Source organism: Acanthochromis polyacanthus, chromosome 23, assembly GCF_021347895.1.
Source record: "Acanthochromis polyacanthus isolate Apoly-LR-REF ecotype Palm Island chromosome 23, KAUST_Apoly_ChrSc, whole genome shotgun sequence".
NCBI lineage: Eukaryota > Metazoa > Chordata > Actinopteri > Pomacentridae > Acanthochromis > Acanthochromis polyacanthus.
This window is the reverse complement of record NC_067135.1, coordinates 1533210-1675223: the sequence shown is the minus strand read 5'-3', so window position 1 is coordinate 1675223 and position 142014 is coordinate 1533210. Positions and strand designations below refer to the sequence as shown.

The following is a 142014-nucleotide window of genomic DNA, read 5'->3' as shown; positions in this document are numbered from 1 at the left end:
GGACACACTCGCATCAATATTCTCTCTGAGAAAATATTAGTTTTACTGATATACATGTTATCACTTTAGATATTTTTATGATTTTTTGGAAGAGTTTTACTCAATTTTTGAAAATATTTTATCCAATTTGGATTTTTTTTTAAAATAAAACCTTTAAGGGAAAATTTTAAGGAATTACTGGAATTTTCTTCCTGAAGGTTTTGCAATTTTTCAAAAATTTGGGGAATTTTTTGCTGAACTTTTGGATTGTTTTTTGGACAGTATTCTTTGGTGCCTGTAAATGAAGACAACAGGAGGGTTCACTTTGGCCATGGAGATATAACAAGTGTCACTTGTCTATGTGCTCGTATAAAAGCTGAACCGTCTTATGTTGTCAGTCGCTTCCCCAGACGGTGTTCTGTTCATGTTGATTCCTTACACAAGTAAAACATTTGCTTTGACTTGAGAGACGATTCTGAGTGTTTTTTTAAGCAAACCACATTCCAGAGAAGATTTTTCTTAACAAAAGGTATGTAATCTTTAAAATAAATCACCAAAATGACAGCATTAAACAGAGTCTGAAGCTAAAAAACAGAAAGAATCGCTGGATTTCAACATTCTGATGGAACTGATCATCTGTGGCTTCATGAATCCAAAGTGAACCACTTATCATGACTTTCTGTGAAAAACTCAAACCTCTGCTCTACTTAGTGTCAGTGTGAAGTCCTGACTGACTCAGCTGTGACCAACAGTCTGGTGGCAAACATTCACAGTTTTCAGGGTGAACTTTGCGGAGAGCAGAGAAGACGAGGATGAAATCGAATGAAAATGTCAGTAGTTAAATATATGAAGTACGTGGAGACGACAGATTTTTTTTCCAGTGTTGGTAACAACTGAATATTTGGGAAAAATGTTCTATCTCCTTCATGATTGTTCTGTTTCCATAGAGGTACAGGACTTCAGATTAGACCAGGGCTGTCCAACATGAGGCCCGTGGTCCAAAAGTGGTCCTCCAGAGGGTCCAATCCGGCCCTCAAAGGGGAAAAATTACAAAGAAGACATTAACTGCAGATTGTAAATTAGTAAAAGTATAAATTTAAAATCATTTATAGACCATGACAAGTTGTTTGGATCATAAAATAAAATGTTAAATTGTTCATTGTTGTTTTGTTGTTTTGTGCCCCATTTTTGTCATATTTTGTCTGTTTTTTGTAGTTTTTTGTCTTTTTTTGTTCGTCTTTGTTTGTCTAATGTTTTTGTCATTTTGTTTCTCGTTTTTGACGTTTTGTGTTTCCTTTTTGTCTCGCTTGTCTTTGTTGTCCATTTTTTGCCATTCTGTAACTTTCTTGGTCTAATTTTTTGTCTCTTTTTGTGTTGTTTTGTGCCACTGGTCTCATTTTGGTAAATTTGTGTCTTGTTTTGGTAATATTGTTGTAATGTGGAAATGATAAACTGAGGCACAATGTTGCTGAAACTGAACTTCTTTTCCTTAACATATTTCAGGTTGTTCATGATGTTTTGTAAAATAATTCCTTAAATGTGAACTTTTTTACACTAAAACAAAGGAAGCATCAGGAGTTGTGGTTTTGCTGTGATTTTACTGGAGATCAAACTAGACTGAATGTGGAGCCTGAACTAAAATGACTTTGACACCCATGCATTAAAGTAAAGAAAAAATAAGCGATGGAAATGAGACAGAAGCAAACAAACCACTTAGCGTAAGGATTTGATTTTATATCGAATAAACCTACTCGTTGTTTTTGTTGTTTCTCTGATGACATCATTGTGACCCACAGAGGTGAGAGGTCACCCGAGGTCACCCTGGGGTCGTGTGAGGTCAGTGACACACAAACATCTGATTCACTATCAGTGTTCCTCTTTGTGCGGTTTATTTTGAATCAGATCACTGAGTGTGATGATTGGAGCTGATAGTGTTCTGACAGACCAGGAAGGCATGAAGGCCCGATATAGAAACAGGAAGTCATTGTATAATGAACTACAATAACTGAAGGGGAGAGTCACAGTGCTGTTTCCTTTCTCCTTTATACTCCTGCTGATATTAGAAATAACTTATTTTAGCTGTGAAAATACAACTGCCTTACAGTTTACTAGATATATGATAAACAAAATCTTTATAGAGTTTCCTCTGATCTCCTCTTTACCTACAGTAGTTTCGGTTTATTTAATGAAGCAAACTTTTATCACACTATGAATAGCATAGTTTGATGAAAAACGTCGGTTAGCATGTCGTCCAAAACTTCGTCAAAAACATCACAGTTCAGTGTGTTGTCCAAATGTGACCAAAAACTTGACGTTTTAGTTTTTGGTCACGTTTTACATACACACTAAACTATGATGCTTTCAGACGACACACGATGTTTCTTTGAATGACATGCTGTGCTAAGATGTTCATTAAAGGACGGTTTTCTCATAATATGCTACACTTTTCTGGTTTTTCAATGACAGACTGTACTAGAACAGCTTTTTAGGAAATACGACGCGCTTACTTTTTTGATGACAGACTATGATGTATTTCAGGTGGCATGTTGACATTTCAATGACACGGTATGACATTTCTTTAAGGACATCGTGATCTATGATGTGTTTTCAGAGGACACGCTATCATGATGCACCATGGGAACAGTTCAGTGGTCAAGATGAGCTTTAACTAAATAAACTAGTCTGTGTTTTTAGAGCTCCAATTCAAAATCGTCACTGAGGGAGTGATGAGGCTCAGAAATTATGCAAAAATCCCATTCTAATGGACTTTTTCCATCATTTCTTTTCATCAGTACAGCAGATGGACACGTGACATTTCCAGGGCTGACAAACACATCTGGCTTTCAGTTTGGAGTGAAAATCACAAACATTTATCAAAGCACCGAAAGTCTAATTTTGGTTTGAAGTGAAAGATAAAAGCAAAAATCCCTCACTTTCACTGTAAACTTAACAAGAGTGGTTCTGAACATCTACCAACAACAGCACTTCTCGCCGCATAAATTGGTTTTCCATTAATTTTTTTTCATCATTTCACCTCTATTTATACATGGATTCGTAGCTTTTTGAATGCTTTAGACTGTTACTGATTGAAACTGTCTTGTTCTGTCCACACACACACACACACACACAGACACACACACACACACACACACACACACACACACACACACACACACACACACACACACACACACACACACACACACACACGTCTTCCTGGTTTGGTTTGCATATCATCTGTGTTAGAGACTCAGTAATCAGTCCATCTGAAATCAGTCAGTCCGTTTTCCTTCCTGCAAACACAGAGATAACAATAAATATCTGTCATCTGAGGTTTGTGTTTCTGATAAACATACATGTATTTTTCACATATACAGACTAAAATACACTAAAATAAGAACAAATAAAACAACAGAAAAAATGTGCAAAAATAACTTAAAACTGACAAAATGTGCAAAAAAATGACAGAAAATGCAAAAATGACAAAAAAGCAAAAACATCAGCAAAGATGCAAAAACAAGAAGAAATGACATGGAAATGACACAAGAAGTGGCAAAGGGACACAAACTTTCCAAAAATCTGCAAAAAATGACAGAAAACAGAAAAAAGAGCAAAAATGACATGAAACTACAAAAGTATCAAAAAACACGCAAAGACGACAAAAATGTGCAAAAATGACACCAAAATCAAACACAAAGATGCACAAACTACACAAACAGAAAAAAAAGAGACAAGATGACACAAAAACGGGAAAGAAAACACATAAAAACGAGAAGAAATTAAATGGAAAGGATAGAAGAACTGAAAACTGATACAAACTTTCTAAAAATCTGCAATAAATGACAGAAAATAACAGAACATGTGCAAAAAATACATAAAATGTTCAACACAAAGATGCACAAACTACACAGATGCAAAAATGATGCAAATTGAGACAAAAAGGTGCTAAAAGAAGAAAGAAATGACAAAAAGGTGCAAAAATGGGGCGCCTGTATATCTCAGTGGGTTAAGCAGGCGACCCACGTACAGGGGCTGGTCTCTGATGCAGCGGTGCGGGTTCGATTCCTGCTCACGGCCCTTTGCTGCATGTCTTCTCCCAACTCTTCTCCCCATTTCCTGTCTCTCTATCTCTCCTATCCAGTAAAGCCTGGAAAAGGCCAAAAAAGGTGCAAGAATTAAACAACTTTAAATAAACAAATAACTTTAGCTTCTTCTGTGCCTGTATGACAGAATCCTCCACGTGCTTTAAGCGTGTTCACAGCGAACACACACACACACACACACACACACACACACACACAAGTCTAATGAAGATGGATGAGACAGCGCACACACTTCTACTGGCCTCCTGCTTATTGATGAGCCCCACAGGTCGGAGGTTAAAGACACACTGAGGGAGGCAACTTTCACTTTCACCGCTTTGCAGGTTCAGCACAGTTCTGCTTTTATTCTGCTTTTATTCCTCTCCATCCTGCACTTCCTGTCCTTTTTCTAAAACATAAATTAATTTTATTCCTTCCTATTTAGTGAACATGTTTCATCTGTCAAAATGTTCTTCGTAATGAAAGTGAACATACTTCAAAAGTAACGGCACATGTTGAGTCGCCTTTATTTAAAACTACTTCGTGTTGCGTTGCTGTCATTTACCCACACCAAGCTGTACTAAAGTTTGCAGTTTGAAGGAGAAACGTCTTCAAGAACCTACAAGAGAAGTCCGGCTGATTTTACTGAATCTCCTACGATCTTTAAAACAACTTACATCGAAATCATGAAACTAGAATAAGCATGAATTAAACTAAGTGGCAGAAAAAGGTTCCCGTGAATTACTGAACACCTTTATAGACTTTAATAAGCTTTTTTTGAGAGAAATAAATCTAAATTCCCTTTGTTAGACTTTCATGTTCAGTTGCACATTGGTGTCAGTTTTGGTTCTGATCATATTCCTGGACCTGGTTATTCAGATCTTTGTACACACGCTCACCTCACAGGTTGGTGGCCTCAGTATTATGGGATACATCATAGTTTCAGATTTATTCTTTAGACTGTGACACCTGGACTGGACAGCCTAAAATGCCCTGGTTCTATCTGCTGGACTGATGAAGTGATGAGGCCCAGAAACGATGGAAAAAGTCCATTAAAAAAATCACAACATTTGCTGTAAAACCTGTTTTGATTTAAACTTGTAACCCACAATTCATCGCATGTTGTTTTTGGGATTAATGCAAAGATGCTACTGCAGCGTGCTAGCCAGGCATGCTAACACGTCTGCACACTTCTCGTGTTTTTGTTGTTGGGAAACCTCAGAAAGCAAGACGACACCCTCCAAACTGCTCTGTTTGTGGCAGCTAAGTCTGTCCAGCGGCTGTTAGGGATGAAGGTTTAGCAGATTCAGATGCTGGCTCGCTTTCAAACTCCGTTTCTGTGGGTCGTCATGTACAATTTTACTTTATGTCAGCCTGAATTTGGCTACTAGTTCCTGTTCTTTTTTAGAAAACCATCATAACTCGACTGGAATATCAAATCGTTTTTCCGACTGTTGGAATTTGGATGTTGGAGATTCTTTTTTGTCTGACCAGCACACAAAACATTTGTTAAAGTAACTTGATTTAAAAGTGGAAATGTCCTCTGAGCTCCGGGGCGACCGCATTATTCATCTCTGGATGCCTGTGGTCCATCTATCGTCTCATCTGCTATCTATCTCTTCATCTCCTTCGCTTTGCATCCACTGTGTGTTTTACTAATATTCCCCAAAAATAGCTGCGGCCGAAGCTGCAGATTCTCTTTTCTACTGACTACTGTGCGTTTGTGTGAAGCTCTGCCAGCTGCTCATTCCTGCTTTGTTCCTGACCACATATGAAGAAAACTGAACCATACTGGAGCCCATTATTAAGGCTTAGCAGAGAGCTGATCGCTGTGTGTTCGAGGTATTGTTATGACGTGTGTGTGAGTGTGTGTGTGTCTACTTTTTGATTTTTAAACATTTTTGGAAAGCGAGGACATTCTGGCTTGTGGTTTAGACTCGGTTAAAGGGCATCATGTCCTCACAGATACAGGAATACAGCGCTGTGTGTGTTTAACATGCATGAAATGAGAGGCTTTGCTTTTTAAAATGAATTCAGAAAGAGCAAATCGAATCTTAAATCACAGGATGACAAACACTCAGTTTGAAATTCACATTCTGCAATGGAACAATAATACAGCACAATGTTAGAACCCCTAGTGAGAAATGAAATTACTTTTGTAATAAAGTGTTAAACCATTTAAAAATATTATTTCAAAAATATTGTTTCTATGACTAAAATCTAGTCATAAACAAAAGTTTCCATCCACTAGTAAAGACCACGTACATCGCATCAGTCTGGAGTTTCCAGTGACTCCTATAATTTAGAATTTCCCTGAAACACATGAATCATGTACTTTGGTTCTTTCACAGAAAAATTAACTAGTTGCTCCTGATGCTACGGTTGTCTTGCTACGGCAAGATGTTGCAACTAAAACTACAGGAAGTCCTCAGTTTACAACGTCCTCGACCTCCAGCGTTTCATCGTCACATCAGATCTGGTTACTGGAACTAGTTGATGAGCGGATGAATACGTCGTCACACGGTGCTATCAGACGGCTTTGTTTCCATTCTCTGGTTGTACTCCACCTTGGATTGTCTACATTCACTAACTTTTTACCTTCATCATGGCTCCCAGCGTAAGTCAGACTCTTCTGATGCTTGGAAGAAAAGGAAAGCGTCTCCATGGAAGTGAAGTTAGACAGAATAAAACACTGGGAACAGAAACACCAACCAACATGGGTCAGGATGTAAAAACAGGTCAACATATTGTAGTGACCCTCTGATGAATGAGTGAGACTTTATCTGGTTCTCTGCTGGTTCACTGAATTCAAAAATCTCTAACCAGACTCTTCTCCACTGTTGTTCCCAAATGGTGGAACAAACTACCAAACTCTGTGCGTTCTGCTGAGTCCCTTTCTACTTTTAAGAGACAATTGAAGACTCAATTGTTCAGAGAACACCTAGGCACTTAATCTGACTCCACCTTAGGGGTAGAATAAGTCAGGTGGTCCAAAACCCAGCACATATTTAGCGCTGACAAAGTTTGAAAAAACAAACAAACAAAAAGGGGGGTGGGGGGTGGTTAGCAATTCTTCTGCAACTTGATGGCAACACCTTTGACCAATTGCACTTGAAGCACTTTTTTACTTCCTACAGGTTTTTCCTGATGTCTGAATTCTTGCTTGTGTTGTACGTCGCTTTGGACAAAAGCGTCTGCTAAAGGACATTGTAGAATTGTAGAAAATTACCACAGAGACACACAAAATGACCACAAAACACCTAAGATGACCACAAACAGACTGAAAACAGCCACAAAAGACACAAAATGACCCTGGAAATGCACAAAATCACTACAAAAACACCTAAAATTCTCACAAAATGTACTGAAAATGACCAAAAAAGAAACAAAATGAGTACAGAGGGTTCTACTCTGGGCCGTAGCCAATGACAAAATAACTAGAAAAACCCCATAACTTAGCTCCAGAATTAGCCACCGTTCCCAGCTCTCTCTACTGCTGACTCTCAGCCAATCAGATGTGAGCTAGCTAAACATGACACGTTCACTGACATCAGGTAAATCTGGAACTGAACAATAAACACTGAAACCTCAACATCAACAACAGTATCAGTCCATTACAGCATTCTGTTATCTTCTAGTAAAATGATTCATACATGATGAAAGTCGTTGGTATTCATGACTTTATGAAGAACTGATGGATATCATGATGCACGGAAGAGACGAAGCTGCGACTCACAGCAAAAATCGACTTACGTTGATCTTTAGAAACAGAACTCTGACTGAAGTTGATGACTCCCTTGAGTTTATTAAGTGGATATGGTGCCTTTTGGAATATTTGTGAACAAATTTACTTTGTGTCAACACATGCAGTTCCATTGCAGGCTACAGTGGCTAACTGTTTAAGTAGCACGGTAGATGTTGGTCAGGGTTGCTGCTCCACTCTTGGCTTTTTTGGTTTTCGATAAATAAAGTAATATTATGAAGGAAGACCTTAAAAGACAATTTTCTATGTAATTTTGTTTCTTTAAAATGACCAGAAACCCTGGACCCCTGATGCTGGACTTCAAAGGGTCCCCTCTTTGTAAGCTAAATGAGTACGTGTGTGTGTGTGTGTGTGTGTGTGTGTGTGTGTGTGTGTGTGTGTGTGTGTGTGTCTATGTCCATCTAGTTTTGTGAGGACAACCTTGACCTTGACTTTCATCCTGGCTGGTCCTCACTTTGGCACAAAACTTGTGGTTATGATTCGGTTAAAAGGCCTCATGTCCCCACAGAGATATCAGTAAAACGTGTGTGTTGTGTGTGTGTGTGTGTGTGTGTGTGTGTGTGTGTGTGTGTGTGTGTGTGTGTGTGTGTGTGTGTGTGTGTGTGTGCTGTATTTTTCCCCTGGTATTTACGCTGAATGCAGAAACATTAATGTGTCGACCGGCATTACTGTAATTGCCGTTTTAGATCTGATTCGGTACAGAAGTCTCTGGGGAAATTTTCAGAAATGTGTGTGTTTTGTGTGTGTGTTTTGCGTGGGCGAGCGAGGCAGCCGTTGCCGTGGAGAGAAAGAGATCCAGCTGGGAAAGTAACCGATCATGAATTCTGGGAAACGAGCAGCGTTGGTGAATAACTGTGTTTATTGCTAATTTGTTCGGTTTTATTATTACGGCTACAGTCTGTGTTTGTGAAGTAAAACTTGTTATCTCGGAGCGCTCGCTTTACCTTGTAGTTAATGGAGATCGTCCTGTACACTGTAAATAAAATTCAGTTCACTAAAAAATGTAAAAACAGTCACATACTGTCACATTCAAAAAAGTAAAAAAATGTGAATAGTGTCTAATCGCATTAAATATTGTAAAACCATAATTTCATGTTCATAAGGCAACGTTTAAAGTAACACCTGTTTTCTGTGATTCCACTACTTATTATTTGTGATTTAACAAAACAGAGAATCTATTAAGTGTTAAAAACTGTATTTTTTACAGTGTAATTTACTGTATTGTTATCCTTCAAAACTGAGCTAAACTGTTCATTTACATTTTCTAATTGAATTTCAAGATTTCCAGTATTTTGTAAAGTCTTTAACACAAATTAAAGTTTTCATTTGAGTGTCTTCTTTCACATATGTGAAAATTACAAGCTAGTAATGTGCTTTTGTTTACCTTTGATGGTTCTGAATGTTTTCTTCTTTGGTTTTCTCCCAGTTTGCCTTTTTCTGTCTTCAGGTTGTTCCTCCAACTTGGCCTAAGACAAGAATGACAACCTTTAGCTCCACTGGCTTCATTTTCTATCACTAACAAACTATTTAAATTTCAAGCTGTTTATGGTCGTGTTTTGTTTCCATCTCACTTTCCACTGCACCTCTATAGACAGCTATAAAACAACCATGACTGCAGGAAGACGTTTCACTTTGGCCGCATCACTGCCAGAATCTAATCACAAAATGACACAAAACAACCAAAATGTGACACCAAATGAATTCATAAAGACATAAAATGACAAAAACAAGTCAAAATGATAAAAAAAGAGGCACAAAATGACAAAAACAAGACAGAAATCCTTAACAAATCAGTGGATCCAGACTATAAGCAGCATCACTGCTAAAATCTCATCACTTGGTCTTTCCCAGAGGAAAAGAAAATTCAAAAAGAGATCTCAAAAATGTCTCATTTACTTCTCCTAGACAACTTTGAGATCTGTGTGACACCAAACTGAGACTAAGGCTTATTTCTCCTGTGTCTCATTTTTTTTCTCCTGAGCAATAAGATGCACTAAATCTCAGTTTAGTCTCCTTTAAAGTTTCAGAAGAGATCTCAACAAGCTCTCATATAATTCTCAGAGTTTCTCAACTTTTGTGTCTCTTTGTGATCTCAGGCAGAGAAATCAGAGAGCTCTCTCTAAGAACTCCATCTGTTCTCATCCCAGCTTCAGTTCATGCATCTCATACTAAGCTCAGAGAGAACAACTGAAGAGATCTCCACAAGCGCTCACTGAATTCTCAGACTCAGATCAACGTTTTGGTTGTTTTTAATCATCTATCATGTTGACTTTATTGTAATCCACATGATATTTTTTTAAATTAATTAATAAAGATTCAGATTACTTTATTCATCCCAAAAGGGAAATTCATTTGTCTGTCAGCTCATCTACTATTTGCTATAGAATTATAAAGCCTGATCACTGTGGGTACAAAGATCTTCTATATCTTTCCGTCCTGCAGTCCAGAGAGAGGCCCATCACGATATTATGAGTGGATGATCCGTGGTGTTTAGAATGATAAATCCAGTCAAGTGGGAGGAGAGGGTGACATGATTGAAGTCACCATATATTATTATAAGTACCTCAAGATGTTTAGGCTGTATCCTGGAAACTTCTTATTTGTTGCAGCATTTGTAAGGTGTGTGTGTGTGCAGATTAATATATGCATAGCTCAGTGGGTAGAGTGGCTGTCTCACACCCAGAAGGCTGTGGTTTGATTCTGAGTCTGTCGTGCTCATGTGGAGCTGTGAGTGAGTCTCACATATTGCTCTGTAGGAGCTCCACTATTGTTCATTTTCTTTTCCAGAGGAGAAATAAAGGAGCCATTAAAAACACTGTATTGAGATTAGCAAGGTATCTCCCACAAGTCTCAAGTATGACTCCCTCTAATTATCCTGTCTCACCTATTTCTCCTAGTGAATTTTAGGAGAAACATATGAGAAACCTTTAGACAAAATAGAAACTAAAATGAGGCTGACATGAGAATCTCAAATTTGTCTCCTGAGTTGTAGAAGAGCAAGCTTTGAGCAGTAAAATTTTCCTCTGGGTTGTGTCATTTCTGATCTTCCATAAACTTTCATCCAAATCCATTAATCTGTTTTTGAGTAATGTTGATAACAAACGTACGGCGATCGTCACATGACTCCACTGAGGTAATAAAGTGATTTTCACCTCAGATTCTGTACATTTTTACTATTGAGCTTCACATGAAGGCTGGTTAGTTCAAGGACTGTTGGAAAGTAGAAGATCCGATGATTCAGCTCAGAACTATGACATCTATTGTTGTTGTTTTTTAAACATAACATCGAGACCTGAGTTTGAACTTTTCCCACCACCGATGATGAGATTCAGCAGAAGCGTGAGGCATGAAGATTAAAAGACGAGTTACAGAAAGCCTGAAAACACTCAGAGCGCTGAGTCATTGAGCCCAGATGTCTCTATTTGCCTCCTCACCTCCAGCAACACACTGACTGTTCACTCACACACTCGTAAAACCTGATTTAACACAAATGCGCTCTCATAACCGAACACGGCGCGCTAATGAACCGTCGAACACACACACACTGGATGCTTTCACACCGCGCTGACCTGATGAACCCGCTTTTTTCCGTGTCATCATGCAGCTACATGTGTTATCTATAAACCGCTGATTAACAGCAGAGAGTGTGTGTTCATGATGTTTGTGGGAAACGGCTTGTTGGACGCATACGCACTGAGCACGTGCAGAGCAGGCTAATACTTTGGTGATGCGTTGTGACCGTCAGTGGGACGTTTCACAGAAAGCTGCCGGTAAAACCACCAGTGATCCTCCATCAGAAAGATGCAGCTTCAGGATGGAGTTTGAAGAAGTCGGTCTTCAGCTAAGGTGGTTACATTCACGTAAACAGAACCCAAACTTTCCTCAGACCTTCACCAGAATCACCGACCAACATTAAACTGGGTCATAACAGAGTTCTGCTTCCAGACAACAAAGCTCAAACAATCTGCTTGTTTCAGGTTCTCCTGATTCCGAAAGTTAGTGATGAAACCAGAGAAACACAGTCAGATATGGAAGTTTTACATGACTACAATAGCAGAAAACTAATAACTACTTTATCATCTAAAAGGCTTTCTTTTAAAATTTTGGTATTTTGAGGTCATCTGGAATTTTTTTTGCATCATTTTTAAACTGATTTTTGACAATTTTGACCCATTTTGGACAAATTTTAACTATTTTTGGATGGTTTCAGTCATTTTGTCAATGCTGGAGTCTTTTTGAAGAAGTTTAAAGTCATTTTAGAAAAAAATTCAAATTGTTCTGGATCAGATTTGAGTCAGTTTGGACGATTTTTAACTAATCTTCATCATTTTTAAATTGTTTTGCAAAATTTTTGACCTAATCCTGGATAATTTTGGCAGTTTTACATCCACTCCAGGCATCACAATCTAAACACTAAATCTTGGTATTTTGAGATCATTTGGACAGTTTTAACTGATTTTTAACAGTCTTGAGTCATTTTAAACAAATTTGATGTTTTTACCACAATTTTGACCTATTTTTTAAAAACTTTTTTCAGACAATTTTTAAAACCTTCAGGCAATTTTGAATCATTTTGGCAATTTTGGAGTCTTTTTGAACAACTTTAAAGTAACTTCAGACAAGCTCTAAATCCTTCTGGATGATTTTTTTAATCTTTTCGGACGATTCTGGATGAAAATCATGTGATTCTTCGTCTATAGTAACTTTCAGTTTTTACTGTAGATACAGTGCCTAGCATAAGTATTCACCCCCTTTGATGTTTTACCCTTTTATTGCTTTCATAAATCAATCATGGTCAATAAAATTTAGCTTTGTTAACAAAAAAAAAAATATTGGAAAAAACTCTTTAATGTCAAAGTGAAAACAGATTTCTATAAAGTAATGTTAATGAAAGAAAATTATATAAATAAAAATAATTGTTTGCATAATTATTCACCCCCTTTTTAATTTAATGGTCTAATTCAATAGAGGTCCTTCAAATTGTTGCCAATAGTCTCACAATTAGTGAAATGAAGATCACCTGAGTGGTGTGGGTGTGTTTCAAGTGATTGAGTTGTAAAACAGCTGTCTGAAGGGTCCAGAGAGTGGTTGATCAGTATTCCTGGATACCATTACACCATGAAGACAGAAGAACACTCTAAGCAACTCAGGGAAAGGGTTACTGAGAAGTACAATTCAGGGGATGTTACAAAAACATTTCCAAGGCACTGAACATCCCCCAGAGTTCAGTGAAATCAATTATCAAGAAATGGAAGGAATATGGCACTCGTGTGAATCTGCCTAGATCAGGCCGCCCTCGTAAACTGAGTGACCGTGCAAGTAGGAGACTAGTGAGAGAAGCCACCAAGACCCTACAACTACTCTGAAGGAGTTACAAGCTTCAGCTGCTGAGATGGGAGAGACTGTGCATGTAGCAACTGCTGCCCGGGTTCTTCACCGGTCAAAGCTTTATGGGAGAGTGGCAATGAGAAAGCCACTGTTGAAGAAAAGTCATATTAGATCTGGACTAGAGTTTGCCAAAAAGCACGTGGAAGACTCCATGGTCAAGTGGAAGAAGATTCTTTGGTCTGATGAGACCAAAATTGAGCTTTTTGGCCATCAGACAAGACGCCATGTTTGGCAGAAACCAAACACTGCACATCACCAAAAACACACCATCCCCACTGTGAAGCATGGTGGTGGCAGCATCATGCTGTGGGGATGTTTCTCAGCTACTGGACCTGGAAGGCTTGTAAAGATAGAGGGCAGAATGAATGCTGCAAAATACACTGAAATCCTGGGGGACAATCTTTTTCAGTCTGTAAGAGAACTATGTCTTGGGAGAAGATTTATTTTCCAGCAAGACAATGATCCAAAACATACTGCAAAAGCTACACAGGAATGGTTAAAAAAGAACCAGGTAAATGTTCTGGAGTGGCCGAGTCAAAGCCCAGACCTCAATCCTATAGAGAATTTGTGGCTGTACTTGAAAAGGGCTGTTCATGCTCGATACCCACACAACCTGACAGAGCTTGAGCAGTTTTGCAAAGAAGAATGGAGCAGAATTGCAGTGGGCAGATGTGCAGACTGACTGAGACCTATCCACACAGACTCACTGCTGTGATTGCAGCCAAAGGTGATCTACTAAATACTGACTTGAAGGGGGTGAATAATTATGCAATTATTTTCATTTACATAATTTTCTTTCATTAACATTACTTTATAGAAATCTGTTTTCACTTTGACATTAAAGAGTTTTTTCCAATAACTGTTTTTGTTAAAAAAGCTAAATTTCATTGACCATGATTGATTTATGAAAGCAATAAAAGGGTAAAACATCAAAGGGGGTGAATACTTATGATAGGCACTGTACAGAATGAGCGTCCTCAGTTATGATGCTTTTGAAAACACTTCTTTAAGTTAGTAGATTTTCAGGGCCTTAATTCACACAAGCTGGAGATTTCAAACCAAAAAGACCCACAGAAAAAGTGAAAACTAGCAGAAAACGAAGAGTAGAATATCCTCTGGTGAGAATTAACAGGACAGAGAGAAGCTCAGCAAACTGAGCAAATAGCTGACGATGAGAAAATAACATGTTGGGGAGAAGAACAAGTGGAGATCATCCATCTTGTCTTTATTTTCAGTTTGTGTGTTGATCATCTCGTCTCCACCACAGAACACCATCCCTCCTGATCCCACAGCGTCACTGTTTCCCTCCTCCATCCATCACTGGTTTATGTCAGGAAAACGTCTCCATCCTACAGCAGCTTCTCCTCCTGCTGCTTCTCCTTCTTCCTCATCTGGAGGTTTGTTTGTCACGTCAAAGCAGCTCCTTTAATCCCTCGGTCGCGTTGCGTCATCAGATGTCGCCATCGGTCTGTCTGCTCCAACACGACCAGATATCTGATAATTCAAACCATCTCTGACTCGGCAGTAGCAGCACAACGGTTCCCTGTTGAGCTTCTGATGGCCACAAGGGAGAAGACGGAACTAAATTCTGGTGAAATGACTCAGAAATCACCACAGACGGAGTCGGCGGCGGCACATAAATAACGTCTGCATCTTCGTCAAAACACTCCAGAGATTCTCATGATCAATCCACATTTGCTGACATGAAACCCATGACTTCATTGCGTTCAGAAGTTGTCTGAAAACGAACAATCTTCACCGACAAACTGTGAGTTTTCTAATGGCTAATATAAAGAACATCTTTTTACTCTTAACTAGGGTAATTTTCCTCAATACTTTTCACACAACTACTCGCTGCTGCTATCATCCATCTTGTCTTTATTTCCATATTGTCTTGTACTTGCACCTTCGTGACTTTTTGCACTCCTCTGTTTTTTGTTCCTAAGAGCCCTGTAACAGAAAATTTCTCCTTTGTGAGATCAATAAAGTCTATCTTATCTTATCTTATCTTTTCTTATCTTATTCCAACGACCAATACCAAAACTCATCTGAGGAGGATTTTCAACACCAAATCCCTGTCTTTTTTTAAGCCAAATAACACCCTCAAAGACTGGTCCACCCAAATTTTTATTTCCTCAAAACGTTCCTGAAGAAACAAACAGCTAATGCGGAGATCAAACAGCGACGTGTCGGTTAATAAACCGGCTTCACTCACATCTGGACATCACATGGATCACAGACATTCATTAACATCAAATTCCACTCTACAGCTTCACTCTGCTGTCTTTTAGTGTGTTTACTGCTGTTTCTCACCCAAAACATCAGGAAATGTTTCTATGGTGTTCATTTCTCCAACTTTAGAGGCTCCAACATCAGCAGAATCTGATGTTTTGCAAGTCTGACCAGACAAGGTTCCACTTTTTAGATATTTAGACTAAATGTTGATGTGGACTCATTGGTAGGAACCTGGAACTGGTGTTCATAGAGGTCTAGATGTTCATAGAGGTCTAGATGTTCATAGAGGTCTAGATGTTCATAGAGGTCTAGGTGTTCATAGAGGTCTAGGTGTTCATAGAGGTCTAGGTGTTCACAGAGGTCTAGGTGTTCATAGAGGTCTAGATGTTCAGAGGTCTAGATGTTCATAGAGGTCTAGGTGTTCATAGAGGTCTAGGTGTTCATAGAGGTCTAGGTGTTCATAGAGGTCTAGATGTTCATAGAGGTCTAGGTGTTCACAGAGGTCTAGATGTTCATAGAGGTCTAGATGTTCATAGAGGTCTAGGTGTTCACAGAGGTCTAGATGTTCATAGAGGTCTAGATGTTCATAGAGGTCTAGATGTTCATAGAGGTCTAGATGTTCATAGAGGTCTAGGTGTTCATAGAGGTCTAGATGTTCACAGAGGTCTAGATGTTCATAGAGGTCTAGATGTTCATAGAGGTCTAGATGTTCACAGAGGTCTAGGTGTTCATAGAGGTCTAGATGTTCACAGAGGTCTAGGTGTTCACAGAGGTCTAGATGTTCATAGAGGTCTAGATGTTCATAGAGGTCTAGGTGTTCACAGAGGTCTAGATGTTCATAGAGGTCTAGATGTTCATAGAGGTCTAGGTGTTCACAGAGGTCTAGGTTTTCACAGAGGTCTAGATGTTCATAGAGGTCTAGATGTTCATAGAGGTCTAGGTGTTCACAGAGGTCTAGATGTTCATAGAGGTCTAGATGTTCACAGAGGTCTAGATGTTCATAGAGGTCTAGATGTTCATAGAGGTCTAGGTGTTCACAGAGGTCTAGATGTTCATAGAGGTCTAGATGTTCATAGAGGTCTAGGTGTTCATAGAGGTCTAGGTGTTCATAGAGGTCTAGATGTTCATAGAGGTCTAGGTGTTCACAGAGGTCTAGGTGTTCATAGAGGTCTAGGTGTTCATAGAGGTCTAGGTGTTCATAGAGGTCTAGATGTTCAGAGGTCTAGATGTTCATAGAGGTCTGGATGTTGGTGTTGTATGAGCAAAGTTACAAACCGTTTCTACAGTGTCTACATGTTGGTGAAATGTCAACCAAAGATTGTATTTTAGTAGCGATATGGATCCATCCATTTGTAGACACTTCTCGGAACTTTCCAAAATATTCTATAGAACTTCCATTTTTAGCCTCATTGAAGACATTTATGAAGACTGAATAAAATCTGTCTGATCCGCTGCTCAAAGGTAAACCTGAGCATTCAAACCATCGACCTTCAACAAAAGCAGCTCTTTTGGTTTAGAGAAACTTTCTTCTCCCTGTTCTTCCTTCAAACATGCAGCTAAAAACAGAGTTCTGATGAAACTGAGCTCTAATTAAGCTGTCACACAACAACCTTGAGAAGCAGCACAAAAAACCACATCCTAGTTTTACTCAGAAGTCTTCCCACAACGTCCCCATCCAGAAAATTTGGTGAGGAAGGAGCAGGGGGCACTTTAGATCTAATTAGCTCAAGGAATCTGCATGAAATCTTGGACTGTTTAACCACACTTAGTCACTGAGGCTGTGTCCTGCAGGCATCACCACAGATAGTTCTGCTCTTCTGTCCACATTATCCAACAAATATGTTCACTTTCAGCCCTCTAAAGGCCTCATATCTCTGACATACAACAAGAAGAACCCTTCCTTTGCTGTTTTGGAAACAAAAAGTGAATAAATGTTGCTGATATTTGGATAACAAAAACCGGACTGGCTAACTTTCAAGCCCAGAAACAGCTCATTAATGAGACATTCAAGTGTTTATGAACACTGAGAACAGAACGCAAAAACAAGACAAAAACTGTCCCAAAGACCAACAGAACACAACTGATGGAAATGACAAATAAATGACAAAGATGAGCAGAAAACAGGAATAAACAGACACAAAATGATCAAAAATATCACTTTTACATCCACTCCAGGTGTCACAGTCTAAAGAATAAATCTGCTTTCTGTTCATTTCCTCTAGAACCAACCGTTTTCTATGGTTATTATGGACAAAGTTGGTTGAGGGAAAACTTTAAATAATTTTCCAATATTTACGTTTTCTTGAAGACTCCTCTTCATTTGAGTCATTTTAGAGAACTTTTTGATCATTTTGGACACATTTTTAGTCATTATAGAGATGTGTTTTTGTCATTTTTGGACAAGATCAGAATAATTTTGGACAAATTTGGACCCATATTTTGAGAGGTTTTGTCATGTTAGACACATTTTAAGTAATTTTGAACAAATCTGGATAAAAGTTTAGTCATCCTGGACAGGTTTTGAGTCAGTTTGGACAAATTTTGAGTCACTTTGGAGAAGTTTTAGTATTTTTAGGCAGTGCATTCTGGGTAAACATTCCAGGCTCATATCAGCATGTGTGATAGGTGGTTGGTCAGAACAAGTTCTAGACAATGAAAGGAGCATTTTAACCACATTAGACACCAGGATTATCTTGTAGACGATTCACCAGTTTTGAGTCATTTTGGACAATTTTTGAGTCACTTTACACATTACCCAACAAATATGCTCACTTTCAGTCCATTAAAAGCCTTGAATCTGTGACGTACTCCAAGAAGAACCCTTCATACATGTAAAGAAGACTTCTCTAAATGTGCTTCTTCACTGTTTTGAAAAAAAAACATGAATAAACGTTAATATTTGGATAATAACAACCAGACTGGCTGACGTTTAAGCCCAGAAACAGCTCATTAATGAGACATTCGAGTGTTTATGAACACTGAGAACGGAACATGAGGACGTGTTCATTAGCAGCAGAGCTAATTTGTCCGATTCCACTCTGAAAACAAAGAGAGAAGCTGCAAACTGCCCCAGAGGCCACATCTGTAACGCCTGCCTTTAATTCCTGCTCCGTTCCTCGGAGTTCTTTCCTCTTTCATGTTTTGTTGTCGTCCTCGTCGGTTCCGTCGGGTCTAGTTCTTGTTTTTGACGTCCCGCTGAGCCTCAAACCGCTCTCGTTTCGTTAGCCGAGGTTCCCCAGAGGTCAGACGACGATAAAATGTGCAAAGCTAATCGGTGCAGCCTGTGATTACATAGCGAAGGTTCACTAAAAATTAATATAATCAGAGCTGCTCCGATGATGTTCTTTTTCCACATCATCAGTCCAACTTGATGTTTGCTCCGCTTTATGTTTCTGTTTAACCTTTTAAAACCTGGATCGTGTCAGCATGTGTGATAGGTGGTTGGTCAGAACGAGTTCTAGACAATGAAAGGAGCATTTTTATAAACATTTTTCAAATGATGGTGCAGGATTTACCACGCTTTAATTCCTTCAGAAAGCAGAATCTCAAATTTTACATTTTGCACGTTAATCTCCAGCAGGTGGCTAAAAACATCTGGTAATCTCACCAATTTTCCCATCAGTTTCTCAGTGACTTAAGGAGCTTGGTGCAAAAACTCTTTATACAAGTTCCTTTTTTCCACATATGCAGACTCTGTTTAATTCTTCCAGCAGGTTAAAAGTTATCCAACACCAACCATCACCACTCCACTGTGCCAAACTTGGTCCTAATTCATAAATTGCTCCATCAGGACATAATGAGCAGCCTCCGGCAGTGAGCGATCTCACGGGCTGGGATGTCGGTAAGAGCAGTTTAGAAACAGATGCAGCATCAGAGCGGTGATGAAACCGACTGCAGATCAGTTTCTGCTGATGTTTGTCTCCTGGTTGACCCTCAGCAGTCATCAGAGTGACTGTAAACCAGTGTGGGACCGTCAACCTTACTGTAAGTCTGTGTGTGTGTGTGGGGTGAGTCAGGTAGGCGATGATGTCACATCTAGCTCATCATTAGCGCTCTAATATAAGTCAGATTGTGAGGTTATCAGGCCTCAATTACTGCTGTTGTGTTACTCATGTTGAACACTGTAAAACTAAACATAAAAAACTGAAAATCTGGCATCAACAGCACCAGAAAAATACATCAGATAAAGAACCAGATGATTCTTTGGGGTAATTTTGGCCCTTTTGTGGCAGTTTGGTCTCTTTTTGTGGTAATTTTCCAACTTTTTCAGTTAATTTAGTTTCAGTTTTTACCAGAACTCAGATGTGTTTCTCCTCCTAAATGTCATGGTTTTATCTGCTGGACTGATGAAGTTCTGAGGATCAGAAATGATGGAAAAAGTCCATTAAAAAGTGATAAACTTGGACCCTCCTCTGTGGACTTCAAGGGTTTGAAAATATTCACAGTATGAAGATAAAACTCTGATAAAGAATCAGCTGATTCTGAGGAGGTCTGAGGGATTTTTTTATTTATATTTTACTTGATGAGACTCATAAAATAGTTCATTTTACAGATATTTAGTAATCCAGGTGCATAAAAACTACATTACAGTGATTGTTGAGTCATTTTAGACAAGTTTGAGTCATTAAAAAAAGTCATTTTTTAAATTTTTGAGTCATTTTGGAAAGGTTTGACTCATTTAAAGTGATTTTTAAGTCATTTTAGACAAGTTTGAATCATTTTAAGTAATTTTTGTAAACATTTCAGTCAAATTTGAGACATTTGAAACAACTTTTGAGTCATTTTAAAGATTTTCTTTAGTCACTTTGGACAGATTTATATCATTTTGGACAAAGTTTGAGTCATTTTAAACGGTTTGTGAGTAATTTTGAACAGGTTTGAGTCAGTTTAAGTGATTTTTGGCTAATTTTAGACAAATCTAAGTCATTTTAAAGATTGTTTTAGTCACTTTAGACAGTTCTGAATCATTCTGGATAAGTTTGGATCCTTTCCCGTCTTTCCTTTCCTCTCTCTTCTCCTTCCTCTCCTTCTCTCTAAGCCCCGTAAAGCCAAAGTTAAACACCTCGGCTGTGAAAGGTTGCTCCAGGGTCACAGGAAACTGAAAATATGTTCACTTGCAGCACATCATCATTCACACACGGTGTTTTTCTGTCCACGCCGACACTCCGGCCATCTCCACGGAGGCTAACCGAGGTGAGCGTTAAGCGTTAAAAGCTTAGACGGACACGGCGGTGGAATGTAAAGATAAACGCCTGTGCTTACACAATGAAACACACCAGAGCGGTAATTATCTCAGTTACACACATGACGGCGTTAACGGGCTGAGCGCCGCCTAATCGGCCCATCCAGGGGAAACTTTAGCCAGGAGGTCAGGGCTTGTAATGGAGCAGATGAGGTCAGCGACGGGCGTTCAGGAGTGACTCGACTCCAATCTGAGCCGTGAATCTGTTCAATCTGTGAATCAGAGCTGCTCCATCTGCTGCATCTAAACTCCCACATGAGTGTTTCTCTTCTTAAGAAAGGAAAACCTTGAAGGAAGTAAACAACAGCAGTCTGACGGAGCTGAAGATTTCATCATATTACTGTTAGACACATCAATGCCTGGAGAACACATTACACAACATAAAACAGGAAATACTAAATACTGGTATTACTGGTACCTTAAACCTGCTGCTGCTCCAAGAAACACATTTAGATTAAAGGACTTAAAGTTTGTTGGATCGTTGAAAATCTAAAACAAAACGTTTAAGCTTTGGTGGTACTGTGTCCCCAGACAGTCTTTGTAGATGTATATCTATGGATGGATCCATATTTCTACTAAAACACAGTCTCTGGTCCACATGTCTCCACCTGTTGAGGCTCTAACATCAGTAGAATCTGATGTGTGGAAAACTTAACCAGACAAGGTTCCAGTTCCAGGTCACAAAATGTCTCGGAATTGTCTTGCATAACTTGAAATATGTCAGAAATGCCTCAATAATCTGTGAAAAAGATTTGAAAATGCTCAAAATCAAACCAAAAAATGTCTTAAAATGACTGAAAAATGTCCAAAATCTGTTCTAAATCTGTTCCATTTTGAAGGACCAGTCATCACAAATGTGTCCTCTGTTGGATCCATTCAATCATTCTGATCTGCTATTGATATTGAACCCTGAAAATGTTTTTTTTATTTGTTTTTAGGGTAAACATTAATCGGTGATGATGAATTCTGGCATTTCTGTTTGCTTGCTTCAGTTTTTCTACATGCAGCTGAACTCTTTTTGGTAGCAGATATGTGATCTATCATGAATTCAACTGTTCTGCAGCAAAGTGAGATGAAACCAGAGAGGCCACAGATTGCAGTAAAGAACAAACTGCAATCTGTCCATTCAGCGTTTGTCTTTAAAAACACATGAAATCTGTCAGCGGCATTTTTCTGAGCTATTATGGTTTGTTTAGCGCTGCCAACGGGCCGATATTACATCACAAACGTACCCACAATCACAGCAAGGCATTCCTGCGTGGGTATTAGTGATATAATGCACGATGCTAACCGAAACAAACATGCAATTCCAGATAATAAGAGAGGATGGCATGTGGTGGAGCTGCCCGAGGGCTCCGACCGACGCTGAATGGATGAGACGAGAAGAAAAGCCTCATTTAGACGAAGCCCTCACAGATAAACGCTGAGCTCAGACTCTGTGCTGTGTTTCTGTCTTTGTTGAGTCATAACACACAGCGATGATGCTATCCATGCCGCTAACACTCCCCACACCTAAAGTTAGCTCTCAAGGAGCTGATTCAATGCTTTCCAATCCTGTGTGGGCTGAGCTGGTCAAAAGTTTACCGTGAGGTCAAGTTTCAGGCTTTTATTGAGTCAATTAGTGTCTACAGTCAGGAGAGCAGCGTAATCAGAAACTCAAGCTCTTTTATGATGACACAATATTCCAATGCAAAGCCCAAAGTTAAAGGGTCAGTTCAGTTAGCAGCATCTCACAGTTTGTTATTTGGGAGCTAAAAGGAAGTTTTGTCAAATATTTTGGCGGAATTTGTAGATTTTCATCTTTAGAACAACATCTTAGTCATTATCAGGGTTCAAACCGCCAGAAACAAAACTTCTACATGCTTGAAACATGGTGAAGACACAGACCAGCAGATCAGAAGGACTTAATGGATCCAACAGGGGACACTTATTCAATAATTGGACCTTCAAAATGGAAAGAAGTGCAAAAGTCATCAACTAAGAGTGGTGTCTTGACCCCAGAAAGTTCCTCTAAGTATATGTATATATGGATGTATTTTTATTTCCTGTAAAAATACAGCCTTTGATCAACATTTCAACAACATGAAGCAGTCTGTAACTTTGAACATATAACACCAACATCTCGACCTCTACGAACACCTCGACCTCTATGAACACCTAGACCTCTATGAACACCTAGACCTCTATGAACACCTAGACCTCTACGAACATCTAGACCTCTACGAACACCTAGACCTCTACGAACACCTAGACCTCTACGAACACCTAGACCTCTACGAACACCTAGACCTCTACGAACACCTAGACCTCTACGAACATCTAGACCTCTACGAACACCTAGACCTCTACGAACACCTAGACCTCTACGAACACCTAGACCTCTACGAACACCTAGACCTCTACGAACACCTAGACCTCTACGAACACCTAGACCTCTACGAACATCTAGACCTCTACGAACATCTAGACCTCTATGAACACCTAGACCTCTACGAACATCTAGACCTCTACGAACACCTAGACCTCTACGAACACCTAGACCTCTACGAACATCTAGACCTCTACGAACATCTAGACCTCTATGAACATCTAGACCTCTACGAACTCCAGGTTCTGATTCCTACCAGTGAGTCCACATCAACATTTAGTCTAAACATCTAAAAACTGGAACCTTGTCCGGTCCAACTTTACCCATCAGGTTCTACTGATGTTAGAGCCTCAAAAGTTGGTGAAATGTGGACCAAAGACTGTATTTTAGTGGAAATATGGATCCATCCATTTATATACACTTACAGGAACTTTATGTGGACACAATACCAGCTTAGGTTTACACATTTTGCACTTTTTTCTATTTTCAAGTTCCAATAAAAAAAGATTAGTCCTCTTGTGGATCCATTCCATCATCATGATCTACTGCAAATCATTCTGTGTCTTCAACACATTTCATCACTGTGAAAGTTTTATTTCTGGAGATATTAAACCCGGGCTGCACAGTGGAGTAAGGGTTAGCACTTTCGTCTTGCAGCAAGAAGATCCCCAGTTCAAATGGGGTGGGCCTGGGGTTCTCCCTGTGCATGCGTGGGTTTTCTCCGGGTACTCCGGCTTCCTCCCACAGTCCAAAAACATGCTGAGGTTAATTGGTTACTCTAAATTGTCCGTAGGTGTGAATGTGAGTGTGATTGTGTGTCTGTATATGTAGCCCTGTGACAGACTGGTGACCTGTCCAGGGTGTCCCCTGCCTTCACCTGAGTCAGCTGGGATAGACTCCAGCACCCCCCATGACCCTAGTGAGGATAAAGCGGTGGATAGAGAATGGATGGATGGATATTAAACCCTGAAAATGGCTTTACAGGTGTGATGTTTTTGAAAATGTTCAAATACAAAAATTCCCCTACACCTGACCTGATAGTTTCTGAGGTTGTTTAATGGGTTGGTTTCAAGGTCACGGTTTTTGCATAATGTGTGGCTGTTGTTATGTAAGACTGTAAATGTGGTGGATTACAGCTTCAGGTTGTTTTTCTGGAGGATTTACATATTTACACAGATCACGTTACATACAGTAATCCATCCGTCACTGGCATGTTAGCCGGGATAAACATTTAAACATGCATCTCCTATGGATCAACAGTCCCTGAAAAATGCTATTTGTATTGGATTGGATCATGATATGGGCACAACTACACTCTTAGAAACTTGACTGTAAACTTTAAAATAGTTAAATGTTACAAATATTTAATTATTTTAAAATAGTTAAATATTTAAAATGCCTTAACATTCTGTGAAAATGATTAAAATTAAACCAAAAAATGTCGTAAAATGATTTTAAAATATCCAAAATCTGTCCTAGAATGACTGAAAATGGTAAACAAGTGCACAATTTTTAATCAAGGTTAGTATTGTGTCCCCATAAAGCTCCTGTAAGTGTCTATAAATGGATGGATCCATGTTTCTACTAAAATCCAGTCTTTGGTCCACATTTCTCCAACTGGCTCTAACATCAGTAGAATCTGATGGTTAAAGTTTGACCAGACAAGGTTCCACACAATTCACTAATGTAGATAAAAACCTGTTTAAATGCCAACATTATTTTGATGTTTGACAGAATAATGTTGCAACAACTTGTGATTATTTAAAAATCTAATGAAAACTATGTTTGATTGTCGATCAACATTCCTGTAACTCGCTGTAGTTTGTTGGTTGAACATAATTTCATGTCAGTGAAATTTCATGTGTTCCAAGATATGAGTGTTTGAACTCAGGGAGGCACAAAACTACCTTCAATCTGTTCACATGTCAAAGAGAACAGATATCCTCCATAACTCCGACACACCTTCTTTCTTTCCTGTCATTCATCCTCATCCTCTTTCTGAGCAGCTGCCGTGTGATTCTCCTCCGCTAGGCGGCAGCATTGAGCCGCTGTCTGAGTGTGAGGAGAGACTTAAAACTCCTCGTGAGACTGAGCTCTACGATGGGATGTAAATATGGAGAGGAGGGGGATGAAGATTTGAGAAGATGAGAAAGAAAAGCTTCAGTATCCATGAAAAAGAGGCTGAAGAAAAGAAAACTAAACAATGACAAAGAGGATAAGAAATAGCTAAAGATGAATCTGTGAAAGAGGACTGAAGAGCACTTGCTCCACAAATGGGAAGAAGCTGCAGCTCTGGTCAGGGTCTCCACTCTGTTACGTAAAGGCCAGAAACATCCCCGATCACAGAGGACCTAATTGAAGCCACTTATTTTCTTTGGAGCCTCCTGCACCTCATTGATCCGACGCTTTTCCAAAGACATGAGAGGCTGAGGGGAGGAGCTGACTCTGTGACCTGAAGGACAATTAAGTTTGAATCACTTTTATTCAGAAGAAATTAGAGGAGAGCAACGGGGAAAACTGTGTGGGTGATGATGAGAAGACCTGATAAACTGTGAAAGAAAGAAAGAAAGAAAGAAGGAAAGAAAGAAAGAAAGAAAGAAAGAAAGAAAGAAAGAAAGAAGGAAAGTCTCCCCTCTCATTTCTCTAAAGAATGAACAGAGGAGCTGGAAAAAAAACTGATTGGTAAAAAGAGCAAAAGAAAATGAATGAGGGAGAAAAAACATGCATCTGAATGATCCAGACTCTGCTGGAGTCTCCAGGAGTGTATGTGAATAAAGGAGGGATAAATGGCTAAAATAAACCATAAGCCAGCATGTTCACACCTTTAGACTATTTGTTGATGCATACAATGAACATTTGAGTGCAGAACAGATAGTAACAACCAGAAAATACGCACCAAAGACCGTGCGTAAAAGCGCTTCACTTCCACTTTTACGCACGGACTTAGAGCGCACCTCCAAGTGAACCAGGGTGACTTTTACTATTTTTCTACGATTAATTTCGAGTCTGCTGCTCGTACCAGTCGGCATAAATGACGCGACATCAATTCAGCCTGCAGGTGACTGGACCGGGAGTGCGCACGTCCTGCACGGAGACAGAAAAGTAGCTGCGCCTCCGTTCCTCCCTCTCCCTCACTGGCGCCCTGCCAGCTCCAGCACGCTCCGAGCCTCCTCTCCTCTTGCGCCGCTTGCCGCTCACTTTACACCACCCCCCTCCTCCAGAGAGGGAGGAGGAGGAGAGAAGGTGGAGCAGAGGGGAGGGAAGAGGGGAGGGGAGTCTCCGAGCCGCTGTAGCCGGCGAGGAGTGGTGGGGTGGTGTAGGAGGGGGGCGACGGGAGCCCTTGGCCGCCTATTCGCCTTCCAGTTGCCTCCGCACTATATAAACACTCATTGGTGCCTCTGGCTGGACGCACACACACTCTTTATGCACGCACACGTGTGCGAGCGCGCGCGCGCGCACACACACACACACACACACACACACACACACACACACACACACACACACACACACACACACACACACACACACACACACACAGGGTGAGGGAGTTTCGGCAGCCAGAGAGAGAGAGAGAGAGAGAGAGAGGGAGAGAGAGAGAGAGAGAGAGAGAGAAGCCCAGAAACAGAAAGGTACACAGAAGAGAAGAGTGGACGACAGAAAGTAAGAGAAGCAGAAAGAGGACGGTGGCTCCAGAGCATCTCCAGCTTCACTCCTCACGGATCTTAAACACTTCACATCCCTGCTGCTGGCTCCAGAGAATTAAAACTTTTCAGTTTTCTCTCACTTTTCTGTTTTTTTTTCTGGTTGGAGTTGACACACAGACGTGATTCCTGGAAGAGTTTTCCTTCACTTTCCCCCTAAAGTCTTTCCATCCATCGAGAAGTTTTTAAAAAGTGAAGCTCCAGAGCTCCGCTTCACTTTTTCCACGTGTTTGACAGAAAAACACTGAAATTTTTGCTCGCGTTCAACTTCAAGTCAGTGAGCCAAAAACTGAGACTAAAGATGAGATTTCAAACATCAGGACAGTCCCCAGCCACGCGTGATTCTCGTCCTGAGTGTTTAAATAATTAAAGCTGAGCGACTCTTTCATGGTTTCACTGTGAAGCTGACAGAGTCTGGAAGTGCAGCTCACCTGTAGCATCTCCTCCTCATCCTTCTGTCCGAGGCGCCGCTGTGATTCTGAGACAGAGATGCAAACTATCTGAGAGGGAAAACTCCGCACAGTTCATTCATTCCGTGAACACAACCGCCTCTTGTCACTTTGGGTGCGTAAAGGAGCGCTGCACTTTTACGCAAAAAACCCAACAACAAACAAATAAACTTTACATCCAGCTATTAAATACACCTCCCCGGGGATCCACATCTGCAACTTTTTGTCACAAATCTGCAGCTTAAACTCGACTTTGAGCAGATTTTTGGAGCTCCAGAGGGGCCGCTCTCCATCACTATGCTGTTCGACAGCTTCGACCTGGTCTCGGCTCTGGCCACTCTGGCCGCCTGCCTGGTGTCCATGGCGCTGCTGCTCGCCGTCTCCCAGCAGCTGTGGCAGCTCCGGTGGACGGCCACCAGGGACAAAAACTGCAAGCTGCCGATGCCCAAAGGATCCATGGGCTTCCCGTTCATCGGTGAGACCTGCCACTGGCTCCTGCAGGTAAGCGCGTAAAACTCGGGGGCGGGGAGGGGACGGAGTGCGGGTGAGTCGAAACTCTCTGCATCCATGTGCATTCAAATCACTTCGAATCTTGTTGACCTGACAGACTTTATGAGGCATTGACTTCACCATGAATATTTTAACCGTCAGTGATGCACTTTTTGTCCAGAGGCTAAAACACGCTCCGGTTGAGACTACTCTCACTGATTTTCTGGCTTCAGTTACATCTTTAATCAATATTCTGATGCGCAGAGTTGAATCTCCTCCTGAAGTCTTATCTCAGACATCTCTCTCTATTTTGTTTTTTGAGTCACTCTGTTCTCCTGCGCGCCTCCGAGAGCGCATCAAACACTTTCTCTCGTTTTTTTTATTAGTTTACAGCCCCTCTATCTGTCTCCACTGCGGCTCCAGATCAGCTTTTTTGTGTCTCCGTATCTCGAGCTGATCAGTGGATCGATCAGTTGGTGCCCAAGTGCAGCAGCAGCAGCTTCTGACTGCGCGCCAGTGGCAGGAATGTGTTTGGTGACGATGGGGAGGTTCTGGATCAGACGGGGCAGTTTAACGGGGTTACAGCGGGGCCACGGTGCTCCTCTCCACGGACTCTCTGCTGCTGCTGCTCCCTCCTCTTGGCTGCATCCACAAAACTTCCCAGCGTGCTGCATGTTTAAGAAATCATTCAATAAGAGAAATTCCTCTTCCAGCAGGTTGACTGACAGGACTGAAAAAAAAAATCACTCAAAGGGTCCAGAAAATCTCAAATCCACCGATTTAGATCAACTTTTAAAGTTTAAAAATTACCAATAAATTCAAATTCTCCAACGTAAAGCCAAATTCAAGTTTAGGTAACTTCATGGAATTAACAGCCAACTCTTTAACTGAACATGCCTGCTAATTAAAATACATGTGATCGTACTGGAAATGTTTGTGGGCTGAACATAATTTCATTAGATGTCGTCTCAGCTCAAACAGACTGATGCAAACTGGAGTTTTTTTGGTAGATAAGCCAAACATTCTTGAATTTTTTGCCCAAAATGACTTGAAACTGGTCCAAAACTACATATGAATGTGTAATTTAAACTCACATTTCTGCATTTGCTGCCTTCAGGGTTCCCAGTTGGCTCAACCCAAATCCTGATAAAACTAATTATCCAACATGTTCAATGAATAAATGATTCTACTCTTAATGGCATCGTCAGTTTCTGTAATCTGGTCCTTCTGTTGGTTCCACTGCTCAGGACTCACTCAGAAACCTCCTTTCTCCCGGCTAATCCTAACCTTAACCCAAAGCACACACTAAAAATGACATCAAGAATTTAAAGTTTGCATTGATCTTATTAAACTTCTAATGAATTATATTCAACCAACTGAGTTAAAGTTCATCCAGAATGACTGAACACGACCCTAACCACACTCTAAAAACATCTTGTTTCAAACATGACTTCTTCATGACGTCGATGAGTAACATCCTGCAGCTCTTATTGATTATTTATTGGAGAAATTCTTTGCCTCGAATACTGAGATTGTTCTGTGACTTTTGGCTGCATTGGATCAAAATATGATTAATGAATCAGCAGCAGAGCGAGTCGGAGGCTGCAGGAGGCATAAAGAGGCGGCAGAGGGGGAGATCAGGGGGAGAATCGGGTGAGGCTCAGCGAGCGGAGGCACGTTGGCCGCGTGCGGGGCTTGAACTCGCGGTGCTCCTCTCGGTTACATCTGACACCGAGCGAGACGCGTTCCCGGAATGCAACCGAGGACGCCGGCCAAGTTTATGGTGAGGAGGGGGAAGAGGAACGTCAGTCAGGATGAGGGAGTCTGTACTTATGAGGACCAGAGCTGCTTCTGCAGAGGAGGGTCACCAAACGTCCTCATTTATGTCCTGTTGTTTCTATGAAGTGATGAAAAAGTCCTGGATTTCAATGAACTAAAACTAACAAACATTTTTTATTAGACATTATTTCTATCATTATTTCATTTGTTATTTTTGAAACTTACTGAGTAACCTCTATCTGAATTTGTCTTTGGCTATAGATAGCATTTGGTAATAGAACAGTTTTCTATCGATACGGAGCAGGCATACTTAAAATGGACTGAAATTATGAGGCATCTTTGAGTAAATTTTGAGTAGATTTGAGTATGTGATGGACCTTAGAGTTAAAATGCTGTTTTATGTCTCAGCTACACTTCAGAGGTACTAAGAAAGTCTGAGAAAAGATGAAAGAAAGCCAGAAATGAAGCAACAAGTGTTGGATTTTTACACCAAAACGGTCTCATTTTAAAGAAAAATAAGAACTTTGATGTCAAATAAATGAGAAAACACCAAAGAACTGTCAGAACTGCAGCAGCACATGAACACTAATCGGTCTGGTTTCTCCTCTAACAACAAATACAAGCTTTTTCTCTCCAAGGAGAGTTTTAAATGTCCGCAGGGGGTTTGGGCCACATGGGGGCAGCAGAAACAAGCCAAGAACAGCATTGACGCTAATTAATATTGATCAGTTTGAACACATGCAACAATATTTTCATTCATTTGAAGTTGCGTTTTTGGCCACCGAGTTCAATTTTCACTCGTTTTTAGCTCCAGTTTTGGTCACCACCAGCTCCATTTGTTCTCCACTTAGTCGTTAACTGGGTCGGATGATGGATTTTTACAGATTTTTTTTGCAGGAACAAGTTAAAGATTGGGCTGAAACTTGCTAATAAGTGTCCAGCTGGAAGCTCTGAGCCTCTGCAGGCACGTTTAGAACTAAGACTTTAATGGAAGCATCTCACAGATCAAGATTGGGGTCAATTAAGACTTTCTTTGGAAAGAATTTTCCAAATGTTGTTGACAGTAACAGTTTCATACATGGTTTTATGCCATTAGGCTTATTCTGTGCCCAGTTGTGCACTTTTTTTACGATAATTGTGTGCTGCAAAAGGGCTGCAACTAACGATTATTTTGATAATCAATTAATTGGTTGATTATTTTTTTCAGATTAATCGATTAAACGGTTTATTCACTTACATTTTCGTTTTGCTTTATTTTCCAATGTAAAATATTAATAAAGGGCCTATATCATTCAACGTACATTTTAAGAGCTTTTAACCATGTTACAATGTCCTAAATTCTTCAAAAACCTATCCAGACTTGGATTTTAGTATGTCTCAATTAGCAGCAATCAAACACTGACTCATCAACACACACATACTCATACAACCATCCAACGTCACAAGATCTGACATGAAGTTTCACCAAGGCAACATTTCTACTTTAAAAACATCTTTAGTAGCAGAAAGCATTTTCTGGGCACCCATGTATTTTAAGCTATACTACAATAATATCACAAGTAAGGGCTCCAAAAGTAGTGGCTATTATTCCAACGACCGATACCAAAACTCATCTGACTACTCAATGATGGTTGTTGTGAGTATCGGTGGGGGTCGTTGAAATGCACAGATGTCACTGAGCCCTCGTGTGCTAATGGTGGTCATTAGCATGAGTCTGCTGAGTCGTTCTTTTGGGGAGTTTTGACAGGACCTGATTGTAAATTGGCGAAAGATGATGTCGCAGACCACCCCCCCTTTCAGAGATGGATTCTCTACTTTGACATGGATGGCTTCTTTCATGTCATTGGATTGATTTAAACAACTTTGGATATTAGTCTAATGACTGAATCATGAACTTTGCATTGCAGTGCAAAAATGTTAGCATGTCCACATGCTCTGGGCTAAGGCTAGCTCTCTTTTTAGAGGCTATATTCCCTGCTGCAGAAAACAGCCACTCTGCTGGTGTAGTAGTGCTTGGTATACAGAGGTAGGACTTTGCTCACCTTGACAAAAAGGGGTACTTCACCTCATTTGACTTCCACCACCGTAACGGATTTTCTGCCTTGAAAAGTGGCTTCTCACCGAAGTATGTGAGGACCTCCTGTCAGACTTTCCCAGTGAGTACACAGCCGCTGAGTGTGAGTCTATGACGCTGAGTCAACATCACGTGACCTAAAGCAAGGCAACCCATTGGTTGTTTGCTTCTTCTCCTGCAGTTCTGGTTGTGTAAAACCTACACTGGCTCATTACTGCCCCACCTGGTCACCGCGATTACAGGCTGGCTTAAAATATGCGTGAAACATGCCGCTTACGGTAAAAATAGACTTATTAACCAACTAATCGATGACCAAAATAGTTGACAACTATTTTAATAATCAATTTTAATCGATTAAATCGATTAATTGTTTCAGCTCTACAGTAGATCTTTTGGTATTTTACACCAAAATGGTCTAAATTTGGAGTAGAATAAGAACTCTGATGTCAAATAAATCAGAAAATATCAAAGAATTGTCAAAAATTGTTCAGATCCAGACCAGTGCATGAACGCTAATCCGTCCAGTTGCTCTTCTTTAACAACAAATACAAACTTTTTCTGTCCAAACAGGGTTTTAAATGTCCACAGTAGAATCATCAGATTGGTTGTTTTGGAAATGTTCCATTTCTTTTTAGGGCTTGAGCGACATTTTCATTCGCTGTTGCATTTTTGGCTACCAAATTGAATTTCACTCATTTTTGGCTCCATTTTTGATCTCCACCAGTTCCATTTAAGTCGATTAAGATTTTTTTGAGAAGAATTTTCCGTTTCATACATGGTTAATGCCTCTTGTGCTTATTCTGTCCACTTTTTAAATATTATCATGCTGCTTGTAGTCGCACAGAGCTGCAAAAGGCGACCTCGTATGTTATTTTTAGGCTTTGTTTTGTTTTGTTTTTTTACAGAAAATGACATTTTGAGAGGCTGAAGTTGTGGTCTGATCAGCTAAACAATGAGCTGAAGCTCACTATAAAGGATTATTGTACAGCAGAGTGTTTGTATTCGCGAACAAGAGGCAGTTTTGTAGGAATATGTCCTGAGGTAACAGTAGGAGCATCAGATTTCTCTGGCTTCAAACCAACGGCTTCCAGACGGGTCGCTTTTTCTTTTTCCCCTGAACGTCTCCCACATAAACAGTGTCTATATGTATGTGTTCATACGGTATATTTTTACCTCGACACACGCAGCAGACGCACATTTGTGTGACGGATCCATTTTAAAGCGATCTGCAGTTAGAAACAGTTTTACGGCGGCGCTGCCAGAGAGCTGTCTGCTCTCATTAGGAGCTCCGGCTCTGTGGAGGGATGGTGCCAAGCTGGAGTGCTACTGAGCGCGCTCACACGTGCACAGAATGAGCACCCACACCGCACAGTTTTGTGTATACCGACGTACACGTGCACGCTTCATATATACAGATGGAGACCCAGAAGCATGTAAGAGTCAGATTTGTATATAAATGTTCGAAAAAACTGTTTTTGAAAAAAAGAAACTCAAAATATTCACATTAAGATGCCTAAAAACACACCATTTTTGCTATTTTTTCCATTTTTTGTTTGCATTTCATTTAGAAACACATTTATAAGAAACATAAGGGTTAAAATATCACAGAGGATTCATCAGATTTGATGAATTCTTTAATTTTTAGCACGGCTGACTTTCTGGGTGATTCTGCAAACTTTGGAAAACTGCAGCTGTTGCCTGCCGCTGCCATCGGGGGTCGCCAGTGAGCCCAGAAATCAATTTTAACGTAAAGATGTACTTTTGAAAATTTAAGAACGTTAGTGCGCGCTGTTAGTATCGTGTTCGTTCAGGGAATTCTGGGTAATGAAGTCCGTTAAGCTTTTGAAAAACTACCTTCGAGCCTGACAAATCGTAATGTTTGATGTTTGAGATGTTCGATGATGCACACACACACAGACACACAGACACACACACACACACACACACTACAAATGCACAACTCTGCTACAAACGTGCAGACAGACTGAATCTGGGTCAGATCAGAGGAAATGAACACGGGGCACAGACTGTAAAGTGCGTTTGTGCGACTTCAGTTTGTGAATGAGTCAGACAGAACACACACACACACACACACACACACAAAAGAGAGTAGATTTTTGCAAATGTTATCACCGATTGTTTCTGGCTCCTCTAATTGGTCAAACGCTGTATCAACTCATATAAGCATGACATATGCTACACACACACACACACACACACACACACACACACACACACACACACACACACACACACACACGTTTGTTTTTCTATACCGGTGGGGACTTACCATTGACTCCCATTCATATCTAACTCCTAACCCTAACCCTAACCCTAACCTTAACCATCACCAAATCAATGCCTAACCCTAAACAAACGTTTTTGCACTTTTACATTTTTTATTCACAACAATATGGCCAAGAAAACGGTGTTGCCACCCGTGGGGACCTCATTTTAGGTCCCCACCGTAAGACAAGTCCCCACCTTTATAGCAAATAGTCAGGTCAAAGTCCCCACCTGTATAGCAGAAACAAGTACACACACACACACACACACACACACACACACACACACACATACACACACTCGTGTTTTCAGGACTTATCAGGACTTGTGATGAAAAAGCAAAAAATGAGCACATGCCTTTCCCAAGGTCCTGGAGGCCTGGAAGTCAAAATGATTCCACAAACACGCTGTCAGAAATACACCCTGGGTCAGTGTGCCAGCCTCCATTCTGTGTCCGTCCTGCAGTGATGAAGTGTAAATGACGGAGGGCAGAGTAACAACAATCCTGCCGACCAAACTCTCTCCGCCAAACACAGTGATGACAGCTCTCTTCTTCAGCATATTTACAGAATGCAGTGCAGGAACAACTTCAGGTAAAGATTTCTATTTTAGGGCTTTTATTTCTGTGCTGTTTGACCTCTAAAATATGCCTATTCCAAGCTGCATTTGAACTTTGATTCCTGCTAACTTATTAAAGTATTTCTTAAAAGTTCTGAGTGTTTGCCACAAATAGCATCATAGCTGATGTACTTTATGTATTTGGTAAACAAGAAAAGCACTCAGAGAGCAGCACTCCTCCAAGGCTGCTCAGTTGTATCATTTCTGACAGATAAGTCCTCAGCGTTAGAGGGTAAATGTAGTGTTAAAGGGTAAATGTAGCGTTAGAGGGTAAATGTAGCGTTAGAGGGTAAATGTAGCGTTAGAGGGTAAATGTAGCATTAGAGGGTAAATGTAGCATTAGAGGGTAAATGTAGTATTAGAGGGCAAATGTAGCGTTAGAGGGTAAATGTAGCGTTAGAGGGTAAATGTAGCACTAGAGGGTAAATGTAGTACTAGAGGGTAAATGTAGCGTTAAAGGGTAAATGTAGCGTTAGAAGGTAAATGTAGCATTAGAGGGTAAATGTAGCGTTAGAGGGTAAATGTAGCGTTAGAGGGTAAATGTAGCGTTAGAGGGTAAATGTAGCACTAGAGGGTAAATGTAGCGTTAAAGGGTAAATGTAGCGTTAGAAGGTAAATGTAGCATTAGAGGGTAAATGTAGCGTTAGAGGGTAAATGTAGCGTTAGAGGGTAAATGTAGTACTAGAGGGTACATGTAGCGTTAAAGGGTAAATGTAGCGTTAGAAGGTAAATGTAGCATTAGAGGGTAAATGTAGCGTTAGAGGGTAAATGTAGCGTTAGAGGGTAAATGTAGCGTTAGAGGGTAAATGTAGCACTAGAGGGTAAATGTAGCACTAGAGGGTAAATGTAGTACTAGAGGGTAAATGTAGCGTTAAAGGGTAAATGTAGTGTTAGAGGGTAAATGTAGCGTTAGAGGGTAAATGTAGCGTTAAAGGGTAAATGTAGCGTTAGAGGGTAAATGTAGTACTAGAGGGTAAATGTAGTATTAGAGGGTAAATGTAGCATGAGAGGGTAAATGTAGCGTTAGAGGATAAATGTAGCATTAGAGGGTAAATGTAGTGTTGGAGCGTAAATGTAGCATTAGAGGGTAAATGTAGCATTAGAGGGTAAATGTAGTATTAGAGGGTAAATGTAGTGTTGAGCGTAAATGTAGCATTAGAGGGTAAATGTAGTGTTGGAGCGTAAATGTAGCGTTAGAGGGTAAATGTAGTGTTGGAGCGTAAATGTAGCGTTAGAGGGTAAATGTAGCGTTAGAGGGTAAATGTAGTGTTGGAGCGTAAATATAGCATTAGAGGGTAAATGTAGTGTTGGAGCGTAAATGTAGCGTTAGAGCGTAAATGTAGCATTAGAGGGTAAATGTAGTGTTGAGCATAAATGTAGCGTTAGAGGGTAAATGTAGCATTAGAGGGTAAATGTAGTGTTGGAGCGTAAATGTAGCATTAGAGGGTAAATGTAGTGTTGAGCGTAAATGTAGCATTAGAGGGTAAATGTAGTGTTGGAGCGTAAATGTAGCGTTAGAGGGTAAATGTAGTGTTGGAGCGTAAATGTAGCGTTAGAGGGTAAATGTAGCGTTAGAGGGTAAATGTAGCTTTAGAGGGTAAATGTAGTTTCCACCTTGGAGCTGCAGCATTTGTAGGATCTTTGTTTTTAGGTGGATTGTTCCTTTAGCAGCTAAATTGTGCCTTTAGCTGCAGACAGAGGAGGGATTGTGCGTCTGGTGGCTTCATCTATAGTAGGTTCCATTACTGCGGTGTGGCCCGCTGTGTGCTGCATAGCTGTGGTTAAACAGTCCTGAAGAGCGTACACACACACACACACACACACACACACACACACACACACACACACACACACACACACACACACACACACACACACACACACACACACACACACACACACACACACACACACACACACACACACACACACACACACACACACACCTCGGCGTATGGAAAGACTTCTGCACCAGTAAAGTCATATAACAGCAGCGGTGCATATAGAGTGTAGTGATGCAGCAACTAGACGCACAATTAATCCTGCACAGGAGTGAGCAGATCATAACATTTCTTCTTCGTCGTTCCTCACTAACAGAGTGTTGGGATCAGTTTGTTTCAGATACATAGTGCATTTAGCGGGCAGTGGAGTGTGTTTGGTGTAAAAGTGTTAACATTCAAGGCAGGGAGGACTCTTCTTCTCTGACCTTTATTCAGACTCCCGTACAGATTCTCTAGACTTGTTTCTTCACCTCTCACTAAATCATTGACTCATGAAAACACAAAAGTGTTGAACTTTGCATTTTGCTGTTTCTTAAATCCGTCTTTTTATCTGCTCGGTTTTCACTTTATTTCAGAAATGTTTCACAACTTTCTGGATTTTTTTTTTAACTTTTTTGGAGTAAAACCTAAACTTGCGTCTCTTTTTTAGTACACTGTACAAAAATAAGTTAAAAAAAGGTTTTTTAAAGTCAGAAAAAAAGTGTTCAAATATCTATTAAAATATATATTTTTGCTGATTTAAATGCAGTTAAAAAGTTTAACCCTGTAAGATCAAAATATAGAAAAAAACTGCAAAAATAAATTTTAATTAAACAAAAAACTATAAACCCATATAATGGGTTTCACAAGGTTCATTTTACTGTCAGACATAGAAAAAGAAAAATCTGTAAAATATCATTTTTAAAACTTATTTACTGTGTGTATCTGTAAAATAATTACATTTTTAAACTTAAATACGGCAAAATAGTATCGTTTTCTGATCGAATTAGTGAAATAATTACTGTATTCATTCACAGTTTTGGCCTGTTTTTTTAACTGTAAACACATAATTCAACACTATATTGTGTATTTTCCTGTGATTTTTACTATTTATCATCTCAACTTACTCGGAAAAGCTGCGGAATTCCAGACAAAAAAACGCTGAAAATGTTCATGTTCTAGAGTGTATCTGACCACCTCCTCTAGCCCGACCTGTGTGCGCTCAGATCTGGGTTTCTGATGGAAAGCTTCCCTCCTGGTCTGTCCTCGACCTCCCGTCCTCCTCTTGTCCAGATTAGCGGGAGGTTTGGCAGAGCCCTGTTTGCCCCTTCTTCTGGCACAGCCCTGTTTGCCCCTTCTTTCACCCCGAGAACACACTGCTCCCAGCGAGCATCGAGCCCAATGTTAATCCATCCTCTCAATGACCGAGTGTGTGAAAGAGAGGTCGCCTTTTCCTTTTTATACTGCTTATAAACTCCGTATATGTGAGGAAAAGCCTCGAGGTCTTTAGTTTCCTCATTGTTGGCAGATTAACCCGCAAAAAAACAACAATTCCGTACGTTTTTTTTTACTTTATCGACTCTGTTCGGTCCCAAACTCGTTCACGTCACACAAAAGTCTTAAGAAACGGGTTTTAAGAACCAGTTTCTGGAAGTATTTTTTTTCATTGCAGTGTAGTCCTGCACCTCTATAGAAGCAAAAGTTGAACTTCTGTGATTATTTCTGTCACAAAAATGGAATAAATGTTGTCTCCACATACGACAGATATTCAACTATTTCAGCTACTTCCTCCTCTGTTCACCGTTTCTGAGCCACGCTGCTTTTTACTCTCAGTGTAATGCTCCAAACATGACTTAAACTGTCCAAAATGACCCAAAACTTGTCTAAACCTTCTTGAGAACAGTCCAGAAAGTGGTTTGAGCAAAGACTATTTTGGTGAATATTTTAATGAGACATATCGAATTCACCGATATTGATGGGAAAAAAAGAAGCTCAGATTGGGTCAGTTGTACCAGTAGAACATGATTAGTTCGAGCTTTATACCATTTCTGATCATTTTGGACAATTTCTGAATTGTTGTGGGCATATTTTTTGTCATTCTAGACAACTTGGGAGTCAGTTTGGACAGTTTAAAACAATAGTTTGTTGATTTTTTAAATCATTTTGAACTTTTTTAAAAACTTTTTGGACGATCTCAGAAAGTTATGAAGTCATTTAGTTCCTACAACTTGGATTTAGTTCCTAAAGTCTACTAATGCATTTTTTTTTCCATTTCATACCAGTTTTGAATCATTCTGGTAATTTTTTAATACAATTTTGGTGAATTTTTAGCTTGTTGTCGGCATGTTTTGTGATTCTAGACTACTTTTGAATCAATTTGACCAATTTTTGGATTGTTGTGGGCTTTTTTTGTCATTCTAGACCATTTTGAAGTCATTTTGGGCATTTTAAAACAATATTCTGTTCACCTCAACCATTTTGAACATTTTTTTCAAATGTCTGGAGATATTTTGTCTTTTTGGACGAGTCTTAAAAAGCTACAAAGCTATATGCAACTTGAATTTAGTTTGAAATTTCAGAATTTAAATGTCAATAAGAAGTTAATGCAACATTATTATGGAAAGACACCCCAAAGAAATGATGTTTTCTCGTTAGAGCAGTAGGTTTTTGCAATCGTGCATGACATTAAATGCTGTGAACCGGTGGTTTAATTAGTTTTTAGACTCTTTTAAACCAGAAGATGAACAGCAGCAGTAGTACATATATAAATGTGTGTGTGTGTGTGTGTGTGTGTCGGGGTATTAGCTGGGGTCCCGGGGTTAGTGCTTAGAGAGTTTTCAACAACCATAATCTCCCTTTCTCTGCTGTCCCCGGGTCAGGGGCCAGGCCCTCTCGGCTCCATTCTCCGGTTCTTTGGCTGAACCGTCCCTCGTCCTCGTCCTCTAATCCGTCCAGCTCCCCGCCTCCTCCTCCTATGCCACGCTCGTCCTCCTCCTCCCCGTCCTCCCGTCCTCCCCTCTCGGTGTCCCTGTGATGTGGTGGCGTGACCGTAAAGGGACGGGGTCCATTGTGGGCCCCGGGACCGGTCCTAAAGCTCCAGCGCTGGTTCCTTGGTATCTCTGGCAGCGGCTGAATGATTGACGCTTGAAAGGAAAGCAGGAATTCCCTCACAGCCTTTGACCTCGTTTCCTCCCTCTCCTCCTTCTCTCGCTTTTCGTTTTTAACCTTCATCCCAGACGTTTTTTCTTCTTTGTGTTTCCGGATCAGATCCGTCAGTCAAACATAAAAACGAGACTCCGACCTGCTCAGAATCAGCTGATTGTTAATCTACAGTAACTTCAGTGGATTTAATGAAACCATGCAGTTCTACCTTCATACTGTGGATCTATCAGAGTTACAGGCCTCTGAAGTACAATTCTGTCCCTTCAAATGACTTTTTTCTTCAGTTTTGAGGCCTCATAACTTCATACGTTCAGGAGATATTAGAAAATTAACATCTAGAAGATGATTCTGGTGTCAAATTTGTGTAAAAATGACCCGATTCTTGTCTAAAAAGACAAAAACTTCTCCAAAGTGACTCAAGATTTGTCCAAAATGACTCAAAACCTGTCCAAGCTGACTAAACTTTAGTTCAAATTTGTCCAGAATGATTCATCTAACATCTCAAAAAACGATGAAAAATTTGTCCAAAATCATTCAGTTCTTGTCCAAAATGACAAAAAAAGTCTCTAAAACGACTCAAATGAAGAGGAGTCTTCAAGGAAATGGACGTTTGAAGTTTTTCTTTCAATCAAATTTGTCCAAAATGACCAATTATTATCTAAAAAGACTAAAACTTCTCTAAAGACTCAAAAATGAGTCCAGAATGACTCAAAAAAAAGAGAAAATGAATCGTGTCTATCAGATGATCCTGGTATCTTCTGTGTGTAAAAATGCTCCTTTCATTGTCTAGAACTTGTTCTGACCAACGACCAATCACACATGCTGACATGAGCCTTAAAGTTTACCCAGAATGCACTTTGTAAAGTTTTCTATGGTGAATTATCAGAAAACAGAAACACATCCAGGGAACCAATGACTGTTTCTGGGACTTTCTATAATAAACAACGTCAAACCCAACGATTGTTGTAGAGAAAAACAGATTTAGTGTTTAGATTGTGACACCTGGAGTGGATGTAAAACTGATCTGGTGTCAGTTTTTACCATCTGACTGACCTCCATCTCCCTCCAGCTGATCTCCACGGATTCACATCTTCATGTCTGTAATGAGAGGAAATAACTGGTCTGAGTCTGTCCTCCAACAGTTCAGTTTAATTCATCAGAGACAACCAAACATCTGCTGGTGTTTGAGCTCAGATGAAGTAAAGATGGTTTCTATCGTGGCAGAGAGCAGATAGTGAAGCTAATGTTCTGTCCTGACTGCATTAATGCTGATAAAACCACGGGTTTGGCAGGAAAACTGGATTTACCTGAAGATTCAACATATTCAGATCACTGTAAATTAACTCCATGCAAGAATTAAAATAAACATTTAAACCATTAATTATGTTTTATGCTGCAAATCTCATTCATAAAAAAATATCCACCCACTGAGCACCAAAACCTGACACTGAGTTTTACACTGTTCCGTCAGTTTATTTACGTTTTATTTTCTATCACACATACATGTAAATATACAGATATACATTTTTTAAAATCACAATAATTGCACCATTTATGAGCGACACAAACTGTAAAAACAGAAACAATCAGTTTCTGTGTTTTAATGGATAAAATTCTCCACATCTGAGCTTCAAATCATGCTTTTTTTTATTCAGTATATCTCATTTAAAAATTAACCAAAACCCCCCTGTTTGCTGGAACCAGATTGTGTGAAAAACTAAAAATTTAGCGTTCCTCGATGCAACAGAGAAGCTATGACTGACTCAGCTGTGAACAACGGTCAGCTGAGGAAAAATCTGAGTTTTCAGGTGAACTGCAGGCAGTGTTTCTGTAAAACTGCAGGACGGAGCAGAAAAAAACACTCAAACTGCAGCTTTAGGGTTAAATCAGTGAGTTTATGAGCATGAAATAATGAATAAATCCTCTTTAGATCACATTACATCCATCTGACAGACATTCAGAAACAACTAAACCAAAGTGAAAGCGTCTCTTTTTACTCTTTCTCTTCTGTTTTCCCTCTCTGCTCCGTCTGAGGATCACCTGAACATTTCTACTTTTCTATTTCATAACTTCCCCCGCTAGCCGGCTGATCTGAGTAAACATAATTAGCTGTGTTTTTTGTCTTGGCCCAATAAAAGAGTCATTTGTTGGACATTTCCACTGCGCTACAAAGAGGACCTTTATAAGGCCGGGCCCCGCTGGCCCTCAGGCCAACCCCAACAGAACACACGGGTATTTTTAGCTCTGAGAGGGGGCTTATGGACGGACGGAACAAGAGTCACGACAAGGCTTCATGACGTTTGCTGTGGGTTTCTCTCCTTCACTGAGATCCTAGTAAAATATCTGAGAAATGTGAGCTAAAGAGATTCCAGCAGAAACAAAACTTCTTTATGAAACGCTGATCGTAAGCTTTCTGTCATCTGAGCGTCAGGGTTCAGGTTGAGGATTTCACTTTTATTCTGAAGTTAAACTGAGAGAGAAGTGTTTAAAGTCTGTAAAGCTCTACTTCCTGTTCATTTTGTGGAACATTCCTACAAAGCAGAACACTAAAGGAGGAAACGTAAAAGTGAAAATGCCGATGTGCAGTTTGAGAAATTAGACAAATATTAATGTGGCAATCAGAGAAAAATGTTCATTTCTCAGCATTTTTGTCATTTATAGTCACATTTATCAGCATAAAATATGTCATTATTTATACTTAACCCTGTAAGACCCAAACGAGAAAGAAGAGAAAAAATAATACTTATATATAAAGTATTATTTTTTATTACATATATATATATATATATATATATATATATATAAAGACATGATCATAATCAACATAAAACATTATTTTAATAAAAATGTATGCAGATATATCCCATGGAATTACAGACTGAATTTCGCCTCGGTGTTCTTTTTCTCAACAAAACGTTTCAACAAAACCAAATGTGGAAGACAAAAAACTAAAAGCATCTAAAGGAGAATCCAAGTTTTTCACATTTACGTTGGAGGATATAAACCTACAGAGACACTTTCCCAAATCATTTACTGAACAATCGTGTTTATTTGCCGTCATGCATCGAATGTTCACTAAGAACGCCGTTTAGTAAACTGGGATGATTTAAAACACTGAAAATATGGTGTTATTTGTACTTTAAATGTATCTAGAACAAAGTCAAAGTGGGACGCTTCAGCTTTCAGCCACATTAGCTGAACACAGACACGTATGTGAGTTAAAGGCTGCGATCCAACCAGAAAACAGCTCAAACAGCTCCACTCTGAGCTCCTAAACCAAACTCTGCTGCTGTCCGTGCACACATCATGTTTTCAGTCGACTCGTACGCCTCCGAGTTGCTTAGCGACACGTCCGCAAGAAGAAAGAAAGCCTTAAAAGTTTATGCGGCCGTCATTAAGAGAAACCTCGCTCTGGTTTTCAGCTCACAGTCTGTTGCCTGTGACCTCGGTGGTAGAATCCGCCGTAATGTTGTGGGAGCAATTTTGGTTTTGGGTTTTCTTTTTTTTTTGAGTGTTTACAGTGAAGGAGCTGCTGGAGTTTGGAGGGAAAGAGGTCTGTATGTTGGTCATTACATCACGACTTTCCATTCTCGCCGTGTGTTTGGAGGGGAGGGGGGGAGGACACTTCTCACCTTTTCAGCTAAATGTCACCCAGACCACACCCCTGGCACCCACATTATCCTAGCTCTACTTTACGCCTCGTTTTTGAGGGTTTTTTTGTGCGTGCAGAAAGAAACTGTATGAACAGAGACGCACACACAATCGAGCCAATCTGATGCTGTATCTCAGAGTGTGAAAGGAGGCCTTGTCTGGCCGCCTGAGGAACTCCCTTTGAATCAGCCTGTGTGTGTGTGTGTGTGTGTGTGTGTGTGTGTGTGTGTGTGTGTGTGTGTGTGTGTGTGTGTGTGTGTGTGTGTGTGTGTGTGTGTGTGTCGACAGGCCTGCCAGGCAGACATACTAAACCACTCTACATCCATGTGGCAGCAAAATGTAGCTGGAAAACAACCTCAGTCTAACACACACACACACACACACACACACACATTAACACACACACTCACACATTAACACACACACTCACACACACCCTGAGGGCTGCAGAGGCCAGCCGGCGACCTGGTGTGTGTGTGTTAATGTGTGTGTGCGTGCCGCAGCAGAAAGCGGAAGTGTACAGGAGCTGTGAAAACACTCCGGGTCAACAGTTTGTACCCGGACTGATCAACGGAGGCCGAAATGTGTAGAGGAGGCGCATGGAGACGGGAGGAAAAAAGTAAAACAGCTCTAAAAATACACTCTGAAAGTAAAAATGACTCAAAACTTGCTTAAAATGACTTAAAAATTGTCCAAAATGAATCAAAACTTGTCCAAAATGACTTGAGAATGGTCCAAAATGACGAGAACCGTTCCAAACTGACATTAAATTTGTTGAAAATATTAATAAAATTGTCCAAAATTACTCAAATTGTCCAAGATGACCCGAAATTTGTCCAAATTGACTTGAAAATGATGCATTATTGCAGAGAATTAGTCCAGAATGACATGAAATTTGTCCTAAATGACTCTAAAACTATCCCAAAGACACAAAAATGATCCAAAATTACGAGAAACAATCCAAACTGACATAAACCTGTTGACAATGATCCAAAACTTGTCCAAAATTACTCGAAACTTGTCCGAAGTTACTCGAAAATTGTCCAAATTGACTCGAAAATTGTCTGGGTCAATCTATAGCTGAGGGACTTTTGAATTAGAGATGGAAATCAGCCGTGCAGCTACGATTTCTCATATTTACATGGAAATATACATTAATGTGAACTGTCCCATTTAAATAAAATGAAATAAAACTAATTAAAGCTGCACCGTTGAACGAGTCCTCCATCCCTGCTGGTCAGCGAATCCAAGCATGGTGTGTCCTGACGTGTGCGCAGAGTTTCACACATTCTCCAGTATTTTTAGGCCTTCAAAGGTGAGATTGTTTTATGAAAAAAACACAGGTTTCAATAGTCTTAATAACATTCAGTGGTCGGACCCTAATTAAAGCTGCAAGCAGCGTTGAACGAGTCCTCCATCACCGCTGGTCAGTGAATCCAAGAATGGTGTGTCCTAATGTGTGTGCAGAGTTTCATGTGTTTTCATGTATTTTTAAAGTGCCAAATTTGAGTTTAAAAGACGGGAAAATAATTCACAGTCAGGTTTCACCCTTCTGTGCTCGGACCCTAAAAACATGAAGTGAAATTAGACATCAGGAACGCTGCTCTCTACGACTACACAGAGCAGGACACTGCTGGGTGTAAATAAAATAACACCTCCAGGTCTTCACATCTGAAGGAGCTTAAGTGCAATTACAAATGCAGCGACAGAGGCGGGGCCGAATGCTAATTAGCAGCATTTTTCATCTATAAAAGCAGTCTGGCAATCAGAGTTTTCAAAGCAACATGAAACAGCTAGCAGAGCCGCGGAGAGGCCGAGGCATCTGTGCTCAATTTAGGCCGAGTTCACACAGAGAAACGTCAAGATGTGAGGAAAAGAAAGGCAGAAAGAGCCGAGAAACACGTAGAAAGATTTGAGTTCTAGGACTTGGTGTTGGACGTCGGCTCAACAGGTGTTTGGCGTGTAGTCTTCAGGTTTTGTTACACAGAAGTTCAGTCGAGTTGAAAGTAAACCTGAAGCTATCTTAAAAGACGGTTTTGCTGCAGAAGGAATCAGGACTAGAAGAAGATGCTGGAATCAGACGTATGTGAGGTGATGAGTAAAGGTTGTGGTCTGGTTTGGTAGCTGATGTTCAACTCCTGCCGACCTTCTTCTCCAGCTTTCCTGCTCCTGATTGGACAAACGACTCGAGAGCTGTCTGCTGCTGGATTTCAAGTCGGACCAACATGGTGGCCCAAACTTTCTTTTTATTACGAAAACAATTCAGTGAAAAGTATTTCTGAAAGCCTTAATCTGCTGAATCTGTCCTGGTTTTAGTTCACAGATGGCTAGTTTAGATGTTTGACCAAAGTTTCGCGATGTGTTGGATCTCTGCACGCTGCATCGAATTTGCATAACGTAGTTGAGTCTACTTCATGCACATGAGCTGCGGGGAGACGCACCACACTGTTGTGTAGAACATGTATACATGTTGTATGTGTGTGTCCGTGTGTTTTATATTTTTAGACTTGTTGGTACCGGATGACGATCGGGTGATAGTTTCCTGGTGGTGATCTGCTGATCACTTTACCTTATTTTGCTCATGTTTCATTCTGATGTGAAAAACAAGAGTAATTATTGATAATCTTTGTGACTCTCATGGGTTTATTACGGGGATCCCTGGTTGTGAATCTGAAATCTGAAATGGTACATTCCCACAATGTCTCATGAGATTTCTGATATATTATAAAAGCCTTTTCTAATCTTTGTTCAGCTCGATCATAAAAGGGTTGTTCAATGCCGTGTGTTTTGCATAAACAATGAATGGGATGTGGGAAATTGAAAGATCTAGTGGACATGTATGTTTAGCCCTGACCCTCGTGTCGTCCTGCGGGTCAAATTGACCTGTTTTAAAGTTTGAATATGTGCCAAAAAAACATGAATTTTTGGATTTTTTTAGATGAGAAAACAATATTTTTTGGTGCCTGTAAATGAAGACAACAAGAGGGTTCAGGCAGAAAATCTGCTTCTTTCAAATGTGACGGCAATATTGTTAAACATGAATATAAAACACAAAGGATGGAGCATAAAAACTATTTTACTAAACAGCAGCCTGAAGAAAGCTCCTTTTTCATGGCTTCATGAGGCTTCATGATCACTTTGACTCAAAATCAGTCGTTGTGTTTCTGTAATCACCAGCTAGGTTCATATTTAGTTGATTTTATCTGTAGCGACCCTTTATTAACCCTTTAATGCACAACATGGGTCAAAGTGAGCTATATCCCATTGAATATGGGTCACTTTTGACCCATGTTGCACATTAAAGAGTTCAGTTCATCACTGACTGGACTCTGAGCCACGAATCAAACCTGAATCCCCGCATGAGATTTGAAACTGTCTTCAAACACAAAAGCAGAAAGCATCCAGAGCTGAAGACACAAACTAAAACTCGCACAAAAACACGCGACACATGACCGAACGCACACACGACACACAAAGACGTTCTGACGCAGAAAACACTAAAAAAACTCTGAGGCAGGAACGAAAGAACAACGTGGAGCTGAAGCTTCGTACGGCAGCTCGTAGTGTGTGTTTACATATATTACCCTCAGTGTGTGTGTGTGTGTGTGTGTGGCTCACGGTTGTGCATATCTCTTTCCCCTCGAGTAAACTGGGGTCAAACCAGTTAGTGTTGTCACGGCAATTTGCAGTTGGGCCTCTGCGTGTTTGTTTGCTTTGCACGTTTTCTTTTTTTGGAGTGAATTTTATGAATCTGGAGTATGTGTGTTTTTACTGTATGTGTGAATGCTGCCATGTGAATGCTGTGTTGTGCGCTGTACGCTGTGTGTGTGTAACGCGGTGAGCAGGCTTCAGGCTGATGTATATTCTCTTCACTCAAACAGCCCATTTACAGTTCTGGGGTCGGCTCCCTCTCGCTCTGCCGTGACCCGGCCCGTTCAGAGGTCAGCGTCAAAGCAGAACCCAGGTCAGCTCGCTAACTGACTCCAGCTCCGTCCTCTGGGGCTTCAGCTGATGGCAGCGCTGCTCAAGCTCGGGTTCGGGGTCCTGAAACGGGCATTGTGGCTCCGTTGGGTGGGTCGTAACAGTAGAAAGGCAAAAAGATGTTTTCCTTTTGCTCTGTGGCAAGAAACTCAGGGCGATTTACAGCTAATTGTCATACTGTTCTTGGATTTAAAATCAAAAAAATCTGAAAAAAGTTCCCTCCTGACCACCTTGCTTTACTTTTTCAGACACTGTTGAGCCTGAGAGTTTTAAAATACCTCTATATTTGAAAGATATTTTGTCTATCAGATGATCCTGGTATCTTCTGTGTGTAAAAATGGTCCTTTCATTGTCTAGAACTTGTTCTGACCAACCACCTATCACACATGCTAATAAGAGCCTTAAAGTTTACCCAGAATGCACTGTATAAAAAGACTAAAACTTCGTCCAAAATGACCCAAAACCTCTCCAGACTGACTACATTTTTGTCCAGATTTACTCAAAATTTGTCTGACATGACAAAAAACATCTCTAAACTGACAAAAAATGTTTCCAAAATGACTAAAATGTATCTATAATGATCATAAACCTCTCTGAAAACCTCAAACGAAGATGAATCTTCAAGAAAATGCACGTATTGGAAAATAACTTCTCTAAAATGATAAAAAAAAAAAATGTGTCCAAAATCATCAAAAAGTTCTATGAAATGACTAAAATGAAGAGGAGTCTTCAATAAAGTCATTAAATCTACTAAAGTTACCGTAGATGAAGAATCAGCTGATTCTGAGGAGATCAGAGGGGAACTTTGTTTGACTTTCCAGGGAAAGACTGAGGCATTACATTAGACATAAACTGGTTCATAAAGTTAAATATTGAAGGGCTGTGCGCCAAAAACAGGTTGAGTTCTGCTGAATAAGAAGTTAAATATTCAGACAAACACGGGTGAACTGTGGCTGAAACTGATTCCATTTAGGAGCCACATCAGTATTAAAGGAGTTTCTTTTACTGCATTTGAAGACTGAGCTGAAAATGTTTAGACAACCTTTAACCTTCACTGTTGATGTTAAAGCTGATCTCAGATCGTGTCCTAAAGGCAGCTTAAATCAGTCTTCATCATATTAACCTGATGCACACAGGCCTCTGGAACATCTGCAGTTTCCTTTTTCCCTCCGTAACTTTTAGCATGTGGAGAATCAGCAGAAACAGTCTGTTCGGGCCCCAAACCACAGAAAGAAAAAATACTTTCAGAGATGAAGATCAAAGCTGCAGTGAAGGTCACGTCCTGAAGACTTTTAAATTAATATCAACTGTAAAAATCCGTTAAGACGGGCTTAGAGAAGCAGGAACTTTTGGTCAGGACAGTGATGAAGATGATTCAAGTTACTGAGTTTTAGAAACCGTAGTAATTCACCAACTTTTCTACAACATTTAACCTCTTAACATCCACTATTTTTTTATGGAAAAGCTCATAAATGTTAGACAGAATGGATGTATGGGACTTCTTTTTAAAGGTAGCATCTTAACTTAATTACCTGAAACTACATCTGTTCAAACATTGCTCGACAAAACCTTCTTCTGTGGTGCCCTTGTTTAGAATACCTCATATCTGATACACAACCACTCAGACCTCTGCCACTATCCACGGACCTTCTACGTCTGGTCGACTACACCTGCAGGAAGTTTCAGACCTCTGGGCCAAACTTGATGGGATCTTGAGAATTCTGTGAAATTAATGGAATCATTGAGGTTTGGAGAATCTAACCATGTGTAGGACGAGAAGCTTAAAGGGTGTAGAAGCAGGGTGGAGTGTTTGGGGATTTCCTCCAAATAACGTCTTGCACTTTCTGCAGGACCAGTAAGGGGAAATTCCATCTTGAATCCAAATTCCTCAACTTTAAAAGGCCTTCTCTTCATTTTACACCACTTGATCAGTGTTTCAGGGTGTCCCGTCTGAATTTGTGTGACGTTGGTGGTTTTGCTGATGCTTCTTGGGCTAAAAAGTGAGATCTGAGTGAAGCTACTTTGTCGTGCCTCTTTCAGACCCACAGCAGTCTGATCTCTGTCCTTACTCCTTTACTGTATTGTACTCTGGTAAAATAATTTCCTCCGGGATGAATAAAGTAGATCTAATCTTATCTCCTGTAGGGTTCGGGCTTCCACGCGTCGCGGAGACAGAAGTACGGCAACGTGTTCAAGACCCACCTGCTGGGTCGACCTCTGATCCGGGTGACGGGCGCCGAGAACGTCCGGAAGGTCCTGATGGGCGAGCACACGCTGGTGATGGTGGACTGGCCTCAGAGCACCTCCACGCTGCTCGGACCCAACTCGCTCGCCAACAGCATCGGAGACATCCACCGCAAGAGGAGGAAGGTCAGGACTCCACACTGGATGTAGATGTTTGCATGTGGGTCACCATATAATGATGGGACTTTCTGTGTCATAGTTGACATTTTTGCTGTTTTCAGGACTAAAGTCAACATGGCTACCTATAACCAAACACCACATGGCATTTTTAGAGAAAGATTCTTCAAAATATTACATATACAATCGAGTAAAATTAAAACTGAAAGTTATTTATAAAGATATTATGGTAAACTGCCACAAAACGGCACAAAAGAACCACAAAAAGATAAAAAATGTCCACACAACGGACTGAAAATGACAAAAAATGACAACAGAAAAACACAAAATGACTATGAGACACACAATTATCATATAAAGATACAAAATGACAAGAAGCACACAAATTACCTATAAGAAATTGTAAAATGACCACAAAAACACCTAAAATGATCACAACCAGACCGAAAATGGCCACAAATGCTCACAAAATGACCACAAAAGATCTAAAATGCCCACAAAACAGTCTCAAAATGACTAAAAAAGAAACAAAATGTGCACAAAAAGACATGTAACAACCACAAAAAGACAACATTTCCACAAAAATGCACAAAATGACAAAAAAGACACAAAATGACCACAGAAAAACACAAAATGACTCAGTGAGACAGATTATTATCATAGACACACAAAATGATGAGAAAGACACAAAATAACTACAAAAAATGCAAAAGTACCACAAAATCACCTGAAAATTACCACAAACAGACTGAAAACGGCCACAATGGGACCCAAAATGACCACAAAAATGCACGAAAAGACCTAAAATGTCCTAAAACAGTCTGAAAATGACCAGAAAATGCACAAAATGAGCACAAAGACAGAGAAAATAACCACAAAAAGACACAATTTGACCACAAAAAGACACAAAACGATGTCTAACAAATTGCTTAAAAGTGCAACGAATATTAAAAAAATGAATGCTATATTTCAAAATAAAGCGGTTGCATCGCTGTATGCTTCAAATTTGTCCATGTAAAAAAGCTGCATAATATTCTTTGGAATCACAGGAAGTTGATTTGGAGTCTGAACATAACCTGTACAAAAATGAAAATAAATAAAACAACATTAAAAAGGACAAATGTCTTGTTTTGTCCTCAATCCAAAGATATTCGATCAACTAATCTACAGTACATTATCAGACATGCACTAAGAGCTGGAAAACCCACAAAAACAGTCTGCATTCTGCTTTTTGGTTCCTCTTTTTCTCCAGGTGCATTTTTAGCTGCATTTTTGTCATTTTAAAGTCATTTTTAATCCTTTTGGACATCATTTGTCGTTCTAGATAAGTTTGAAGTGAATTTGTACCATTTTTAAGTCAAACACTCATCAATATTCATGGTGACAGTCAGCAGCAGAGACAACACTCCGACACAGACACGACTGTGAACAGATCTGCTGCACAAAGAGGAAGGTAGGACACACAAACAGAGAGGCAGTATCAGTGTAAAGCTATCCAGCCTTATCAGCAGCGTCCTGGCTACTGAAGCGTGAGAACGAGGCCTCCATCACTCCATCCTCTCCTCCACTCATCTACATGAGGACAGAGAAGCTGCCTTTTACCTCCTCTGCTTCATTTCTGTCATTCCTTCCGGACTCTGCCTATTATCTTCCACTTTCTCTCTCCTTTTCTGTGCCAGGACCATTTCAGGTAATCAGCCACTTACCTCTCCCTCCCATTATCCCCTTATCCCCGGGGCGCATACCTCCGTCTCCCTCAAACACACAACGTCACAGATAAACACACAAAGACTGGCAACAACAACGAGCAGAGTCTGCTGTGTTTTCCTGTAAATCAGTCGCTCATTTTCCCCCTCCGCAGAGGGAGGAAGGGGCTGGGAGGCGGGGTCGGGTTTCTGAGCCGCGGTGCCCGGGGACGGCGAGGGGTCGGCTGGGTCTAATCTGAGCTCTGATCCCCTCTCCTCTCCCTGGAGACCCCCGCACTAACCTCATGTAATGATCCCTGATTAGGAAGGCTGCCTCCGACACGGCACAAAGAGGGGCTTTCTGTGGGGGCCGACACACTCGGAGGCATATGTGCACACACACCTGCCCCGGTCGCAACGCTAGCAGCCGGAGACGAGGTCAGGAGAGCTGCTCAAAGTCGCACGTTTCTGACAAGACAAGACTAAAACAAGCTGGTTTCTGAGATCTGAGATGCCGAATCCTGTCCTGAGGAAGAGCCAGAAGAGCAACCTGGTGTATGCAGTTAAATGCAGCGAGGAATGCTCAGATCTCTACATAGGGGAAACCAAACAGCCACTTAACAAGCGCATGGCTCAACACAGGAGAGCCAGTTCCTCAGGACAGGATTCGGCAGTCTTCCTTCACCTTAAGGAAGAAGGACACTCGTTTCAGGACACCAGTGTTCAGATTTTGGACAGAGAGGACAGATGGTTTGAGAGAGGAGTGAAAGAAACCATCCATGTCAAAGTAGAGAAGCCATCTCTGAACAGGGGGGGTGGTCTGTGACATCATCTTTCGCCAATTTACAATCAGGTCCTTTCAAAACTCCCCAAAAGAACGACTCAGCAGACTCATGCTAATGACCACCATTAGCACACGAGGGCTCAGTGACATCTGTGCATTTCAACGACCCCCACCGATACTCACAACCACCATTGTTGAGTAGTCAGATGAGTTTTGTATCGGTCGTTGGAATAACAGCCCTGGACACACCTCACAGAGGTTTAACACTTGAAATCCCAGGTTTTGCCATGTTTCTTTACTCCCAGAACTGTGCCAGATGGCTCTGGCTACTGTCTATTCATTTTGAAATGAGGACCATTTCTGAGGAATGTGAGCACGGTCCCTGATAATGGCTGGTGATCAACACTTGGAATCCCAGGTTCAAGTGGTAATGCGCACACTAGTGCCTCGCTGTCATAACAAAAGCGTCTGTAAACCAGGGATTAGTGCCAAGTGGCTCTTCTCTGGGGTGCAGAGATATATGTGCCAAAGGGCTCAGGGCTGGAATTCCTAGTGTTAAAAAGCTGAGGCAACACCAACCACCACCAGAACTGAAGAAGCCTCTTGGATGAGAGGAGAAATGTCTTCAAGGAACTTTCTTAAAGTCCAGTGCATTGATTTAAACTACTTTGGATGTGTTAGCTAATGGTGTTGAAAGGCTCATTGATGATTAGAAAACCCTTGGCAGGCAGAGAGCATCATGGGAATTTAGCTAGCAACGGGCACCATGACAAAGACTAACGAGGTGGTTAAAGACCTCCAACCAGAGCTCACGAGGTTAAGAGAAACTGGCACTGACTAGAATGGTAAAATTAGCAGAATAATGCTATATTTATCTAGAAAATAATCAACAGCTAGCATGCCTAGTTTCCTTCTAAGATCTCTGCCCTCCCTTTACACACCTGACGTAAACAAATGATACTGAACTCAGTACAGTTTCTGGATTGAACGTAGCTTCCTTAGAGGTTGTCGAAACTCAAAAAGATTGAATGTTGTGAGCCCAAACATTATTATTATTTAAAGTGTGCAGAGAGAAAACACAGAGACTGGATCGTATTTTCCTTCAACACGTGCCTCTGTAGAGCAGGTGGCAGCTCCAGAGCACTTCAACAGGACATGCGTCTGCAGTCTGAATCAAAGAACAGACTGACGGTGATACTAGAGGAGGTTGAGAGGTCATCTGGGCACATGATGTAGGTGTTTGTGTTGGCCGCTCTCCCTCCTGTTTTCTGGATGATAAAACCGAGTCGACAGACAGAAGCGAAACAACATCGGCCGAGAGAAAGAATGAGCAACGTTCTTTTACTGTCTGACCCACTGGACCAGAACTGCTCCTCCTGCGGTTTTCGTTCGGAAAAACAATCTTCACACAGCACATTAGAGCCAGCCAGTTTCCATATAACCCCGTGTTAAGCTAGGAAACTAAGTCTCTCGGAGAACCGCAGCGAACTGGGTTTTCCACTACTGGCCGAGCCGGGCCAAACGAGGCCAGCCAGGACTTACACATCATCCTTGACCGAAAACAGCATCAGATATCCGCACTTGTGCAGCAAACACACACACTTTATCACGTATTTGTGAGAGCTGGTGGACAGTCTGAAGCACTTCATGGTCTGAAACCAGTTAAACAAACGTGAGCTGTTGGACTCTATGCAGCCTGCACACTGTAAAAAATAAGCAGATTTGATCTTTGTTCTCTGAGCTTATCATAACAGACAGATCTACAGATGGGGAACCTTCCTTCACCTGGTGAGGCTCTAGAAGCTGATAGAGCTCACAGTGAGGTGGTAAACATGCAGTTCTTCTATCATGGAGCAGATCCAAACACCGTGCTGACTGTGGCAGCCTCTTCTCTATTTTCACCTTTCTGACAGCTCTCACTTCATCTTTTCTGCCCAGATTCCCTCATTCCACCTCTTTCTCTCCACATTTTCCTTCCACACTTGTTTTTCTTTCTTTTGGAACCTTCGGCTCCATTCCTAAATTTAGGAGAAGCAGAAACAGAGGCAGGAAAAACAGGAAGAGATTAAACCTTTAATGAGAATCAATCAGAGCATCAAACCTCTTCAGGATCAGCTGCTTCTTCATCTACAGCAACTTTAGCAGATTTAATGAAGAGTTTTACCTTTGAACTTTGAGCATCAATATTATGGGATGTATCATAGTTTGGACAGTAAAACTTTTGGACAAGAACTGAATCATTTTTTGAGATGTTTTTGTCACATTAGACAGATTTTAAGTAATTTTGGACAAATCTGGGCAAAAGTTTATTCAGCTTGGACAGGATTTGGGTCATTTTGGAAAAATCTTGAGTGACTTTTGAGACGTTTTTGTCCCTTTAGACAAGAACTGGGTCATTTTAGACAAATGTGGTTGAGGGAAAACTTCAAATAGTTTTCCAGCATGTGCATTTTCTTGAAGACTCCTCTTCATCTGAGTCATTTTAAAGAACTTTTGATCATTTTGGACACATTTCTAGTCATTTTAAAGATGTTTTTGTCATTTTGGACAAGAAATGAACGATTTTTTGAGACATTTTTGACATAGACACATTTTAAGTAATTCTTGACAAATTTAGACAAACGTTTAGTCAGCTCAGACAGATTTTGGGTCATTTTGGATGAATCTTGAGTCACTTTGGACAAAGTTTTAGTCTTTTTAGGCAGTGCATTCTGGGTAAACTTTAAGGCTCTTATCAGCATGTGTGATAGGTGGTTGGTCAGAACAAGTTCTAGACAATGAAAGGAGCATTTTTACACACAGAAGACACCAGGATCATCGTATAGACATGATTCACTCTGTGGAAAAATGTTTTCTAAAGATAAATACAAGACCTGAACCTGAATTAAACCGCTGCAGTTTTGCTGTTGAAGCTATGATGCATCCCATAATATTGATGCTCAAAGCTGGTTGAAGAGAAAATGAACAAAATCAGATAAATTATTTGGACTGTGACGCCTGGAGTGGATGTGAAGCTGATCTTGTTCTGATGAAGTTTTGAGTCTCATGAAGGTAAAACTTTGCATCATAAATAAAGACTCTGTAGATAAAGTCTGTAGTGAAACCAGAGGATCTTCTAGCTGTTGGAGGTGATGCTGCTCTGTCTGCAGACTTCATGTTTGTGCTTCACATCACCAGTAGAGGGCACTGCCAAGTCTAAGTGAGCTGAAGAGTGCTCTGAGTCTCACATCTTCCTCAGCTTCATCAGTGACAGAGGTCAGATTAAAGCCAGAAGATCAGGAGTGCTGCATGAGAAGACTTTAAACAAGACTCCTGCATGTAATATTGTCTGTACCACCACTAATTAGTGCAGTTTTGGTGGTTTTTATACTTTAATTCCAGCTGTAGATGAATGAGATGGGGCAAATTTCCATGAATGTGTTTCTGAGTGGAAAAAAAACATAAAATGCAAAGTTTTTAAATCTAAAATATACATTTGTAGCGTTAATTGTAAGTAAAAGCATCAAATAAATGACACGGACTAAAAAAAACCACTGAAATGTAGTGAAGTCAACTCAAACACTGACATATACACACAGTAAAGTATTAACTACAAACTAGACAGTGTAGGAGTCTTACAACCAACTCACAAAACAGAAAAACTACAAAACATCCCATAATACTGATGCCCAAATGTGGTTATAAGTTAATAAAAAAACAGATTTATTGTTTAGACTGTGACTCCTGGAGTGGATGTAAAACTGATATCTGTGGTCCTCTTGTGTCTGTTTTTTCTTCTTTTCTGCTCATCGTTGTCATTTATTCGTCTCTTCTGTCATTTTCATCAGTTTTGTTCTTCTGTTTGTCGTTTTTGTCTCATTTTTTGTCATTTTGCATCTATTTCTGTTTTGTGTCTCAATTTTCTTGTGTGGTTTCTGTGTTTTTGCGTTTCTTGTCTCATTTCTCTTGTTTTGTGTGATTTTGTTTCATGTTTGTTGCTTCGTTTCTACATTCAAGGCGTTTTGTTTCTTGTGTTGTTTGGCGTTTAGTTTTTTTTTTGTCATTTAGAGTGCTTTGGGGACAGTTTTGTCTCTTTCTGACATGAAACTACGATACATATTACTGCAGGTGAAGAACCAGGTGATTCTTTGGGGTAATTTTGCTTCTTTTAGTGGAGATTTTGTGTCTTTCTGTGGTATTTTCACCTATTACTGTGGTGATTTTGCACCTATTTGTGGTAGTTTTGGCCTCCTTGCGGTAATTTTGCATCTTTCAATGGACTTTTTGTGTCACCTTCTGGTATATTCATCTCTTTTTGTGGTATATTCTCCTCTTTTTGTGGCGTATTTACCTCTTTTGTGGTATATTTTACCTCTTTTTATCGTGATTTGGGTCTTTTTGTGCTGATTTTGTGCTTCTTTGTGGTAATTTTGCCACCATTTTTCATAGTTTGGTCTCTTTTTGTGGTAATTTTCCAGCTTTTTAAATTATTTTAGTTGCAGTTTTTTCTTCTATGGATTTCAAGGACCTGCAACTGTGAAAAACACAGTGTGAAGTTAGAACTTTGCACAGCTTCATTAGGTCTACTAAAGCTCCTGTAGATAAAGAACCAGCTGATTGTGAGCTCAGAAACTGGCAGATTCTTCATGTAGCTGTTTGTCAGTTTCCACCTCTGGAAATGCATTCAGGGCACTCGGCACATGTGTTCCTGTAAGTACCGGAGCAGACGTTTGGATTCGAGCTGCTGTGATTCTGGTTTAAACGCTGATTTAGCCTCCGATGGAGCAGCTCTGCAGAGGTCATGCTAACTCTGTAGTCTCCGGTTCTGATGAAAATCTGTCCAAAATGACTCTAGACTTGTCCAGAATGGCTCCAAAATTGTTCAGCATCACTAAAAATGTCCAAAATGACCAAAGTCGTTTGTTTTTTTAATAAATCAAAACGTGCCTAAATGACTCTAAAATGGTGAAAATGGCCAAAATGACTCAAAACGTGTCTAGAATAACCAAAGAAGTGTCAGAAGATTACCTAATAGTTGTCCAGAATGGCTCAAAAATTGTTCAGAATCACCATAAATGTCCAAAATGACCAAAGTTTCTTTATTCACTTCATTGAAATGTATCTCTAAAAAGGTGGAAATGGCAAAATGTCTGTAAAAAAATATCCAGAAATACATAGAAAATGGTCCTAAATGGGGTGGAATGTGTCTAAAATTACTCATAAATTGTCTGGTTCATGGCGAAGACAAGAAGCTTTAAAGACGGTTGTTTGAGAGGAATACGAAGTGGTTTTTGAAAAAAGAAGGATGGTAGAAGGGGCAGTCAGAGACGGGAAGAGGAGGGAACGCAGAGGAAAGAATAAAGGAGTCTTTACATGTCTGAGGACGCAGCAGCTCGCAGCACTTTCACATAATTTAAGACATATGGACGTTACTGGGACAGTATCAGAGTGTGTTTGTGCTGCAGGACACTCACGTTTCTGTGGAGCAGCGGGACGACTGCTGCCGGTCCGGAGAGGAACGTCCCACGGTGACACTGCATGAAAGCTGGCGTCTGATTGGCAGATGGAGCTGGTGTGACCTGTAGTTACCTTCATGTGTTCATGTGTTGGCCGAGGAAAAACCAAAGTGCCGCTCAAATTGACCAATTAGACGTAATCCGGTGCAGACGGGTTCAATGGTTAAATTCACAGCGTTTTAACGGCGTTGGCTTCACCGGGATTTCCCCAAATCACCGACCAGCCTCTCCTCAGCCGCGGTGTTTAAAGCCTTTATCCTGTTAAAGAGCCCGTATTCTGCTTTTTGAGAGCATTTTCTTTGGAACGTTGGACTATTTTTAGATGTTTCTGGACATTTTCATCATTTTGAACACTGTCTGAACCATTTTGGACAATTTATAAGTCATTTTACATACAATCCACACCATGTTGGACCATTTTCTAAGTCATTTTGGACACTTCCACCGTTTTAGAGACATGTGGACATATGTCACTTTGGTCATTTTGGACATTTTTGGTGATTCTGAACCATTCTTGAGCCACTGGACAACTATGAATTCATCTTTTGACACTTCTCTGATTGTTCTAGACACGTTTGAAATCATTTTGGACATTTTATTTAGAATGTTGGATGATTTGTAGATGCTTGTGGACATTTTCTGTCATTTTGAACAATGTCTGAGTCATTTTAGACACATTCCACACCATTTTCTAAGTCATTTTGGATATTTTGGCCATTTCGGACCCATTTAATGATCTGATCTGCTGAGAACTACTCTGTCTGTATCGTCACCATGTTCCTTCAGATAAAATGTCTTCTAAGGTTTTTTGGGGGTAGGTATGCAAGTCTCAAAATTCAGCCAAAATGTTTGACAGAACTTACATTTGGGTTCCAAACAAGTAAATTCTGATGAAGTCTGAGTTGGTGCAGCTACACCACTCTGAACCCAATCAATGCCATTTAGAGAAAGAGAAAGAGCAAAACTGTATAATTCCTGCAAATTAGTTTGTGCTACAGAATGACACCTCGGTCAGTTCAGTTGTTGGTGGAGCTACCGGCTGAATAACGGAGGTCAGGCCGGTCAGGTCGGGTTCGGTGTGTAATCTCTGCGGTCGGGTTGGACTGCAGGTCATGTAAAGCGATCAGCAGCAGCCTGAGGGCGCGGCGGCAGAGGAAATGTAGCGCTGCTAACGTCTTAGAGCGCTCTGTGATCTGCACTAACCACTCCCTAACACAGCGCTCACATACATGCTGCAGTCAGAGGACTATTGTTCATTCATTCTGAGGCCGGCGGGGCGAGGGAGGGGGCTGGAGAGAGACGGAAAATAAGAGAACGAGTGCCCAACCGATGGTTTGGTGGCTGAACATGGACCTCAGCAACCACAGTTAGCCTTCGCTGGCCGGGACCCGGATCCCACCAGAAGCTCCTTTCTTCCCCCTCAGCCTCCATTACGACTCAATGAGGAGGAGCAGGAATACTCTGCCTTCATAACTGAGTGTCAACATATGGAAAGTATATCTAAAAAAACACACTGTAAAAAACAAACCAAAAAAAAAAATCTGTGAAAATCTGGCAGCAATTACAAAACTGTGGAATATTAGCATCCATAGTTGTTATTATCTTTAATTCAACAAACTAGAAAACCAAAAATATGAAAAATAACAGTTTTTTTTAAAAATGACATTCAATACTGTTAAAAAATCATTTCGGCCATTTCCACCATTTTAGAGTCACTTGGACATATTTCAGTGAATTGAAATAAAGAAACTTTGAACATTTATGGTGATTGTGGACAATTATGGAGCAATTCTTGACAAGTCCAGAGTCATTTTGCACAATTTTACAATAATGAAGAATATATTTTGAGTAATTTTGGACATTTTGTTCAGAGCACTGAACTATTTTCAGACCTTTCTGGGCTTTTTCTGGACATTTATGGTGATTCTGAACAATTTTAGAGCCATTCTGGACAACCGTTAAGTCATCTTTTGACACTTCTTTGGTTATTCTAGCCATGTTTCGAGTCATTTTGGATATGTTTTAGCACTTTGTCCATTTCTACCACTTCTTTGGTTATTGTAGACATGTTTCAAGTCATTTCGGCCTTTTTTTTTTGAACGCTGGACAATGTTTTAGATGTTTCTGGACATTTTATGTCATTTTGAACGATGTCTGAGCCATTTTGGACAATTAATGAGTCATTTTAGACACATTCCACACCATTTTATAACATTTTCTAACAAATTTTTGATATTTTTTTCTAGTATTTTGTCCATTTCCATCATTTTAGAGTCATTTGGACATGTTTTGATCAATTAAAAGTACTTTTTTTGCAGTGTAATCAGTGTTCCAGTCCATGTTTAACAGCTATGGATTCATACTGTGCCATCTTTATGAAACTGAGCGTGTTTTTCTGCACGTATCCCATCATAATTACAAAAAGCAACGTCTGCAGTGTGTCGTTTAGTTTCTCAGCGTGAGCATAAACTGAACCCACTGTGATTAAATAAGAAGTAAACAACCACAGATGAGGTGCAGTTAGGAGTTTTAAGGAGGTTAGATAATAAAGAAGGAGCTCATAAAACACTAATAACAATGTGCTAGCTGACAGAAGTCTGGTCATTTGAAGTGAATTAAAGGCTCCACTGGCCACCAATCACTGAACACCAGAATTCATCTCTAATATAAAATCTGCCCGTTCAGATGTTCCAGTCGTGTTTCATTGAGCAGAAAATGTAAACCATGTGTAGAAGAACTTGCTTGTGAATGTGCTGCATTTCCTTCCTGTGATTTTACGTTTGAATAAAATCTAGTTGTGGAAAATCCGTGGACGGTAAATCGTACGGTTAAATGGACGTCCTCCTAAAAAAGCTGCTCCGCTCTCGTCTGTCCTCATCTACATTTGGAGAATTTGTTTTAGGTGAAGCTCGAAAGGTTAAACGCACAAGAATGTTATTCCTCCAAATAAAGCCGAGCGTCAGGGGCTGATTCATATTAATATAAAAGCCCTATTCTAGTCCTCTCCAGTGTTCTCCACTTTAAATCATTCCCAAGACTGTTTTAGGGGCAGTTTTGTAGGTTAAATCTGATGGAATGTTATTTGTCCAAACAACACTGACGACTGGTGACTGATTCATACGAAGAAATACTACGAGCGGCCAGGAAAGACTTAACTCTGCCCCTCCTCTGCCTCTGTCTGTCTGTCATTCTGCTTCTGCTGACTACAGGGGAAAACCTCCACAATGTATAAGTCAGTAAGGAGCGACAGAGGGGGAGCAGAGGGATAAATGAAGGGGTGGGCATCGCAGAAAATGAACAAGACTGAACACACGACAGAAAAGCCAAGTCTAGGTGTAACTCAGGAGACAGCAGAGGAGGATTAATGGACAAAAAAGTGTAAAAATGTGGAAGGAGAGGGAAAGCAGCTATGAAATTCACCACAGAAAGTTGATGTTTTACCCGAAAAACACTCAAATCTTGCTTAAAGTTCTTAAACTGATAATTCATTCAAACAAATTCAGTAAAGTGGATGTCCTTCCACACCATGGATACGTGAAACTGGCAGCTCAAGGATTGCTATCACAGATTGTATCTTGTGGAATTCTTAAGTTCTGGTTGGAAGCCGTTAACTGCCACAGACGTCACTGTCATGGTGCCCCATTGCGAGCTCAACCCCCACTATGGTTCTCTGCATGCAGACATGGATGTAGTCCCAATGCTACGTTATCCGATGTTACCTGTCTGCAGCAGCTTTACGACTCGATTTCCACAAGAACTCGACGTACTGTATCAGCTGATTGTTAAAGTGCACTTAAATCACACCCAAACACTATTTTCTGTTCAAGTTCTCATCATTTTAAAGGTTTATTCCACCAAAACACGACTTATTCTACCCATAATATGACTTCTTGTCCTGCAATTTACCTTGTTAATGTTTTGCCAAATGTTTAGTTAGCAATATTTAGTCATTATGGATTGGTTGATTTAAATGTGCCAAATAAATAATAAACTTTAACTTATCAGGTAAAATAATGTAATCTTTGTAGTCAAGAGATCTCAAAGAGATATTCGAAAGGTTGGAGGAGAGTCAAGAAAAGACGCATCTTTGACAAACTATCAATAACTTTGCTGTCCGACTGAAGACATCAGAGTTGCTTTTAATGTTAAACTAAACCAAACTAAACTTGATTCTTATTCAGTCACTGCCCTTTTAACTGTCGTCTATCATCTGTCATTGTGCTAATTCATCAAATTTATGAGAGTTTAACAGAAATCCTGTTTGATTTCTATCTGTGCCCTGAGCAGACAGGTGAAATGACATTATTTTCTTTCCTCCTCTGTGTCTGCAGGTGTTTGCCAAAGTGTTCAGCCATGAGGCCTTGGAGTCCTACCTGCCAAAGATCCAGCAGGTGATCCAGGAGAGCCTCCGAGTGTGGAGCTCCAACCCCGACCCCATCAACGTCTACAGGTACAGCAGAGTCTGGAGGAGGCAGACAGTGGGTCAGAATGTTATTACAACTACTGCAGAAAGGAACTTTATTAGCACAGGTGAAAGCGTAAATATAGGGCACAGACACATTAAATGCCACTGTTACAAGAAGACAACTGTATAAATAGATATAAGGGACTTAAAACATGAAGTTTTAACTTTTGGATTCAGCCAAAGTTCACTCATCAATGAATGACTAGCTCCTGGAAAAACGTCAATAACCAGGACTTATTCTGACTTATTAGCTGTTTTCTTGCGGTGCTTTTGGAGTGAACAGTAAGGAATTTGAATAATTAACTATTGATTGATTATTGGTGTTAATGATTTAACCGATAAGTCTTGAACCACGGAGCTGCTCCATGCTACCAGTGCAAAGAATCGTTAATGATCAAGTAATACTAGATATTTCAGTTGTTTGAGTTTTGATAGTTGTGGACGGTGCGTTGGCTTTTGGCGTTTGTGTAGCAGAGATCATTGTGAGGGTTTAGCTACCAATGGGGCACCATGACGAAGACTCCTGTAGCGGTTAATGACATCCAGCCTTTACTTCTTACCTTATTTCTTATACTTCTGCTAAAATAATACATTTTTAGAAAAGAAATCTTGCTTCCTTTAAAAGATAAATTGACTGAACAACATGCAAAGTTGAGCTAACTTTTATTGTTATGTTTGTTAACTAAATATCACAAATTAGTTCAACAACAACTCAAGACATCAATGGAAGTTTGTTGTTTTTACTGGTGGTTTTAAATGATCTTAGTGAGGATTTAGGGTTGTACAACTTGAAATGTCTTATGACCACACTGATGCAAACTGTTGCATTCATTGTTTAGAATATTCAGTCTCAACTTGAAATTGTTCATTTAAATTGGTTTGCTAATTTCACTTAAAGTGCAAAAAAAAATACTCCTTTGGTGTCTGGCACCATGATGTCTCTAAACTTTTAAGATTTCTCTGGCTAAGATCACAGACAACACCGAGTATAAATGCAGAATTTTGCTGGAAAAACTGGATCTTAAAGCTGACTTTCCTTCATTCATCTGACAAAAAAAGTAGCTGATAAAAAATAAGGTTAATAGAACTATTGTGCCGGCCTTACCTTTGTCACACCAACTATCTAATGTAAGTTTAAGGAACAGCTGAGATGTCTGAGCTCAGTAGAAACTTTATGTTTAAATATGACAAACATCAGCACAGACATCAGTGATATCCCAGTTTGTAAAGTTTCATTCTTGCTGATAGAACAGAGAAGTCATTGATGTCTGAGGTAGAAACGTTACAGACATCATGAACCGCATACTTCTGATTTGCAATCTGAGTTTCTTTGCCTCTGATGGACTTGAACGCCTTCCTCGTGTGTTTATGGGATGTCTCTGGTTGTGTTTCTGCAGAGAGAGCCAGAGGCTGTCGTTCACGATGGCCGTCAGAGTTCTGCTGGGATTCAGGGTGTCGGAGGAGGAGATGAGGCATCTCTTCTCAACCTTCCAGGACTTCGTGAACAACCTGTTCAGTCTGCCTATAGACCTGCCCTTCAGCGGCTACAGGAAGGTTAGTGGAAAGCCCTCTTTTTGGTCTGTATTTTTGCCTCTGTACACTCCTTTCAGTGCCTCAAACGTAAAACTATTCCCTTCTGGCAAAGCTGTAGTTGTTAAGTTCATGTTAAGTTCTGTTAAGGTTGCTTGATTTTGACGTTATCATTCCCTCAACCTTCTAGTTGGTAACTTCCATGTATTTGGGAATAAGACATCTTCTGTCAAAGCCTACAAAAAGTTGCCTGGTTGGTTGGTTAAGTGTAGTTGTGTGTTTGCAGGGCATCCGTGCACGAGACACCCTCCAGAAAAGCATAGAGAAAGCCATCAGGGAGAAGCCGCTGTGTTCCCAGGGGAAGGATTACAGCGACGCGCTGGACGTCCTGATGGAGAGCGCCAAAGAGAACGGCACCGAGCTCACCATGCAGGAGATGAAGGTAACACCCCAAATAAAATAAAATAAAATAAACTGCTTGGGGAGCAGGATGGTTAGGACAGATGGACGGTGGAGAAAAGACAGAAGACGACACTGACAGGACATTTTAGGATAAAAAACACCTTGGAGTTCTGATAAAAACTGCAACCAGATCAGTTTAACATCCACTCCAAGTGTCACAGTCTAAAGAAAAAAACTGTTTTTTGTTCATTTCCTCTATAACCAACATTGAGCATCAGTATTATGGGATGTATGGTGGTTTGAACAGTAAAACTGCAGCAGTTTAATGACAGAGTTCTAGAAACAATCACTGGTATCCTGGATGTGTTTCTGTTTTCTGATAATCCACTAGAGAAAGCTTTACAAAGTGCATTGTGGGTAAACTTTAAGGCTCTTATCAGCATGTGTGATAGGTGGTTGGTCAGAACAAGTTCTAGACAATGAAAGGAGCATTTTACACACAGAAGGTACGAGGATCATCTGATAGACACGATTCACTCTGTGGTAGAATCATTTTCTAATATAAACATTAACCTAAGGCAGTTTTAAGCAGAACTCAAATATGTTTTTTTGTTCTGAATATTTCAGAAATGGAGGAAAAGGCCCATTAAAAAGTGGGAAATCTGGACCCACTTCTATAGACTTCAACTAAATATACTAAAGTTACTGTAGATCAGCTGATTGGTTGATTTTTTTTTTTGACAAAACGGATCAGAAGCATGCAGACATTATGAGTACTTAGTCATCCCAGCGTCTCATTTTGGGTTTTCTAAGTAACCAGGTGACGGATGCTGATCTGATGCCTGCAGTCAGACAGTAACAGTAAAAACAGACTCACCGTCAGGCACGCCCTCTCTTTACCTATTAAAGTAATTCTGAGGAATGCTGTGGAAACTCTACTCTCCCTCGCTTCTCCCTCTCTCGTTGTGGTTTCTGGGTTAAGTCCAGGGCCAAAAATAAGTCAACACTCCCCCTGCGAGGGGTCTGAAAGAGGCCTCCTGTACGCACACACACATTAAACACACACACCGACTCTCTGCTGCCGCTTCCACACGTATGTGGAGGCGTGTTCTGACACAGACGATGGCAGATGAGAGGTTTCTAATGGGAGTCGTGCTGCCCGGCCTCACTCTTATTTATTCCACGGCCTTAATAATGGGCCCGACATGGCACGCTCGCTGTTGTTCTTGGCCGGCGACTCCATATTTCCAAACACGCTGCTTTTCAGGAATTAAAAACAACATACTTTTATTATGTATTGGCTTTTGACTTTTTTATTTTTTTGGGCCGTTATGAAACAAATGGCGAACCTGAAGTAAGGTCGGGTTGCTCACAGCTTTCTGAAATACCACGTCCAAATCATGAAATCTGTCGTCTCCGATGGTAAACTCTACTTCTGCTGACACCTCTGCAGCAGGACGTTGGGCTGTGGCTGGCTAACGTCCACCAGCATCTTTATTTCCACTCTGCAGACCCTTTATTCCAGTGACAAGCTATTGGCCCATCAGGAGCTGAGGGAGAATCCAGTTGGCTTTCCCACAAAGTAAAGACAAATCAACTCATACGCCCTCAGTACAGACCAGCACTCAGTGTACGCTGGAGTTACGCTCTACTTTCCATATCAGTCACTGCTTGTTCCCGACTGCAGTCCAGCAGCAAATAGTGACAGTTTAGGAGCTGTTCCATTTTCTATAAGGTTGTTCCACCTTAAATCATCAGGAGGATTCTTCTTGACCATTTCTGGTTCACTTGAGGCTTTATCATCGACTATGTTTATGTACAGTGGTATCTGTGAGATTTTAAAACTCAGTTCCAGCTCACATTCTTACACTGAAATTTGAGTCAGTTGAGCAACAGTATCTGAGGAACTATTAAAGATAAAAACCTGACATTTTCACAGTTATTACTCATCATGCTACTGATTCAGAATCTGTAATATCAGACAAGTCGATCAAATAATCTGATCAAAAAGGTGAAGTCATCGTGAAGTTCCGTCTCTGAGCTCAAACTAACAACAAAAAAAATCCAAAAAACGATACTGCAGAAGTCAACTAGTGATATTTTCTGAAGCAGATGTAGCTCCATGTCACAATAATATGAAACTAAAGATATGGAATACTTTTATCTGAAATACCTGGTCACATAAATTAACTTTTTGAATTTTCACAGGTGTAACAAGTTGGATCAAAAATACTAAAGTATTGGTAGAAAGTCTGATCCGAGTCGAACAGAGATCTGGATTTTCAAAGTAGTTCTTAGATATAACTGAGACAATATATATATAGGGGTCTTTTCTTGGGCATAAACACTCAAATATAGCCATGAAAAAATGTGCCAAAAGTGAGTCAACAAGCAAAAGTTATCTTAAGTTACCTCTATAAATATCGATATTTTCGCTAGAAAAATTAGAGATGGTTGAGGAGAAATTTTACCAAACTTTTACTCATTTGAGAGAATGATGCGAGGGCCTTTAAGGAAAAGAGTTGCATAAACTTAAAAACTTTGCTGCTGAGTCAACCAGTATGTTGGGTTGTAAGACAAACAGATCACTACAAGACAGGACGACGACTGAATCTCTATTCTGCCTCTCCTTCATCCTACAGGAATCGACCATCGAGCTGATCTTCGCCGCCTTTGCCACCACTGCCAGCGCCAGCACCTCACTCATCATGCAGCTGCTCCGCCACCCTCAGGTCCTGGAGCGTCTGAGGGAGGAGCTGAGGGCCCGGGGCCTCCTCCATAACGGCTGCCTCTGCCGCGAAGCAGAGCTCCAGCTGGACACCATCGTCAGCCTCAAGTACCTGGACTGCGTCATCAAGGAGGTGCTGAGGCTCTTCACACCCGTCTCTGGCGCTTACCGGACCGCCATGCAGACCTTCGAGCTAGACGTGAGTGGCCCCTTAAAGTACCGTCTTCATATCTGTGGCTAGAAGCCCAAAGCTTTGTAGGTATTTCGAACGCAGGAATCGACTAATGAATAGTGGTTAATTTGGTTGCTAATCAATAACAGAACAAAGAACCAAAGGTTGTTGAATCAAGAGGTCTGGCAGACAGATGTAAATAAAAGATAAATGAATTGTGGATAACTATGAAGGAGTGACACTAGAAGATATCTGTAGCAAAAGGTGTGCTATTTTTTTCATCAACCACATCCATCCTCACATGGCCTCCATGCAATGTCAGTGCTTCCTGTTTTAAGTAACATTTGAATGCAGCTTAAGAACAGTAGTTTTACTCAATCAAAAATTAAACAGTCATGTCAAGCTAAAGAAAACTAATAATTAAGGTTCATGTTTGCAAGCAGAGAGCATCGTTTAGCTAGCAACGAGCACCATGACAAAGACTTCTGTGGAGGTTAATGACTTCTGGCAAAACTCACATTTTCAAAATCTGATTTTGCCAACTGGGAAAACATTTCCACAGCACTTTGTACATTAGCGACATTAGCATATGGTCTAATGTCTGCTGTTAATAATTTCTGATGTCAGTCCTAGATGAAACTACAGGAATGTACTCCCAAAAACAATGTTGTATAGAAAATAGATGCCCCACATGATTCTCATACTCCTGGATTTGAAGTTGCTACTAATCCAACAAGACAGTAATTGGTTGAAGAAAAACAAGAGCTGTTTTTTTTAACCCCTATAACTAAATGATAATGAAAAAGAAGACCATTATATTGAGCTGTGGACAGAGGTTTGGTTTTGCAAAACTTGAAAGTGAGCAAACCTAAATGATGCCGAAACCAGCTGAAAAAGTCCCTCAAGTTTAATCAGAGATGCTGGACCAGAAATTAGATGCTACTGCAGCTTCCAAAGTCTCTGGCTGCACAAGCTGCCACTGATTACAACAACATCTGCCTGATTACAAGCCTGCTCACTGTTATGTTGTCTTTTGCCTGCAGGGAGTCCAGATCCCAAAGGGCTGGAGCGTGATGTACAGCATCCGGGACACCCACGACACCGCCGCCGTCTTCAAGGACGTGGACGCCTTCGACCCGGACCGCTTCAGTCAGGAGCGAGGCGAGGATAAAGAGGGACGCTTCCACTACCTGCCCTTCGGCGGGGGCGTCCGATCCTGTCTGGGGAAGCAGCTCGCCACCCTCTTCCTCCGCATCCTAGCCATCGAGCTGGCTAGCACCAGCCGCTTCGAGCTGGCCACTCGACAGTTCCCCCGCGTGGTCACGGTACCGGTGGTCCACCCGGTGGACGGGCTGAAGGTTAAGTTCTACGGCCTGGACTCCAACCAGAACGAGATCATGGCCAAGTCGGAAGAGCTCCTGGGAGCGACGGTTTGAAGGGCAGAGGGCCGATGAGTAGGTGGAAGAGGGTGAGTGATCGAAGAAGATTGAAGGAAGGAAAGAAGGAATTTCAGAATTATTTTTTCTTCTCCACCTTTGTTCTGCCAAGTTGGAGGTTCCTTTTCAGACTAAAAGAAAAGCAGAAGTCTTCGTCTCTTGTTACAGCTGATGATGATCGGGACTTTCCTTTAAGAAAGGAAGAAGCTGCCAAAAAAGTTCTTAATTATGCTCTATTCTGTGTATTTTTTTAAAGAAATATACAAAACAAAAAGTATGTACAACAAGCTATGTAATATAATTTGAAAAGAGAATGTGGGTAGTGCACAAAGGGAGAGAGAGAAGTACGGTGGTACTTTTGAAGTTTGTTGGAAAGTAAAGACGGTTGTGGGAGAAGTGAGATGGATGAAACAGGGTATAGGACGAAAGAAGATGATATTCTAGCATTTTGCTTGTGCTTAATCAAAATCAACCAACCATTTCAGTTGTCTAGCAGGGTAAAAGAGACGGATAAAGAAACAGAAAGCTGGTCATTTAGAGCCAGAGTTTGTAAAAGTGCCGCCCAAATTCAACTTTTTGTCTTATTTGATTAGTATTTTTAAAAATGGCAGAGATCTGTGTTGGTTTTTATCAGGTGTTTTCCATCAAAATTCAAATTGTTTACTAGAATACAGATGCAGGTTTTGGCACAGTTTGGCTCATTTCCTCAAGCTAACGTATCACGATGCAGTAAAGACATGGAGTGGGATTGAATTTATACTGTAGCTAGCTAGGGTCAACTATCAATGCAGACAAAAGCATCGTAGTTTAGATAGGGAAGACATGGTGGCTGGATGTTCTGGACTCTTTGAAGGGATGTACATGGGCAACCTCACCTGCTGCTTTTTCATTGATTTTTTTAACCCTTCAGTCTTAAAATTACCTCAACTTATCTGCCATAAGCTTCTCAAAGGTCTAGTACTAGAAAGAAAATCAGATACGTAGAGGTTCAGGACTTTTGTTCAGCGGTTTGTAAGAAAAGTTCAACCGCAGAACAGAAATTTAGAGTCTTTAGAGGTTGTAACTCTACGTTTTGAAGATTTGTTTGAATCCAGACCCTAAACACAGAAACTACAAGTCTTTATTTGATTCCCAAATTCTACATTGAACTGAGATGTTGCTCATCTGCATAAATTCAAAATGCTGCCCACATACAGCAAACCCAAATACTCCTGATGGCGGGTAAACTCAGGTGCAGACTAGGCGTTGAAAGGGACAACGAACCACCTTTTACTTTGTGATATTTAACTCTGACTGTACGTTGTTGTAGTTTCAGAAATGGACCGACTACTTTCTGACTGGAATACATAAAAAATTGACATGGGGGGGGGTTCAAACAACAATTACTTTGAGCACCTGCCATCAGTAATTTGATGGTAGAAGCAGAAAAAAATGACAAAAACTTGGCATCAATCGAGATCAAACCAACTAAATCCACGTCTAAAGTAATCCGGTCCAGATCTGCTCTGTAAATTCTCTGAACCTGAACTCTGGTTTCTACACCACCACTTCCAAGCTGCATTGAGACGTCTCAGATCTGAGGAGTCATGAAGGAGAACGGACGGAGGGACGAGGTGGAGAAGACCTACATACATGCTGCTTGAGTGCCGCTTTGTCATTCCGTGTTCGTTTACTTGTGTGCTGTTCGTATTTTACTCGGGGCGGCCATTTTGAGTTCTGTGGAGAAGGCAACGTTTTGTCTTTGCTGCTCCTCTGATCAACACTAAGAATGCAAAAACAAAATAAATCGGACGGTTTGAGTGACTTTACGAGCTAGAGGAGATTCACGGCTCCGGGTGATTGCACAATCGGAACTCTCGGAAAAATCCCGTTCTTTTTCCCGAACATGGAAAACTTCCACGGCGGGACTCTGGGACTTGTTAGTGGACATTCTTGAATGCTCGGATGGAGTTCTGTGTTTAAGCTCGAGAGAGAGAAATGGACCAATGAGGTTTCAGGGGAGGGCAGGGTCACACTCAGAGGGCTTTTCTTATTGGACGATGCTGCCGTCCAATAGTATTCCAGACGGACTCTGCCTATCACTCTTTCTACCAACCACACCACTGATTTCTTCACGATAAAAAAAGAAAAAAATATGAAAAGAAAGTTTTTTTTGCTGCTTTTCTTGTGTACATTTTCTAATTGAGAGTTCTAGATTGCAATAGTTTGTATCGAGTGAGATTTGCTATTTCTTTCCCTTTTATATATATATATATATATATATATATATATATAAATATATAAATATATATGAAATTTAGCTGATTAAAATATTTGCATTTTGTGAAAGCAAAAAAGAGCATAAATAGGTTATATTAATTTGTACAATATTCCTTCCTTTAGCAAGCCATGGGGAAAATCAGCTATTTACGTCTACTAATAACCTAATATTAATGTTATTGTACGATTAATATTGTTGTTATAAGATATTTGAAATGCTATTTTTTATTCTATTACAGATTTAGAGTTTTTAGCCTAAATGAGAAGGTCTTTGGTAAATATTGGATGTATTTAGAATGTTATGTATTTCAATTATATTGTAAACAGTGTTTAAAATGTTAATATTGTTGATTTTATTACTGTAATAATTATTATTTGTTTTTGTTATTCAGACTTATTATCACTGCATTTATTTGATTTTATTAATTATGGAAAACAGAAAGCACTTGCGAGGTATGTTTTATTTTTTCAGTGCCATCGACTACACATCCCTTCCTCTCACCTGTCGGTTTCTCAACCTGTCTTATGTCATTCTGTACATATTTGTACTTCTTTTTGCAAGAAAAAAATGTTCCTTTAGTTTAAATATGTATGTCTTGTGCTACTTTCTCCCTTTCCTTTTTTTGTTACCGTGATTTTACTCCTGTAATAAACTATACAGTGAAAAAGAAATCTGCAGTCTGATTCTTTATCCAAACCATTTTTTTGTATGAAGCAAAATTGTACCTTCATACTGTAAATATTTTCAGAGTTTCAGGCCCTTGAAGTACACAGATGTCACACTGATTTCCCAGTCCAGCAGATAGACACGTGACATTTAGGAGGAAAAACACATCTGAGTTCTGGTTAAAACTGCAACGAAAAGAAATTTAAAATTACCACAAAAAGAGACCAAACTGTGACAAAAGGGTCCAAAATACCACAAGAAACACAAAATCAGCATAAAAGACCCCAAATCACCACAAAAAGAGGTAAATATACCACAAGGACACACAAAATCTCCACTGAAAGATGCAAAATTACCACTAAAAGGCCAAAACGACCACAAATACGCACAAAATGACCACAAAAACAGGTAAATATAACACAAAAAGAGGTAAATATATCACAAAAAGACACAACATGTCCACTGAAACTTTAACTATTATACACTACCGTTCAGAAGTTTGGGGTCACGTATAAATATCCTTATTGTTAAAGTAGTTTTTTTCAATGACGACTCATTGATGGTTAGAAAACCCTTGTGCAGTTATGTCAGCACATGGATAAAAGTGGGAGCTTTCATGGAGAACATGGAATTGTCTGGATGAGCCCAAACTTCTTTCCACCACTGTACATTCTCCTCTGAGTGCTGAGATGATGTTTTCACAAAGCTAAAAACACATAAAGGTGTTAAATCTAAAACGACTTCCAGAAACAGTAAAACATGCAGGAATACTTTGGGGCGTCTGTTTCATGTGGTTTACAAAAAGACACAAAGAAAAATAAATGTGTGCACGAGCACATCCAGCTTCCAGTCAAACAGATGGCAGCGGCCTGGATATGCTAACAAGCTCATCCACATGGAAATCAGAAAGCATAAAATAAAACTTGTGGACGGAAACAAGTGAGACCAGGTGCCGTGTGTCGGTTTGAATTGACTGTTTATAGCAGGAAAAGCTGCCGAGACTCACAATCCCAACAATGTTCTTTATAAAACACCCTTCTGATGGGAGGACTTCAGTTTGTTCACTGTTTTATGATCAAAGTTCATGTAAAACTAGAGCTTCAACAAAGACAATAACTACAGATTAACGTGAAAGTCAAAGATCAATCACAACTCTCCAACATCAAGACGTTCTTTTCATCCCAAAGTCACTATGAGTTCCTGCTAGACCTTCAAATTAGTTCAGCAAAATAGCAGTATTTGGCAGTGTTATTTTATGGAAATTTCTGTTTGACCATGTCTGATTTGTGTTAAATTTTTATAGCATAAAATACAGATGTTTATTAAAATATCTGGGAAGCTTTATACTGATATATCAAATAACCACTTTCAAGAGGGATTTTTTCTCACATTGAAATTTGAGACAACAATATCTCAGGAAGTTTTAAAGATAAAAACTTGAAATATTCAGTTATTTCCCAACATGTCTCTGATTCAGAATAGTTAAAGTTGCTCTATATTAACTAAAAGTGCTCTACATTAGCTAAAGTTGCTCTAAAATGAGTTAAAGTTGCTCTATATTAGCTAAAGTTGCTCTAAAATGAATTAAAGTTGCTCTATATTAGCTAAAGTTGCTCTATATTTCAACAATAAGGACATTTCTAAGTGACCCCTGACTTCTGAATGGTGGTGTATACAGGATAGTTTTTCAAGGACCGTCTTGCGTATACGGAAGATTCCTCAACCTTCAGCCGATCCAACCACAATGAGTGGAATCAATATGTTTAATTGACGATCCAGACTTCTACCATAAACTGAGCTAAACATGCATCCAGCAGAGCACTCAGACCTTGTTTGTGTGAGATCTTTAGCAGGAGGTTCATATTTATGTATCAATGGCTCACTGATATCCATGCAGATGTGTGCTACAGTCATTAAAACCTTCTTATCATTACTCTGGTTCCAGTCCAGCCTCCTCCTCATGTCCTACAGAACTTACATTTAATGTTGATACATAAAAAGTCTGTTCAGATTCCTATCCACTGTGCAGTAAACATCGTCTGTTCGGCTCTAAATCCATTCTGCAGAAACAGCCGGAGTCGTAAAGAACTGAATTCAGTGACAAGAACAAGGAGTCCTTCCATAAACGGTGACAGTATGAAGGTCTGATCACAACAACATGGAGTCACATGAAGAGACACTGAACCCACAGAACACCTTTGGAAAGATCTACAAGATCCTGGAAACAGTCGACCTGTCTGATATCTGCAAACGGACACAAGTGTCCAGAGGAAACTGCTGCTGTTTTCAAGCCAACGTAGATCTGCAAGGATTAATCCAGAACTTTTCAGATATTAAAACAACCTGAAACTAGTAAAGCCTCATAAACCTCACTGATTTCACACTGATGAAGTTCTGAGGCTCAAAATGATGGAAAAAAATCCAGTAACACATTTCAACCACGTGTACCTGTAACTCTGAAAATATTCAGAGTATGGAGGTAAAACTTTACTTCATTAATTAAAGTTACTGACGATGAAGAATTGGCTGATTCTGGGAAAGTGATTGGTTTTTAATGGGGCGACTTTCTGACAGTAAAATTGACTGTTAGAACTAAAACAGTGTAGACTGATAGAGTTCAGAGGACTTCCTTCATTCATGAAAACCATCATGTTGGTTCATGTTGGAGTATTTAGTGAATCCTGGCAGCAAAACTACAAACAAACAACTGAACTCCTTGTTCTTCCCACAAGCTGTGAGTGATTTAAAGCTGTGTTCACTCAGACTTTCTCCGTTCGTGTTGTCGTTTGTTTCCAGAATGCAGGATCGTGTGTTCTTTCTATTTACCGTACGGTCGTGGACATGTGTGGAACCACATCTTTGAAGCGTGCGTAGGTTTCTACATCTTTCTAATCGGCTTCGCCGTCTCCGTTTCTGTCTTCCATCAAGCTGCAGAAAAACTCCCGGCTCTCTGTGATGTTCTCAAACCACAATCCGGGAAATAAAAACAGATACGGAGGCATCAAGACGTCAGCCGGTTCCTGTGTGTTCCCCACGTGACCACTGCCATTGTCAGACTCACTTTGAAGAAAACGAACATTCCCAACAGCAGGAAGGTTTACCAGCCGGTCTCTGAGTGTTTCTTCTAAAATCAGAATCAGATCATTGGCCGGGTGTGTTTAAGGATTGGACTCTGGTTCCAAGAACAATGTCCAGGAAAGAGCCTCCATCAGTCAGGGCATCAGCAGACAGGCCTGTTTGAGGCGTATTTAAGTGTGATTTAATCAAGCCTGTGGTCCCTTTAATGTTGGACGCATTTATTTACGAAAGCTTCCAGCCTGCTGAAGATTAGTTGCCAACAGTCCAAGTATCGTGTGTCGCCAATTTGACCGATCGCTGCTGCTTTGATGCTGCTTTTCTGGGATGAAATGAATCATTACTCTAAATAAAGTTTATGTATTTAGATTGTAACTCGTTGACTCGGCTCTGAACAAACGTGGGGAATGAATCACAACCAGCAAACACATGCAGAGCAAAGAAACCGAACAGGAAGCAGAAACATCTCCGCAAATCAGGACATCAGCTGCTAGCATAGAGGCTAATGCTACAAATTTGGACAGTTTAGTCAGCTTGGACAGGTTTTGGGTCATTTTGGACAAATTTGTTGAGAGATAACTTAAAATAATTTTCCAATATGAACATTTTCTTAAAGACTTCTCACTTCAGCCATTTTAAAGAACTTTTTGATAATCTTGGACACATTTTCAGTCATTTTAAAGATAATTTCTGTCATTTTGGACAAGAGCTGAATGATTTCTTGAGATATTTTTGTCATGCTAGACAAATATTGAGTAATTTTGGTCAAATTTGGACAAAGATTTATTCAGCTTGGACATATTTAAGTTTGATTTAATGAAGCCAGTGGTCCTTTTAATGTTGGACGCATGTTGGAGCAGAATCATCTCCGCAAATCAGGACATCAGCTGCTAGCATAGAGGCTAATGCTACGCTAGCGGCAAGCAGATGTCTTAGGAGGCGACCACAGATTAAACAACAACAAAAAAAAACAAATAAGGCTTTAAGATCTGGACCTTCATAGGGAATATGAGACAGAACAGAGAAAGAAAACAGAATAGCAGATGAATCTGCAGGAGACTGTGAAACTGATCAATCTCAATCAATCGATTGATCAGTAAACAGAGAAAACATCCTAATGTCACACTATGCTCTGACATCATGACTTCTATTACTATTTTACATATTCAACTACAGTAATCCTCCTTAATGAAGAGGCCCAGTTATCAATGACAGGTTCCTGCTCCAAAAATATGTTATCAGCGAGCAAAACGGAAGAAGCCATATGGATCAATTTTCAGAATAAACACAGCTGTTCTGGACTGAAATACATCTGTTTTACCTTTGTGAAGTGAAACAAACTAAGAAGAGAAAGAGAAAATGACAGAAGTACAGAGAAGTCCTCTGAGCTGGACTCTGATCTGTTTCTGAGGATTAAACTGGTTATTATCCGTTGAACAGGATGCAGATCACACGGCTGCAGGTACAGACGGATCATCAGAAGGACTAAGAACAGCTATGAACCAATCAGCATGCAGGCTGACTGTGAGGAGGCCGAGCAGTGACCGTCCATCTCTGGACTGGATCATGTGGTGACAGAACTGAACATTATTAATCAAACTTCATCCAGGACTCTGTGGGGTTTAATCCAAACTCTGGAACTTTTAAGGTTCTCTATATACGTAGAAAAGACAAAAGAGACGTTTACTGGAAAGAAGGAAAAAGGCTTCTGTGCAGGACAGCTTGTCTTTAGTGAAAACTGTTGGATGAATCACCATGAAATTTGGTGCAAACATTCAAGATGAACAGCTGATGACCAAAAATGTGTAAAAAGAAAAACAGCGTAAACAAGAAAAGCCCTCAGAGCTCGTCCATTCCCTCATACTACGGACGGATAGATGCTTCATCCAGTTTAATTTTTTCATCTCAATTCAAACCCAGTTTCCTGTCAGAGAACCTGGATGTTTTTCCTCAAACAGAAACTGAATCTGCAGCTGGAAGCAGCAGAACTTCAGGATTCAGAGACAAAAAAGGACGGAATTCATCCTCATAGCTGTTGAAACCTCCTGTCTAGTGTTGGTACACCTGTTGTGTTTCTGTTTCAGGCTGCTGCAGGTTTGGTAATCCCAGCAGCTGGTGGTAAACGGTGTTCTGGTCCGTTTGCTGTGATTTTCCTGCTTGCGTTAGCGTGGGGTTTCCCTCTCAGACATGTGTGAACGGCTCCCGATCCGTCAGCTCGGTTTTTACACCGCTCCTTTCGCAATCAACACCGGTGGAAATGAGCAGAGATGGAAGCTATTTGGACGTCTGCCCCGTCGGTTCCTTCACACAGAAAGCAGATCCAGCACTTTCCAGTTTATTCCTGTGATATTTGGTTCCAGAAACTCGAAGAATCACGAGTCTGTTCATCACTCTGCAGCCAGAAATACACAAACAGAAACTCACTCTGTTATTGTTTCGTTTCTGCAGCTTTCCAGACAAGTTTCACTGAAACAGTCACACTATTAGCGATCAAACTAAATGTGAAACCCTTAAGGGAAGAGGTCACACATTCCTGAGCCTGTAAACACATGTGGAGTTTTACTAACCCAACATCTGTCTGGATGTGCAGATTACCGGTACAGAGACAACTAATAATGTTTCACCGTGAATCATTCAGCTTTTTAGTGATTGTTTTATCTCTCTGTTCATGACAATATCCGTTTAAACTTTCAGTGAAATGAAACAGCTCAATGTTTAAATGTCTGTTTCATTTCTATTTATCTGCGTTTTTCATTTGTGTGCTACACTCACAGATTACTGCAAACTCAAAGGGACACTACAGTGATTATACTCAACATTTTAAGACTTTCTGTGAACTCAAGAATGAAATAAACGAGGAGGATGTTCTGCAGGTATGGAGTCACTTATGTGAAATATTTAGGAACAGGATTCATTAAATCTCTGTGAACTCTGTATGTTACACAGCTAGCATGTCTTAAACTAGATTAACAACAATAAAGATAAATAAGTATGATTTTTTGTTAGTTTTTTGTTTGTTTTTAGTTGTGTTTTTGGACAATCTGCTGTTATTTTATAGATTAATCCTGTGAAACTTGTAAAATCACAGAAAAATAAACATATTTACAACTTAAATAAAGTCTGCTGTGTTTTTATAAATAGTACAGCACTATTTTTTACAGTATTTAACTGATCAAAATTGGTTGTTTCTCGGGTATTTGCTAATATTTCAACAACAGATTCTGTATATTAAGGATAGAAAATGGTAAATCATTTTAAAATAGTTATTATGCCTGTTAGTAACCAGTAAATTCATCAAAGATTGAATTAACATGTTAACTGTAGAAAAAATGGGTCAAAACTTGTAATAACATCCATATTAATAATCTGTTGTTCTTGTTGTGATGTTTGACCATAAAATTACTGTTTAAATGCATTGAAATCAGCTAAAAATATAATTATTATGTGGCTATTTTTCAGTTTTCCATCATTTTTAACATGTTTTTTCTTGAGGAAGCTCCTGTTTTTACAGTGTACAGAGGGACACTTGTGGAGGATTCTGAAGTAAATAAAGATAATTTTCTCTGCTGAATGTTGAAAGAGAAATCTGACTGTTTGTCCTGTCATTGACCTCCAAAATTTCCCCACTAATCTGCTCAGATCTACTTTCACTTCGACTGTCCTCAGAGTTCTGCCGTAACCATCATCTGTAATCCTTCGAGGAAACGCAGAAATAAAAGGTGTGACTGGTTGAGAAATATTGGAAAGCCAGACGGAGGAACCTGTTGAGTTACTCGACTGACTGACAGAACGCAGAATTAGACGACGGAGGAGGAAGAAACAAGGATGTAAAAGTGACAGAATCAGACTACCAGAAGATAAAGCATCAGATGTACCAGGTGTGTGGGTGTCGGGTCACAAACTTCAGGTGAACTATGACGTGTCTGAAGCTCAGCAGGTGCACGAGTCAAACAGAGTTCAAAGCTCAGAAACGTACAAGTTTCTACTCTTATGAGGACCCTTATTGGCCATGACAGATCTTCTTCCTCGTCCTCCAACCAGCTAAACTACAACCTGGACCTCTGACCCTGAGATCATCCTCAAAAATCCACCAGAATGTCCTCAAAAGTCCTAAAGTCCAAGCAGCCCAGACACACACACGTGGTACAGTAGCTGAAGGACGTATAAGATGCATGGAGTGAAGTCAGTCCAAGACTTTCATGTGAAGCCACGTGACCGACATGAAAGGCTGCTGATACGTTCCACGCAGACGGAGAACATGCAGGTATGATTTATAGAATCATACGTTCAATGAAGGATCCAACAGCACCACCTAACTGTCAGCTCACAGCTTATATGATCAGGAAAACTCAAACATCTTTCTGATTACAGCAAACACGTTGTGGTTTGAGAACTTGATCCATGTTGTTTTACTTTAATGAAAGCAGCTGATGATGAATTATTGATGAAGCCGGTGGTGTATCAGGTTCGTATAGACGATGACATCACCCTACTGATCAATAGATCTGCAGATTTAATTCATCTATTTACACATCGATGCAGGTCTGTCTACTGTAGGATTCCATGTCCGTGTAGACGGATAATAAATCACCTCTTAATTAAAGGCATAATTATAACAAGATAACATTCTCATTTACTGATTTAGAGGAAACTTTTAAGCAGTATTTGGACGAGTTACGTTGAAATAATAATCAGCTTAATATGGTGTCTATTATTAACTCTAATTTAGTGTTTTTTGGTTTCAGGGTTTAAATATTGTTTGTGGTTAAATAAAAAAAACTGATGTTCAAAATGAAAGAAAAAAACATTTAAACTTCTGAATTTCTTAAAAGCTACTACATGAAAAAGCCAAAACTTAACGGAAAAACATAACTACAGCACCATTCTACCCATGCAACAAGATCAAAATCAGTTTAAGTCACTGTTTATTGTGTAAATTAATAAAAAAAACACAACCACAACTAGACCAGAACAATTTCTAAAGTAAGAATTGAGTCAAAAGACCTTTGTTCTATTCCACAAACAAACAAAAACAAGGAGATTTGTACAAACTGGTCTATAAATGTTGTATTATTTTAACACAAACCATGATCTTTCCTTTGTCCAGTAACTTTGGTGCCAAATGGAAAGCAAAAACCAGATTTAAGTGACAAAACAAAATGAAGAACTAATATTCCGACCAGTGAGTCACTTCACCACAGCATTTAGAGAAACCTGATCTTAAAACAAATAACCTTAATGTTTCTGCCCTAATCTCACTTCAACCACAGCAGATGAGTCACATGTCGCCATAATCAATAGAGCTGATTAATAAGGGAAAGATGAACCTCAGGGTCTGACCAGTAATGCATCAAGGAGGTCCACCAATCAGTGACAGCGATCGGTTGATATCTGACACGGCCGTGTAATGTACGTACTATAGCTGGCTTTTCAGAGAATTTACTTCAAAAACCGCAGGGAAGTGGAGAAAGAAAAGATAATTAAAGATGTGAAGAAGTTTAAGGAGCGTGAAAGAGATGGAAGTAAGATGAAGGAATCTGAGAAGAATAGAAGAAGAGTAGAAAGGGGAAAAGTCTTAGGACAAGACGGAGGGTAGAATGAAGAAGATACAGCATGGAAAGCAAAATTTAGGGAAAACAAATGAAGAGGAAGATGTGATTGATGGCAAAGCGGTGAAACATTCAGAGCTTCAACATCCAGCAGTCTGTTGAAGGACATTTCTAGGTGACCCTAAACTTTTGAAAGGTAGTGTAGTTTGGTAATCGTTGGTTCTTGTTGAATCAGTCTCAGAACTACCAAGTCAAATTTCCTGAAACTTGGTAGTGAGTTAGAAGACCAGCAGAGGAACAAACCGTTGCATTTTGGTGCAGATTCAGATATTTTAGCTTAAAATTCATCAGATAACAGATTGAACTTGGTAGCGGGCTCCACTCTCTACAATGTACAGGCCACTGTTTGGGGATTTAAATATTTAGTATTTCTGTATTTCACATCCACTCCAGGTGTCACAATCTAAATTGTTTATCAGGTGCAGTTTTTACCAGAACTCCTCCTACATGTCATGTGTCTATCTGCTGGACTGATGAAGTCCTGAGGATCAGAAACACACTTGATACCAGAATCATCTGATTAATTTTCTCTGTTTTTTTAATCATTTTGGACGAATCTTGAGGGACTTTAGAGAAGTTTTAGTCTTTTTATTTGGTTGAGGGAAAACTTCAAATAATTTTCCAATATGTACATTTTCTTAAGATAAGATAAACTTTATTGATCCCACAATGGGGAAAGTTCACTGTTACGGTAGCTCCAAACGAGAGAAAATAGTTTAAGGACAGTACAGAATAATTGAACACACAGTGCAAAAAAAGACTTCTCTTCACCTGAGTCATTTAAAAGAACTTTTTTGATGATTTTGGACACATTTTAAGTCATTTTAGGGATTAAAAATGGATTTTTCCCATCATTTCTGAGCCTCATCAATGTGAAATCTGTGGACTTCAAGGGCCTAAAACTCTGAAAATATTCATAGTATGAAGGTAATCTAGGCTGGATTTATCATTCATTTAGTGACCCCAAACCTTTGAATGCTAGCGTACGTCATTGAAAACACAGTTTAGTTGCTCAGTAAAGTCATTTTCGTTGTACAGGTGGATCAGAACTGCAGATGTGGTCTTTCCTGGTGCATGCTGGGATATGCCCAGATGCTCCCTAACCCCTGAAAGGACAACATTTGTTTTTTTCCCCTCTTTCTTGCTAATAAACAACAGCGCTGTTCTTCTCCTCGTCTCCCTCTCTGCATTGTCTATCTCTTTTCCCTCCCTCCCCCTTCGTCTTGTTCTCTTTTCCATAATAATTAGCTCCCCTCCAGCCCGACTTCAAACCCTGTGGTCGGAAATCTGCATTCCGAGGATGGAGAGAGGCTGAGGAGGACGACGGAGGAGAGGGAGGGCTGACGGCTCAAAGAAGCCATTGTTCCTCCAGATAAGAGCCCAGAACTGGAGGGCAAGTGTAGTCAAAATAGTCGGTGTGTGTGCGTGATGGCACTGATAAAAACACAAAAATGGACTTTTCCTCAACAGTTTAGATGCTAATGGGTCGATAGTGGAGGTTAGCCGGCCGGGCCAAGACACAAATCTGATACACACCTCCTCCTGTTTTCCCTTTCTGCCATATTTTCCTTATTTGCCTCATTATCCCTGTCTCCTGGTGTCTTAGTCCTTTTTCTGACTTGTCCTTTCTTTTCCCCACGTCTTTTCTGCTTTGTTTCCTTACATTTCTCTCAGTTATTGAGACAGAATGGACCATCCTGTCTCTTTTTTCCTCCCCTTCCTTTCACTGCTTTGCTTCTCTATTTTCTTTTCTTTGGTTCCAGCAGGTTGCAGCCTTGAAGCTTTACAGAACACCCAGTTAGATGATGGTGTGAATGATTGGGTAGATCCAAAACCTCTTTAGTACCACACAAAGCAACAAAGAAACAGAAGAAGACAGCTACACCAGAACGTTCCTCAGTGGTCGATCAGTTTGAAAGGAGGAACTTGTGGTGGTGTGGAAGACAGATGGAAGAACGTCAGTGGAAAACAGAAGAAAGTCACATATTTTTAAGACTAGAAGGCAGGTTTTTGGCCCGTTGCTAGAATCTACAGCTGTCCTTCAGTGGTTTGAACTCTTTAAGGATCAGATTACGGTCATTCCAGACTTTTCTTGCACCTCCGAGAAGTCAAAAGAGTTCTGGTTCAGATCCACAACGTTAGCAGATTAAATCCACACCGAGGCGGTTCAATGCAGCAAAGAGATGATCAGAAAGCAGCCAGAGAACATCTACTGAACCTGGTCCAGAACCAAGAAACACAAACAAGATCATTAAAAATTATCAATCAATAATCAATTAGTAGACATTACTCAGTGTGCTGATAATAGCATCTTTCACGTCAAGAGACTCATGATTTGGACTGCACTGTCCAATGTGGGAATACTGTCCTAGTCAATCCCAGTTTCTCTTCAACACACAAGTTCTGGTTGGAGGTCATTAATCTCCACCTGAGTCTTTGTCATGGTGGCCCTGTAGGGAAGATGTTCGGGTTTCGATAGAAACTATTTTAAACTATAACCATGAATTGCAGAAAAGTCGGATGTGTCTTAAGTGCTCGAGCTCTGGTCATTAACCACCACAGAAGTCTTTGTCATGGTGCCCATCGCTAGCTACACTCATCCAGAGAAGTCCAGGTGGTATCTATTGAAGCTCCTACAACTAAAAGGTGGTGTAGGAAGAACGTTCTCACATCAACATTCATTACTCACCAAATTAATGACCTCCACCACATTGCTTATTTTACATATGTTTAAAAAGTATGTCTACCTATAAAATTAATGGATTTACTTTATAAAAACTGTGAAATTGTTGTTTAACAAATAATGCTTGAATTGCAATAATAGACAGTGAATCGTGGACTATGTCAACAATATTGAGTTTTTACAGGTAACTTTACATTAAAATCTTGTATATTTTATCTTTTTTTGAATGCCATTGTTTTATTTTCAGATTTGTTTCTGTTTCCATCACTTGAAGTATGAGGTTTTAGAAAACATCCTCACTTTTCTTTTAGTGTCTGAAACTTTCCTAAGTCCTGTATCCTCCTTTATGATGGAAACAGTTCAGAGACGCTGTAAAACTCAACTCATTGGTTATTATTTGAGGAAAAAAGCAACCTGTCAGGTCGGTGTTATTAATGAGAGAAATAAGAGAAGCTGCTCCCTTCATTAACTTTATCTGATCTTGAAACCAAACGAATCCCAACCACACAACCTGTCATGAGCTGACGTTTGAAGAGTTCATTTGCAAAAAGCTGCGTTTCCCATAAAGCGCTAATATCCAGGCGGACCGCCCAGGTAAACCCACACGAGCCAAACACATTTTTTAATTCAATTTGGACTCTTTAGGGCATGAACCCGGCCGTTCTCAGTGATGCAGATCTCAGGCGGTGGAGATCTTCACGCTGCCAAGTGCTGAAAGCTTGTCATGGAGCTACATGTTCAGAATTTATTTCACTGAAGAGCCAAAACCAACGGAGACAGTTTGAACCAAAGCCTCAGTAATGAGAAGGAAGCAGTTAGCTAATATTGTTCAGCTGCCATCGGCTAATAGAGCAGGAAAGATGTTCCCTCATTATTATCATCATTTGGGATTTGGACCAAAATTAAGCTCTGTAAAATATTTTTGGCTGAATGTTGAGAAGCAATTCATTTCCACACCTGAGGAGAAAAGAAAAGTGTTGTATTTTTGAACTCAACAAACCATCTTAGGATGAGATATCTCCAGAAATACACCTTCCACAGCTATGAAGACCTGTGAGGACACAGACAGAATAGTTCCCAGTAGATCAGAACGACTCAATGGATCCAGCAGACAGAATCTTTATTACTGACCTTTCTAAACGGGGTAAAAAGACAACATTTTCAAAAGACTAATTTCCTACCCAAAAACTGGAACCTAGTCTTGCCAACCTTGTTAAATTCTACTGATGTTAGAGCCTCAAAAGTTGGTGAAATGTCAACCAGAGACTGGATTTTAGTAGAAATATGGATCCATCATTTATATACACTAACAAGAGCTTTCTGTGGAACTTTCTCCTCTGCTGGAGCTCTGAAAATATTCATAGAATGAAGGTAAAACTTTACATGGCTTCATAATTACAGGAGGTCCTCGATTTATGTTGGAGTTCCGTTCCTACACATCGATGTAAGTCTATTTTCGCCGTGAGTTGGAACACCGGAGAAAATGTAAACAAATCTGTTCCATGCACCACGATAACGATCAGTTCTTCATAAAGTCATGAATACCAAAGACTTTCATGCATGTATGAATCATTTTACTAGAAGATAACAGAATATGTTGACCTGTTTTTACATCTTGACCCATGTTGGTCGATGTTTCTGTTCCCAGCATTTTATTCTGTCTAATCTCACTTCCATGGAGACGGCTTTCCTTTTCTTCCAGCATCAGAAGTCTGGCTTACACTGGGAGCCATAATGAAGGACAAAAAGTTAGTGAATGTAGACAATCCAAGGTGGAGAACAACCAGAGAATGGAAACAAAGACATCTGATAGCGCCGTGTGACGACGTATTCATCCGCTCATCAACTAGTTCCAGTAACCAGATCTGATGTGACGATGAAACGTAGTAGTAGTGTATTTCTACTTACTGACATAATTTGTGATTTAACACAACACTCGCTGTTTTGTTACTGTTTGAGTAAACTCCAACTCATCATCAGTACATGAGTTCTGGTTGGAGGTCATTAACCAACACAGAAGTCTTTGTCATGGTGCCCACTGCTGCTAAACTCCCACAATGCTCTCTGTTGGTCAGCATGAACTTCCAGTAGTCTGAGTGACGCCTCCTCTGGTCTCTACAGGATTAAACAGGTAGAGGCTCCACCTGGTGGAACAACCAGGAACTACAGCTGATCTATGATACATTTTCTATGATGTTTGACCTTCTTCTGCCTTATTGGGCTAATATGCTTATAACTGATCAAATTACTAAAAAGCAACTAACGGTTAATAGCTAACATCCCTACTATGTGTGTTAGGAACAGTTTGGTTTTATATTTAGTGGAAAATTGACATAAAAGATGTTCAGTTTGGTCTGTCCTTTACATAGTGTTTCCCTTACACGATAGAAGAAGGAACTAAATCTACTAAAGTCTTTACTTTAAATCTCATCTAAAAGGTACTTCTAGTTTGTTTTATCCATAGAATATCACACTTTCATTGGGGAATGTGCTAAAACAAACCTCTGGTGTGTTTTATCTACAGTTCTCTGTGAAAATGCTGCTTTTCCTCCTTATTCCAGCTTTGTTCCATTAGAGATTCCCTCGACCTTGACGGCAGCTTAAAGAAGTCAGCGGCTGACTCTGCAGAACAACCAGAACAGATAAGTGGTGCCAGTGGAATGGCAGCCCGGCGGTTTGCAGCCAGACAAATGATCCCTTCGACAGTCAGTGTTTCTGTCCATTAAATGCAAGTTTAGGAAGACGAACGGCTCAGAGAGGACCGACCAGAACCACCGGATCAGAGCCGGCTGACCTCAGATAGATGATCACGAACTCTCTCACGTACTGCTTTTGTTTTCCCCTTTTTCTTTCTGTCCAAGACCAGGCAGCTGTAATCATCTTTTCATCACATCAGTCCTTCTTCAGCGCAACAACAACAAATTACATCTGATGGCTGATTGTTGGTCGGTTCTGGCTGAAACGCCGCTGTACAGAGGAGTTCTGTTCTCATGTTCTGTTGCTGCAGTCAGCTGGTTTAATATGTTGAACTGTTTGGTTTTTTTAGTGGAAGTAAAATCCACTAAAATCAACACACATGGCATTTTTAGAGAAACGTTCTTCTAAATATTATATATACAGTTAAGTAAAACTTCAAAATGACCACAAAAAGACCTAAAATTAACACAAACAGACTGAAAATGGCCACAAAATGAAAACAAAAAGATCTAAAATGTCTAGAAAACAGTTTGAAAATGACGAAAAAGAGAAACAAAATGATCACTAAGACACACAAAAAAAACACAAAACGACTCAGTGAGACAGAGAATTACCATAAAAAGACACAGAATGCTGAGAGACACACAAAATAACCACAAAAAATGCCAAACGACCACAAAAACACCTAAAGTTACCACAAATAGACTGAAAACAGCCACAAAAAGGTACAAAATGACCACAAAAACACCTAAAGTTACCACAATCAGACTGAAAAGAACCACAAAAAGATCCAAAATGAACACAAAACGGACTGAAAATGACCAAAAAAAGAAACAAACTGAGCAGGTCTTGTGATCTGGAATTAACACACTTCCATGAGAGGTGGAACTTGGTGGAAAATGATTCAATTTGTTATTTTCCATACAAAATTATTATTGTTTAGCTAATTAGAATTAAATTGATTGGTATTAAATTCAGACGGTTTTTTTAGTTGACATTTTAGTGATATCCAGTCATTTTTTATTAATATTTGATTGTTTCTGTAATAAATAACGATGCAATTTGTAAAGACATGATCATAATGAACATAAAAACATTAGTTTATTTTAACTTTTAATCAGAATGTGTGCAGATATATCCCCTGGACATCAGAAGTCCTTCACTTCTAGATTGACCCTGTTGATGTCAGGATCACTGTCCAGGGTGCTGAACTAGAAGTTGCCCCAGGCAGGTAGGAATTAATCAGCCTCACCATGAAACAGTGTTTTTGTTCCAGATTCTGGTTTCACCTTCAATTTTTATTCCATGTCAGGATCTTCAATGCAAACTTTCATTCTCCCCGTTTCTTTTTCTGTGCTGCAGCCATGAATCACACGTTTTGCTGGTGACTCCAGCCTGGCTGATTTTAGGTGGGTTTTTTTTTTGTGTGTTTGCTTTTAGGCCACATACAAACTCGACATTGAAACCCCACATTATCTGTCCAACCGTGAACTGCTCTGAGTGGCAGCACCAGGAAATGTATTACCACCCTCAGGTTTGGGTCACTTAGAAACGTCCTTATTGTTGAAGAAAAACATTTTTATCCAGTGAAGACAGCATTAAATGAATGATAAATCCAGTGTAGACATTGTTAATGTGGTAAATGACTATTTTAGCTGGAAACAGTTGATTTTTAATGGAATATCTCCATAGGGGTACAGGAACTACAGCTAAAGAACATATCATCAAAATGACCAAAAACTTGTTCAAGTTTACGTAAAATCTGTCCAAAATAACTCCAAACTTGTCTAAAATGAGCAAAAGCTTGGAGGAGGCAGAAATGCAGTTTCTACTTCATCTACACTGGACTGATTTCAATAACTTTAATGACACCGACATACACATTATCTCAGAAAATAGGAAGATTGGGACTATATGTTAAATAACTCAGCTCTGTGCCAAAAACCGTAATCAGGACTATTCTAGTAAAAAAAAAAACATAATAAAGCAAAACTAAAAGGCCAAAAGAAAGAGTGGATCCAGATTTCACCCCAGTTTCTCTTTTAAAAATACCACAACTCAGCTCCACCAACCGTTCAAACCTCATGAATTCTTATTGCTACTGTCACTGGATTCTGCAGGATCTTCTCCACGCATTGTTGGGAAAAGAGAACGATGGGGTAAGATATTATTGTTGTCAGATTGCTGGCTGGGGAGCTCAGCGGGTAGGATCATCTTTAATGTACAAACTGGGATGTTGGTTTGTGTCCCAGAGCTCTGCTGGAGTTCAGCTGATGCCGCGGGAAAACCGGCCAAGGACACGCATGCAACACGGACAGGACGTCAAACAGCCATACATGTGCACAGACACACGCAAACTCACAGCCGCAGAGTTATGCTAATACACAAATACAGATATGTGCAAACTACGATGCTCAATGCACTGAAAATTACAGCAAAAAGCAAGATAAATGTGACACAATATGATCAAAAAAATGTGCCTTCATATGTTTTGCTAAGCAGGTCTGCATGCTAATGTGTTAAAACAGCAGCAGAACTGTGCACACGCATGTTTTGGGCCTCCGTCGGGGAGTTTGTTCTCCCAAAACGCATCGCTCTTTCTGCAGGCCGACAGCAAATATGCTAACTAGCGGTGAAGGAGAGAAGCTGCTCTGTGATTGGTTGACGAGTTCAGCCGGCATCCAAGAGAAGACGTGAAGAAAAATAAAATATACAGCGCAAGAGAGGGTTTTTTTTAAACTATATGTCAGGAGGGAAAAGATGACAAGAAAAGAGTGGAGGAGAAAAACCACAAACAGACGAGAGGTAGACAAAGTTATGAAAAAAAGTAAAAGCAAGAAAAACCAGAAGATTCTCCAAAATTAAACGTTCACAACATACTGGTGGAGGTGACCATTTAAGGTCGTTTTTGTCATTTAGAGTCTTTTTTTTGTGATTCTGTGCCTTGGTTTTGTCACTTTGTGTCTCATTTTTGTCTTTGTATGTCTAGTTTTTGTTGTTTTTAAGTCTTGTTTTTGTTGCTTTGTATCTTGTTTTGTTTTTCTCGTCTTGTTTTGTCATTTTATGACTAGTTTTTGTTATTTTGTGTCTTGTTTTAGTTCTTTTATGTCTTGTTGTCTTTTGTCTTGAAGGTCAAACGATAGAAGTCAGACAAAAAACAACAAAACCAAGACAAAATATTACAAAAATGAGACACAAAACGACAAAATTATGACCAATCTAGTATTTTACTTTATGCTCTAAACAACTTGTCATGGTCTAGAAATGATTTTAAATTTATAGTTTTACTAATTTACAATCTGCAGTTAATGTCTTCTCTGTAGTTTTTACACTTTGAGGGCCGGATTGGACCCTCTGGAGGACCACTTTTGGACCACGGGCCTCATGTTGGACACTAATTGTGTCGCGGACAAACATAAATTAGTGAAAAGTCAAAGAAAAACTAAATATGGCGTTTTGAAGTGACAGTGCTGATGAGAAAGTAAAGGCTGAAGACAGAGGAAGATGAAAACCACAACGATCCAAACATGGATCTCAGCTGAGCTTCGGTTTCTGTTGATGTCAAACATATCGACGTGACCAAAACCCAGAGATCCTCCTTCCTACACCTCCCAGAAAACATCCTCCCTCCTCCATCCAGCTCTGAGGGGGAGATATTTGTGGGGAGCAGCTGGGTTGAAAACAATGTACGTTCCAGTCGGTCCTCTGCAGACAAACAACAAGACGTTGTTCCCCAGAGAGCAGACGGAGTGTGAGGCCAGGCAGAGTTTCCACAACAATCACAGACGAAATCACACAACAAGAAGCAATATCCACTCCATTTCAAGTCTGATGTTCCACAGCAGAAGATCCATGTGTGGCTTTGAATGCCACATCAGTGTTGCTGCTGGAAGCATCAATCCAAATAATGAGCGGTGGAAGTTCAAGTTTTGAAGAGAAAAAGTTAGAATTACGGTCATTTGAAGCCAACAGCTCAGTCATTTAACACAAAATCAACCAAATCAAGTTCCCCCTGATTTTTAATTCACAACAGCTTTAGTCTATTTAATGAAGCAAAGTTTTACCTTCAAACTAGGAATATTTTCAGTTACAGACCCTGAAAGTGCATGGAGGTGGATGAGTTTTTACACAGATGGATGGATGGATGGATGGATGGATGGATGGATGCATGGGCAGACATCTATTCATCTCAGACTGGTATTCATGCAGGTTTAAATGTCTCCTCAGCAAACATTCAGTCTGAATCCACCTCTAGGAGCTCAGTGATGACACACACTAGAATGTCTTCACGTTCATTTTCAGATAAGACGTTACGTCATTAATAGCAGCTCTTTTGTTCAGGAAACAGTGATCAGACTTGGAAGGACACGCTGTGGTTTTGGATGCTTTAGAAGTCTGTAAACTCAAATTAGAATGTCACACTGATGACTCGCTGAGCATTTATCAGATCTTCAACCAAACACATGAACCCTCTGGGGTCACAGGAGTTTCTAATGCAGCAGCGCTCACGTCACACCAGAAACAGCTGGCAATCGATTATTTACTGCTAACAATACAAGCGATTAAAAATATAGCAACCCATAAGGCAGAAGAAGAAGGTCATGCATGTCAATCTGTTGTAGATCAGCTGTAGTACCTGGTAGTACTTGTTTAACACTGTAGAGACCAGAGGAGTCACTCAGACTACATGTTGGATAACAGAGAGCATTATGGGAGTTCAGCTAGCAGCAGGAACCATGAAAAAGACTAACGGGGTGGTTAATGACCTCCAACCAGAGCTCACATCTGAAAGACTTGATTTGGTCGACTGGAAGAGCATTTCTATATCGCTGTGGTTCATTCTTAGAGCAAATTTACGCATGAAATGTTGATGGTATTTAATTGTTGGATTATTGCTGTGACTGTTGGTTAAGAAAATTATTTGAAATTCACATCGAACCTTCAAACCTTTAATGTTGCCTCTGAAATAGTCAAAGCTGCTCTACATCAGTTAAAGTTGCTCTAAAGGAGTTAAAGTTGACCTGTACTACTGTTCAAAAGTTTAGGGTCACCCAGATAATTTCATTTTCTTTCAAAAATGAAGACATTTCTAAGTGACCCCAAACTTTTATTGCTGTGTCACAACTTATTTTAATAAAAACTGAACGTCAGTCTTTCCATTGAATCCATGCAGAGGTTTTAAAAACTTTTATTTGTTATTGCTGGACACAAAAACAAACAAATAAATAAAAAGAACACGTGTGACAGAGATTTCCACACTCTTTCCTGGTCTACAGGTCTCAGATGGATCAGCAGCTCCGTGTCCGGCCGTCGTCTCTCTGAACGTGATAAATGTGCAGCTAGCGTCCCGTCATTAACGCTTCCAGCTGAATGTGTTTACCGTTTACAGATGGAGAGACTGCGGGCCAACAAAAGCACAGGGGAAATGAAAGCGAATTAAACGACAGAGAGATAGAATGACAGCGGAGGAGAAAATGAAAGTGCCAACGAGGCCGTGACCTGAGAGCTGGAAGCCGAGCACGAGAACAAACCCTGACGACGCAAGTTTCCAATTTAGGCTAATTATTGCAAGATGACAGCGAGAGGACGGGATGTTCAACACGCTGCAGAGAGGTGAGCGTTCACAAAGAGAGAACAGGAATGGAAGGAGGAAGGGCTGGAACTAAACTAAGAAATGCAAAGAAAGAATGAACAGGAGGGACGATAAACAGATGATTGGTTCAACAAACATCTCAGAGAAAATAGAAATCATTTAATCCACATTGAACCCGGACCAAGAACCACCAGCCAAAGGTTAGACGCACTTTCTCCTCTGGGATCAATAAAGGATTTCTGAGAAAGATGGGCTTCAGTGATTGCAAAACAGAAACTTATTTTCATTCTAAGCTACATAAACTGTTGAATAAATGGGATTTGAGTGACTTCACACCAATCAGCCACATTAAAATCACTGATCATCTCGATGCAATGCAGTGTTCATGGTGTCGAGACAAGACGACAAAAACAAGACACAAGACGACAAAAACAAGACACAAGACGACAAAAACGAGACAAGACGACAAAAACAAGAGACAAGACGACAAAAACAAGACACAAGACGACAAAACAAGACACAAAATGACAAAACAAGACGACAAAAACAAGACACAAAATGACAAAAACAAGACACAAGACGACAAAAACGAGACAAGACGACAAAAACAAGACACAAGACGACAAAACAAGACACAAAATGACAAAAACAAGACGACAAAAACAAGACACAAAACGACAAAAACGAGACACAAGATGACAAAAACAAGACACAAGATGACAAAAACAAGACACGAAACGACAAAAACGAGACACAAGATGACAAAAACAAGACACAAGATGACAAAAACAAGACACAAAACGACAAAAACGAGACACAAGACGACAAAAACAAGACAAGACGACAAAAACAAGACACAAAACGACAAAAACAAGACACAAGACGACAAAACGAGACAAGACGACAAAAACAAGACACAAGACGACAAAAACAAGACACAAAACGACAAAAACGAGACACAAGACGACAAAACAAGACACAAGACGACAAAACAAGACACAAGACGACAAAAACGAGACAAGACGACAAAACAAGACACAAGACGACAAAAACAAGACACAAAACGACAAAAACGAGACACAAGACGACAAAAACGAGACACAAGACGACAAAACAAGACACAAGACGACAAAAACGAGACAAGACGACAAAACAAGACACAAGACGACAAAAACGAGACACAAGACGACAAAAATGAGACACAACACGACAAAACAAGACACAAGACGACAAAAACGAGACACAAGACGACAAAAGCGAGACAAAACGACAAATGAGATACAACAAAAAATGAGGCACAAGACGAAATCTTGGTATTTTGACTTTTTATCATAATTTTTTCACTGTTTTGAGTCATTTTAAACATTACCCAGATAGCAAACTATGGGTGAATCAATGTTGAATCTATGTTGAGACCTAACGTCGAAATTATACAGAAAGTGCAAGGTTGATAAAATGTTGAGTCAACGTTTGCTTTTCAACCATAAATCACACTTTACCCAGATAACAAAAGATGTTAAATCAATGTTGAATTAGGGTTAAGAAGGTTGAATTGTGGTTACGGTTGAAGACTGATGGTTGGATCAACGTTGATTCAACAACATTTTGTCAACATTGAAGTTTGTGTTTAAAAGATGCCATTGAATCTACGTTGTATTTTGGTTTAATTAAAATGTTTGACAGGTCAATGTTTAATTAATGTTGATCTATGTTTGCAAACATGTAATCTATGTAAGCAAACGTTGACTCAACATTTTATCAATCTTGCACTTTCTGTATAATTTCTACGTTAGGTCTCAACATAGATTCAACATTGATTCACCCATAGTTTGCTATCTGGGTAGTGACCCATTTGAATTATTTTTCTATAGTTTTGAGTCATTTTGTCAATGTTGGAGTCTTTTCTAACAAGTCTGAAGTCATTTTAGACAAACTTTAAATAATTATGGATCATTTTTGAGCCCGTTTGGATGATTTTTAACGAATCTTCATCAAGTTTGGAGTTATTTTGGACAGTTTTTGAAATAATCCTGGTCAATTTTGGAGTCATTTTGGCAATTTTACATCCACTCCAGGTGTCACAATCTAAATCTTGGCATTTTGAGTCATCTGGACATCTTTTTGTATCATTTTTAAACAGATTTTTTAACATTTTGAGTCATTTTGCCAATGTTGGAGTCTTTTTGAAGAAGTTTAAAGTCATTTTAGACAAGCTTCCAATCATTCTGAATAATTCTTGAGTTATTTGGGTGATTTTTAACTAATCCTGGTCAATTTTGGAGTCATTTGGGCAGCTTTGAATCCACTCCAGGTGTCACAATCTAAAGAACAAATCTAAAAGCTACTGCAGACATAAACCTTCAGCTGATTGTGAGCGGGTCAGGCAGGAGGTCTGATTCATTTTTAGAGGATGATTGTGATGAAAGCTGATTCTGTCCTCCAGTTGTTTTAAATGGAAACAGTCGGCTGTTGTTGCCATCGCTGTGTGTTTGTGAGCCTCCAGTTTTTCTGTTTTCACAGGGATTCTAACAGGATTTAGTCGAGTCATTTCACCATTAGGCTAATGATCGTCTGTCTCCACGCTCACAAACACACACATGCAGCCCTCCGATCAGCATTCCGACATCCGATCCCTTCCACCTGACGGCTTCCAGCTCGCCGTCCGGAAAACCGACCCTCACGGACAAACACAGGAGCCGAGACGTTTTCCTTCGCTGGCATCCTGAGCCCCGTCCAATTATCCTAAATGCCCCAAAACCCCTGCAGCGGAGGCAAACACACAAATACATGCATTCACACACAAATACACACAAATACATGCACTAACACTCAACATCCACGCATCTTTTAGTGATGAGTTTCTGTGTTTTTCCAGTGATTTTGCATTTTTTTAATGATGTTCTTGCATCTTTCTGTGCTGATTTTGAATCTTTTTTGTGGTGTTTTTGTGTGTTTTTGTGGTGTTTTTGTATCGATTTTGTATCGTGTGGTATTTTTGCATGCTTTTGTGCTGATTTTGCCACTTTTTTATGATGATTTGTGTTGATTTTGCATCTTTTTATAATGTTTTTACATCTTTTTGTGATGTTTTGGTATTTTTGTCATGTTTTTGCATGTTTCTGTGTTGACTGTGTGTTTTTATAGTGTTTTTACATCTGCTAGTGGTGAATTTGCATCTTTAAATGATGTTTTTATGGTGTTTTTGTGTTTTAATGGTGATTTTTCATCTTTTTTGGGTGTTTTTGTGGTGATTTTGGAGCTTTTCATGATCTACCGGCAGGCTGCAGCAGGCGGCTTCAGCCTGGGTGGACGTTCAGCACGAGTCCAAAAGCAAATGAACAGAACTGATACAACTACAAAGTCAACAAACATTCACAATGGAGCCTTTCATGAATCACAGCGCGAGAGCGAAAGGAGGAGGATTAATAGAGGAAAAGTCCAACTGTAACGGGGTTAAGTGGATAGAAGTACAGGCGACCAGATGATGAGAGAGATTAGGCAAGAAAACATTCGACATGGAGCATGAAGGAATGTGAAAACGGTCCTGAAGAACCAATAGTGAAGAGAAAAACAGACAACCTGGAGAATAATTAAGGTCTTAAGTTGTCCAAAACTAAAGAAGTTATTGCAGCTAAACTTTATAAACTGCTCCACAACAGAGGAACACTTCACATAAAACACAAACTGATAGTTCAGGACAGTGTTAGACGCCACGCTGATTAAAGAGAGGCATTTTAAGATGTTAAAAATCGTCCAATGTCTGATTTCATACTTTAGAAATGACAGTTTTAACTTCCTCAATCCCAAACAAAAATAAAAGTTCTGTATGTCAACACTTCTGCTGCAGTCTGGACTCCTGATCTCTTCTCCACAGACACTGGAGTACATCAAGGAGATCCTCTAGCACTTTTCCTCTTCATCTTAGACTATGCAGCACTGAGGAAGACAATCTGCCCTCCAATGGTCTGACCCTAAAGCACTGTCAAAATAGAAGACACCCTGAAGAAGTCCTCTCAGAACATTTCCCTCCTAGAAAACCCTCTCAGGGAATCAGAAGACCTTCTGCATCAGGTAGAGTGAGAAACAAGACAACCAACATGTCAGGAGACACTGCATGCATTAAATGGGTCAATAAAGTGGACGAAATCCTGTATTTTGGAGGCTACAGCAACACAGCACATGATACAGAAACTTGGTAAACTCAGGAGCATTAAACTCTCCAACTAAAACGTCACCAAAATGAGATGATTCAAGGCGTCAGTGGAATCCATCTTCCTCTATGGATCTGCTCCTGGTCACTAACGAAGACTCTCTCAAAAACAATTGATGGGACTTAGACCAGAATATTAGGCATGGAACAAAATATCTCCTGGAAATAACACCTCACCAACAAGTCGCTGATTATTTTTTCCAGCTTGTATGGAGGTGATAGTTTACCTGTAAGATCATCTGTAAATATCTAAATCCACCAGCATTACATGACCGTCCATTTATGTATGACAAATGGACCCTAAAATGTTTTTAGTAGCAGAACTCCTCCAGTGTTTTCTTCTTTAGAATAAGAACCGTCCGCTGGTTTCTTCTTTCGTGGAAACACATGGAACAGTTCAGATTTGGGTTCACGACCCAGAACAGAACGGGTTCTGCATTGATGGAAATGCCCCTTCAGAGAAATCAAACACATGGAAATGTAATTAGGAAGATTTAAAAGATAGACAAACGCTTTCATCCAAGCATTTCCACGAAGCTCTCAATGCTTCCTATTAGAAAGACTCATTTCTAACATGAAAAATAAAAAGTCCTGTTGACACATGAGAGTTTTTCTGCCTGATTTATATGGAAAATGTTTTGAAGAAGATTCTAAATTAGAGGACAGAGAAGGGAATATCTAGAAGAGTCCTAAACAAACAGCCGGCCTGGTGAGAAGGACATCTTCCTCAGAGCTGTGTGAAGAATGGAGAAGAAATTACACCCTAAATAGAGATAGAAATCCATTTGTGGTCTCAGTATGATCGACCCAACAAACGCTCCACTGAAACGAATCATATGTGGCTTTGGAAACGTCTGAAAGGTCTGTAACGTATGTCTGCCGCCGCCTACCTCAAGTGTAAAACCGGTTCTTTGCTTTAAAGTTTAGATGAAAGCGGGAAAAGTGGCCAACAAGTACATTCCTACTTTTAAGGTTTCCATTTGAGCTGAGCTGTTATTATCTAATAGTTCACTGCTTAGAGAGCAGGTGATGGAAAAAGATGGAACCAGAGACTTATTAGAATAGAATAGAATAGAATAGAATATTCTTTGTCATTATACAATACAATGTATATCCAGATTGCAGATTAGACCGAAATTCACAGTGGACTGAAGACAAATCACTCACCATCCATCCATCCATCCATCCATCCATCCATCCATCCAGCTGAAACGGTACAACAGATGGAGTACCATTACTGCATCCAGGAAGTGTTTAGGTAGAAATCCGAGCATCAAAAAACAGAATATCTATTTCATTTTTAGGGATTATTCCACCTTAAATCATCAGCGTCCTTCTGTTCAACCATCTCTGATATTTAAAATGGTATCTAATCAATTTTAGATCGATTTATTAAATACTAATCAAGACGATTATATACTGTATAACACTATCGTTCGAAAGTTTGGGGTCCAACAACAACACGTTGATCTGGTGAATTCTAAATGACTGTTCTGTGGTTGGAGGTCTTTAACCTCCTCAGAAGCCTCTGTCATGATGCCTGTTGCTGCTAAACTCCCACAATGCTCTCTGCTTCCAACATCCTCTGGTCTCTACAGGACTAAACGGTAAGAAGCTCCACCTGGTGGAACAACAAGGAACTACAGCTGATCTATGATACATTTTCTGACATGCACGACCTCCTTCTTCTGCGTTATCATGTAAAACATTTTAAATGAGTTAAATTATGAACAGGAAACAGTCAGTAACATCCCTACTAAGGATTACATTCAGTATATTTCACCTCACAGCATGTGTAGATTGCAGACCCCTGACTTGCGGTCCATCCTCACCACAGTTCCTGTGATTCATGCTGTGTCACACATGTGTTTCCATGTGCTAGGTCTGTATCTGAATCATCCAGATGGAGTCAGAAGAAATGGATGGAAATGGCGCCGTTGACTAATAATGGCCTTGGAAGCATTTTAACCCAAAAATCGATTCAAATTTCAGCTGAAGGAGCTCATTGTTCGACAAAATAAATTCACGTTTTAAAAATTTACAGCTGGACCTCTCGGCGGATTGCACTAAACTCCCCAAAGAGTTTCAGACATTTACACAAAAACAAAGCTGCTGCTGCGAAAACACTCAATAATCAGTTACATGTACGGGAGACGCTCTGTGCTGCGGCTGCATGCTACGCAGAGCTAGAAGATAAATTTGCATGATGTTAATATGCGCTGACTCACATCTCATAAACTGTTGTATAACTTCGTATTGTGTTATTTAGCATCTGGTAACCTCTGGCTGTCCTTCTGAGTCGAGCGGGGGAATCCAAGTCACCGGAGGCAGAGATGGAAAGTGTGTTATAGATCACAAAATGCAACAGGAACCTCCTTGTTTACTGCAGAGTTCCCATCAAGAACCGAACTTTTAGCTGCGTGACAAAAGGTTTTCTCAGGACGCCCAAACACACACCGAGCGTTCAGGGACTGTTTCTGCAATGTGTCAGCCAACAGGATGCTCCCACTCTCACAGCGTGTTCTCCAGGCACTGACAAATGAGCTTCTGATTGAATTCATCAACAACATGGCATCTGGTTGAAAGATGATGAGATGGAGGGACGGAGGACGAATACAGGGAGGAAGAAAAGTGGAGGAAGACGAGTGCACGTCCAGGATGTCCAACAATGGAGGTAAACGCACAAAAACAAAGAAAATGGAGGTGGAAACAGAAAAAGAAGAAATAAAATGGAGGTAGAAATGCAAGAAAAGAAATAAAATGGAGGTAGAAACACAGAAAAACAAAGAAAATGGAGGTTGAACTGCAGAAAAAATAAAATGAGGTAGAAACATAAATAGAAAGAAAATGGGGATAGAAATGGAGAAAAAGAAAAAAATGAAGGAACAAATGCAGAAAAGGAAAAAAATGGAGGTAGAAACGCAGATAAAAGAAAATAGAAGTAGAAATGTAGAAAAAGAAAAAAAATGGGGGTCAAAATTGAGAAAAAAGAAAGAAAATGGAGGTAGAAACAGGAAAACGAAGAAAATGGAGGTAGAAGTGCAGACAAAGAAAGAACAGAGCGATAAAGTGGAGGAGAGGTGGAAGACGAAGCGTCCTGGTGTCTTCTTTTTGATCAGCTAAATTACGATGACTCACTCGTGTGTTTTTTCGTTAATTAATCGCTGCTGTCGAACTGACGATCGTGTGATGAAGCCGATCTGAGCTCCGTCTGACTCGCCGCTCATTCTGTTTGTGCAGCTTTTATTCTCCAAATGTTTGCGAGGAAACGAACGCTCGTGTTTTCACTGCAACGGTTTTGCAACCATCTTCAGGGTTTGGTTGAGGAAAGAATTACTTCATGCATCCAGCAGTTGGCTGTTTGGTGCCTTCAGACATAAATTAAAGTCGGAGTTCAAAGCGTGCGGTTAATTACATTAAATAAGACGAGTGTTTGATTCCTCCTGGGTGCTGAAGAATATAGATGAGGTTCAGAGGATGAGATGATTATAAATTACAAGTTAATTGGACAATAGCACACATGGAGGCTGGTGGAAACTAACAAGAATAAGAGGAACAAACCCAACGCTCTTTAAAGCCCCGATGGATTATTACTGCCCAACATTCAGATCATGAAGAAGTGCATGTTTCCTGTAAGTTCAATTAACTGAATTAGCCACAGTTCATAGTGTCTAGATGTTAAACAGGGTGTTAGCAAACAAGCAAAGAAGCCTGGAGGCAACAAACAACCCCAAAGTAACGCATGGTTCATTAGTGATTCACAGCAGGAACTGGGATTTGTCCAGAGACGGTTTGTTCGTGAAGAAATTAAAAACCATAAAATAGAACCTCCCAAACTCAGAACAGTGTGAAACATCAGTAATGAGCCCTTCCATCTCAAATCATCACATTTTTAACAAAATTTCTGCTCTGATTTGCATGAAAAAAGTACAGCATCAAAGCTGAATAGTTATTAAGATACTTTCCCAGATACATGTTGTTTTTTAATTGCCTGTTGAACCACTTACAACAGGTTTTCTCACATTAAAATGAGAGGTTGTTTGAATGATAACTTCTCAGGGACTATTAAAGATAAAATCATTAACGAAATTAGAAATTATTGGATCTACTCGTCCACTATTACACATTATAAATCAGTGTTATGATGAGAATTAACAGTGGAAATTTCAGGTTTTTATCTTTAATAGTTCCTCAGATATTGTTCAAACAGCCTCAGATTTCAACGGGAGGAAAAACCTGCAGAAAGTGGGTTCATGAGCAGTTTGTAAAAATATTTAAAGTTGCTCTATATTAGACAAAGTTGCTCTATATTAGCTAAAGTGGCTCTATATTAAGTTGCTCTATAATAAAGTTGCTCTATATTAGATAAAGTTGCTCTATATTAGCCAAAGTTGCTCTATATTAAAGTTGCTCTATATTAGTTAAAGTTGCTCTATATTAGCTAAAGTTGCTCTATATTAAGTTGCTCTATAATAAAGTTGCTCGATATTAGCTAAAGTTGCTCTATATTAAAGTTGCTCTATATTAGCTAAAGTTGCTCTATATTAAAGTTGCTCTATATTAGATAAAGTTGCTCTATATTAGCCAAAGTTGCTCTATATTAAAGTTGCTCTATATTAGATAAAGTTGCTCTATATTAGCCAAAGTTGCTCTATATTAAAGTTGCTCTATATTAGTTAAAGTTGCTCTATATTAGCTAAAGTTGCTCTATATTAAGTTGCTCTATAATAAAGTTGCTCTATATTAGCTAAAGTTGATCTATATTAAAGTTGCTCTATATTAGATAAAGTTGCTCTATATTAAAGTTACTCTATATTAGCTAAAGTTGCTCTATATTAGTTAAAGTTGGTCTATATTAGCTAAAGTTGCTCTATATTAAAGTTGCTCTATATTAGATAAAGTTGCTCTATATTAAAGTTGCTCTATATTAAAGTTGCTCTATATTAAAGTTACTCTATATTAGATAAAGTTGCTCTATATTAGCTAAAATTGCTCTATATTAAAGTTGCTCTATATTAGCTAAAGGTGCTCTATATTAAAGTTGCTCTATATTAGCTAAAGTTGCTCTATATTAGTTAAAGTTGCTCTATATTAAAGTTGCTCTATATTAGCTAAAGTTGCTCTATATTAAAGTTGCTCTATATTAGATAAAGTTGCTCTATATTAGTTAAAGTTGCTCTATATTAAAGTTGCTCTATATTAGCTAAAGTTGCTCTATATTAAAGTTGCTCTATATTAGATAAAGTTGCTCTATATTATAGTTGCTCTATATTAGTTAAAGTTGCTCTATATTAGCTAAAGTTGCTCTATATTAGATAAAGTTGCTCTATATTAAAGTTGCTCTATATTAAAGTTGCTCTATATTAGATAAAGTTGCTCTATATTAAAGTTGCTCTATATTAGCTAAAGTTGCTCTATATTAAAGTTGCTCTATATTAAAGTTGCTCTATATTAGATAAAGTTGCTCTATATTAAAGTTGCTCTATATTAGATAAAGTTGCTCTATATTAAAGTTGCTCTATATTAAAGTTGCTCTATATTAGATAAAGTTGCTCTATATTAAAGTTGCTCTATATTAAAGTTGCTCTATATTAGATAAAGTACCACATTAACAATGTCTCCACTGGATTCATCATTCATTTAATGTAACTGCTTTTCTTGTAACAATAAGGGCATTTCTAAGTGATGCCAAACTTTAGAACAGCAGTGGATGTTAGTCTAGTCAGAGGAGTTTCTTTCATCAGCTCTCTCCATTCTAACATGGTAGAGACAGACTGATGGGTGAACAGAGACTTCAGAACGTTCAGGGACCAAATCGTTGTTGTGAGAAACAGATTTAGTAGAAACTAGAGAGAAGACAGAAGGCCCTCCAGGTGTTTCTAATTACAACCGCTGAGAAAACGGCAACCAAAAGAAAAATGAAAGAGGATGAAAGACAGAAAAACTCAGTCCCTTGCAGAGAAGATTCTTCTGGTTTAGTATTTTTCAAATTATCATTCTGTGGTGTGTGTGAGTCAGTGTGTAGTTCAGTGTGTGACTTCAGGCCCACTTGTGAATACATTTGTGTGTCTGTGTGAGTCAGAGTTCAGGTGTGAAATACGACCAGCTGTTTGTGTACCAGATGGATTAGTGTCTGTGTGTCACAAGTGTTACCGCCGTGCTAAGAGATGTTTTATCACGCTGACGTTTAGACAAGACAACCCACATCCCAAACAGACACACAACAACACAACTTAGAGGTGGTGGAAGGCCCATCATTTTAGTCTGACTTTATCATCCCTGCAGTTAAAATGAGACACAGGAAGTACAAGACAAAAAGAGCAGCATCAGCAAAAAACACAGCAGCTTCATTTCATTACTTAAAAACCTCCATAATCTGGCTTTTTGTGTCTCGTTTTTGTCATAGTGTGTCTCGTTTTTGTCATAGTGTGCCTCGTTTTAGTCGTGTGACTAATATTATATACAGACTAATATTTCAGTGGACAGCCTTTAGCTTTGAGTACGGCACTCATTTGTTTTGAAAAGCTTCTGCAAAGTCACAGCTTTTATTTCTGCTCAGAGATGCATTAATTTTGCACAAAGATCTTCTACTGATGATGGGAGAGTCGGACCGGGGTGTAAAGCCTTCTCCAGCACATCCCAAAGTCAATGCTAAGGTACGCTAAGCTAACCAGTTGTAATATTGGAGTGGTCCTCACCAATTCTCTACAACTTTTCCAAACCGTTTCTACGCTGACGTCCTTAAACAGTTTTGTTTTCTGCAGCGAATCCCGCCATCCAGTAAATACCACACAGTTCCTTTCTACACAAACGTACCCTCCACTGAGCACTAATGTACAATTTAACAAACACACGACGCTGCTGTTTTTATCTTTCACGTACACAGACTGACAGATGACCTTAGCGACGGTCGCCGGGTCGACAGACACAACAGCGTCCACAACAGGCTGATGTCACTGCGCCTGTACAGATGTGTGGACGCGTCTCCGTCTCATTTCATTAGCAGCCCTGTGTGGACATTACGGCGACAACACAACTCATTCATCACTAAACACAACGGCAACAGTGACGTCACAACCATCGGGCTCTTCATGCAGAAACAGAACTTTTAATTGAGTATTTTGGGCTGTTTTTGTCGATTATTGATGCGTTTATTGTTGACAGAAGTCAGACAGCAGGAAAGGAAATTAGAAATACACACGATAAAACACGACAAATACAACACCCATATGTCTCTATAAATACATATTAGACAAGGAGAGAAAAGCTCCAGAAATAAACAATAAATCCACTTTTACTCTAAATTTTCAATAAACCAGGGGTGTCCAACATGAGGCCCGTGGACCAAAAGCGGTCCTCCAGAGGGTCCAATCCGGCCCTCAAAGTGTAAAAATTACAGAGAAGACATTAACTGCAGATTGTAAATTAGTAAAACTATAAATTTAAAATCATTTCTAGACCATGACACGAAAGTAAAATACTAGAGTGTTCATTGTTTTGTCATTTTATGCTTCGGTTTTTTAAAATTTTGTCTTTTTTTGTCTGATTTTTGTCATTTTTTGTGAAATTTTTGTCGCTATTCCTTATTTTGTCTCCTTTCTGTTGTGTTTCATGTCATTTGTCTTGTTTTTGTAATATTTTGTCTGGTTTTTGTTGTCTTTTTGTTGTTTGTCTCGTTTTTGTCGTGTTGCTTCTCGCTTTGGTCATTTTGCGTTTCCTTTTTGTCTCGCTTGTGTTTGTTGTCTATTTTTTTGTTGCTTTGTAACTTTTTTGTCTCCTTTCTTGTTTTGTTTCGTGTCTTTTCCCTCATTTTTTGTTATTTTGTTTCTTGTTTTTTGTCGTTTTGTGTCTCCTTTTTTGTCGTTTTGTGTCTCCTTTTTTAAGTCCTGAATTGTGAACATTTTCAGATCGAACTTTTTTTGCACTAAAACAAAGGTAAACATTAGGAGCTGTCGTTATTAATGCTGTGATTTTACTGGAGATGAAACCGGGCTGAACGTGGGACCTGAACCAAAACGATTTTGACGTCTCTGCATTAAATATTTCCTCCAAACTCCCTCCACAGCTTTTCGTTCTACTAATGCGCTCAGCAGCTCAGCTATCTGCTGCTGGAGCCAGTGGTCAAATCAAATTATCCTTCCTTTCAACCCGGCAGCTTTTTGGGCTCCGTCGCAGCTAATATTGATGTATTGTATTCCGGGATTTAACCCGATCCAAACCCGCAGCGGTCCCCCAGGTGTCGGCTCAGACTAATACCTGGAATCAAACGCTCATCTGTAACTCTCGCATGCCTCGCTCTGGAGGGAGACGTGGAATTATCGTCAGATCCATCTCCGTGTTTGACGTGTTCACAAAGAAGGAATTACACTTGATTCCTGCTCAACTCTCTGGGCCTGATGCTAACAGCTACGTAGCACTAAAAGGTAATTCCACTTGTTTCTACACCATGAAGATCCTACTGTTAGCTGGAGGCCACTGTCAGAAATCTAATGCTTTTATGTGCTTTCTTTCAGGGTGTTTGTAAAGAGTACAGGACTGTATTTGGGTCATTCCAGAACTGGAGGATGTTTGGGCTTCAAAATGTTTTTGTAAATGTAAAACGTAATAAATCAATCAGTAAATGCATGCATACGCATATAAATAAGTTAATACATTCATTGTGTCAAGATACAATTTAAAAGAAAACATGTCTGTAGAATTTCTTTGTCCAGTATTCTGTGTTCAGTTAATGTTTTTGCAGAATCATTTTATTTTATTAGTATGGTTTCACTGTTTAAAATGATGCCACTTCTTTTCAGACAGAACTTATGATCATAAAATAAAACTCTTAGTTCTGGTTAATAAAGCACTTAAAGCTTTAAGTAAACTAAATATACCACTTCTTGGGTAGTAGAGGCCCCAAGTTCATTAAAGTCGGAAAGATATTCACAGATTCAGACTTCCAGCATCCATTTGTGTCATTTCATGTCTTATTTTTGTTGCTTTTCTGTCTTGTTTTTAAGCGTTTTGTGTCTCGTTAGTTTTTTCATTTTGTCTCCTTTTTGTCATTTTCTGTCTCATTTCTGTTGTTTTGTGTCTTGTTTGTGTCTCCTTTTTGTCATTTTCTGTCTCATTTCTGTTGTTTTGTGTCTTGTTTGTGTCTCCTTTTTGTCATTTTCTGTCTCCCTTTTATTTGTTTTGTCTCCTTTTTGTCATTTTCTGTCTCTTTTTTGTCGTTTCTAATCATTTTTTCCATCACTGTACATGTGAGCGGCCACTGATGACAGCTAACAAACTGGCTAGCATGTTAGCGGTTAGCCGCTAACTGTGGAAGTTAACCTACTAGCCCTGCAGTAATCAATACACCAAACTTCTGTCACAGAGCTAATAAAGATGTTCTGATTAATTTTTCTGGTCTTTTTCCTGCACTCAGCATGAGGCTGATTGGGCTGCACAAGGGTCAGAGTTTCTCCACTGTGTTCCAGGATATAACCAGAGCCAAGATCATGACTTGCTGACAGTTCACTGTGGGTTTGATGCTGATTAATTCCTGGAATAAAAGCCCAGAACAGGCTCTTTTTGTGCAGCAGGCCACCAATGTTGTTTTCTCACTCAGCAGCCAACTGCAGCACGGAGGAGGAAATTACAATCAGCAATCAGTTGTCAAATCTGGATGTCTTATCTCCACCAATAATTACTCCCATGATCTTGTCCTCCGCACAAATCAAAGTGCTTGTTGGGAAGTCGGCTCCATTCTAGCCTGAAGGTGCAAAGGTTTGTTTTGCTGCCCTGAATATGAGGTTCTCTGGGCTCTGTAACGGCTAATATTCCTGTACTGTATTCCAGGATATAGCCTCCTCCAAAAACCACAGAAGCTGGCTGAGGATTCCCTCTGGCTCACATCTTGCTTTCTTATATTTTTTGTCTGTTCTGTTTTGGTTCCAATGAAGACAAAGTGCACAAAAGATGTCTGTTTCCAGGTCAGAGTAAGAAAGCAGAGGAAATTACCAGCAGCCACCGAACATAAGATGGAGAAACTCTGTCTGTGAGGATAAAATCACAAAAATGTTGGTGAAAACAGTGGCTGCATGCGGGCAGTTTGAAGACAAGAATAGTTTTCCAGCCTCAATGTAAATCTGTCTGGGCTTTGTCACAGCCAGTATCACTGTATTCTATTCCAGGATATAGTCTTATCCAAAACCACAGCAGCTGGCTGAGGATTCCCTCTGGCCGAGGACTTGGCTAATACCTGGAAACAGATACAGATCAGTTACTCTCTCTGTCTGGGCACATCACTTGTGGGATTCTGAAGGCCGATACTGATGTTTTCAGGCCGACGCAGCCAACAGTTGATATTCAATACACTATATCTGAGTTTAAACTTCCACTTCGACGGTTTTCAGGCCAAAATCTGCCACAAAAGTACAAGTATTCAGCGAAAAGGCATCTGAAGTAGCATTAGAGCATGGAAAAAATATGATCCAACAATTATAAAGAATGCGAGGCATATTTTAGAAGAACTTCACCAGAAAACATTATACACACTGATACCAGGACATTCCTAGAGATCGAATAAACAGAACTTTATAGTTAGAAAAGTTGATGAGTATAAAGTAAGAAAACAATTATTGCTCTCAAGGCTACCTATGATGTCCAACCATTGCCCAAGAATATCAGACGATGGGATGGTGAAGACCCTACATGCTCAGTCTGTCTGACTCCAGCTACACTCAGACATCTTAGTGGGCTTCAAGACCAGCCTCACTCAACACCGTTACACCTGGAGACACAACCAGGTGCTGAAGTCCTGGCATTAGTGCTGGAAACACAGTGGAGGGGTGTTAACACCCTTCCACCCACGTCGACACGATGGCAAGAAACAACATTGGTCCGGGAGGGTGAGGGTCGAGTCACCTCAAGACCAGATCCTGAGCAGTTGAAACGTGTATGTGATTGATGGATGTTGGTAGACCTGGACCAAGATCTCTGCTTCCTACCTGAGACTGCATCCACCAACCTGTAACCAGACCTGGTGCTATGGTCAGCTTCACTTAGTCACGTCTACGTCATTGAGTTAACAGTGCCCTGGGAGAGCTCAGTGGAGGAGGCCGAGAAGCTGAGATATATGGAGCTCGGCTGGAAGGTGAAGATCCGACCAGGTGGTTTTATAGCCACAATGACATCCAGGCTTCTCCAGGAGATGGGAGTACACAGGAAGGCCCACCAGCTGGCAATCAAGGACCTCTCCAGAGCTGCTGAAAAGGGAAGTGAGTGACTGTGGATGAATGGTAAACGGTCTGTATTTATATAGCGCTTTACTATACCTGCAAGGTACCCAAAGCGCTTTACAAGATACATCACATTCACCCATTCACACACTGATGGTGGAAGCTGCCATGCAAGGCACTAACCACGACCCATCAGGAGCAATTAGGGCAGGGGTGTCAAACTCAGTTCCTGGAGGGCCACTATCCTGCATGTTTTAGATGTTTCCCTCTTCCAACACACCTGATTCAAATAATCAGCTTATCATCAAGCTCAGCAGAAGCCTGATAACGAGCCTGATCATTTGAATCAGGTGTGTTGGAAGAGGGAAACATCTAAAACATGCAGGATAGTGGCCCTCCAGGAACGGATCTTGACACCCCTGAATTAGGGGTTAGGTGTCTTGCTCAAGGACACCTCGACAGGCCGAGGATCAAACCGGCAACCCTCCGGTTGCAAGACGGCCACTCTACCCACTGATCTATACCACCCCCATGATGAAGAGAAAAGACTCCACCTGGACCTTCAGGTGAGTAGACGGCATCTAGGAGGTGAACCTGGGATCATTGCTGAACTCTCTGGAGGTGTCGTGGGCCGATCAGTGAAACAGAGATGAAGGAGGGCACCCACTTGATAACCCAGAGGATGTCCTCGCTACCTGGACCATCCCACAGAGTCTCAGGTGTTTCATGCATACAAGAAGGGATATCAACATCTGGTCCTAAACAGCAGATCTCCTGTCTGGATGAGATAATTTTGCACCTTGCATCACTGCTCAACGTATTTTATGACCTTTCAGAAGCCACTGCCTTCAGCAAAGTTTAGTGGAAACTAGGGATCCAAAGATCTTTTAAATTTGAAATCAAATAGTAAAAACTACAAAAGCACTCAGAGAGTGCAGACCTCTGCCAAGGACAGAGGAAAACAGGAAACCCATGCAGTAAAGGATCATGAGCTGGAATCAAACCTGCGTCTCTGACACAGTTCTGTTTATGAATCACCTTCTGAACCAGCTGAGCTATCTGGACATCTTGCTCCAATTTGTTGGACGACATACTAACCTATGATGTTTTTGTCATATTTTGGACCACATACTAAAGCATACTGTAGCACTGAGCGGCGACTTAAGGCAGGAATGACGAAGGATCTTACAGTTAACACACCAGGCTTTATTGTCTCTACCACAATAAGCACTCCAGAACTCACAACGTACCGGCTCGCAGGCCGAGGTCACTCCTCCCGTAACCCCCCTGAGCTACGGTACACATGAAAACAACAAACACACAAACGAAGTCAGAACGCAGAACTGAACTAACTAAATGCAACCAGTAATTAAAGAACGTCTGGAACAAACAAACAACCCCGTAAAACAATTCCCAAAGAACACATAATCCCCCCCTACCCGGAACACAGTCACAGCGGCCCCCACGGCCGCTACAATACTAAAAAATTCAAAGCCATCCAGAATCCAGGATCCTTTCCGGATTGCCACCAAAATTAAATCAGCTCTTCCTCTTACCATAGTCTACATCCCCTCAAAATTTCATCTGAATCTGCCCAGGCGTTTTTGAGTTATCTTGCTAACAGACAGACAGACAGAAAGACAGAAAGACAGATGGACACACAAACGCCGGGTGTCACAAAACCTCCTTGGCGGAGGTAATTAGGGAAATTTATTAAAGTTGTTTAACTATTAGCCCGACAAAATACAATGTATTGAACACAGCAAATCTCCCAGTTTGTGTTAGCATTCAGAAATGCTAGCTTGGCAATAGCATTAGCCTAGGCTAGCTAGCTAAACTGGAAAACCACCTTTTAACATCTCGATGCTGCAGAGTTCATCAACACACAGTCAGGGTTAGTTTGTTTTATGGACCCTTTAGGGCAGTCAGCAAACACACCTGTAAATCCACCTCAAAAAAGAGTCACAGTCAACTTTTTGGGTCATTCTTGCATCCTTTAGTCATATTTTTGCATGTTTTTTGTGACATTTTTGCTTCTTTTTGTGGCATTTTTCCAATTATTTGGGCCATTTTTGTAACTTTTTGAGACATTTTACATTTTTTAGTGACATTTTTACAACTTTTTGTGTCCTTTTTTCCAAGTTTCAGGGTACCTCATACAAAAGTCAGAGGCTCCACTTGGAGGAACAACCAGGTACTACAACAACTGTTAGGAGACACCACGACCCACATTATTACTCACTGGAAGTAGCAGATAGTGATATGATCCTGAAGGTCGAACAGTTTGTGGTAAAATCAAACAACCACAGATGTCAGTCCTCCGAGAGTCAAAAAAATTCTGATTAAAAGTCACTACAGGAAACACAGATCTAAAGATTTTTCTTTGCTTTTGTGTTTTTCAGTGACTCCTACAGCACAGCCCACAGTTTGTCCTTTGTTATCACACTCACACTTCCTCCCACATGTGTTTTGGATCTGTTGTCCTGGTTGTCTGTGTTTATCGGAGGCTGAGATCTTTGCTGACTCTCTGTACGACCTTCAGTCTGAACAGAAGCAGCCACAGAAATATGTTGCTATATGGTGAATGCTAACTGAACACACATCTCATGACATCTTACAATGCTGTCTTCAACCCACGAATACAAAAGCAGTTAGAAAATGGAGCCTATCATGTCAGAAACACATCACCAGAGCAATCTGAAGGTCTGGTTTTGATGCATTTTTGTAGATTTACTACATAAGAAGGTGGATGTGACACTTTGGTGTTTCTTTCTTCTTGTTTTGTGTCCTGTTTTGGTCACTTTGCATGTTTTTGAGACAGCTTTGTCTCTCTGTTGTCCTCTTGTGTCTCTTTTTTTGTCATTATCTATTTTGTTTGACGGTTCTTTGTGGCAATTTTGACAGATCACTTCTTTAAATGTGCTACTAAATGTTGTGAAATGTCAGCTGGTGCTAAGCTAACCAGCTAACCTCGTCCCGTTGGATGTTTCCCTACCTGCAGGTTGCCAGGTCAGCGTTGTGGCGGTCCTCCATGTCATCCAGATGCTTCTCCACTGAGTCTCTGATCCCATCAGTGGAGTCCAACATCTTGACTTTTCTCTTTAGGTCCCAAAGCTGCAACAACAGGTTGACAACTGGTTAGCCTACTGCTAGCCATGGTTTAATGTTTATTTAAAAGCAGCTGTGTCACATTAGCCACTCAGTTTTCAGAACATTGTCCAAGTAAACTACAGCTGATCTTCAGTTCATGAGCTCAGAAGTCTTTGGTGGCCCTTGCTCAGTAAACTCCCATAATGCTCTCTGCTCTCCACCAGTGTCAGTGGAAAACAGAAGAAATCCACATATTTTAAAGACCAGAAGGCAGGTTTTTGGCCCGTTGCTAGAATCTACAGCCGTCCTTCAGTGGTTTGTTCTGGTCTGAACTCTTTAAGGTGGGATCAAATTACAGTCATTCCAGACTTTTCTTGCACCTCAGAAAAGTCAAAAGGTTCAGATCCACAACGTTAGCAGATTAAATCCACATCGAGGCGGTTCAACGCAGCAAAGAGACGATCAGAAAGCAGCGAGAGAACCTTCTACTGAACCTGGTCCAGAACCAAGAAACACAAACAAGATCATTAAAACTTATCAATAATCAGTTAATGAATGATGAGCAGTAGACATTACTCTGTACGCTGATAATAGTGTCTTTATGAGTGATTCTTCAGTCCATAATACCTCCTTTCAGTCTTCACTAGTCCATCAGCGGTTTTTCATGGCCCAGGCAAGCCTGTTTTTCTTATTCTGCGGTCTTTAAGTGACATTTTTGCATCTTTTGGTAACATTTCTGCTAGTTTTTGTAGCATTTTTTGCAACTTTTGAGCTGTTTTTGCATCTTTTAGTGATATTTTTGCTTCTTCTTGTAGCATTTTTACAACTTTTTGGGTCATTTTTTATCTTGTAGTTAGATTTTCGCATGTTTTTGTGGAATTTTCACCAACTTTTTGGGCCACTTTTGCATCTTTAAGAGGCATTTCAGCATTTCTAAGTGATGCTTTTCCAAATTTCCGTGTTCTTGTACTCATGAAAAGTAGGAAGCATCAAAAACTGCATGTAACAGCAGAATGCACTGACTCATGAAACACACCCGAGTACAGGAGGACAGATGCCAACAGCGGTGATGCAAAGACTCTTATCTCCACGGTAACAGGGTCGATATCATTTCCACAGCATGAAAACTGTGTGTGAGGCCAGTTTGAAGTGGAAGTGTGTGTCTGTATTTTATGAGAGGTCACAGAGTTGTGTTTTGGGTTTTGTTATGGAACAAAAAACGTATTTGTTTGCACAAACGCACACTATCACCCACATGTATAGCTACACACACTGCCAGCTTTATACTGCATACATGAACATAATTGCTCACATACATGCACAGCCAGCGTCCAGCCTGAACACGGTTAGCACGAGGAGTAAACAGCAGTGAAAGAGGAAACAGTGAGGGAGTGAAACCGAGGGCAAAGAGAGGCAAAGATGGATATAATAAAGAAGGCCAAAGATGAACAGCACAGATTAAAGTGCAGTGAATAGAGGAAAGAGTAAACGCTGCTTTACGTTTATAGTTCAGCACTTTTCAGTCTGTTCACTGACCCCCAACACACACAACCCTCCTGTCTGCAGGATAAACACACACCCAACATGCTGCACGCTCTGAACACACTACACGCTCTGAACACGCTACAGGCTCTGAACACGCTACAGGCTCTGAACACGTGTCAGGCTCTGAACACGCTACAGGCTCTGAACACGCTACATGCTCTGAACACGCTACACGCTCTGAACACGCTGCACGCTCTGAACACACTACATGCTCTGAACACGCTACACGCTCTGAACACGCTGCACGCTCTGAACACGCTGCACGCTCTGAACACGCTGCACGCTCTGAACACGCTACAGGCTCTGAACACGCTGCACGCTCTGAACACGCTGCACGCTCTGAACACGCTACAGGCTCTGAACACGCTGCACGCTCTGAACACGCTACACGCTCTGAACACGCGTCAGGCTCTGAACACGCTACACGCTCTGAACACGCTACAGGCTCTGAACACGCTGTACGCTCTGAACACGCTGCACGCTCTGAACACGCAGCACGCTCTGAACACGCTGCACGCTCTGAACACGCTGCACGCTCTGAACACGCAGCACGCTCTGAACACGCTGCACGCTCTGAACACGCAGCACGCTCTGAACACGCTGCACGCTCTGAACACGCTGCACGCTCTGAACACGCTGCACGCTCTGAACACGCAGCACGCTCTGAACACGCAGCACGCTCTGAACACGCTGCACGCTCTGAACACGCTGCACGCTCTGAACACGCTGCACGCTCTGAACACGCTGCACGCTCTGAACACGCAGCACGCTCTTAACACGCAGCACGCTCTGAACACGCTGCACGCTCTGAACACGCTGCACGCTCTGAACACGCTGCACGCTCTGAACACGCTACAGGCTCTGAACACGCTGCACGCTCTGAACACACACCGCTGCTGAAATCTCCTGTTGTGTGGTTGATCTAAACTTTACACCGAGTCTTCCTGGGTGGTTCTCAGAGACGTCCTGGTCCATCCCAGTTATTTAATATCTGCTACCAATTCACTGACAATACTCATTTCAAGCACATTAACGTTATTAAAATCATTTTCATGTTTAAGTTTGATCACTAAAGAGCTGAAAAAATGCATTTCTGGGCAGACAGGCACCGATCATCACATAACTCCACTGCGTCTCTGGGTTGAGCAATTAAGCATAAATATTTGACTGTTTTTGTTTTTTGAAGCCATTTTTCTGCATAATTTAACACTATTTCTTTCTTCATTGTGTTTTAAACCATCCAATACAGCGTTTGTGTGCCTTCTGCTGTTAGAAGTTACCGTATAAAAAGCTGTATATTCAGTGTGAACGCAGCCAAACATCTGTAAACAGAGAGGAGAACCCATCAGAACCATGCTCAGACCTTCAGTAAAGACACAGAGTCACTCATTTCACTCACGTCCAGTTCTTCCTTCTGACTGATGAGTGAAATGAATGTTTGACTCCACCGCTGTACGATTAGGATCTTTAACAAAGAAACCGTTGTTCTTGGAGGTTTCCTTTCAGATAGCAGCACCGTGTCAGCAGCTACAGGACAGCTGAATAAACCGTCATGGAGGAGAGAGGTTAAGAAAGCTCACTGCAGCCAGTCCAGGAGATTAGAAAGGAAGGAAGCTTGTTCTAACAGTTCTGTTTTCTGATTAGTTTTTCTTAACGTCTGTTATGTAACAGAAGCATTGAATTGTTCAGGTGTGGAGATAGGACGTGTGATCTGATGCTGGAGAGCTAAACCAGGGTGGATGAAGGCGTTTATTACTCCACCAAAGAACAAAGCAGAGTTATGTGACGACCGGCGTACATCTATCTGTCCACATGCATGTATACGTGATGTACAGATACCGGATCATGTGACCTAAATATGTAGAAGGAACTGATGGACTCAGAAACACCCCCACAGTTTAATCAGCTGTTCCTTGGATCATTTCTGATGGATAAGTCCTGATAAGTGACGCTATCTGGTAATGATCACACTGATTGATTTATGACCTCCAACAGAGCTCATGAGATTCAGACAAGTTCTCCTGTCCAGACGTTTCGTTAGACCTGCTGTAAAGGAGACTGAAACACTAACGTCAAATGTACACTGTACTTGGTTCGCGTTATTGATTTATTTTTATGGAAGGCAATGATTGCTACCTGCTGATTTCTGGTTAAAGAAACCCTTTTAACCGTGTGCGGGTTTAGTGGCGCTTTAACTACAGATTTGTTTCTGCTGTATTAAATGAAATGATCCATTGTGGCTGTGCAGAAACAACAGAGAGCAAATACTGAGAGAGCTTTCTGGCAAAGCACACCGTCACAAATGGTGTACCAAAGCGGAAAGTACATATGATTCACCATGGTCATAACTCATGTCACAGCTGTTTGTTATTTTTTGTTTCCAGACCACATTGTCTCATTAATATCCACAGACATCCACTCCACCTCCATTAGCAGGTGGTCTGTGAAATGAGAACGGAGCCAAAGACCATCTCTGAATTTTATGTGGTGAGGAGAAGGCAGATGGTTCTGATGCTGGTTCTGGACGATGAGTGGCAGCGGGTAATACAGCAGGAAGGGAGGGACGGTGAATCACACCAGCTCTGGCCACCGTTGTTATGATTCCTCCCATGTGTCAGCGACCACCACATACCAGCGGTACGGTGACTGGATGAACCTGCCTCATCCTCTGAGGATGAGCCGGAGAAACAAAACCACTTTCACCACGCTGATACACTTCAGGTTTTAGATAAGATTCAAAGGCACGAGACAACAAAAACTAGACACAAAATAACAAAAAGAAGATGCAAAAAAACAAAAACAAGACACAAAATGACAAAGATGACGCACAAAATGTCAATAATAAGACAGAAAATGACAAAAATGAGACACTATGGCAAAAACTAGACACAAAATAACAAAAAGAAGATACAAAACAACAAAAACAAGGCACAAAATGACAAAAACAAGACAAGATAACAAAAAGAAGACACAAGTGACAGAAATGGGACACAAAACAAAGATGAGAAACAAAATGACAAAAACGAGACACAAAATGTCAAAAGCACAGATGACAGAAACGTGATTCCAAACAACAAAAACGAGACACAGAACAACAACTGACACATTTGTGTTGCCAAGCTCAGAGAAGAAGGTAAAAATCCTGGATAATAAGACGGTGGAACTGCTGAGTTTGAACGACAGTATAAAGACGTAAACGTCAGAAAGGCAAAGCAGCTTCAAACAACAGAAGAGCTTGACAATTCTGGATGCAAATTTTCATCAATTTTCCTAACAGAGTCGACAGCGTCATGCATTAATCCTTTAACACCGACTTTGTTTGCTACGTACACCACTGAACTTCAACAGCACCGTCCTGCTGGATATTGAATACATGAGCTCTGACTGGAAGTCTTTAAGGACCACATGGTGACCCGTTGTTACCTACACCCCACAATGCTCCACCTGGAATCATAACCAGAAGATCACTAATATGAATGTAGGTAAAATGCTCCTTTCATTGTCTAGAACTTGTTCTGACCAACCACCTATCACACATGCTGATATGAGCCTTAAAGTTTACTCAGAATGCGCTTTGTAAAGTCTTCTCTGGAGGATTATCAGAAACACATCCAGGGAACCAATGATTCTGGGACTCTACATCATTAAACTGTTGCAGTTTTACTGTTCATACTAAGATACATCCCATAATACTGATGCTCAAAGCTGGTTACGGAGAAAAAGAACAAAAATCAGATGCAGTCAGACTGTCACCTGGAGTGGATGTAAAACTGATATTTGTGGTCCTCTTGTGTCTGTTTTTTCTTCTTTTCTGCTCATCTTTGTCATTTATTCGTCTCTCTTCTGTCATTTTTGTTCTTCTGTTTGTCTTTAGGACAGTTTTGTCTCGTTTTTGTCATTTTGCGTCTCGATTTTCTTTTTTGGTTTCCGTTCTTTTGGTATTTCTCGTCTCATTTTTCTCGCTTTGCGTGATTTTGTCTCATGTTTGTTGCTTTATATCTACACTTAGGCATTTTGTTTCTTGTTTTTGTCTTGTGTTGTTTGGTGTCTCGTTTTTGTCATTTAGCATGCTTGGAGGACAGCTTTGTCTCTGTCAATGTCATGTGTCTATCTGCTGGACTGATGAAGTGAAAATGGACTTTTTCCATCATTTCTGAGCCTCAGAACTTCATCTGGATCCACCTCAACGGACTTTAAGGTCCTGTAACTCTGGAAATATTCATAGTATGAAGGTAAAACTTCAATTCATTAAATAAAGCTACTGAAGAAACAGAATCATCTGGTTCTGAGGAGGTCTGAGGGGAATTTTAATCAGATTTATCTGGTTTTATATGAACTCTAAGAACAGCGCTCCTCATTCACTTCTTCATATTCTGGACTCGGTTCAGGAATCCTTCCGGTCTTCAGCCTTCTCCTCTGGCCGGAGCAGGATGAATGACACTATTACGCTGTGAAATGAGTGTGCCGGAGGGCAGCCAGGAGTCAAACGTCTTTGTTTACCGAGTGTTTATACAGTGACGAGTCGGCGAGCGTCGCAGACCTGTAATCTGCTGCACTCACACATAAACACAACGGTGGCAGCAAAAGGTCACCAGAGTCGCACAAATGCACTGACAAATGTGCAGTTTAACCCCGCGTTCACCCTGCTCCCATCCCATAATAGATGCGACACAGTAATGCTTGTGCTGCCATGGTAACCAGGATGTTTAGCTGTGGCTCGGCGTGACGGACGGACTGACTCAGCTGGCGTTTACGTGTTCGTGTTTGACAGAGTCGTAGCTTGTTCCTTTCACCGGTAGAATACACAGCAAGACAAAGGAATAATAAACACTTCCAGGGATCAACAAACGAGTCCTCGCTGCAGGTTTTCGACATCCGTCAGGAACCTTAGAGACACAACAACACGGCAGAAAGCTTCTCGGCGTGTCTTTGAAGTTCAGCTTCGCTTCAATCTCCTAATTGGTCCGATCCACATCAAGAGTCAGATTTCCAGAAGTCCAGTCCAAACACTTTAGTCCTGAGTTTTCATATTACCATGGCTGCATTTCCATCACACCATGAGGAGAACATCACATCCAGCCCCCAGAAAGTCCCATATTTCTACTAAAATACAGTCTTTGGTTGAAATTTTACCAAGTGTTGAGGCTCTAACATCAGTAGAATCTGATGCGTGGAAGGTTTTACCAGACAAGGTTCCACTTTTTAGATATTTAGACTAAATGTTGATGTGAACTCATTGGTAGGAAACAGAAACTGGTGTTCATAGAGGTCTGGATGTTCATAGAGGTCTAGGTGTTCATAGAGGTCTAGATGTTGGTGTCCGTAGGGGTCTAGATGTTCATAGAGGTCTAGGTGTTCATAGAGGTCTCGGTGTTCATAGAGGTCTAGGTGTTCATAGAGGTCTAGGTGTTCATAGAGGTCTAGGTGTCCATAGAGGTCTAGGTGTTCATAGAGGTCTAGGTGTTCATAGAGGTCTAGATGTTCATAGAGGTCTTGGTGTCCATAGAGGTCTCGGTGTTCATAGAGGTCTAGGTGTTCATAGAGGTCTAGGTGTTCATAGAGGTCTAGGTGTTCATAGAGGTCTAGGTGTCCATAGAGGTCTAGGTGTCCATAGAGGTCTAGGTGTCCATAGAGGTCTCGGTGTTCATAGAGGTCTCGGTGTTCATAGAGGTCTAGGTGTCCATAGAGGTCTAGGTGTCCATAGAGGTCTAGGTGTTCATAGAGGTCTAGGTGTTCATAGAGGTCTAGGTGTTCATAGAGGTCTAGGTGTTCATAGAGGTCTAGGTGTCCATAGAGGTCTAGGTGTCCATAGAGGTCTAGGTGTTCATAGAGGTCTAGGTGTTCATAGAGGTCTAGATGTTCATAGAGGTCTTGGTGTCCATAGAGGTCTCGGTGTTCATAGAGGTCTAGGTGTCCATAGAGGTCGAGGTGTCCATAGAGGTCTAGGTGTCCATAGAGGTCTAGATGTTCATAGAGGTCTAGGTGTCCATAGAGGTCGAGGTGTCCATAGAGGTCTAGGTGTCCATAGAGGTCTAGGTGTTCATAGAGGTCTAGGTGTCCATAGAGGTCGAGGTGTCCATAGAGGTCTAGGTGTCCATAGAGGTCTAGATGTTCATAGAGGTCTAGGTGTCCATAGAGGTCTAGGTGTCCATAGAGGTCGAGGTGTCCATAGAGGTCGAGGTGTCCATAGAGGTCTAGGTGTCCATAGAGGTCTAGATGTTCATAGAGGTCTAGGTGTCCATAGAGGTCTAGGTGTCCATAGAGGTCGAGGTGTCCATAGAGGTCTAGGTGTCCATAGAGGTCTAGGTGTCCATAGAGGTCTAGATGTTCATAGAGGTCTAGGTGTTCATAGAGGTCTAGGTGTTCATAGAGGTCTAGGTGTTCATAGAGGTCTAGGTGTTCATAGAGGTCGAGGTGTCCATAGAGGTCTAGGTGTCCATAGAGGTCTAGGTGTCCATAGAGGTCTCGGTGTTCATAGAGGTCTAGATGTTCATAGAGGTCTAGGTGTTCATAGAGGTCTAGGTGTCCATAGAGGTCTAGGTGTTCATAGAGGTCTAGGTGTTCATAGAGGTCTAGATGTTCATAGAGGTCTTGGTGTCCATAGAGGTCTCGGTGTTCATAGAGGTCTAGGTGTTCATAGAGGTCTAGGTGTTCATAGAGGTCTAGGTGTTCATAGAGGTCTAGATGTTCATAGAGGTCTAGGTGTCCATAGAGGTCTAGGTGTCCATAGAGGTCTAGGTGTCCATAGAGGTCTCGGTGTTCATAGAGGTCTCGGTGTTCATAGAGGTCTAGGTGTCCATAGAGGTCTAGGTGTCCATAGAGGTCTAGGTGTTCATAGAGGTCTAGGTGTTCATAGAGGTCTAGGTGTCCATAGAGGTCTAGGTGTTCATAGAGGTCTAGGTGTTCATAGAGGTCTAGGTGTCCATAGAGGTCTAGGTGTCCATAGAGGTCTAGGTGTTCATAGAGGTCTAGGTGTTCATAGAGGTCTAGATGTTCATAGAGGTCTTGGTGTCCATAGAGGTCTCGGTGTTCATAGAGGTCTAGGTGTCCATAGAGGTCGAGGTGTCCATAGAGGTCTAGGTGTCCATAGAGGTCTAGATGTTCATAGAGGTCTAGGTGTCCATAGAGGTCGAGGTGTCCATAGAGGTCTAGGTGTCCATAGAGGTCTAGGTGTTCATAGAGGTCTAGGTGTCCATAGAGGTCGAGGTGTCCATAGAGGTCTAGGTGTCCATAGAGGTCTAGATGTTCATAGAGGTCTAGGTGTCCATAGAGGTCTAGGTGTCCATAGAGGTCGAGGTGTCCATAGAGGTCGAGGTGTCCATAGAGGTCTAGGTGTCCATAGAGGTCTAGATGTTCATAGAGGTCTAGGTGTCCATAGAGGTCTAGGTGTCCATAGAGGTCGAGGTGTCCATAGAGGTCTAGGTGTCCATAGAGGTCTAGGTGTCCATAGAGGTCTAGATGTTCATAGAGGTCTAGGTGTTCATAGAGGTCTAGGTGTTCATAGAGGTCTAGGTGTTCATAGAGGTCTAGGTGTCCATAGAGGTCTAGGTGTTCATAGAGGTCTAGGTGTCCATAGAGGTCTAGATGTTCATAGAGGTCTAGGTGTCCATAGAGGTCTAGGTGTCCATAGAGGTCGAGGTGTCCATAGAGGTCTAGGTGTCCATAGAGGTCTAGGTGTTCATAGAGGTCTAGATGTTCATAGAGGTCTAGGTGTTCATAGAGGTGTTGGTGTTGTATGTGTAAAGTTACATTCTGCTTCCATGTTGTCTTCCTGTAGAAATTCAACAACCTATGAGGCTGATTTTGTCTTCTTTTTCCTCATCTCCTAACAACCCTTTCCACCCTTCCTATCTCTAATATTCAGTATCTGACTGTCGATCTAAAACTCAACATTTTGTGCTATTGGAGGAATAACTTCTTCAGATATGAGGTTTTCCTCTTCATGAGAGCTGAATGGAAACTGCTCAGCTCTGCAGACTGTGTGGTGATGTTCATTACAGTTGTTGACATTTATTATTTCTTACTGATTGCCCATTTTCTAGAAGTGTGATGTATTTTATTAGCCTGTATGGAATATGATTCATTTGTCAGGTTGTAAAAGTGTGTAATCACAGCGCTCGGCCACTGGATCTGTGTGCCGCTTTAATAAGTGCAGCTAGTTTTCCGTCTTTTATTGGTCTGTGTGGAGTAGAACCAATTGTCAGGTTGGTAGAATGGCAGAAAACCATATTCCAGTTTGTGGTTATTAATAATGATAGAAGCAGTTGTTAGCCTTTAACAGCCTCTAGGTTTTGGACCACTTCATGCGTCTGTGGCTGAAATCCTCTGTTCTGCTTTTTGTTTCACTCCGTCTTTTCCTGCTTTATTTTCTGTCAGTTTTACCTCCATTATCCTTCTATTACTTCTGTCCATCCTGTTTTCTGTCTCTCCTTTCCAGCTGCTAAACTCCAAAAAACTCACTACTATATATATATATATATATATATATATATATATATATATGTGTGTGTTATATTTTATGTATTTTTTAAATATATTCTACAAAAATAAATTACACATATAGTGTGTATGTATATATATATATATATATATATATACATATATATACATATATATATACATAATTTTCAGCTTGTTTTTTGCATTTTTTTTCTGTATTACAAATACAGAAAAAAATGAGCAAAAAATATATATTTTATAAGTATTTTACCATATATATATAATTTAGTTTATTGTTTTTTATTTTTTGTTCATGTTTTTCTGTTATGTTTTATACATTTTTCAAATATATCCTACAAAAATAAATTACAAATAATAGAGATTATATTATATATTAGATATATTTTAAATTTTACAAAAAATATTATCTGTATAATTTATTTTTGTTCTTTTTATTTATATTTTCCTCACTTTTTCTATATTTGTGTTTATATATATATTTTTTGTTTGTTTTGTTTGTGTTTTTTGCTTAGTTTTGTTTTACTCTATTTTTTGACAGTTTTGTTTTCTATATTTGGGTCTTCCATGGTTAAAGTTTTTATTCCCTCTTCTCTCCCACTCCTGGTCTATCTGTCCTTTATATTCTCATCTCATCATATTGTTCCTGTCATCTTTCTCTTCCTGTTCCATCCTCTCCTTGCCCTCCTTTCCTCATTTTCCTTCCATCCTTCCATCCCTGAATCCCTCTCCTCGACCCCTGACCACAGACATCATTAGCGACATCCACAGAAATCTTTCTTGGAAAAACAATCATCCCGGCGTTCCCCACTGGACCTCCGTTAAATCACAAATGATCCTCAGATTTTTCTGGAATCCCCTCTGTCAACACATGACGTGTAGTTTCCAGCATGACGAGGCTGACATGTTGTGAAGAGGAAGGAAGTGTGCGGTGGTTGTTGGAGCTGAGGGTCAGTGTGTCACGTAGTCAGGACAGAATAATCGCTGTGGTCGCTGTGGATCACTGAGTCAAACAGGAATGTTTAGGAGTGGTCGAAAACAAATACATAAACCTAGTTTGTGCTCCGAGCTGGCAACGCGAATAAAAAACATTTATATGAGTGGCTTTGTGAAGACAATCTGACCTTTAGAGTGTTCTAGGACAGTTTAAATGAAGTAATACTCTGAGATAAATATCCTAATTGACAACAGCTCTCTGACTGGACAGGAACTTTTTCCAGACCAGCAGAGTGCAATGAAGTGTAAATATCCTCCTGTTCACTTCCTGTTTTTGCTTAACTCAACGTAGAAAAAATGTGCTGATGTCATATTTTCTAGTAAATAAAACTCTATTTTTTTATCTTCAGCAGCTTCATTTGATGAAGCAAAGTTTTACCTTCATACTGTGAATATTTCCAGATCTACAGGTCCTTAAAGTCCACAGAGGTGGGTCTAAAGTCACACTGATTAAGTTCTGAAGCTCAGAAATGATGGAAAAAGTCCATTTTTAATGAGTCTCGGCCTCATTTTTCTGATCCTCAGAGCTTCATCAGTCCAGCAGATAGACACAGGACATTTAGGAGGAGAAACATCTGAGTTTCCACACCAGATCAGTTTTACATCCACTCCAGGTGTCACAGTCTAAACACTCAAAAATGGTCCAAAAGGAGCCAAATATGGTCCAAAATGAGACAGAAATGGTCCAAAAAGAGACAAACCCTTCCTGAATGTGACTCCAAATTTTGCAATACATTTTCAAGCCAACTTTGAGCATCAATATTATGGGATGTATGGTAGTTTGAGCAGTAAAACTGCAGCAGTTTAATGACACAGAGTCCTAGAAAAAACCATTGGTTTCCTGCATGTTTCTGTTTTCTGATAATCCACCAGAGAAAGCTTTACAAAGTGCATTGTGGGTAAACTTTAAGGCTCATATCAGCATGTGTGATAGGTGGTTGGTCAGAACAAGTTCTAGACAATGAAAGGAGCATTTTTACACACAGAAGATACCAGGATCATCTTCTAGTTATGATTTCAAGCAGAACAGAGAGCATTGTGGGAGTTTAGCTAACAACGGCCACCATGACAAAGACTTCTGTGGTTGTTAATGACTTCTGCATTCAGTACGAGTTCAAATGATTCCAGCAAGACTGAAGAATTTCAGTTACCTTCTGCTGTTTGAAATCGTTTTGCCTTGCTAGTTTTTGATTTTTTTTACAGTCATCCATCTTGTTATCCCAGGATTTTACACATTCTTCTCTTATCATAAACCAAATCTTTGACCTTGGACTCCAAACCTTCAAAGGTCAGGAACTTCTTTCGAGATTAATCTTTGTAAAAATGGTGAAAGTTGAATCGTTTCTCCACAGTTGCAACCAGATGATCAGTCAGGAGATCAGGAAGGCTCTAATTGATCTGTCACACCAGTAACACAGCAGGAGGAGGAGCATATTTTGATGTTCTGATTCTTCTAAATTGCACAACACCATGGGGAGTGATTTCACTCATCCTGCAGCAGGAAAACAACCAGAACCTGCTGCCAGAGTCATGAAGAGACATCTTCAGGGACAAGAACAACACGGAGTCTCATGAGAGCCATGATTTCAACATCACAGAGTCGGTCTGGAACCACATTAAAAAGACACGGAGGCGGAATAAACCCAAAGAACAGCAGCAAGTTCTCCAAGAGTTTAACAACAAATCCACACGTAAAGAACGAGAAGACCTGATGCTGTTTCAGGGTAAAGAGCAGAACTTTTCATGCCATTAATCACCAAACTTCTGCACAAGACTAAAGGCTCCGTTTCAAACGTCTGACAGCCCTGAAGACCCAAATAAAACAGAACAAACCGGTGAGATTAAAGAGGTAGAATCCACCTGAAACAGCCCATAATCCACCTGAACATCACAACGTAAACATCATTTACACTAAGGCGAAACACACCAGGGCTCCCGTCCCCTAATAGACGAAGAACTGCAGTTCATGCTTTGTGTCCTTTATGGGGAGGGAAAAGCATGAATGTTATTTTACACATTTTCCATGTTTTGTTGATCAAAATCACAGAAAAAAGCAATTTATTTACATCTTAACCCTTAAAAACAGGTCAAACAATGTCCACATCTAAAGTCTGTATTTCATTTATCTTGAGTTATTTTTACTGTTTTTAAATCAGCAAAAGAAAAAAAAAAGTGACTTATTTAAAGATCTGTCCTGCTATGTTAAATCAAGAATTGTAGATTAAGGATTGAAAAATGATACCTTTCTAAACTTTGCTATTTTTAGACTGTTTTTTTAAATTACAAATATTTAGTAAAAACACAGAAAAAGTATAATTTACAGGCTATTTTTTTCAGTTAGTACATTTTTTGTCAAGTTGTTTTGTTTGGTGTCATTTTGTGTCTCATTTTTGTAATATCTCTTGTTTTAGTTGTTTTTGGGCCTTTTTTCATCAGACTTTTGACCTTTTGTCTCTCGTTTTTGTCGTGTTTCCTTTTTGTCTCGCTTATGTTGTTTGTCTATTTTTTGTTGTTCTGATTCTCGCTTTTGTCATTTTTTTGTCTTTTGACCATTTTTTTGTCAATTTGTAACATATTTGTCAAATTTTTTTGTCTCCTTTTTGTTCCGTTTCGTGTCGTTTGTCTCATTTTTTTGTCATTTTGTTTCTTGTTTTTGACGTTTTTCAGTTCTGAAATATGAACTTATTCGGATCGTCCTTTTTTGCACTAAAACAAAGGAAAGATTTGGACTTATCATTTATGCTGTGGTTTTACTGGTCCACTTGAATGTGGAGCCTGAACTAGAATGAGCTTGACACCCTAGTGCTAAAACAAACATTCTGCAGATAATTACAGTTTTTTCACAATTATTACTGTTTTTGAGCAGTGTGGTCTTTTATCATTTTTTTCTTGCATGTTTTCATGCATCCTTGCTGCCAGACTTTGTTTAGTTTCACATTCTGGGTGGTAAAATACTAAAACTAGCTTTGGTCTGAATGTGTAGCTGTGACTTTACGTCTTCCAGTCACGTTGACGCTCTGAGGCCACGTCTGAGGCCGTTTCTGTCTCCGTTTTGGTCTTGGAAGTGGATAAAAACTCGGGTTTTGTGCCCTCTGCTTGGCCTGCAGGTGAACTTGAGACGTGACGGATGAAGCGACGCTCGGAGACACTAACAGCTCCGTATGTTTAAAGAGGAGTGAAGAAGCTGCTTTAACAGAAACACGGCGTCTTCAGACCGCTGGAATCCTGCAGGTCAGCCAAAGGCCACAGCAGCACTTGTCCTCATATCTCTCTCCTTCTCTCAGGTATTCCTTCTGTCTGTCTCCATGCAGAGGAAGACAAACAGTGACGACTGTGAAAGCATGGAAGAGACAGCAGGGGTTGGAAACAACGCCGGGAGAATATACGATACGGACGAGCCGCGGTGCCAAAGCTGTGACTGGTTGGGTCACTAATGAGCGCCTATAAGTTCCAGTAATTGATTGGCTGTCTGATACGGTTCCAGTCGCTGACTGGTTGTGACGGTGCTGCAGTCCAACAGGAGTGTCATCCAGCGGGCAGACGGATCTCTGAGAACCAGGTGGTGACCCGAACATCTAGGTTAGAGTTCTGTCCTGCAGGTTACAGAAGGTTCTGCAGGTTAAAAGATAAAGAGTCGTCTTTTCAGGATCAGCTGAACTGAAGCCAAGTCTAAGAAACTGGATGAACTCATGGAGAGCTGTAGGTCGACTTCTGCTTGTAGAAAGTAACACAAGAAGAAGAAGAGACGACTTAGTGAACTTATGGAAATAACCAAAGCTACAGGTTTTTTCCTCGTCTAGGAAGCTGATCAGTCTCACAAATGTTGGACTTTTCTTGCCGGCAAGAGTACAGGTGATGTGATTTCCAGCATCCGTCCTTTTCAAACGTCCGTATGCAGCCCAAATGGTGGAGTTCCACTAAGAAGACCAGGGTTCCCGTCCCCTAACAGACGAGGAACTTTTAGTATTCGGGCTGATAACACCAGAGTTCCCATCCCTTAACTCTGTAATTCTGTGTCTAAAACTCCAACGGTGTGATGACAGAGGCATTTTCTCTGTCAGTTCCTACACCTGATGCAGTTTAAAAACGGATCATATTCCAGTAATTCTGCAAGTTTCTCCAGAACTGAAACTACCGTGGAGGCGCTTCCATAGAATGACTTCAGTTTCTGTGGGTGTACAGTGACGTTGAGCAATAGATGCTAAACTTAAAGGACTTTTCTCTGGAAAGGAGCTTAATCTTCAAGAATGTGAGTTTCAGATTTCAGTGGGAAAAAGAAGCTCTGATCATAGAGCTGGCTGTGGTTTACCCACTTGTAGTGAAAATGTTAAAATTCCAGCAGCTGGAGCACCACAAACATCTGGAAAACAACGAGAAAACAACCTAATCTCTCTCTCAAAGGGTAATTTCAAATAATATCAAGTTTAATATGAGCTTTTAGATGAAACTACAGAAAAATTGTTTATATTTCATAGATGTTATTTTATCTTATTGTACATTGGCGTATAAATTCACAGACTATTTTTGGGAATTCTAAAAATGCTGCAAAAGTCTGTAAAGCAATAAAAAATATAGTAAATTATGTAAAATTATTTTTTCTATTTTTTCTATTTATAACATCTGATATTTTAGGAATCTGGTTGCTCGCCATTTAGTTACTGAAAATCAATTTTATCTACTCAGAGTTTAAAGGTTGCTGTCTAATAAACTTAACCTTTGTGCAGTTTGTGTGTTAAATAATAGAAGAAAACAACAGTTGTGTGGTATATAAATGAGACACAAAATGACAAAAATGAGACACAAAAAATGAAGATGTGTCTGATGATGGGTTGAGGAGGCCAAGCGGAGGTCACAGCGACACATAGAGAAGGAAACCAAATGTAAAGCACCAGCAGGAGGTCATTATTCTCCTTATTGACAAACACAAATTCAGCATATTTAGCTATCTGTAAAGTTTACGTCTCTGGACACAGTAGAAAAGAAGCGACTGGCAGCTGATAGACAGCAGAGAAAACTAATGATTGGTCCATCTGTCTGCAGGAGGACATCCAGGGGTCAGTGTGTGCTCCTTCTATTTCACAGAGCTCTATACTGGACCCCGAGGTAGAAAAGACCTTCATATTTTACATCTGAGGGGCTGTTGTTATCACACTGTAGTAATACACTGAATATTTAACTCCATCTGTCCATAGCAGACACTGTAGTAAATTTACATTTAAACTTTACCTACAGAATTTCTAGCAAACAGGACATCATACATCTGTTGGACTGTCACAAATTAAACAACCACTGAGCAAGTTCTGCACTAATTTGAGTCATTTCTAGTCATTTTTCTATATTTTGGGTGATTTTTGACAAATTCTGACAACATTTAGAGAACAACTTATTATAGAATGTGATATTTAGGAGCTTTACGGATTATCTGCGTCTTTTTCCTTCAACCAATTCAGAATTCTATAAATCAATATAAAAAGTGCTACCATGTGATTTCTATCGACCCCTAATGTTCTCTATCTGCATCTCTGAACCTGACTCCTCTCCAGACAGAGATTTAAAGCCGAGCCACGTCAGAAGCAGAGCAGCTGCTCTCAGGATAAAACCTAGACGCTCAGCAACGTGATCAGAATTAAAATTTAACCACAGCTCTTCATCATGACCAGGTCCATCAGTCAGGATCCTCCGTTAGCCCAAGGTCAGGCTGCAACAAGCTGAAATAACAGCCAGAACGGGACGAACACACACTAAAGCTACCGCTGTGACTGGACCGAGAGCTGAACACATGCTAGGATTTATCAGGGCTGGAACAGCAGCAGGAGGAACAAACGGAGCTGGTTGGCTGATGGAGCTGGAGGCTCACACAGCTGTTAGATCGAGGATGAAGACGTTCCTCAGTAACTTGGACTCTGCAGCCGACTCCAGAGGGAAGCCAGAGGTTACCAGGTGTTAGCCAGGGATGCTAACACGAAGCTACGCTGATGATGAAACGAGGGGAAGTTCTCAGTACTTCACTGCAGAGACATGAACTGAAGTCAGTGAAAGAAAACAGTTCATCTTCTCTAATATAAAAACTACTCTCATATAATCACATCTGACATCCGTCTGTCATTTTGTGTCTCATTTATATCGTTTTCTCGTTTTTGTAATTTTGTCTCCTTTATGTTGTTTTGTCTCGTTTCTGTCCATTTTTTGTCACTTTGTGCCTTGTTTCTGTCATTTCTTGTCATGTCTGACTTTTGTCGTTTGTCTCATGTTGTTGTCGTTTTCTTTTCTCGTTTTTGTCGTTTTGTGTTTTCTTTTTGTCTTGCTTATGTTTTTGTCATTTTGTGTTTCGCTATATTTGTAGTTTTTTCTCGTTTTGTGTCTTCTTTTGTCTCTCTCGTGTCGTTTGTCCATTTCCCTGCAGACACACACTCCGGTGGAACCCACACGTGGCTGGACGAGGCCACTTTTGGCCAACATCTGCATGGTGGAGCTCAAGGAAAACACGGTGAGGTTGAGTTTGCTGCTGCATGCCTTTGGCCAGCGCTGCTATTCATAGACGACCACAGATTCATCACTCAGCACTGCAGTGTGTGTCTGTGTGTTACTGCAGGAGGACGGTGTGTGTCCGTACGCTGGTCTGTAATCATGATGTCAAGTCCACCGTCTGAGCTTTAACTAATGTCTGACAAACACAGCAGATTCCTACGGGACTTGAAGGCATCACAGTCGCACTCATAGTTGTGGTTTTGGGATCTCCTCTGGCTGCTGTTCAAGCGGTGAACTCCATCTGACCTGCACATTCAGATTCTGCCTCGAATATTTCACCTCAGGGCTCGGATCACTTACTGATCCACTCAGGTACTGTCAAAACGTCTTCATAGGATCGTTTAGAGCCGGCATGTCAAACTCATTTTAGTTCAGGGGCAAAAACACGACTAAATAAGACCAAAGACAGGACAAAATGACAACAAAAACAGGACAAAATGACAACAAAAACAGGACAAAAATGACAAAAACGAGACACAAACGACAAATATGAGACACAAAATGACATAAAGGAGACACAAAATGACATAAAGGAGACACAAAATGACAAAAACGACATAAAATGGCAAAAGCCTGACCAAAACAAAATCAAGACAAAACAAAAACAGGACAAAAAAGACAAAAGAACAAAACATGAAAATTTACGATCAAAACAACTTGTCAAAAAATTATTTAGAATTTACAGTCTTACAAATTTGCAGTTAATGTCTTCTCTGTAGTTTTTACACTTTGAGGGCCGGATTGGACCCTCTGGAGGACCACTTTGGGCCCACGGGCCTCATGTTGGACACCCCTGATTTAAATACTGTCCAAAACAAAGCAAAAAAAAACCTCCCACATCTTCAGTAGAATTGTTTCAATCAATCAAAGCAGTCAGATTCTAAATATTTCAACCGCAGACAAACAAAAGAACAAAGTACTGAGTGGAAACTTGAACAGATAACCTAACATCTGGAACTCTAAGCTTCTCATTGACGATTCCAGAACGTTTTACCAGATCAGGATCTGTTCGGTGAACTCCCCCAGACTAAATGAAACAACCACATTTGGAGATTCTAGCACGATTCATTATTTGTTGATGTAGCTTTGTTTTAGACAGGACGACCTCTCAAAGCCAGCGTTTAGAGCAAAGAACAGCAGCTGAGACGTTTATCTCCTGACACCACTGGAGGGTTTGACTTTAATATTTGGGTTAATCTGTTCTGATTCAGACACAATCAGTTGGTGAGTTCACCGGGGGCAAAAAATACAGTTCTACAAGTATTTTGACTGAATTGTCAGTAAATTTAAGTATCTTCTGAGGATGAAAACATCCAAAAACAGGGCAGAAAACAGGAAATTCTCAGAAATTAGCCAAAAATACTGAACAGAACTTAGTGTTTGGTGTAAATAAACTCAGTAGCTCCTCTGAATCAGTCTGAAATTAAACACATTGGTCCATTTTCAAAGTTTAAGAATAAACTATTGTTCAGATTCAGGTAACACCGTCTTAAACGAGTGAGCAGGTTCAACGTACAACCAGCTCCATACCTGATCACAGATGACAGAATTGGTCCTCCATCTTTGTCAGATGAGAAACCAGAGTGTTGCCCAGCAGCAGGTCTGGACGATGATGGAGGCTCTTCAAGCTCTGGTTGTACCATGTTCACTAGACTGTACCTATGAGGGAAAATGGTCAGATTGAAATTTACTTCTACTGGAAAGTACAGGAAGTCCTCAGTTTACAACGTCCTCGACCTCCAGCGTTTCATCGTCACATCAGATCTGGTTACTGGAACTAGCTGATGAGCGGATGAATACGTCATCACACGGCGCTATCAGACGGCTTTGTTTCCATTCTCTGGTTGTACTCCACCTTGGATTGTCTACATTCACTAACTTTTTGTCCTTCATTATGGCTCCCAGCGTAAGTCAGACTCTTCTGATGCTTGGAAGAAAAGGAAAGCCGTCTCCATGGAAGTGAGATTAGACAGAATAAAATGCTGGGAACAGAAACACCGACCAACATGGGTCAGGTAGTAAAAACAGGTCAACATATTCTGTTATCTTCTAGTAAAATGATTCATACATGCATGAATTCGTTGGTATTCATGACTTTATGAAGAACTGATCGTTATCGTGATGCACTTTACGGATTTGTTTACATTTATGGTGGAGGTCCGAATTACGGTGAAACTCGACTTACATCGATCTGTAGGAACAGAGCTCTGATGTAAGTTGAGGTTTAGATGCACATTTGCGTATACGAATACAGTGCTGTGAAAAAGTATTTGCCCCCTACAGAAATCTTCTATTTGAGTTTTTGTGACACGTAAATGTTTCAGATCATCAAATTAATTTAATATAAGACAAGGACAACCCAAGAAAACACAAAATGCAGTTTTTAAATGATGACTTCAGTCACTGAAGGTAAAATGTTGTCCAGCCCATCTTGCCCAGTGAGAAAGTAATTGCCCCCTTAGCGACCAATCTACCAATGGTTGTCTTTTGTCTTTTTGTGGTTGTTTCTTTTTGTGTCTGTTTTGTGTCATTCTACGGTCACTTTCTGTCTCTTGCGGTTGTACCATTTCATTTTGTGTCTCTTTGTGTCCTGCAGGGCCTTTCTGAGGCTGTTTTGCATCATTTTGCGGTCATTTTGGCAACACCAAACTCTTAGGATCCAATATTTTCCCAAACTTTGAAGCTTGATTGATGGACTGAGGTGATTCTGGTTGGGTCTACTTTCTCTTTATTTACTTTTCTAAAGCAGAACCACAGCAGAAACCAGAGTGAACTAATCATACTGTTGTCTGGAATGGGGTTAAGTACAGTTTAATGAAGGTTCTACTGCTCAGTTTTCTACTGCACATTAATTAGAGGGAGACTTGGACTCCTGAGTGGCGTCTCAATGAGAATACAAGTCAACAATGGAGAAGGCTGAAAACAAAACACTTTACAATCAACAAACTTTGAGTCATTGTCGATCTATCTGAGGTCATTTTTGTTTATTTTGCATCATTTTGTGGTAACTTCAGTCATTTTTTTCCTTTGTTATTAGTCATTTTTGGTCATTGTAGATCTCTTTTTGGTGTCATTTTGTGTCTTTTTGTGGTCATTATGTACGTAATTCTGCATTTCTTCGTGACTACTTCAGTCATTTTTTCCTCTGTCCACCTTTCTGTCCTATCTGAAGGTGATGTCAGGATGAGCAAAGAAGACAAGAAAAACAAGGAGGAAAAAGCAGAAAAGAAAAGAGAGACGAGGCAAAACGAAGACAAAGGATAGAAAAGGCCTCGGCTAACGAGAGGAAACCCGACTCCTGTGGGCTTTTGGAGCTTCACTAATTAAGTTTCACGGTGGCGGGATGAATTCCCTCGATGGCAATCCAAGCCTGCCCACCCTGGACACGACCGAGATGATGGAGGCAGCAAAGACCGGTTATTAGCAACGTGATATCAGAACGCATCCATTTCCCAGGACTGGAAGTGAACGCTCTGTGTGAGAATGCTGACGAGCTCTTCTAGAAATTACACAATAAGCTTCAGTAATCTTCTGGATGTGCCGCTCGGAGCGCTTTGGCTGCTGAGTTTTCCACTCCGACGAAAAAACGATGAATCTGAGAACTGGACGGACGACGAGCGCAGCTATCGGGTGACGGAGGAGGTTTATTCTGCATCTTCTACGCAGCAGAGCGATGGACGGCGAGCTGCAGCGTCACGGCTAAACGGCTAACAGATGAGATGAATAAAGACGACCAACAGGAGTCACGGCGAGGACACAAAAGGATCTGATTTACAGCAGATCTGTGCTGGCGATGAGAGAGGAGCCCTGATTAGAGGTTTGGTTAGCTCTGTTTCTGTGCTGCTAACCTCCTCTATCCAGATGGACGATAACTATCCAACTGTTCACTTCAAACCGTGGGAGTCTGATGACGAACACAACGAAAATCTGAAATCCTTTAAACAATAAATGATAATAAATGTTTGCTTTCCCATCAGAAGAGATAACAGGAGTTCAGTTTGTTGCTTCCAGCTGTTTGAGTTTTTCCTCAAATGTATTAAATAACTGCAGCAGGATCCATATTAGACATTTATAGATTTATAGGCAACAGCAGTGATTTAATTCTGGTTGTTTTTGTCTCTTTGTAGATGGATTGTGTCCTTTTGTGATCATTTTCTGCCTCTTTGTGGTTGTTTTGTGTTTCTTTATGATTGTTTTGTGTCACTTTCTGGTCACCTTCTGATTTTTGGTAGTTTTTGTCATTTTTCTGTCTCTTTTTACAGTTTTGTGTCGTTTTGTGGTTGTTTCGTGTCTTTGGAGTCATTTTCTGTCTTCTTGTATTTGTTTTTTTTGTCTCTTTAAGGTCAATTTCTGTCTCTCTTTTTATTTTGTGTCTCTTTGTGGACATTTTGTCTATCTGTGGTTGTTTAGTGTCTCCTTGTGATTGTTTTGTGTGTGTTTGTGGTTGTTTTGTGTCTTTGTGGTTGTTTTGTGTCTTTGTGGTTGTTTTGTGTCTTTGTGGTTGTTTTGTGTGTGTCTGGTTGTTTTGTGTGCCTTACTGGTTGTTTTGTGTGTCTTTGTGGTTGTTTTGTGTGTCTTTGTGGGGGGGTTTGTGTGTCTCTGTGGTTGTTTTGTGTGTCTTTGTGGTTGTTTTGTGTGTCTTTGTGGTTGTTTTGTGTGCCTTACTGGTTGTTTTGTGTGTCTTACTGGTTGTTTTGTGTGTCTTTGTGGTTGTTTTGTGTATTTGTGGTTGTTTTGTGTGTATTTGTGGGGGTTTGTGTGTGTTTGTGGTTGTTTTTTGTGTCTTTGTGGTTGTTTTGTGCGTCTTTGTGGTTGTTTTGTGTCTACTGTTTGTAATTGTGTGTCTGTCTAGTTATTTTGGGGTAACTGTCTCTTTCTGGCCTTTGTGCAACCTTTTGTGGTGGTTTTGCGTCTCTTTGTGGGTGATATTTGTCCTTTTACATGTCTTTTTGATAAGTGTGGCTGTTTGTGCTAATTTTGTGTCTTTTTGTGGTTGTTGTGCGCCTGTTCAACTACTTCTGTCTGTAAATAATCTCCATCATGAAGACAGGACGATCAGGAGCATTAGATCTAAAATCTTTTAGGTATTCTCAGCTTTGTTACGTTGTATTATGAGTACAGATGTTTCAGAAAGTCTGGATTTTATCCTCAAACTGTTGATCAGTTTTTGGATGATATTCTCAGAACTAAGAGCAGCAGCTGTTGAGATGATCTGACCAAGAATGAGTGAAAGTCAGCAACACCTCCTGCAGTAATAAAACTAGTGAGGGAGGTTTCTGTGTGTGGCCTTCAGTTATAATGACCGGGGGCGACAGAGTTCCTCTTCCAGGAACAGAAGCCCACAGACAAACACCCAGCAAGAATGAAGGATGGTATATATATAGTTACACATTACCGGAACCGAGATGGATGGGTGGAGGACGGAGAGAAAATAAAGACGGACATACATCATATTCTAAAGCTCCTGTAGACCTAAAGTCAAACAGGGCAATAATTTACTTCTTACAGTGAGGCTCCTCTCTGTAAACAACTCTGACTGCAGAGAAAATCCTGCGGAAAGAGACGGATGAACCTGAACGACTGCTACAAATTTAGGATTACCCACCGACAGACGGAGTTAAACCAACGAGACACAAACCAGCTCCTCTAAAGACGCATCTTCTAGTACCTCAGAACCATCCAGCTGCACCAAAGGCTCAATAATGTGAAGGTAATAAATCAAGTTTTGGAGGAATTTCAGCAATTTGTGGACTTTCTAAAAGGTAAGTCAATTAGTAAACTCATATTTTTCAGAAAGTACGTACAAAACCCTACAGACTGTTTAGTTAAGTCCTTACAGACTTCAATAAATCCTGAAAAAATACACAGAGGTGGGTCCAGATTTCATGTTTTAATGGCCTTTTACATCATATCAATGCAGCAGGTAGGCATACAACATTTTAGGATGAAAATAACATCTGAATTCTCAAAAAACTGCAACCGGATCAGTTTTACATCCACTCCAGGTGTCAGTCTAAAGAATAAATCCGGTTAATGTTTACTGTCTCTATGTTCCAAAATGACCCAAAACGGTCCAGAATCAAGAAAAAAATGGTCCAAAATAACAAACCCTTCCTGAATCCAAACTTTGTAATACATTTCAGAGCCAACTTAGAGCATCAGTATTATGGGATGTATCGTAGTTTGAGCAGTAAAACCGCAGCAGTTTAATGACAGAGTTCTAGAAACAATCACTGGTTCCCTGGATGTGTTTCTGTTTCCTGATAATCCAGAGAAAGCTTTACAAAATGCATTGTGGGTAAACTTTAAGGCTCATATCAGCATGTGTGATAGGTGGTTGGTCAGAACAAGTTCTAGATGATGAAAGGAGCATTTTTACACACAGAAGACACCAGGATCATCTGATAGACATGATTATTCAATTAAATATACTCAAGTTATGATTCTGAGGGGGAGAACTTTTTTTTCAAATCTGGTTGATTATTTATGTAATTACCCTTATATTAACCCTGTTTATGCTCAGAACCATGACCTGCCAAATACACTTTGCTTTCCAGTAAGTATGTCATGAAAACCTGCTTCTCTTCCAGTTTCTACTGTCCCTGCCTGCTTCTGTTCGATCCACATCATCTGTCCTGATGCCTGCAGTGATTTTAATCAGGTTTGAGTTCCTCTCTGATCAGACTGGTGTGGGAGAATCACAGCAGAAGGATGGATGGGAGCTGTAAAACACATCAGAATGTGCTTCTGGCCCAAACATGGATTTTTGTGAAGGAGAAGTTGGGCACATTGGTGTGCTTTAAATACCTTCTCTTCCTTTGTTTCTCCTCTTTCTGTCTCCGTGTTCATGCTGTAACAGTGTCAGTGATACAGATAGAGCGACCACAGCCTATGATAACAGGATTACTAGACAGCTCGGTTTGTGTCTTTAGGTGGCCTCGATTCCAGTAAGTGCTGAGTCTGAATTGGCTTCCATTTACCTTCCTACGTGCACGCTCAGGTCAGGACGAGACGACACCAGCCCTCGTGTTTGGACAACGCTTCGATATCTTTGACCGGTTCACTTATTTTTAGAAGGGATCCGATCCAAGGAACATTCTTCTTTGTTTTGGGTCTCGCTGTGCACGCCGTCCAAGAAGAAGATGAGGGAGAAATTTATCCTCCCGCCGCTGCCAAACACTCAAAGTCGTGCAAACACGGTCGGAAACACACATGCACTTCTCCTCTGCGCTGCGGTCGGGATTCTCAAATTAGCTGGTCAGCAGTCGGTTGTATCCAGGGGGGTTGTCAGCAGGATTCCCGTAACCGGAGCAATTTGGGTCTATTTTTTCTTCGCTATCTGCATTCTTCAAATAACCATGACTCTTGACATTCTTTCCTCTTCAGTCTTGCTGTCTCGCTGCTTTCTTTGTCATTGTTTATATTTCGAGGTTTTTTTCTCTCTGTAGCAACAATTCAGCTTCAGATTATCCTCCAATCAAAGTCTTTATCCCATTTTTACGGTGATGCTGCCACACACTGCAGTTTTTCGAGTATTTCTCGGAAACAAAAGGTGCTCCAAGGAAGAAATATCATCACTGTATCAGTTAAAGTCTGTGATTCTTTATAAAGGTGTTAGTTTGGACCGACATGCTGACTTCTCCTGATTCCCTCATTCTTCTTCTAGAACCACCACCAAGGTTCATAGTGGGGATTTTAGTTGAACTATCTCAACAAGTCTTAGATTTACTGACATGAAATTAAGCTCAGATATTTACGGCCACATCTGGATGAACCGTGATCACTCTGGAGATCATCAAGAACCATCTAAAGACCAAAATCTGATTATGAAGATTCCTCCACCTCTTCTTTAAGTTCTTCCTTTTTGTCTCGCTTGTGTTTTTTTTCCATTTTTGTCATTTTGTGTTTCACTTTATTTGTTGTTTTGTGTGTCGTTTTTGTCATTTTGTGCTTTTTGTCTCGCTTGTATTGTCTTTTTTTGTTGCTTTGTAACTTATTTGTCAAATTTTTTGTCTCCGTTTTGTGTCGTTTCTCAATTTCTGTCATTTTGTTTCTCGCTTTTGTTGGTTTGTGTCTCATTTTTGTCTTGTTTTTGTTGTTTGTCTTATGCTTTTGTCGTTTGGTTTCTTGTTTTTGTCGTGTTTCGTTTCCTTGTTGTCTCACTTTTGTTTTGTTATTTTGTGTTTGGTTTATTCATTGCTTTGTGTATCGTTTTTGTCATTTTGCGCTTTCTTTGTCTAGCTTGTGTTGTTCGTTTTTCTGTCATTTAAATTCTCGTTTTGTCTCGTTTGTCTCATTTATCCATTTTTGTCCCCAACTTTGTCTAATTTTTTGTCTCTCGTTTCGTGTCCTTTGCCTCAGTTTTTGTTTCTCGCTCTTGTCATTTTGTGTCTCATTACTGTAATATTTCCTCTTGTTTTTCATCTTTTTTTCTCTGACTTCCATCATTTTGTTCATAAAGTAAAACTACTACAGCACCTACTCCAGGGCTGTCTGTCCTGAAAGAAGGATTTCTGTTCCAGTTCCTGAGGTTTCTCCTCCTCGTATGAACCAAAGGTCTCTGGATAAATAGTAGGTTGTACGAATGTAAATCCATCTAAAAGTTGCTATTTCTATACTTTCTCCTTTAATTCTTTTATATCTGTCCCTGAAGTCTATTTGAACCTTTTCAATCTCTTTGAAAGTCTCTCCCTCGTCTTTATTTTCCCTCCTTGCTCTGTCTGCCTTCAGTCATCTTTGACTTGCAGAGATTTTGGTCTTCACTAAGCACTTTTCCAGATCCAGTATTAGTGAGGGTGTATTTTAGTGGTCCAAACCTCTCAGAAGGTGATGACAAGACCTCAAAACTCAGGGCTTTTCTTTCAGGCCAGGATTTCTCTCTTTTTCACTTTTATTGCTTCTTCTCTTCTGTCTGTCTCGTCCATCCATGTCTCTCCGTCAGTCTCATCCAATTTCACATTCAATTTCAAAAAGGTTTATTAGCATAATAAAAAATAAATCAACAATGCTTCCCAAGCGCTTCATGGCACAGAAATGACATTTGCTTGGAAAACCCTGAAAAATCTGAACTGGTTTGTGGTGGATCATCACAAGGAGCTGATCAGGAGAACGCTGACAGGAACTTAAAGTATTTTTACAGCTCTGCTTCTTCAACCTCTTCAAGTTCTTCTTTTCTTCTTAACATACTTTTTCAAGTTCTTTAAGTTCTTCAGGTTTGTCTTAAAGTTCTTTTTCTGGTTCTTCTTCGAGTTCTTTTTCAAGCTCTTGTTCAATCTAGTCCTCAAATTCCTTTTTTAAAGTTTTTCACATTCTTCCTCTTCAAGTTTTCTTTTGTTCTACAAGTTACACTATAAGTTCTTCTTTATCTTATTCTTCTTAACATATTATTTCAAGTTCTTTATTGAGTTTTTCTTCTTGTTAAAGCTCTTGTTCTTCAAGTTTGCTTTTTTCAATCTAGTCCTCAAATTCCTTTTATTAAGTTCTTGAAGTTCTTCTTCTTCTGGTGGTTTACTGCCTATTTGCCAGGGTAATTTTGAGGGAAACAGACATTTGTATTTACTTTTGATTTACATTCCAGGGTTGCAGCTGGTTTTGATAGATGTTCAGGCTACATCTGATGTAAAGCAGTGATATTACCAGGAATATGTTGAGGACAACAGGACAACTATAGGAGATTTATGAGCGCAAGCGTACGTCTCTCCTGTTTTAACTTCAGTTAACAGCTACTCTTAGTTTGACTTTGAACTGAATAAAAAGCTGAAATCCTGAGAAACCAGAAAGAACCTCACAACAGATTTCTGGTGCTGACATTTCAAGCAGAGCCCTGTGCTCAGAACCTCCTCTCAATGATCCGTGAGTTGTTGGAGACATAAAGAGATAATGAGCCATCAAATGCAGTATATGATCCACTTTTCCAGAACCTTCTGTCTGACCGCAGAAAACTGAGCGTGGAGATTTGTGTGCACACTTGTTCCATCTATAATCGCCTCCTGCTGTAACCCCACGTTGTGCTGTCTCATCTTTCTCCCTCTCTGTTTTGGAAAATCCATGCTGATGTGAAGTGAAGCAGAACGAGGGAGTTGGGAGGGAAAGGAGAGGTGGGGAAGGAGAGGTTTAACCGGCAAGAGCAGGGCAAAGACATAAGGTCTTCAGAGGTAAGGAGTAAGTCTGGATGGATGTCCAGATAGATGGATAGATAGATGTCTGGCTAGATGGATGGATGGATGGATGGATAGATGGATAAATGGATGTCAAGATAGATGGATAGATAGATGTCTAGATAGATGGATAAATGGATGTCTAGATAGATGTCTAGATAGATGGATAAATGGATGTCTAGATAGATGGATAGATAGATGTCTGGATAGATAGATACTTTATTAATCCCGAGGGAAATTCTACAGCAGCATTTTGAAACACCTGAACAGAAGTTGATTGGTTACTGTTGATTTTCTGCTCGAACCTGAATTTGTTTGTTTACATGCTGACATAAGTTTATTCGAGGCAACTGCAGAGGTTGTGGAAGGAAATGAGAGGACTTATCCATCAAAAAATAACATGAAATCTGGTATTCGTGTCCGGGAAAGGGGTTGGGGTGGGTGGATGGGTCAACACTCAGGCAGTTGATTTGTTTGGTCATTGGGGACATAAGAACAACCTGTAAACTAGGGATGCTCCAAATTACAAATGTCCCAGTTGATAAAATGTTAGTGTAGACGAGTCGACCAATCTAAAAGCAAGAAAACACACCAAAAACAGCTAAAATCGAGCACAATTTACAATAAGGTTCTGTACTCTTGCGTGAAGCTACTTGGGAGGCAGCTGGAAACATGAGTCATTAAATCAAAGTTACCAAATAATATTTACCATGAGGATTAATGTTCCAATGCTCGTGTTGAATGCAGTTAGTCAGGCAGCAGGGCGGCACATTTTAGTAAAATATAACCCACTAGTATTTCTAATGCCCACTAATCGTCCACATCTCTACTGTCAACAACATTTTAAGCACAGAACATTCAATCAAGGTTGGTATTATGGTCCCATAAAGTTCCTGTAAATGTATACAGTATAGATGGACGGATCTATATTTCTACTAATATCCAGTCATTGGTCCACATTTCACCAACTGTTGAGGCTCTAACATCAGTAGAATTTGATGTGTGGAAAGTTTGACTAGAGAAGGTTCCAGTTTTTTGATATTTGGACTAAATGCTGTAGTGGACTCATTGGTAGGAAACAGAAACCGGTGTTCATAGAGGTCTAGATGTTCATAGAGGTCTAGGTGTTCATAGAGGTCTAGATGTTCATAGAGGTCTAGGTGTTCATAGAGGTCTAGATGTTCATAGACGTCTAGATGTTCATAGAGGTCTCGGTGTTCATAGAGGTCTAGGTGTTCATAGAGGTCTAGGTGTTCAAAGAGGTCTAGGTGTTCAAAGAGGTCTAGGTGTTCATAGAGGTCTAGGTGTTCATAGAGGTCTAGGTGTTCATAGAGGTCTAGGTGTTCAAAGAGGTCTAGATGTTCATAGAGGTCTAGATGTTCATAGAGGTCTAGGTGTTCAAAGAGGTCTAGATGTTCATAGAGGTCTAGGTGTTCATAGAGGTCTAGGTGTTCAAAGAGGTCTAGATGTTCAAAGAGGTCTAGGTGTTCATAGAGGTCTAGGTGTTCATAGAGGTCTAGGTGTTCAAAGAGGTCTAGATGTTCATAGAGGTCTAGGTGTTCATAGAGGTCTAGGTGTTCAAAGAGGTCTAGATGTTCATAGAGGTCTAGATGTTCATAGAGGTCTAGGTGTTCATAGAGGTCTAGGTGTTCATAGAGGTCTAGGTGTTCATAGAGGTCTAGGTGTTCAAAGAGGTCTAGGTGTTCATAGAGGTCTAGGTGTTCATAGAGGTCTAGGTGTTCATAGGGGTGATTCTCATGAAATCCAGATTTAGAAAGTGTCCAGTACCAGGATTTTTAAAATGCCCTTGAAGAAAATTTTGCTTTTGTACATGCACAATTATGATCTGAACTAACTATAAAACATATTTTTAGAAGATTTTTAAAATATTTTTTGTATGTTTATTGACATTTTTTAGATGAAGTGTGTAAAAAAATCTCATTACCGCAACATAACATTACATTAAATATATGGCTAATAATGTGAATTTTTGGCAATGTTAAAGTATAGCCTTATTACTCATGATCAAAGCTATGCATAACTCTGTAGAGATTAATTTTTCATTATTTTTATTTTGTGTAATTTCCTTAAATATCTCATTACCGAAACATGTGTAACGATTTACACTTTTATTTATTGAATTGCTTTGTTAAAAGATAACACACACATTTTACATGTAGCAGGCATGAAATAAGAAGTGTTTTATAATATGTTTATACATTTTTAAACAAACCATGACAATAAAATTATTACTGAATTCATAAAAAAAGTCCATGTTGCGGTAATGAGAATGCTATGTCGGTAATGAGGAACAATATTTCGGAAATGAGACAATGGTTCTAATACTTAACCATATTTGACAAATCAAACACATACCATTTTTAAAAGAATATTTATTTCATAAATAGTATTTAATTTTCTCATAAACATCACAGTACAATATACAATCTTAATTAATAAACAATTATGTCTTGTAGTCAACACTGTAGCACTAGTCCTGACATTCTATCAAACATCTATTTCTGAGAATGATTTCATGTGAAGAATTTTAATTTGAAGCAGCAACTAAAATATTTATGAACAAGTTGGTCAAACAACTTAAACATTAACTGGAACAACTGTTTTTACCAATCACTTTTCCTTCCCACCTGTAACTCATTCATTAGCGTTTTTTGTGTTTTGCCCATATGTCTGGTAGGACACAGAAATGTCTAGCAGAGGAGGTGGCAGGAAGGGGTTCTGGGATTATGTCCCGTATGTCCTGACGATAGTACCAGACTTTCTCTCCTGGATATCTGATGCTCGGGACATAGAAGCGGTTTTCCCCAATACGAGTCATGGTGTCGACTTCGTACTGCTCTTCAGCAATCTGTTTAAAGAAATATTTTTATGGTCTCTACAAATTTTGTCTGAAAAGCATATAATGTAAGTGGATAGACATATTAACAGAAATCTTGAAATGTAATTCACCTGTGTGACTGTACCGGGGAACAAGTCACCATCATACTCGACCAGGACCCATTGTCCAACCTCAATGGTGGCCTTGGTGCTGTCGGGTTCCTCTTCTCCTTCCTCAGAGAGCACATGGCACACTGAAGGAAAGCACGTGCAGTTTTCCCCACAAAAGCAAGACACTTCCCGTGTGTTGATGACTCCTGGTTTTGTTGATGTCAGCTGTTAGGATGGAATCCAAAAAACAAAAATGAACACTGAAATATCGTACACTGACTAAGATACAGACAATCCTTTGTGAGTTAATTTGGGAAAATGTATCCCATGTGTCCTGCTCTTCACAGTAATATCGGAAATTTAAATTATTAAATTATTATTTATTTAACTTATAGAAATACATTTAAAAGTTTACTCACCTGATGTATTTTGAGCGTTCCAGGAACAGTTTTTAGATTGGGGGGAATCAGTTTACTGCTGACCTTTATGTTCTCCTCTGACACTTTGAACAGAGTCACTGATGTATTGGTTTTCAGTTGATCATACAGAGAATCTGCGTTTGGAATACTGGTCCCACAAGACACAATTCTGTCTGCCAGATTTTTCAAAGCCCCACCTACCCCATCTGGTGCACCTTTGCCATGTGAAGCCTCTGTGAAGTTCCAGGTCACCCATTTAAATCCATGCATGAAGGGCACAGTGGAGGCTAAGTAAAAAGATGACTTGTTCCTATACTGGGAAGTTGGGCCATCTGAAATGAAGTGCAGGTTGCGGGCTTCTGGATATTTTCCCCTAATGTACCTCAACACAGGGTCAAGATGAGCCCAAGTTGCTGTCGCATCATGTTGTAGGCAGGCTGAAAGGGATGCGAAGGCCTCCACTTTGCCCCTACTTCGGTAAAGTACCCCAGTGTGGAGGGTAACCTGGTCATTTCCACATCCAAAATGGGTTTCCTTTACCTCTTTAGCATATTTGCAGCTGTAATTCTCGCTGTAGTCAATATGTACAGCCACAGCATCATCTGTGAGGGAATCTTTCAGTGATTTTAATGTTACATATTGGTGTTTCATGTTGAACATATGAATGGCAAAAGATGGAAGGCTTTCTGTAGTCAGGGCCAACAACCGCTCAATGGATGAGGTTTTGTTTTCAAGAAATGTTTTCTTGGTCTCCCTTTCCTCTGTTGATCCATTCTTGAGGGTCTTTGTTACCGGGACAGACCTTGTGACTCACTCTTGCCAGCTAACAATGTTCCCCTGAGTGAGAGGATCCAAAGATGTGGGAAAGGTCTTTTCTTGGCATTGTTGACATCTGCCATACATGCAGGACATGTTACTTGTGTCACACACACTAGACTGCACAAGACTCTCTGGGCTAAATGTCTCAATGATTCCCAGTTGTTGTAGTCTTTTAACCTTTACACACGTGGACAAAATTGTTGGTACCCCTCAGTTAAAGAAGGAAAAACCCACAATTCTCACTGAAATCACTTGAAACTCACAAAAGTAACAATAAATTAAAATTTATTGAAAATTAAATAATCAAAATCAGCCATCACTTTTGAATTGTTGATTAACATAATTATTTAAAAAAACAAACTAATGAAATAGGGCTGGACAAAAATGATGGTACCCATAACTTAATATTTTGTTGCACAACCTTTTGAGGCAATCACTGCAATTAAACGATTTCTGTATTTGTCAATGAGCCTTCTGCAGCTGTCAACAGGTATTTTGGCCCACTCCTCATGAGCAAACAGCTCCAGTTGTCTCAGGTTTGATGGGTGTCTTCTCCAAATGGCATGTTTCAGCTCCTTCCACATATGTTCAATGGGATTCAGATCTGGGCTCATAGAAGGCCACTTTAGAATAGTCCAACGCTTTTCTCTCAGCCATTCTTGGGTGTTTTTGGCTGTGTGTTTTGGATCGTTGTCCTGTTGGAAGACCCATGACCTGCGACTGAGACCAAGCTTTCTGACACTAGGCAGCACATTTCTCTCCAGAATGCCTTGATAGTCTTCAGATTTCATCGTACCTTGCACACTTTCAAGACACCCTGTGCCAGATGCAGCAAAGCAGCCCCAAAACATTACTGAGCCTCCTCCATGTTTCACCGTAGGGACAGTGTTCTTTTCTTCGTATGCTTGGTTTTTGAGTCTATGAACATAGAGTTGATGTGCCTTACCAAAAAGCTCCAGTTTGGTCTCATCTGTCCAAAGGACATT

At 40.2% G+C, this 142014-nt stretch overlaps 1 protein-coding gene and 1 long non-coding RNA gene across 3 annotated transcripts; both read left to right on the top strand.

Annotated features, from left to right (window-relative positions):
- The first annotated feature begins 26469 nt into the window (after positions 1-26469).
- LOC110967698 (cytochrome P450 26B1) lies at positions 26470-70999 on the top strand. Its single transcript, XM_022217383.2, has 7 exons — positions 26470-27711; positions 49156-49380; positions 61667-61785; positions 63198-63354; positions 63617-63772; positions 66375-66659; positions 67676-70999. The coding sequence occupies exons 1-7, from the start codon at positions 27508-27510 to the stop codon at positions 68066-68068; spliced, it is 1539 nt and encodes a 512-aa protein (XP_022073075.1). The 5' UTR covers positions 26470-27507; the 3' UTR covers positions 68069-70999.
- On the top strand, positions 34687-36270 carry LOC127532425 (uncharacterized). Of its 2 annotated transcripts, none has more exons than XR_007939867.1 (3): positions 34687-34802; positions 34936-35011; positions 35183-36270. It is a non-coding gene; the product is annotated as an uncharacterized LOC127532425 (long non-coding RNA). The 2 variants fall into 2 exon arrangements; XR_007939866.1 differs by having other exon boundaries at positions 34936-35017.
- Positions 71000-142014: the final 71015 nt, after the last annotated feature.

Excerpts from the sequence above, each read along its gene's own strand:
- LOC110967698 (XM_022217383.2), top strand. The coding sequence starts at position 27,508 with ATGCTGTTCGACAGCTTCGACCTGGTCTCGGCTCTGGCCACTCTGGCC. Across the intron at positions 63,355-63,616 it reads CCTTCAGCGGCTACAGGAAG|GGCATCCGTGCACGAGACAC; the intron begins GTTAGTGGAAAG and ends GTGTGTTTGCAG. Across the intron at positions 63,773-66,374 it reads TCACCATGCAGGAGATGAAG|GAATCGACCATCGAGCTGAT; the intron begins GTAACACCCCAA and ends TTCATCCTACAG.